The sequence below is a fragment of the Schistocerca serialis genome, chromosome 2 (genome assembly GCF_023864345.2).
Source record: "Schistocerca serialis cubense isolate TAMUIC-IGC-003099 chromosome 2, iqSchSeri2.2, whole genome shotgun sequence".
Taxonomy (NCBI): domain Eukaryota; kingdom Metazoa; phylum Arthropoda; class Insecta; order Orthoptera; family Acrididae; genus Schistocerca; species Schistocerca serialis.
In genome coordinates this window covers 411,378,106-411,511,448 of record NC_064639.1, presented here as the reverse complement: position 1 = coordinate 411,511,448, position 133,343 = coordinate 411,378,106, and the positions used below count along the sequence as shown (strand labels likewise).

Sequence of the window (133,343 nt, the reverse complement as noted above, 5' to 3'; positions counted from 1 at the left end):
ACGCAGATATGACCCTACAAAACAGATAAACATCATATAGTGTAGGTTAGTAGTATAAGATGAGTGGTCTAACACTGGGATGATGTACTTCGTTAGAAACCTCTTAACAGACAATGTGGTATGAGCCTGTGTGTTATCTTCATGCAAAACCCATGACATGTTCTTCCACAATTTGGATTGTTTTCTTTTTATTTTCTCACAGAGTTGAGCAAGAATCACAAGCTAGTAATACTGATTAATAGTTTGTCCTTCAGGAACCCAGAGAAGAACACAATTTCATGAAAATCGCAAAAGCAATCAACATTGTGTGGAGCGGCAGGTGGAAATTTTATATTGTTGCCATTCTCAACACAGGCTGTGTAACTACAATGTTGGCAACCAGAAAGTGATTGCAAAAACGTGATGCCTGTAATTAAAGTTCACTGTGCCCACTCTGATGGATAAATAAAGTTGTTGATCATTGAAGTTCATTACACTGAGGATTTACGATGATGTCTGGGATTCATAGAAAATGCAGTTTACTATAACACTTTTCACTATATTCTGAAAATGATAAAGCATAAAGTTCCAGACAAAAGTTTATCCAAGTATTGCTACTATCACAGCTGTTCAGAGTCTATTGCGCAGATCATATTATTCTTAGCTAATGAAACTGTTCAATAATCGTTATCGATGTAAATGTTCAAAGTGAATGCTCTCCAAAATTTGATGTTAGTACACATCAAACGCCACGCTAGTAATGACAGAAGGACTGTCCTGCGGCGACACGTGAAAATACGACATACGCAAACTCGGAATAAATCACTGAAGTCGTTCCGCAATTAACACTTCACCCCAATGCGAACTCATTGTTACGTGCATACCGTGTTACGTAATACAGCATCCAAGGTTGTTCCTTGCAACTGCACAGACACGATGTGGCTTCCGACACGGAGTGCATGTTGATACGAATCTAGAAGAGAACTGGGGCCTGAATCCAGCTCGCAGCGCTCTTATTTATATAGCCGCGGTGCGGACCGCCGAAGGCGCAGCTGACAACATTTACCTTCAACTAGCCGCTGGGGCTAGTAGAGCACCACTTCAAGTTACTAAATAATTAATTGCTTCATTCGCTGAAGGCCAATGAAGCTCTCAATTTAATTGTGCAATTAACACACAGGTAAGTATCTGTAATAAAATTCTGATGTGACTAGGTTAAATATTTTTGGCGAGAGAATATTTTAGATGCACTGCACGCAGTAGATGAGCTCTGAACTTGCCCTTTGGAGAGACGCTACAGCTATAATTTTATAGCTACCTTTTGAAAACTTCTCATATCTTTGTTATTGTAGCGTATATCCATCCTACATAATTCTAAATATCCTAGCTTTATCTAATCACTTACTTAATCTATCTTGCTTCCGTACTTTTAGGACACAAAAACAGAAAATCATGAATTTGAACCCAAATTTGCTTTGTGAGATGCAGCATGCTTTTCCATAAAATTTCAACGAAACAGTAATCCGAATATAAATTTTGAAGTTCCTAGCTCTTTCCTGTTGTGCTGATGATTTTTACGTAAAACGTCCAAATATCGAAAACTGTTAAAGCTACTAAACTGAAACTTAACACATTATCATTTTAGCAGCACTCCTGACATGCTATAACTTTTCAGATTATTTATTTTACTTTTAATAAGGTATTGCGCAACATTCATGATGTCATAGCTACTTACAACGGACTAGACTGGCACACAACGGAAAGCATATGAATTCTATGTGGCACGAGTAGGGTGCTTCCCTACAATTGGTTTGAATCTTGATTTGCTCATTCGAGCGTTTTTTGCTCTCGATGAAGCTGGGCCCTTCCAGTGCATGAACTGGCGCTTAGTTTCTGAATCATAAGTGAAAAACCAAAATTCATCATCACATGTTATCACTCTCCCCAAAAAATTAGAATAATTTTCAATGGTATTCAAAGTGTCAGTACAAAAATTTTCACGAGCCTCCGCCTTACACATTCTTTCTCAATTACTACAATTTCAGCAGTCGACTGAACAGTAAACTGACGGTCAGATCGAATCGAATTGCCTTCTTTTTGATATTTCCATCCGTCCGTTTTTGACGTTGTTGGGGGTCCTGGGCGTGAATCATCTTCATCATGTTCTCGGCCGTCTTGGGAACGCTTAAACTCAAAAACATGATCAACAGTCTTCGCAATGCACTTATGTCAGTAACACATAGGTTTCAGTAGCAGTTTTTCCTAGTTTCACAAGAAACCTCACAACAGTTCGTTGCTGTATAAATACACTTTTCATTTTTCTGGCAAAACAAAATAACAGCTCTTACACAAACGGAGGCCATGTCCAGACAAATTTTTCTACAGATAACAGATCTGCTGCACTCGACAGAGAAGGTTTCACAGGTATTACTCGTTCATCTTTGACGCATGCATACTTACTCTGTGACAACTTAGTCTCGTTATTTTATAACTACGCCTCTTATACCGCGATAGTTTCGCGTAATATTCATCAAAATACATCAAGATCTGTTCTATTACAACATAAAACACACACGGCACTGCCACTAATCTAACTTACATGTTAATGTGTTCTTGATGGCAATGGGCTCATTCCGTCATACGTTGGAAATTACAAAAAACTTCAATGAAATAGCGTGCTGAACACTAGCAGTACATGTTGGTATCGGTAGATAATGATGGTTGTGGTGCTTCCAGCTATCCAGATAGTTATATTTTTCAAAGTCACCCGCACATTACAGGATTGCAAGCCACGCTGTTGACTTTATCTTGGAGTACAAACGTTTGTTATATTCTATAGACAGTGCTTACATAATCAGTCGTTCAAGGACTACCATGTGATCCTCCAATACATCTATATGTTACAGGAAATTGCCCCTCTTACCCCAAAATTCACTTTTTCTAGTGAATTACTCTAATATCTACTATATACCGACAAGAGGTGCTAATCTCCTTGACATGTGCGGATCTGGAGAGATCTTGTACATGAGGATGAACGCTCTGAGTAAGTTGGTGTGGAACAGTCTTCGCTGAACAGCAGTTACGGACTTGGCTCGTCTGTTCCTTCACGAGACCTGGAATGTAACACATATAGTAGCACTCTCCTACTTCTGATCAGCTGCAAATTAAATCGAGGACAATGTTGAGGGGAGGGTTGGTCAAAGACAGAGGCGGGGAATCTCACACGAGAATTCTCAAATGGTTCAAATGGCTCTGAGCACTATGCGACTTAACTTCTGAGGTCATCAGTCGCCTAGAACTTAGAACTAATTAAATCTAACTAACCTAAGGACATCACACACATCTATGCCCGAGGCAGGATTCGAACCTGCGACCGTAGCGGTCGCTCGGCTCCAGACTGTAGCGCCTAGAACCGCACGGCCACTCCAGCCGGCCGAGAATTCTCCGTGACTCCCATGCACATAGAGAAAGATGGTCAATCGTAATCGTAAATATGCACTATGCACTATGATCGAAGTGCTTGATATATGTAGATCGATACAGGACGCTGTCTGGTATACATTGGTGTATGTGTTCGAGAATTAACAAGAATGGACGTATAGAACAGGCATCTACCTACATTTACAATCTAGTATGTGGTACTACACAAAGTAGTGAAGGGTGGTTTAGAGATGATACAGAAATTGGGAAGCATGCTGCTGTGTCTTTAGTCAGTATTGAAATTATGGAAAATTGATACAATTTCTAAAATTGATCGCAGTATCAGCTGTGGTGCTTATTACAATACATCATCCCAAACTGACAGCGTCTTTTCCATTCCATCCATCCACTGGTATGCTGTTGATTACCACATAATGATTGACTGATGCTACTTGTTTGAGATGGGGGGAGTCTCGGTGGGAGCAACACCTTCCAGGGATGGCCTGCACAAAATAGTGATCGCATACAGGACTGCTATATGAAGGATCAATCGAAACAGAACACCTAGACATCTGCCACCAGGTCACTGTGGCGGTTGAGTTTAAACACAGAGGTTATCAGTCACCTTCAGGGAGCTGTTTGGAATCGCCCCGGAATGCTGCAAACTCTTCCAGCCTCCATATGTTGCGTTGTAGGGCAAAGGGGGGATCAGCACGATTTGTTTTTGAGGGTTGCCTACATCAGGGCAAGTATACATTCAGGGGCAAACCTATTGTTTTCTTTTCATTGACAGGTCCTCAATCTGTTGTTCTGCTAAGTGGATGATGCCCCCTGGGGATAATTCCTCCTTCTGAGAAACCTCCCCCATCCCTTCCCCTCCTCCTCCCAACCCCTCTGGAAACCTCATACCCTCCCCCTCCCCCTCGCTGAAACAAGTACACGTTGAGGCCAGAGTTTTTCGAATAGCACCCTCCCACTCTATCAATCTGATTGACTAATTATCCAAATTGATCAATTAATTAACCCCTCCCCCTGTAGTAAGCCTCCCAGCTCTCCCCCTGCTCTCCTTTACTTGGAATTTTGGGGGGGAAAAGACCCATTTGATTGGGTATTTGGCAGGAAATCGATTGCAAGCAATATATGGAATATTGCTTAAACAATTTAAACAATGTGTGGAGTATTGTTTACCTTATTTATTTAAAGAATTTGGCAGAAAATCGATTGTAGTGTATGGAAGATTCTTTAAACACTTTCTGGTAGACAAGGCAATGTTTAGAATATTGTTTATTTAAACAATTTATGGGATACAAGGTAATATTTGGAATATAGTTAATTAATTTATTTAAAGAATTTGTCAGGAAATTGAGTGTACTTATGGAGTACAGTTTATTTAAACATTTTATGGGTGACAAGGCAGTATGGAATATTTAAACAGTTGCACTGTTTTTTTATCCCAATCAAACAAGGAATACCATCAACATAATTCACTGCACGTAAATACACTGTTAAAATTCTTTTGCACTGAACACAGGGCATTGCACATAGGGCTGACCGCTTCACCAGTCTCACACACACAGGTCGCACTCTGCCCTCTTGGGCTCTGCAACTGACAGACCGAATTTTGCGCTAATCTCTGAATAAAAGCGTCAGGTAGTGGAAACCCTTTGATATTTGATACCCGAGAAATTCCTGTCGAAATACATCCCCTCTCTCTCTCTCTCTCTCTCTCTCTCTCCCTCTCCCTCTCCCTCTCTGTCTTTCTTTCTTTCTCTCTCTCTCTCTCAAGTGGCCACACCCTGTTGCATGCCACTGCTGGATTTATGCGCACCACTTACTGTGCTCAGATTCAACTGCATACAAAGCAGTGTTTACCTGGTAAACACCAGTCTGTGGTTTTCTTGGAAATATTCACTCACTTTATCAGATTGAATGACTAATTAACTAAATCGATGCCCTTTGTGTGGGATAGTTTTTCCTTGCTTTCAATTGGTGGATGCTAGGATTGGAAAATTTGGCAGGATTTGACCTCGCAACTGCCCAGTTTCCAAACCCTATTGGATTTTTCCCCCATTGCCTCCTATCTGTGGATACTGACAGGATTTGGTCATTTGATAGGAAGTCCATTACTTTGGAGATAGCTGGAAATTTCAAATTTCAGCTCATCTTCATGCTATGTTGTTAAACAATCTGTGGAGGGGCTGGACTGGTGTGTGTGTCCGCAGTACCACTATCGGAAATAATAAATTGCTCAATATAGGATTTGATGTTGCGATTGGGTTTTTAAAGCACTATATAACCCAAAAGTTAGTTCTCTACACTACATTAGGGGGGAGGAGGAAGAGCCTACTGCATGATAGTATAGAGACAACAACAACAAATACCTCTGCAAGACAGAGTCCACTGTGATGTATCAAGGAGCATTAAACACAACACATTTAAACCATGATTCAGTTCGTAGTATTGGTAGCTCCCATGGCTAGATGTCGGAGATCACTAACAATCGGGACTATGATGTCGTGATTGGGTTTTGAAAGCACTATAGAATTCCTAAATTAGCTCTCTCTGCTACATTCGGGAGGAAAAGGAGGAGGAGGAGGAGGAGGAAGGGTCTATTGCGTGATAGGATAGAGACAACAGCAAGTAGCACTGCTAGACAGAATCCACTGTGATGTATTGCGAAGCACTAAACAAGACACACTTAAACCACGATCCTGCCCGTAGCAGTAGTTGTTATGACTAGGTGCCTGAGATCGCTAGGAACACTCACACATTCCTCACAGTCACCTCCCAGATGTCCATATGCAGTGCGCCTGTCCTCTCGTACACCAAGGGTGCCTATGCTCAGAGGTCGCAGAAAATTACCGCCGCGGTCGCAGCTGCAGTTGTAGATGTGCGTGTATGCCAGAGTGCACCACCCCCGGCCATGGAGGGCATCTGGGGATGGTTGGAGTGGCAGGAATTCGGATGTTATTAATAGGTCCAGTGCAAGCACTTGGCAGTGATCGATACTGAATCGTTCAGTTTTCCACAGAGAAAACATTCATCACACGTTATGGAGGAGACAGCCCAACGTACGCTGAGTATTAGTTCACTATTCAGCTGTCCAGTGAGGGCCATCGGTGGGGCCTGCCCTTGCAGCTGTGGGCAAGAATCGACTAGCCAGCTGGCCGGAACTTTTCTTTGTGCCCATCCCTCGTGAGAGACTTAATCCAGGTTGGTTGGTTGGTTGTTTCGGGGAAGGAGACCAGACAGCAAGGTCATCGGTCTCATCGGATTAGGGAAGGACGGGGAAGGAAGTCGGCCGTGCCCTTTGAAAGGAACCATCCCGGCATTTGCCTGGAGCGATTTGGGGAAATCACGGAAAACCTAAATCAGGATGGCCGGACGCGGGATTGAACCGTCGTCCTCCCAAATGCGAGTCCAGTGTCTAACCACTGCGCCACCTCGCTCGACTTAATCCAGAAATGCCCATTTGTTCCAGCCGCAGGCTATCTCCACCAAAGGCCCCTGCATGCCAAACAGTGCCGTCCTAGGAAACCAGCCACATATTTATTACTATAACTACAATTAAATATTACGATTACACCACTAATCTGATGATTACCATTTGATAATGAACAAAGTATTGGAAGTACCTCCCCTTGACGGTTGTGACTCTAGAAATTTCAATATCTATATCCCTTTTATAACCGGACACAATTTTTCACGTAAAATCTTTCGTCCTCTCATGCGAGTATCGGCGCGTTGAAATTACAATCTCCCAAGTCAAATCCATGCTTCCAGCTCTACCTCTCATGGTCATTTTCTGTGCACATGTCAGAACAATGGCCACAATAATTTTACACCGCAACACAAACTTTATAAGCCTGCCGATCACATCGAATCTATCACGCGTCCCCTACTAAGTATAATAATTCGCCAACAATTTATTGCTGGTGGCACCAAACAATATTGAGCAAAAATCTGCGATGGATGGACATGCCTCATTTGTTTTTCTTGAGAGGCCTCATTTGTTTTTCTTGAGAGGGGTACCAATGTCTCCTAGGAAGAGAGACGTAATGGTCTCATAAGCGATCAGATGTTAGAAACGCAATCACATAGACTATGTTACCGTCACCCTGCGGTCTTGGTTCTACAGGCGCACACAAGATTCACTGATAGTGTTATGCGTTATGGTAGAAACGCTGTCTTCAATTTGGAATCAAATCTATTCATTCAAAAACATACTTACGTTCAATCCTATAGACATCTTTCAGTGATTACAGCCACTGACGGAACACATTTGTGCCACTCTCATACCTCGAAATGAGTCACCTTTCTGGACCTATCTCCTAAGGATCCCATACAGAAAAATACAACGTGGTTTTAGACAGTCCCTCTGCATCTTGTAACTGTTTCTCAGTCACTGCCCCATCCTCCCTGCAGCTTTGTCCATATGATCACTCCAATTTAAGTCAGAACTGAACGGAAGTCAGGGAACACTATACCGTATCGAATATACTCTGCATCCCGTGGAGAAACAGAATGAGCTGAGTTAATGTGGCAGTATCTTGTTTTGGCTACTGGGTGGAAATGGGAACATGTTGACGTAACTCTGCCAATCGTGTGCGATGTGTGAGGCTAGCACCAAACGAAGCTTCTCCTGCAACACGAGGTAGTTGAAAAAACAGTACGAGCAGTAATGGTGGTATTGCTCATCAGGAAAATTAGGAAGACTCCACATAATACAGAAACTGGAAGAAGGATGAGGATTTTACTCTGCATTGCTGTGTGTCTCCAAACTACATATAGTTACTGTGGACTCAAGGAGATCGGCGCTTCTCAGGGTGCATTTATGTCTGTCATATTCTCTCCCTCCTTGTCACTTTGCACCATCTAACAGAAAAACTACGAACTATAAAAATTCCACTAACATCACCCACCAGAGAACTCGATATGATATTACTGCGCCCCTGTCTTCGGATATATCTAAAACCAATATCGTCTGTGTGCTGGCATTGAGCAGATGTGGCCATCTTATTAAATTTATAGATGTTGGAGCAAGTTGTATGTGATAAAAGTCGCTTCCACCAACCAGTGTAAAGTTTCATCGCCAGTACTGTAGGAGGACCATATCCCAAAGACTATAAATCGCAAGAAAGGGTCCCTTTGTTGTTCTTTCATAAGTAGTTTGATAAAAAAACGCACACTCCGTCTTCAGGCCACGAGTGGCCTACCGGGACCATCCGACCGCCGTGTCATCCTCCCGGTCGTTAGAATGGTATTCTTGACCGAAGCCGCTACTATACGGTCGAGTAGCTCGTCAATTGGCATCACGAGGCTGAGTGCACCCCGAAAAATGGCAACAGCGCATGGGGCCTGGGTGGTCACCCATCCAAGTGCCGACCACGCCCGACAGAGCTTAACTTCGGTGATCTCACGGGAACCAGTGTATCCACTGCGGCAAGGCCGTTGCCTTAAGTAGTTTGATGCATTGTTTGTTTTCTGCTCTAACACATTCAAGCAGCGTATTTGATGCATTGTTTTTTTTTCCTCTCTAACACATTCAAGCAGTGTATGACAACAGCTTTGTACACCGCCATCATTTTGTTTTTTTCTACCACGACTTCAAGGTTTGTGTCAGGTGTTACATTGACATTAACCTTCTTGATCCATTACCTCTCACTGAAAGCTGGACATCACATGGTGTAAACTATGCTGCTCCCACAACATACAGAAGGTTTGAAATAACCGACAGAGGCAGTGTTCCTTATTGACAAAAAATGTGGAAGACAGTGCAACAGATGGAAGCTGGAAGAGTTTGCAGTATTCCGGGGCGATTCCAAACAGCCCCCTGAAGGTGATTAATAACCTCTGCATTTAAAATCATCTGCCACAGTGACCTGGTGGCAGACGTGTAGGTGTTCTGTTTCGATTGATACCTCATGTAGCAATCATGTATGCGATCACTATTTTGTGCAGGCCATCCCTGGAAGGTGCTGCTCCCACCGAGACTCGCCCCATCTCAAACAAGTGGCATCAGTCAGTCATTATGTGGTAATCAACAGCATACCAGTGGACGGATGGAATGGAAAAGACGCTGTCAGTTTGGGATGATGTATTGTAATAAGCACCACAGCGGATACTGCGATCAATTTTAGAAATTGTATCAAGTTTCGGTAATTTCAATACAGACCAATGATGTGGCAGCATGCTTCCCAATTTCTGTATCATTTCTAAACCACCCTTCCACTACTCCGCGTGTACCACATACTAGATTGTAAATGTAGATAGATGCCTTTTCTATACGCCCATTCTTGTTAATTCTCGAACACATACACTAAAGTATACCAGACTGCGTCCTGTATCGATCTACATATATCTTGCACTTCGATCATAGTGCATTATTTACGATTACGATTGCCCATCTTTCTCTATGTGCATGGGACTCTCAGAGCCATCTTGTGTGACATTCCCCATCTCTGTCTTTGACCAACCCTCCTCTCAACATTGTCCTCGATTTAATTTGCAGCTGATTAGAAGTAGGAGGGTACTATATGTGTTTCATTTCATATCTCGTGAAGGAACAGACGAGCCAAGTCCGTAACTGCTGTTCAGCGAAGACTGTTCCACACCTACTTACTCAGAGCGTCCATCCTCATGCACAAGATCTCTCCAGATCCGCACATGTCAAGGGGATCAGCACCCCTTGTCGATATATAGTTGATATGAGAGTGCTGTGATGATATAACAGACCATTAACGAGAAATGAGTGGGTTATGCATGATAGAACTAAAAGTGGACGTAGTTTAAACATTTTGTGTAAATCAACTGTGCTCTCAATTCTGGAGTAATGTTCCGGTGTTTGGCGTCCATACCAAGATGATATCAAAAAGAGATAAATAATCATGGAACACAAACCCATTCCAAAAGCTAAACGGTTCTGCATTTAAACACACTATAATGTTAGAGTGGTGTAGTTTCTGATCTATTAATCATGTGGAATGCAACACTGTCAACATTCCAATGTAAGAAATCTATTCCCAGCACATGACATATATTCTCCATGCAAGTTTCTCTATGACAAACTAAGGTGACAAACTGTAAAGTGATAAAACTACTAGCTTGCACACCAAAGAAAACATCTATTCTTTGTAACACAAACACTATATAGTCTCCAGATGTGCATTTGCCAGCTGTTCACAAAGTTCAGTCCGATTATGGTTCGGAAATCATGATATGTTCACAACAGTCCTATAAAATGATCACTGGCAGCCGAAAATGCATACAAAGAAATAGTGACATCTTATGAGGAAATAAACACCACGATCAGCAGCACAGTCTTATCTCAGTTTACCACCGCCCCTGGTAAACTTCCTTTTGCCCACAGAAGTCATGGTCCGATGTTGGGTTGTATTGTTCATGTGTGGGATAATTTTGTCATTTCGCCTTGACACCGCATCTCTAGACTGCCTCCTCTTTCCACTATTAAGGCGTGTGTATTTGACATCAGTCTACATATTTCACTGTATTTCCCTCAATTTTTACGTATTTCACATCAAGTTTTGGTGATTATACCAGGTTTTCGTCGAATTTTACCGATTTTATGTCATTTTTCTTCTTTTTTCCTCAGTTTCTTATATGTATATGCCCATATTGCTGACATACCTAAGTGCTGTTTAATTTTCTACGATAATATCTAACCCATCTTATATACCAACGTACTAAAATAATCGTTAGATTTGCCCTCTCTCCAGTGATTCACATGCATGCATTTTCCATGGGATGAATATGAAAAGTATTGTAACAGTCACTTTGTTCCTATAAGAAACTGAAGACTTGATTTATGTCCAAGATGTGATGGAGTAATTGAGTCCTATGCATACATCTTCGTTAGTCTAGTGGAGGGTGATGAAATAAGTTTTCTATCGATGAACATGATTCATCACACATGCATTGGAAGTCCTCTGTTGAGAGTGGTGTGGAGATGTTTGATGTCAACAACTGCAAGTAGAGAAGTCACAAACAGAACATGCAGTTGTATACAAGTCAATTGCATGTTACACCACATAACTGATGGATGCTGAGAGAACACAACACACTGAGGTGTCAAATATCAAAGGGTTGCTGTCATGTGATACTTTTGTTCGAGAATTAGCACAACATCCAGTCTGTTAGCCACAGGGTCTGAGTGGGCATAGTGTGACCTGCACCTGCAGGAATAGCAAACTGGTCGGCCCTGTGTGCAATGCCCTGTGGTCGGTGCGAAAGATTTTTAACAGTGTAATCATGTGCGGTGGGTCGTGTTGATGGTATTCTTTGTGTGATTGGGATAAAAAAACGCTGCAACTGTTTAAGTATTCCATACTGCCTTGTGACCCACAAAATGTTTAAATAAACAGTACAACATACAGTACAGTCAATTTCCCGACAAATTCTTTAAACAAATATATAAATTATATTCCAAACACTACCTTATATCCTATAAATTGTTTAAATAAACAATATTTCGCTCATTGCCTTGTCTATGAGAAATTGTTTAAACTATATTCCTTACATTGCGATCGATTTTCTGTCAAATTCTTTAAATAAATAAATAAACTATATTCAATACTCCACCTCATGTCAAATAAATTCTTTAAATAAACAATATTCCATATATTGTCTAAATTGTTCAAACAATATTCCATATACTGCAATCAATCAAATAAACAAATCAAATAAATTGTTCAAACAATATTCCATATAGTGCAATCAATCAACTGAATCTTTTTCCCGCCAGTTTCCAGGTGGAGGAGGGGAGGAGGAGGGCTCAGGGGCTTACAAGAGTGGGAGAGGTAAACTAATTGATCAATTTAATAAATTAGACTACCAAATTAATAGAGTGGGAGGGGGATATTTGAGTAACTCTGGTCCTGAAAGTGTACTTTTACTAGTGAGAGGCAGGTGGGGGAGAGGGAGTTGTGGGGGAAGGTTTCTCAAAGGAGGGATTATGCCCAGGGGTCATAACCCACTTAACAGAACTATAGATTAATGACCTTTCAACCAAAAAAATAATAAGATTGCCCATGATGTACGCAACCTACACTAATAAAACGCTCTGATGCCCCCTTTGCCCTACTACTTCTGTACTTGACTCAATTGACCTAACATATGAAGAGGCGCTGTCATATCCACAGAACATTAATTTGCAGTGTGCCCCTCTGCAAAATAGGCAATAGCAGAATGGCAACAGTGGTAATAACCAACACAGTTGGTACCTCCATGCCCCATGCTACATCAATAATAGAAGGAATAATTATGGTAAGCGAGAAATCAAAAGTACAAACAAGGTTTCAAAGTAAATTACAAACAGAATTACAATAGTCTGGTTTAAACCACTTGGAGGGGTTTTGGGCAACAAGTTCACAGTGTACCTCCACAGGTGGCAATAACCTATACAGGAAGTGGCAGTAGCCGACTGCAAATACACCATTCAGCAGTGTTCTACCTGGCAGTTACAATCAACAGAATAACAGTTATATATCCAGTGGGAATCAAGGTCATGGAGGATTTCATTCCATGGCAATACAGGACATGAACTGGTGAGGTCAAATTCACAACATGCAGGTAATTGAAGTTACTCACAATGAAGAGGCAACCCCCAATCAATAAGGAAAACTTGAACAGATCACTATAAGCCCCCACTCACAGGCCAATAAAAGGGGCAGACATGCAATTTATTCCAAGTTATATTCTCAGTTATGACCAAGACGTAGGTATGAAGGAAGAGCTGTGTTGGGAAGATGTAAATAACTTAGACAGGGATAATGATGAGTCAGTGCAAGCTATAATTAAAGCCAGGATATTTAATCTAGATGTACCTGTGGTACTTGACACAGGTGCATTGACAGATGTAATACCATGAAGTCTGTTTAATGAGTTGCAAAGACGATGTTATGTACCAACTTTTCTGGTTCAGAATTGTTGTATTCTAACCACAGTGGGGAGCAAGTCAAAAGCAGTTAAACTTCAGCCATTAATAGTCATTACCATCAGCGATTTTTGTCTAAAGTGTATTTTTCGGCTAGTGAAAAAATTGTAGTAACTGTCTTACTGGAATAGATACCTTTAGGCAATACAAAGCACAGGTTGACATGGGGCAAGGAATATCTTTCTTTACAATCAACGAACAGAGGTACCAGTAAATTTAATTGAAACTAGCATAACTGAAAATGCACTCAAAGTGAGTACTGATATAAGAGCACAATTCTCATACCCAAACGAACTGTTTCTTGATACACAAAGGGGTGAGCAGCTTCTCAAGAAAACATGAACCCGAAGAGTGTCAGAAACTGAGGTAAGTGAATCTGCTTGTTTGTCGGAGGATCAGAAGGAGGGGTTACGAGGAGTAATAGATCGGTATATGCAAGCATTTAGAAGGCAAACTGGGGTAATAAAAGGTTATGAGCATAAAATGACAGTTTATCCACACAAGAATTTCAGCTTTTTTCATATTCAATTCCTTGGGCAAATAAGAGAAGCTGTGAAGAAAGAAATTGCAGAGATGATAAATTGCAAGATCATACAACCCTCCTATTCCCAGTATTCTAGTTCTATTTTAGCTGTCGCCAAGTCCAATGGTAGAGTCAAGTTTGTATTGCCTAAGTATACTCAAAATAATTGTTCCTGTGAGGACACGCCCTGACAGCCTTCAAGAACAGTTACTGATATTTCAGAACGTTAAATACCTCACTATAACTGATTTAAAGGCGTTGTATTGCTAAATAGCATTACATGAAACTAGTAGAAAGCCTCTGTAAGTGTGGGGAGGGAGCTATGAATTTTTTTGTTTTGCTGTTCGGCTTGAATGGGAGCATGAGTGTTTTCATTTCTACATTGGACAAAGCTTTGGTACCAAAACTCTTCAGTAGAGTCACTCTCTGCGTTGATGACCTCTTAGTAGCTACCCCCACATGGGAACAACATATGATGCCTTTAGTACAGGTATTATACTGATTTACAGAATATAGGGTCACAGTTAATTTAACGAAAAAAGAATAGGTGAAATTCCTGGGTCATATTATCTCACCACAGGGGATACTACCAGATCCAGGAAACTTTGATGTGATCAAACATTTCCCACCACCACAGAATAAAAAAACTCAAGGCATATTTGAGCTTGGTTTCACTTTTTAATTCCAGACCAGTTATTGAATAGTGATGCATTCCTGAATCTTTTGAGGAAAAACAATCCATGAATACATCAAGCAGAATTCGACAAAATAAAGAAAGCCTTACTATGTGCAAATGTACTACACCACCCTGACATGTCACAGGATTTTTGCTTGAGTAGACATGCTTCTTCACAGGGACTAGGAGCATGCTTATTTCAGATCACTGAAGATAATGGGGAACCAACACTTAAGGTGATTAGTTTTGCTAGTTTAACACTTTCTGAATCCGAGTCTTCATATTCTGTGACAGAACTCAAGGCTCTCGGGGTTATATTGGCATTTAAGAAATTTGAGTACCACTTATGGGGCAAGCACACCTAAATCTCCAGTGACCATCAAGCACTTTCTTTTCTGTTGACTTGCAGATTATTACAGTGAATGTTAGCCAGGTGGTGCATGTACTCACAGGTGTTCAGTTTTGAAATCATACACATCAAAGATAAACAAAACATAATTGCAGACACCTTGTCAAGGTTACCTCAAGGGCTTGATGAATTCTTAGAATTCACAGAACAGTATTCTGAAATTAGGGTTCTACTTGTGCAGGGCTAGATACAACAACGATATTATATAAATGTGTGTAAGTTTGGAGCAATTGCAAGGGGGAGACCAGTGACGGAAAAAAATAAGGTCGAAAATGCCTGTAAATAATGACGAAATTTGAAGTAATTCCATACTATATACGAGGGAGTCCTGTTTCATTCACATAGACTGAATCTAGGACAATGGTGTGTATGGTTACTGGAAAGTTACATAGATGATTTCATTTTGTACTGCTATTTCCCCAACCCTCAGAGAATAGTTCTCCAAGCAATTCGAAAGTGCATTACTGACCAAAAGACAAAGCACTCAAACAAATCCAAGTTGATTGAACTACATCCTATACTGCCCACAAAACCTTTAGAATTGGTGTCTTGGATGCTGCTGGATCCTATCTTCAAGGGAAGGGAGGTGTCAAATATGTTATTGCCTTTAACGATGTTTTCACAAAACATGGTAAGTTGGATGCAGTGTGGTTTGAGACTGCAATTTTTATAATTAGGAGTATTATAGAAGATCTTCTCCTGAGTGTGGGGAAGCCGCAGATATTGTTAATGAACAATGCATCACACTTTGTAAGCAAAAAATGGAAGTAATTTAATAGCACCAACAAGATAAAACATATATTAGTATCCATATTTCACCCCAACGCACGCCCGATAGCAAGGATATTCAAAAACTTTTACAGCTTTTATATGTACGTATACACCCCAGAATCACATGAAATGGATTGAGTTTGCCTCAGAGTTTCAACAAATCGCTAACAACTTAGCACACACTTCAACCAGTTTCACACCAACTGAATTGATGTTTAAAAGGAGAGAAGTCGACAAGTGGGAAAAACCATTTCCCAACGTCCCTAGGGGAGAGATGTCTTTTGAAGAAAAGGTATGCCAGGCTTTGATTAACCTGGAGAAAAATGCTGAATGGAGGAAAAAGTCGTATGAAAAAAGATTAGAGTGCACTGGGCAATAGGTATTACTATGAATACACCCTAAATCTATGAAATATGGGAGGCTCAGTCGTAAATGGCAGCTTTTGTACACTGGGCCATTTGTGGTTACCAAAATCCCACATCCAGGTGCATACAGATTAGCCACCATAATAACGGAAAGGGCAAGGGACGTTATCCCCACAAGGATCTGAGAAAATTTCTACACTAAAAGAACTGGACAAAGGTCAAACCCCACTTAAAATATTGTACATGAACAAATTAAATATTTCAATACAATAAACATATAACAACTGTTCATTTTAATTTAAGAGAAAATTTTCATTTTATTTGTTTTATATGTTTTTAAATGGAAGCAAGGTGAGTTATAGTAATTTAAGATTCTGTTTAGTGTCAAAAGGCTATATGAAACCTGAAACTCAAACACGATTGAGTGGTGTCAATACATTCTCCAACACGTACATTTCCCAAATACATTGTGACAATGCACTTGATATGTAAACACATGAAGTAACATTATGAGAGGGAGAGGACGTGCAGGGTAGGAATTAACACATAGGTTAGCAGTCACAGTGCATGTGCAGAAATAATTCAGTCCATCATGACGATTTGCATGCCAGATGCAACAGAAACTTGGCATCCACCTACCAAATAAGCTATATTCTGGAGTTTTAATATAAGTTAATTACTATTAAAATTAATTACTATTAATTGCTATAGTCTACACTATAAGGATAATACTAATACAGTAAGGGGGTTTAAAATAAAATAAAATTTATGGAGGAAGAAAGAATAACTAACAACATAAACCTACCTACACACCACACTAGTATTTACAATGTTTACAAGTTTACATGGTAGCTATACAGGGTGTTACAAAAAGGTACGGCCAAACTTTCAGGAAACATTCCTCACACACAAAGAAAGAAAATATGTTATGTGGACATGTGTCCGGAAACGCTTACTTTCCATGTTAGAGCTCATTTTATTACTTCTCTTCAAATCACATAAACCATGGAATGGAAACACACAGCAACAGAACGTACCAGCGTGACTGCAAACACTTTGTTACAGGAAATGTTCAAAGTGTCCTCCATTAGCGAGGATACATACATCCACCCTTCGTCGCATGGAATCCCTGATGCGCTGATGCAGCCCAGGAGAATGGCGTAATGTATCACAGCTGTCCACAATATGAGCACGAAGAGTCTCTACATTTGGTACTGGGGTTGCGTAGACAAGAGGTTTCAAATGCCCCCATAAATGAAAGTAAAGAGGGTTGAGGTCAGGAGAGCGTGGAGGCCATGGAATTGGTCCGCCTCTACCAATCCATTGGTCACCGAATCCGTTGTTGAGAAGCGTACGAACACTTCGACTGAAATGTGCAGGAGCTCCATCGTGCATGAACCACATGTTCTGTCGTACTTGTAAAGGTACATGTTCTAGCATCACAGCTAGAGTATCCCATATGAAATCATGATAACGTGCTCCATTGAGCGTAGGTGGACGAAACTAAAATGAGCTCTAACATGGAAATTAAGTGTTTCCTGACACATGTACACATAACATCTTTTCTTTATTTGTGTGTGAGGAATGTTTCCTGAAAGTTTGGCCGTACCTTTTCGTAACACCCTGTATACACAATGAATAAAACACTAGAAGGAAACTATCTACATACAACGAAAGAAATATTAATGCAGGATTGTGGTCCTATTCTGAACGAACAACGAAAGATTACGAGTTTGTGCCTGTCTACAGCAACAGTTATTAATTGCAGGTATAATCATAGTATAAGTATGGAAGGACAGATAAAGGTTAGTCAAAACGACAGACATGCTATGAATGTTTGCACTCTTATAAAAGAAAGACTGGTTTTGAGAATGAAAAAGGACTTGATGAATTTACACATCCACATACTTGGTCTAAAGAGATGTGTGTGTGAGGAGAGAAATGATAGTGTACGTTAGTTAGCCATGGAGCAACTACATTCTTAATTTATAAGTTATTATTAAGCTTCTATTCCAGGTAACGATGCAAGGACATGCCCTGGTAAAGGTAGGAAGGAGAATCTAGGCATCTCGTATCAAAGAAAACGAGCCACACCGCGATATGAGTAAATACAGTCATGTTCAGAAAAAACAGATCACCTTGAAAGACTAGAAATAATAAGTTCATATTCACGGGACATATACATTATTATGTTCTGAATAAATCGCTAACATTTGAGCCACCTTGTTTCATCATGTGTCCTGTTGTCCAGAGGGCACAGGATCCACCGTGGACATTGATAATTTGTTCCATGCATAATGGGATCGACGTGTATAAGGCGTGAATGGCGTCCTGTGGTGCAGCCGTCTATCCTACATTCACCTAGTTCGAAAGTTCATCTGTGGTGATTGGCATTGGGTCACAGTGCTGCACCTGTCGTTTCACCATATCCCACATATTTTCGGTTGGTGACAATTCTATAAACCGAAGGTAGTGGATGACTGTGACTTGAGCAGATGTGCAGGATGCTTCAAAAACGTATGCACGAATCATACCATTCAAACAATAATTTTGAAAGAGGGTGCATTATTGGCATGAGAGAATGTAATTCATCCATCCCGGTAATTGCTGCTCATGTGGATGCAGTATTTTGGCAGTGCAACAGGTGTGTGCAGAGTGGTTCACTGATTCACTGAAGAACGAAGAACATGACAAGATGGGTCAGGTAACACCACTCAGCTCCCCCACCCCATAAGATCGACAGCTCATTAGAATGACATTGCAGGACAGATCTGCATCCTTCTCAAACAGATCTGCATCCTGGTGGACCAGGCCTAAAGGCTGACATCCTGTGACATCAAGAACGCACATGTACATACAGCAACATGTGACCATACATTGTCTTCTGGAAAAATGGCGTCTGGAGTCTCGTGTAGAAAGGGTATTGTTATGGGTCACAAGATGTCAGTCACATAAGTCAAACTAGTTACAGTGCCATGGACATTCTCCAACTGTGATTTGTGGTTGTACCCCATAGCACCCCACACCATAACACCTCTAAATGGTGTTGTATGTCTGTGTGAATGCAGTCACTGTGAGGCTGCTTTGCCAAATTGTGGTGAAGCAAAATGCAGCCACCATTTTCAAACAAACAGGACCTCGATTTGTCTGAAAACACTATCTGATGCCACTCTCCTGTCCCCAGTGATGTCTTTCCATACTCCATTGCCACTGAGCATGTTTCTGCACATTCATCAAAGATAGGTGGAGAAGTGGATGGCAAGCACATAATCCATACAGTAATAAACAGCAATGGACTGTCACCCCTGATAGTATAAGATGTGTTACACTGTTTATACCAGAGTTTAGGAGGACACAGATCTGTCCTGCAATGCCATTCTGATGAGGTGTCGATCTTCTCTGGGTAGGGGTGGGGAAGCTGGGTGGTGTGACGTCGTCTTCTTCGGCTTTCAGTGAACCATTCTGCCCACATCTGTTGCACTGCTGAAACACTTCGTCCACATGAGCAACAATTTCCAGCATAGATGTATCACACTCTCTCATGCCAATAATGGCCCTCTTTCAAACTCGCTGACTGGATGGTATGATTCGCACATATGTTTGTGATGCATCCTGCACATCTGCTCAAATCGCATTGATTTATTGCCTTTGGTTTACTGCCACAACGAGAGTTACAGGCACATTTTACCAGTAGGTGATGTTGCGCTGCTATATCGATGTTGGCCTTCAACCCGCATGCCGGCATGATTTAAACTCTAATCATTTCTGCAAAACATACTAAGTACATATTCATGTGAATTTGAAATTCCTTTCTCTAGTGTTTCAAGGAGTTCTGTATTTTGCTGAATGTGTGTGTGTGTGTGTGTGTGTGTGTGTGTGTGTGTGTGTGTGCGTGTGAAATTGAGTGTGCATATATGAAGAGATTACATTATGTAGAATGTTTTAAGTGAAGTTTAGTTCTAATACTACAAATGCAACAAGGAGTCAGACTGAATATGAAAAGTGCAAGCTACTGATTGAACACTAAATATGAGTATTCATGATGCATTTACACAGGATCACGACCCATCTGAACGTTCTTCTACGTTTCTTCGCACAATCTTCGTAGTGACATATTTAAGTACATTATGTATACAAGAGTAGTATCTTGGAGATATGGATATAAATTAGGTACACTGAATTCTACTCACTACAGCTTCTTCCAAACAAGTGATATTGATAGCTTGTATGACACTTCACTGCCAGAATTCTGCCATTAGTTTAGCAAACACTAAGTAAGTAGTTTCACAAAGATACAAAAAAGTGTGTGCCAAGAGTTTACTGAATTATTCTATGTTGTGTAAATGATGAATTTCAGCAGCAGAAAAAAAATGCTTCCTGCCACTCCCTGTTACCATTCCTTGTAGATCAGTAGACACTTTCCTCGTAGACCTGAGAGAGGCACATTTAAGCATAGCTATGCCTGTGTGTGTTGGTTAATGCATAATGAAGATTTCTTCTCTTTCGTTAACAACCTGGATTTACAGGAACGTGAGTCAGACGAAATTTGAGGAAAGTGGTTAATGCATATCATCAGACTCTCTCTCTCTCCCTCCCTTTCTCTCTCTCTCTCTCTCTCTCTCTCTCTCTCTCTCTCTCTCTCTCTCTCTCTCTCTCTCTCTCTCTCTATATATATATATATATATATATATATATATATATATATATATATATATATATAATAAGATATTGTTGCATGCTTCCAAAGAGCGAAGGCGAAACTAAAATCTTAAAGGCCATGCAGTGGTACTGAACTGCTGATTTCTGCAAAAGTTATAAATGTTATAGTGAATCTATATATGAATATGTAAAAATTGCACCGTGTATGTACCTGGCATGTTAACAACAGTTAGATATAAGAAGGGTTATGTATGTTTAGGTTAAATAATATTATGTCCAACTGTAATGCTTATATTGTGCATGTGAAACCATATATGTATTGACAAAGCAGATGTCAAGAGGAACTATTCAATTATCAAACGCTTGGTATGTGGTGTAAAAAGTTTTCATTTAGATGTATTATAGTGAGTGAAGGTGTGGGTGCTTAAAAGGAGCCGAACGTTTTCGGTTCGTTTGTAGCAAATATTTGGGTCAACATTTGTAAAACTCTAATTCCTCTCTCTTAAACCCCCACTTTGGGGAGAGAGGGAGAGTTTTAGTTTTAGCGATTCAAAATGTACAAAGTAAATAAGTATTTTTTATTTATCCGTAACCATTTTCCACACAGAAGTGGAAACATGGATTTTCTTGAATTACAGCGCCAACTACCAAGAATCAAAACAAATGTTTAAGACAAAATGTACGTAGTTTTTTGTGTTGAATCTGATACTGCAATAAAAAATGGAGGTTCCCATTTGAAATTTTAAACTTGCCTCCCACCCCACCCCCAGGGGGTTGGGGTGGCGGGCTAATTTTAGCACCAGCAGATGTCCCCCTCAAAATAATCAACTTTGGATTCTACACATTTTTTCGTGTGGAGCTTATTTTTTGAGTTATTCTGGTTTGTCAATTTAAAATTTACACCCTGTATACGAAAAATAATAAGTCTGACTGTCTGTAGTGTGTGCCCCTGTGCATAAATTAGCTGAGACACAAGCTCCTGAGTGAACTCACTACTGTTGCACCTCTTGAGCAGTATCAGAAAATTTCCATCATAATTATTACTCTTTAAATTATTAATTAACCAATAGATATTTTAAGTGTGTGTGTGTGTGTGTGTGTGTGTCTTGGTTTTGAAATTCACTGGACCTGGGCAAGTCAGGCATAGAAGATATACCATGCACAAACATGATAGTAATGTGCTTACTACCTGTGTCTAACTATTGTATCAATTAATAGTTTGGTTTAAAAATTGCAGAAAAACATAATTTTATTATTTTTTTGTTCTTTGTATATATTTTTTGTCTCTTCATGCTTAGAAAATGACAGATCGTCTTTAAAACATAAACTTTCGAACTCAGTGCAGTACATCCTGCAATGTTCGTCAGATGAATATGGCTTATTAAATACATGCCTTGGGCTTCCACCAATAAATGTAAGAAAACCTTATTCAGCGTCTGGTATCTTTCTCACTTAGTGATTGAGTCCATAGTGGCATTTATAGCATATTCAGATACAATGAACAAAGTGGAATCGGCAGCAATAACGAAGGGATTATAATGTGAACATTAAGTAGTTTATGTTCGCTGTCTTGATTACTTCACAAAAAACTGGCCAAAAACTACGTTGTTGGGAGGTTTACATGCCTCCTTCACCTTTGGGATGTTTCTTTACACCTTAACTCCGTACAGTTCCAAGGTAAATGTAGCAATTCATTTAAATAAATAGTGAATATAATTCAACATGCAGTGCTCACTAACTGTTGCGTCCACTCACACAGAGTACAAAATTGTACAAACATCCTTCTCCATGGCAACAACCCTGGAGTTGTGTCAGATGCCATGTAACGGCACCAGTGGGAATTACAGACAGACACTCTTCACTCAGACATTTCTTCTGGCCACTGGTAAATGGAATATGGATTGTTTTCCATGCAAAATTGGAATTTTGAGCAATTTGGCACTTACATTTTTTTCCATGTCAATTCTTCAGTTTCCTTGTCCTTCCTTTTCAGTGTGGAGTTCATGTTCACCTTTCAATGCCCATTTGGAAAGGGTTGTCAATTCCAACTGGTAGATGCTACTCAGCACTTCACCCTCGCGACACCCAGTTTCCACAGAAAGCGTTTGTTTGTTTCCAGTTACAAACAAACTGATTTTTAATTGGAATTTAACATGCCAATTTGACAGAGCGGTCCCAAACTAGGGGTCTAGTGCAGCAGGGGATACAACCCGTCGGCTTTGAACAATGATGTCATTCCTTAGTCATAGATCTTAATGTCTTCACTTCGAGGCATAGATAATAAAGCAGTTCTGTGTTCTAATAAGCTTTTGCTGTGATGTTTCAATTTCGTTTTTTTACTGATTGCTTAATAAAGTAGGATCAGTTTATTCTATCTCGTGAGATTTTTTTTTTAAAGCCAAAAGACACTTATCAGCTACTGAAGGCAGCTACAACACTAGAAGAATCGGTTCTCGGCTTTTGACAAGATATTGCTTAATAAAGTAGGATCAGTTTATTCTATCTCGTGAGATTTTTTTTTTTTAAATCCAAAATAAAAAAAGTTGCTTAATAAAGTAGGATCAGTTTATTCTATCTCGTGAAATTTTTTTTTTTAAAAGCCAAAAAACATTTATTAGCTACTGAAGGGAGCTACAACACTAAGAAGAATCGCTTCTCGGTTTTTGACAAAATATTGCTTAATAAAGTAGGATCAGTTTATTCTATCTCGTGAGATTTTTTTTAAAAAAGCCAAAAAAACTCTATTGCTTAATAAAGTAGGATCAGTTTATTCTATCTCGTGAGATTTTTTTTAAAAAAAAGCCAAAAAAACACTATTGCTTAATAAAGTAGGATCAGTTTATTCTATCTCGTGAAATTTTTTTTTTTTTTAAAAGCCAAAAAACACTTATTAGGTACTGAAGGGAGCTGCTTAATAAAGTAGGATCAGTTTATTCTATCTTGTAAGATTTTTTTTTTAAAGTCAAAAAACACTTATTACGTACTGAAGGGAGCTAGAACATAAAGAACAATCGCTTCTCGGCTTTTGACAAGATATTTTTTTTTAAAAAGCCAAAAAACACTTATTAGGTACTGAAGGGAGCTGCTTAATAAAGTAGGATCAGTTTATTCTATCTTGTAAGATTTTTTTTTTAAAGTCAAAAAACACTTATTACGTACTGAAGGGAGCTAGAACATAAAGAACAATCGCTTCTCGGCTTTTGACAAGATATTGCTTAATAAAGTAGGATCAGTTTATTCTATCTCGTGAGATTTTTTTTTTTAAAAAGTCAAAAAACGCTTATGCTTTTGACAAAATCAATGTTTATCTCTCTCGCATTCCTTTGTTTCTCAACATTCTCCTCAGCTCTTTCATCTCTGTAATACATGCTCTCTGGCGACTTGTGACGTCATTGCTCAAAGCCGACGGGTTGTATCCCCTGCTGCACTAGTCCCCAAACTAGTCTATTGCGATAGTCGTTTTATCGACATATATTAACAGGGATAGTAAAACGCGAAGAATGATCTAATCCTTCTGCAGCAGCTGATTGCCACTCCCACATGGCGGTAGCAGGGCGGTGCTGTCACTGCTGGAGTACTAGTTATTCTTCGTGTTCTATTGTTCCTGTTAAGAGTTGCCGATGAAACGCATATCGCACTAGACTAGCTTGGGACCGCTCCATCTAATGGTCGCGTAAAATATCCCTTCAAAAATTTTTTGTTTGTAATAGAAAATAAACCGATGCCCTTTGTCAACATTGGGCGTCGCATGAAAGATATGATGAGCAATGTATGTATGGGCTGACTCCAGCTACACTTCGCAAAAACGGAACTTCGAATATCTATCGAAACGTCAGAGACAATACGCCTGACGACACCTACAAGAGACTTGCTATATTTGTATTACCATTTATTACCACAGCTACATCGTTTTCCAGTCAAGACTGGGTAGACTATGTCAGTGTTGCAAGATTAAGATTACAAAAGCATTATAATACTAGAACAAATTAGCGTAAGTTTGTGTAATAATACAAGAACAAAGTTGCGTAAGTATAGCATAACTCTTAATGACATATGGAGTGAGAACTTTTAAACAAGTACACGTTCACTTCATTTCATATAACAGTGCATATTTTAGGGAGTCCAATCTGCTGTTTCACTGTCAAACAACTCATTTAAACTGTACAGTGTTTTTTTGGGTAGATTTTGCGACATCTTTCCTCGAAATTTCATCTAATCGTAGGACGGCATTTTAGTATTTAGATGGCTGAACATTTTAAGAGCTACTGTTTGAAAGCTGTCCCGTGTCGTGGAGAGTCGACAGCTGGGAATGTCTAAGTTTTCCTTATTGCGCATGTTATAGCTGTGGACACCACTCCTCTTGGTGAATGTTTCGTGGTTTTCCTTCACGTACATGACACATGTTGACTGAAACTTGTTATCAGCCCTATAAGTGTGTAGATAGGTTTGCACTGGTCCAGTTTTCTGTTTGATGTGTTGACGGGGGGCGTCAGTGCGCTTGCTGTTACAAACAAAATGATTTTTAAAGCGAAATTTTACATGATCATTCGATAGAGCAGTACGAAATTAGTCAGATGCGGTATTTGTTTATTGGAATATGTTAACAGGGTCAGTAACACGACTGAGCAGTGCAGGCCAGGGTAATTTATAGAGCCTGTTTACCTTATCCACTGTGTGTTTTTTGAGTACCAAAAAAACTTCAAATAACTGTATCTTTCTCATTCAAGGGAACTACATTTCGTTACTCAAAAAACTTGTTTAAAGAACCTCTATTCATCAATTTACGTTGTTATTTATAGAGTGTCTGTTTTTTCTCTGTCCAGTTTCCGTCACGTGTGAAACACTAATAAGTGATGAAAAGTGCGGAAATATAATTCACAGTTGTTGAAAACAGCGACTTCGAAGACAATACACTACGATGTACGTTCGAGTATCGCGGCTTGAAAATGTCAAAATTTGGCAAACTTTGGGATGACTTCTACTCAATCAAAGGGTGAACGAGAGTGAAGTTGCAGTTAGCATTTAATCTTTGGAAAATAGATGTTGACATTTGTGAGAGTAGGAGTAGAGGTAGTGCTGTCACGTTAGGGTTTTAGAATAAATGGAGGAGTGGTACGCATTGATTCGTCTGAATCGCATAAAAAGGTGTGAATGAAAGGGTGTTTGTTATTGTTTATCAAATAAACTGATAGTTTTCTGTAATTTTCTTTAATTCCCCAGACGTTAACTACAAAAATATTATTATTGATTGTTTTCTTTTGAGAACTTGTGTGGGTGTGATGATAACGAAACACCAAAATTGATTCCATCGTAATGTCGTCGTAAATTTGTACACATGTACGCCATTCCTATACAATTAACACGTATAATTTTGTGGAATCGTGCGTGGGGTATGGTTGTTCATTTTCCAGATTGGCGTTCTACACTGCATGCTAAACGCTTTTGAAAACGCTAATCTAAATTCTGTTTATGCATATGCAAACTTGTGCACGTCAGCTCGAGAGTTCATATGGAAAAAGTTGCCTCGTATTATGAGAGCTTTTAGTGAAGAACGACTTACGCGTGAGTGAGCAGCAACTCTGTTCGTTGTGATTCACTATAAGGTTATCGTGTTTCACATGACAAGCACGATAAGAATTGCTACCCAGGTTACTTATTAACTTCACCCAGCATTGATGTACAATGACTGAATATAGGTGATATTAAAAAATGTCAATATTTTGTTTAACACTACATTGTTTTGTGTTTGATGGTGGGTCATCTGACAACAACGTTTGTAGTTTTTATCGTAAACATGTCCCCGTGCTGCAACAGATGTAATGACAATGTTATGCTGTTTTTTCCAGATTTTTTGATCTAATTTCAGTGACTTGAAATAGTTATTTCTAACATATTTAAATGAAATTTTTCCTTACAGTCTGTTGTCCACTGACAGCTAACCTGCATTACTGTATTAGCTTTATATAACTGTTGCATACAATAAACATGCTGCACAGAGAATTACAGCAAAAAACAAAAAGCAGATTGAAATACATGGACTACTGGCCACAGCTGTCGTACAATGCTGATTGGATTACACAGCACCTGAGGTAGCAGAGTGATATTACAATTTTGAACTGAACAGAGAAGGCGTGAACAAGCTCCCAGCTGATTGGCTGTTGTTGTCTTAGCTATCCTGTAACCAACTAGCCATAAATAAAAACAATCGCTTAGTTTTTCTGATACAGATGTGTAACAAAGTAGAGAATGCTTAGTATACTGTCCATAATACTTACTAGAAATGAGCTTTCACAATGATATAATGCTGCAACATAGCTAAAAACAATACTTTGAGTAAAATGTTACAATAACTTCTCATTGTACTCCACTAAAAGATTTTACAAATCTGTTGAGTAATTGTTTCAAAGCCAGTAATGAGTATTAATGTGTTTAAAATTTAATTTGTGTATACTGGATTCTGAATTAGATTTGTATCTAATATTAAAATAAAATATGTACTTTTGTAATATGTGAGAATGTGAAGGTTTAGGAATGTGGTTTAATTCCAATAGGAAGCAAGTATTTTCTGAGGAGGGATGATGGAAACTATATGTGGTGATGAATTGCTGCCAGGCTCTGTGCAAGCAGAGCCTAGTGAGTCTAATGGTGCTGATGTACAGACTCCTCCAGAATCTCAGAAGTCAATGGCATTCACAATACACTTTGCAGACAGCAAGGGTAATGCATCTGCGAGGAATCTACGAGAAAACTTAGGAAGATTTCCTTTCCGACATACGAGAAACTGGTCACTGTCTGCAGTTGGTGAAGACAAGGTATTAAAATGTTACATAGTAATTTTTTATCACATTGTTTAGTAATCATTTCATTTTGATGGAGTGCACTGATATTCTTTTCAACTAATTAAAAATTTAGCCAATGCAGTGATGAAATAACTGCATTATTTCATTATAAACTTCTCCGAATGATTAAAACTGTTCGGCAGGTAGTTCCCATCCATGAGCAGTGCTCTTACTTAGATGTACCATGGTATTCAGGTTTATCTACCACCACATTTCAGAGCTTTAATTTGCCATTATGTCTTGCCCACTTTTCGAAATTCACAAAATCACCTGTGCGCACCTTTCAAGGGTATCACTCTTGACAGACTGGTACATGTCACATTGTGAATGCTTGTGCGGAGAAGATAGTTTAGTTATTATAAGGTAGTCTGCACTGACTTATACAGTGAGTTCATATAGTAGATTACTTTTATTAGCGAGGCCCTCTGTAAGACTGGCATTTGTGTTCTGATTCTTTTTTTTTTAATTGACAAGCATTGTATGTGACCTGTCAGCCGTTATCTTATTCTGTGTTGGTCTGTATGTGTAGTGTCTTGGTGTAAAGAAGAACGTTCGATAAGACTCGTCAGCTTTGGCCAGAGATGTAATGTTAATGGCTGTTGTCGTGTCATCATGTTGTGCATTATATTCACAGTTTTTTTGTTAGTTGGGAAAGCCAACAAATGTGGAAAAAATGAAAAGAAAATGCCATTTAGTTGTGATGAGAGATTGGTCTGTAACTTTGCCTGAGGTCTAGGCTAGGGTGGAAGGTGACACTTTGATTGTGAGTTGGTGGAGCCAACAAGTGTGATACTAAAAAAAGAACACACACATATAGTTTGGTGACAGACTAATTTGTAGCTTAGACCATTTGAAAATATCGCCAATAACATCTTTTTATAGTTGCCATATTGTTTATGGCATTTGTCGTGTTTCCTACATCACTTGCCAAGGCCAGCAACTCGTATCGAACATTCCTGTATACCCATGTCTTGGAATATTGCAGAATTTAATGTAGTATTTGAACTTGCTGATAAAATCTGTAGACCTACATCAGTTCCTTCTCCGCAGCTGTCACAAGCTCCTGGAACATACACTTCAATTTTTTTTTAAGTGTTATTTTATTTTGGTGCCATCACTATTGGGTATGATAACATTAAGTTACAACAACATTAAATTGATCATGTTAGCTGTGTTTAAAGAGTAGTGTGTGATTTCTGTGTGTCACACACTTTATTTTGGCAGTGTTGGTGGGTCTTTTATTGCATCCTGATGTTGGGAGTTTGTTGATGTTGGTTGTTGCCATTGGAAATAGCCAATGAGAAACGCTGGATCTGATGGTTTCTTTCACCAGAAGACACAAATTGTTTACACTTATTTTTGATATGGAGAAAGTCTGAATAACTTAAATTTTAAGATTGCTCACAGGTATTCATATTTTTTTGACGACTGGAAAAAACTAGATGTACTGACGTGTTGACCTTTATGGAAGCCTGAGGCTTAGGTTAAATTGGAATGTGGCAGTTTGGTAGTGAGATGACAAAGCCAATGAATGTAAATGGAAGAAAACTAGATGTGCTGACAGCAATCTGTAACAAAACCCTAGACCTAGACTATGCTGGAATGTGAGTTTGTGGTTTAAATAATTAAATCTGCACTAGTAACTTATTTTTTCATGCTTAGCACACCTTTTTTTTGATAACTTATTCCTGTTTTCAAGCACATTTGTGCATTTGTTTACACAAATATTTATGGTGATGTTTCCATGTGTGATTTTCTGCAAACATAAAAAATATTCATGTTAACAAATGCAATTGGAAATGAGAATAAATTCTTGAAACACATTGTGCTAAGCATGAAAAAATAAGTAATGGTGCAGTTTTCATTTTTTAAATCATGACTGGCATAGTTGCAGACTTTTCTGAAATGTAGAATGCAATGAACGAAATGGAAAAATATGAGTTTGGTTATGTGTTGTCAAGGCCAACAAAAGTTAATGAAAGAAAGCTAGATTTGCTGATGGGCTGACCTGTAGTACGGCCTGAGACCTAGATTAGGCTGGAATGTGATGATTTGCGTGTAAGTTACCAAAACCAGTGAATCATGGCATGAAATATGATTGCCATAATAGACTGATGTGTAGTGTAGTGCTGCCTGAGATATACAGTCCTTGTTGCAATAACCAACTTGGATGTTTTAATAAATCTGTGCTGAAAATTCTGACAATGTGGTTAAATTCAGTCATAATAGAACAAAATTCTAGCTAATTTTATTTTGAATCATAGGAAATTGCGAATGAGAATCTCATTGGCTACCTGCATCTTACTCATGGTTTGCCATGTCAGGTTCTCATGATTGATCACATGAACTGCTACAAACAGCAACACACAATGGAAAAGCCACCAACACTGTAAGTCCACTTTTACCACATGTACTGATCAACACACAGAGCTAACACAAATTATTTCAGGAATGCTTTAACTGGAGGTTTAGCAAATTCAGAAGCAGTTGGGTCCTATTGACATTTTATAGTATTGGTGTTACTTTTTTATTATTGTCTCCTTGGTTTGTCAGAAAGTATAAGTGATATTTGATTTAAATGGTGTTAACATCCTTCACTTCCTGGTATATGTGGTGTAGAACTATTGTTCTATGTTGCTGATGGCAGGGCTGGCATTGCTGCAACATTTGACTTTGTACAAGTCCAATGGGAACTGTTTGAATCTCCAGTGAAGCCAAGGAAAATGAGACAGTTGATGGTGGGAAATGAAGGATAGATTTTTATTTTATTTATGCAAAATAAGTTTTCGTGCTCAGCTTTACTCTCTCCGTAAGTGATAAATGTAACTATCTGCCATGGTGTGACAGGTAGTGCTGGTGCATTCTACCAACTGCCTTCACCCTCAGCTATGGGGCTAAGGTGGGGGGTTACATATGTCTGCCCAGAACCCGGAAGGTTGGTTTTCTGCCAGCAACATCTGCGTGGAATTATTTCAGAATTACAACTTGCCTCTAGTCAGATACCTTTAGTGTACAGTGATTTGTCAGGGATCATACCACATTCACTTGTGTACAATACCATTACTGAAGGCCTTTATTTCTTGCAAATTTTCCCAAGAAAGTTGGTATGCATTAATTTATGTTTGGATGAAGAGGGCAACAGAAGTGTCCGATTCCACCCATCTGCTTTGAGCTGTGACGTAATAATGTTTTGGTGTGTGATGTCACTATGGCACGGAGTTTTTGAGTTGGTTGTATTTGTAGATGTCTTGTTATTTTTGATGGTGCCCTCTGGTAGTGGATGTGGATGTGCTGAGTTTAAGGTGTGGTATTGTGTTCATTTGAGTTTTTGTTGTCATCATGATAATGTGGTTTTGAGTTTAGATAGTTCGTGTGATAATGTGGATTGTGGAAGTGTTTTCAGTGAGTTATTAAGGTTTTTTTGTTTATGTGTGTGGTGCTTTTATTAGGTCTGATTAGGTTGGTGTTGCTGTGCAGTAAGAAGTCTATTTTTTTTTAATTGCTTTTTTTGTTAGGTATGAATATGACAGTGAAGGTCAAGAGTGTATCACTAAGTTTTCAAATGGCTGATGATATGATATCTGACACACAGTTTATGCACATTTTCAGTCTTATTGCTGAGTATGTTAGGTGTCACGTTTGTGGCAAAAACATGAGATTGACGAGAATTCCAGCGGCTTGGACCATGAACATGTATATATGGCATTGTCGTGTGTGTGTGTGTGTGTGTGTGTGTGTGTGTGTTAGCCAACCTAGGTGGTATTGCCAGAGGCTTTTGTTGATAAGTGGTTTTATTCTATAGTAATGGTGACACTTTCTGTGTTGTATATTTATTGGAATTCGGAACTGTTTTATTTTGAGTAGTGAATAAGTGGTATTTGGGGTTTTGAGTCGTTTGTTTTGGTTCCACTTTTTGGAGCTGTGGCTGTTGGTTTTTTGGTATCGACGTCTGTGGTTGAGCTATATAGGTCAAGGGAAATGTCCGATTCCTGTGGATGTGTAACTTAAATTTTTTTTGGATGTTATTTGTTTTGAGATGGTGTGGTGTTATTTTATTGTGGTATATTTAGTTTGTTCGTGCCCTAAATGCCCAATTTGCTGTGGTTGTCCCGTTAGTTTCATTATATTTTTGGAGTGAGAAGTTATTGTATCATTTTTATTTTTGTTCGCATTCATTGACATGTGTATGTAGTGACATCATTGTAGCCATTTTGTATATGCTGGAAGTAGCCATTTCCACCATACTCATGACATCATCAGTCAAAGCAGACAGGTGGAATCGGATGCTTCTGTAATGCAGATGAAGAAAGGCTTTCATTATGAATTGATTCCCAGAGTTTGTCAAAGAAATTGATGTATGTGCTACCCTGTTTATTGTTACTTTTTTACATCAGTATTTGCTGAGAACTTCTCTAATTTCAGCCCATAAACTGAATTTAAAAAAGTAGTTTTTGAATACATCTTCAGCATGTTTCATACAGTTCCGATAGAAATGAAGAGATCTGAACAGTTGTCATTACTATTCTTCAGTAATGTGTGTAATCCTATCTTCACTGAAATAATTCAGAGGCTTACATATTCAGACTGGTTTTAGAAATTGTACTGTGTCTACTGTTAGTAATTTTGATTTAGTACTCTTTTTCAGAAAAATGTCAATGAAAGTGCTTTGCAAGCAATAGGACTGTCACCTTTACCATCAAGAAAACTGGTTTTGCCAAGAAGAGCTGGCTATCACTCAGAAGGATACTTTTCAAGTGATCAGGAAGAGGATATGAGAAGTAAAAGTGACATATTTGTCCAGAAGCTAAAGACTGCAGAGAGAGGTTGGTAGTCATTTGATATTTTGTTTACAAATTAGGGTGTGTTATTCAGAAAAAGATCAAGATATTTCGCATATTGTGTGTGTGTGTGTGTGTGTTTGTTTGTTTGTGTTTGTTTTTGTTTTTGTAATTTCGTTACTTCATTTTGAAACATCGGGAGTGATATGCAGATGGAGTAGAAATTATCCGGAACACAAAATTTGGTGAGAAATGTGTCAAATGTAAAAGGTAAAATGTACATGAGGTAGGAGCATGTCAGTAATGTGAAAGTGCTTAAACATAGTCAAGCAGTCCCAAATAAGCTCAAGGCAGAAATTAATGTAAAAAAGCAGACAGTAAATATTGGCAACAATGTTGAGAGGTGACGAGAGAAGTGAAAAAAGTAGTAGAAAAAGGAATCTGACTGGTAATAGACTATGAAAAAGTGCCATGAAAAAGGAGAGGAGAAACAAGGGGTATGCTATTTGAAGCTGAGGTGTTGACAAATGGAGATTTCAATTTCCCTTTTATTTTCCAGCTTCAAATGCTAATTCTTTCATCTTTCAAGACCTTGGCGTAGCACTTTTGTTCTGACAGAGGTGCCATGCTTAAGACACAATTTGTACTTGGGACAAGTGAAATTCAAATTCCCATTCTGAATTGTGTTTTCTTTGCTTATTGAATCACACGAGATGAATGCCAGTATAATTTCATAAACATGCTGTGGCTTAAGCTTGCCTTCATCTTTCTTTGACTGAGCTAATGACATCTCTGTTGTCAATAATTGACCCCTGGTCTTTAATTTTTCCAGTTACCCTATATGTCAATGAGCTATTAAATTGTAACCCTTATACTTTCCCCCTCTGCCTTTGTTATGACATTCCACAACTACTACCTGATTAATTTGATCATGAGCCCCTTTCATCTCTCTGACATATCTCTTGACCCTGGGTTCTTAATTTTTACATCTTGGGGCTGCATATGCAGGGTGTCCCCTTTATCTTGACGAACCCAAACAGAATTTTATCCAGAAGTAGAATAAAACATTTTGTGATCCAAATGTTTAGCTACCATGGGCACATTAATCAGGATGATTGCTTTTCTTGTAACTTTGTCTATTGCAAAGTTATGAGCAGCAATACATCTCTTTTAAACTGAAGCCTATATTTTTTATTTGGTAATTTACTTCCTCTCCTCAAGACTTCTTCACAAACATATTGCAGTGTACCTTTCACATAAATGTGAGGTTATTAAAAGCATAAAACAAAAGTGAATTTGTTTCTCCCCTCTACTAATACAAAGTGCACGATCCTGGTATAAGGTAAGGCTAGGCACGCATCAATGACATTTCCACTGGTCAATTTTACTAGCCCAATAGTGAGCATTGACTCAATTCACAAATAATTTGATAACTGTGTACGCATGACCGACTTATAATCAATCAACACTTGACATAAACATGGACATGGAAATGGTTGCAAGTGTTTGCACTCTTGTTATTAAGTGGAGACAGAAGAAATGTTGAGTAAACTACTGGGTACATCTAATAATAAGTCCAAGACTTTGTGCTGGTTCCAGAATGAAATTTTCACCCTGCATTGGCGTGTATGCTGATATGAAACTTCCTGGCAAATTAAAAACAATGTGACAGACCGAGACTCAAACTCAAGACTTTTGCCTTTCTCGGGCAAGTGCTCTATTGACTGAGCTGCCCAAGCGTGATTTGCGACCCATCCTCACAGCTTTACTTTTCCTGCGAAACTGTGGGACTAGCACTTCTGGAAGAAATGATATTGGGGAGACATGGCTTATCCACAGCTTTGGGGATATTTCCAGAATGAAATTTTCACTCTGCAGCAGAATGTGCACTGACATGAAACTTCCTGGCAGATTAAAACTTTGTGCCAGACTGAGAATCAAACTCTGAATCTTTGCCCTATGTGGACAAGTGCTCTACCAGGAGAACTGCTGTGAAATTTGGGTGGTAGAAGATGGGGCACTGGTGGAAGTAAAGCTGTGATGACAGATCATGAGTCTTGCTTGGGTAGCTCAGTTGGTAAAGAACTTGCCCGTGAAAGGCAAAGGTCCTGAGATTGAGTGTCAGTCCAGCACACAGTTTTAATCTGCCAGGAAGTTTGAATGTGATGATACATAACGGTTTTCTGCTGAGTAGTTGCTCTTCTAGACAGCATCTCAAATGAGCAAACCAGTTGTGGCTTTGTCTGATGCTGCTTGTACCATAGGTAGTTGGGCTATGCACAGCTCTCTTTAAAAGGAGTAACTTGATTTCACTGGGTCAAGCTGCATGTGAATGCTTCCATGCCCATAGCGAACTCCCTGCAAATAAAAATCTGAAGCTTTGAGCCTGTGGTCAGATACTGTATGCATTGCCTAGAATTGTAAACCAATAAATACACAGAAATAAAAAAAAAAAAAAGATAAATGAATAATTTAATAAAAAGTGATCTGCTTTAACGTCTGCAATTGATGTAGATGACAGAGAATTATGCTGACTAATGAATGTCAAATTAAACATCTTTCAGCTGTCTAGTTACCAAGCTCATTTTATTTGGCTACCAGCTTCAGTGTTTTACCCCGCCATCTTCAGGCCCCTGACCAACGTGTAGAAAGATTCTACCTCAGTTCTGATCAAAGTTGGTGTAGTAAGGTGCTGAAGCTGCTAGCCAAATAAAACAAGTTTGGGACCTATATGACTGAAAGGTGTTTAATTCAACATCCTGTATCCAACAGCAGAGTCTCGCAACCATCTCTTAAAAAGATGAACATACAGAGGTATGTTGAATAATATTTATTCAAGAAAGACCATCTTAAATAAATGGGAAGTGGCCCTGTATATCCAGTTAAAATATAGACAGAAAATATCCTTATCAAATACAGTAAAGTTACATTGAGAGCATTTTGACAATGGTAGCTTAGTCCCCAAACTAAACAGTCACCAAAGGTATGGGAAAACTGAGTACAGTTCGTGATCACAGAACCCCAAACATGCACCAGCCCAAATAATTCAGAATTCACCATAATGATTTACGAAGCACACAAAATACGAAGAGTCTACAATGAAGGACATTCAGACATCTTGAAATATAAAGTCCATTCAAAAGTTAGAGTATTGTAGCAGCTGTTCACTGCCCAGACTGTCTGCAGCTCGTGGTGTAGTGACTGGCATTGCTACCTCTGGGTCACGGGGTCCCAGGTTCGATTCCTGGCCAGATTGGGGAATTTCTCTGCCCAGGGACTGCACGTTTGTGTTGTCCTCATCATTTCATCATCATTTATGACAGTGGCTACATTGGACTGAGTAAAGAAATTGGACTGTGTGAAAAATTGGGACTTTGTGTGGGCGCTGATGACCGCGCAGTTGAGTGCCCAATAAAACCAAACATTGTCATAAAACTGCCCAAAGTCTGTCACCAACACAACTGAACATCGCAAGTTAGGTCTGCCTTCCATCAAGCCTCAACAGAAAGTGTCATGATCAAGATCTAAGTGAAAAGTGTCTCATATTGCTCCCTTGAGCTCTTCACTCAAAAAATATCTGTCTCCATTTAACTCCATTTAACTCCACCACTGTCTACTTTTCCATTGGCTGAAGGCTGTTCCCACCGAAATCACATTGTTATTAAGTTCTACAGATGTGATTTGACTTATATTGATCACTTCCTGGCCTAAACTAACATTACAACAATATTTAACTGAAGAAATGTTATAAACAGTCACACGCTGATCATTTACAATAAATATAAATAAAGGTTTGTTCATAAATAAATAAGCCAGGATGTTTGCACAAGTGTGCTTATGTTAATTGACAACATGTTGTCATTAGGTATTGTTTAAGCAGTTATTTATGCCTGCTTGATGGAAGTATCTGTTGGCACTCTTTTTAATGATGGTGTCAGCTAACACAAGCGATTGACCACTTCTTAAAGTAGCACGATTTTGTATTATAGGTTGTAATTAATATTTAAGTAAAAGTACTGGCAAAATAGTAAATTGTTCACTCAATAAATACATAGTAATGTAATTATATGAATATAATAGAGGAAAACATTCCACGTGGGAAAAATATATCTAAAAACAAAGATGATGTGACTTACTAAACGAAAGTGCTGGCAGGTCGATAGACACACAAACAAACACAGACATACACACGAAATTCAAGCTTTCGCAACAAACTGTTGCCTCATCAGGAAAGAGGGAAGGGGAGGGAAAGACGAAAGGACGTGGGTTTTAAGGGAGAGGGTAAGGAGTCATTCCAATCCCGGGAGCGGAAAGACTTACCTTAGGGGGAAAAAAGGACAGGTATACACTCGCGCGCGCGCGCACACACACACACACACACACACACACACACACACACACACACACACACACACACACACACACACACACACATATCCATCTGCACATACACAGACACAAGCAGACATTTGTAAAGGCAAAGAGTTTGGGCAGAGATGTCAGTTGGGGCGGAAGTACAGAGGCAAAGGTGTTGTTGAAAGACAGGTGAGGTATGAGCGGTGGCAAATTGAAATTAGCAGAGATTGAGGCCTGGCGGATAACGAGAAGGGAGGATATACTGAAGGGCAAGTTCCCATCTCCGGAGTTCTGACAGGTTGGTGTTAGTGGGAAGTATCCAGATAACCCGGACGGTGTAACACTGTGCCAAGATGTGCTGGCTGTGCACCAAGGCATGTTTAGCCACAGGGTGATCCTCATTACCAACAAACACTGTCTGCCTGTGTCCATTCATGTGAATGGACAGTTTGTTGCTGGTCATTCCCACATAGAAAGCTTCACAGTGTAGGCAGGTCAGTTGGTAAATCACGTGGGTGCTTTCACACGTGGCTCTGCCTTTGATTGTGTACACCTTCTGCGTTACAGGACTGGAGTAGGTGGTGGTGGGAGGGTGCATGGGACAGGTTTTACACCGGGGGCGGTTACAAGGGTAGGAGCCAGAGGGTAGGGAAGGTGGTTTGGGGATTTCATAGGGATGAACTAAGAGGTTACGAAGGTTAGGTGGACGGCGGAAAGACACTCTTGGTGGAGTGGGGAGGATTTCATGAAGGATGGATCTCATTTCAGGGCAGGATTTGAGGAAGTCGTATACCTGCTGGAGAGCCACATTCAGGGATACGACTGTTGAAATGGAATAGAAGGCGTACATAGTGCTGGGGTGGGAACAGGGAAGGGGATAGGTAGGTGGAGGACCAGTACTAGTGAAGCTTGAGGACATGAGGATTATGGTAATAGAGAATGTCTTGTGATATGTTGTAGGGAAAGTTTCCACCAGTGCAATTTAGAGAGCTGGTGTTGGTGGGAAGGATTCAGATGGCACAGGTTGTGAAGCAGTCATTGAAGTGAAGCCCATAATGTTGGGTAGTATGTTCAGCAACTGTTCCACCTGTCTCTTGCCCACAGTTTGCCAGTGATCATTCGTGCAGACACACAGCTTCTTAGCTGTTATGCCCACATAGAAAGCAGCACAGAGGTTGCAACTTTGTTTGTAGATGACATGGCTGCTTTCACAGTTAGCCTTTTCTCTGAAGGGATGGGAGATGTCTGTGACAGGATGGGAGTAGGTGGTGGTGGGCGGATGTGGGAGACATGTCTTGTACCTCTGTCTATAGCAGGGATATAAGCCATGAGACAAGGTGATGGGAGCAAGTGTGGAATAGGAATGGGCAAGGATATTGCGTAGCTGTGGTGGCCAGTGGAATACCACTGTGGAAGGGGTGGAGAGGATGTTGTTGTTGTGGTCTTCAGTCCTGAGACTGGTTTGATGCAGCTCTCCATGCTACTCTATCCTGTACAAGGCTCTTCATCTCCCAGTACCTACCGCAACCTACATCTTTCTGAATCTGCTTAGTGTACTCATCTCTTGGTCTCCCTCTACGATTTTTACCCTCCACGCTGCCCTCCAATACTAAATTTGTGATCCCTTGATGCCTCAGAACATTTCCTACCAACCGATCCCTTCTTCTAGTCAAGTTGTGCCACAAACTTCTCTTCTACCCAATCCTATTCAATACTTCCTTATTAGTTATGTGATCTACCCATCTAATCTTCAGCATTCTTCTGTAGCACCACATTTCGAAAGCTTCTATTCTCTTCTTGTCCAAACTATTTATCGTCCATGTTTCACTTCCATACATGGCTACACTCCATACAAATACTTTCAGAACTGACTTCCTGACACTTAAATCTATACTCGATGTTAACAAATTTCTCTTCTTCAGAAACGCTTTCCTTGCCATTGCCAGCTTACATTTTATATCCTCTCTTCTTCGACCATCATCAGTTATTTTGCTCCCCAAATAGCAAAACTCCTTTACTACTTCAAGTGTCTCATTTCCTAATCTAATACCCTCAGCATCACTGGACTTAATTCGACTACATTCCATTATCCTCGTTTTGCTTTTGTTGATGTTCATCTTATATGATAGGTCATTATTCATTTGAAGGCATGAAGAGAGGTAGTCAAAACTCTGACAGAGAAAATGATTCAGCTGCTCCAGTCCTGGCTGGTGCTGAGTCATGAGAGGAGCACTCCTTTGTGGCTGGACAGTGTCAGGTAACTAGAGGGACAATGCATGGTAGATCTGTTGGAAGGGAATTTCAATCTCTGAAAGCCCGAATGAGACCTGTGGCATATTTGGAGAGGGATCTCTGTCTGCATCAAACCTACCAGTCACCAGCAATACCTCCCTTCCATACTGCGTAGCCATTTGTGGTTTTTGCATCTCTAATGACCAGCAGTCCCTCTCCAAATACACCAAGGGTCTCCGGAGGCTTTCACTAACTGAAATTACTCTCCCACTTTTGTACAGAAAGAGATCTACCATCCCTTGTCTCTCCAGTCACCTACCACCTCCCACATTTCCACCATCCAGCCATAAAAATACACTGCCCTCATGACGCAGTATCACTTAGGACTGGAACAACTGAATCGCATTCCCACCAAAGTTTCAACTACCTCTCATCATTCCCTGAAATGAGAAATATCCCACCCACTAGTGGTATTCTGCTGCCCATTGAACCTATGCAATATCCTTGTCCATCCATGCTCCACCCCTACTTCCAACTCTTTGCCTCATGGCTCATATCCCAGCAACAGACAGAGATGGGAGACCTGTTCCCTACATCCTTTCATCATCCTATCTGTCATAATGTATTAGCACATGACTAGCTATTGACGTGGAATTCTGTCCTTACACTGTGATTAATTTATCGAAACTGATTGTCTCATTGGCAGTGGAAAAGTAACTTCCTGCAGATGAAATCATGGGTTCTGCTGAAAAATATCTCATACGAGGTCTGTCACAAAAGATATTAGACAAATAGTGCAAATTTGTGTACATAGCAGATGTGTTTTAATCAATCGTGGTCACCCTGAAATTCTCACGCATTTGGGGGCACACTGTCATGGGGGACTTCAAGGACTGAATAAATTTAGGTCTCACAAGTCACTCCAGTGAGAAATCTTATGAGTGTACCGTCACATCTTCTTTTGCTGCACATAATCTACTGGCGAAGGTAAATGTGATGATACTGATGTGAAATGTTGCACACTTCTACGAGGTTCTGTGAAGTAGTTTCCCTATGTACCAAACATTCTAGTAGCATTTTGAAGCAGTATGGCTATGAGTGCAGTATTGCAAACTGCCACTGTAGTCTGTTAGAACTCTATAGCTTGCAGATCCCTACGACCCATCTGCTTTTTTGCTAGTTGATTGCTAGGGAGACTGACTTAAACTCTTTTAAATGAAGTGGGGCAAACCACACTGAAGTATACAGCGATACAACATTAAAAAAATGTGGAATTGAAAACTCTTTGGCCAAATAATTTTTTCCTTATTTTATTAACTCTTTTAAATGAAGTGGGGCAAACCACACTGAAGTATACAGCGATACAACATTAAAAAATGTGGAATTGAAAACTCTTTGGCCAAATAATTTTTTCCTTATTTTATTAGTGGTTTTAGTCTTAGGAGATTTTTTTCACCAGATGCACATCTCTTCCTAAACTAATATACAAATCATAAAGAACTTTTAGCCAAAATAGGCGCCATCAGAAGTGGTAAAAATACAATTTACTTATATATGATCACCGTGAGCATACTATTAATGGCCCTACACTAGGGGGCAGCTGTGTTTTATTGCAGTTTTATTATGTTTTTATCAGTTTTGACAGCTCTTTATTGGCTGTAACTAGTTTATGTTTTGTTTACTACTTTAGCAGGACAGACACATCAGATAATGATCTAATAAAATAGAAACTAGTTATAAAATAAAGGAAAAAAAACTATGACCAAAGATTGTCTTCAGTTTCACAGATTTAAAATTCTTTCAGTTATCATTCAGTATCTGGTAGAAAGTGTTTTCAGAACTATTGATACATTATAATAATACCAGTTATTAGGGTATGTCACGTTAGAGACTTAACTGCAGAGTAAAAGCAATGTATGCAAACATTTGATGTGATAGAGTACTACGCTTGCCACAGGTAACATTTTTTACCCATTCAAATGGAAATATATTTAATCTGCCAGGAAGTTTCATATCAGCGCACACTCCGCTGCAGAGTGAAAATCTTATTCTGGAAACATCCCCCAAGCTGTGGCTAAGCCATGTCTCCACAATATCCTTTCTTTCAGCAGTACTAGTTCTGCAAGGTTCGCAGGAGAGCTTCTGTAAAGTTTGGAAGGCAGGAGACGAGAAACTGGCAGAAGTAAAGCTGTGAGGACGGGGTGTGAGTCGTGCTTGGGTAGCGAAAGGTAAAGGTCCTGAGTTCGAGTCTCAGTCCGGCACACAGTTTTAATCTGCCAGGAAGTTTCATATATTTTCTTTATGAATATTGTTGAGGTAAATAGTATTTGTGCAATGAAGGAACGGGTATAGAGCACTTTCGATACAAAATTACATCAAATTTTGCTCTAAGAAAATAAGTAACTGTCATAACAGATTCATCTGCATAACTTGTGTGCACAATTTAAAAAGTCATTATTCTACACTACTGGCCATTTAAATTGCTACATCACAAAGATGACGTGCTACAGACGCGAAATTTAACCGACAGGAAGAAGATGCTGTGATATGCAAATGATTAGCTTTTCAGAGCATTCACACAAGGTTGGCGCCGGTGGCGACACCTACAACGTACTGACATGAGGAAAGTTTCCAACCAATTTCTCATACACAAACAGCAGTTGACCGCTGTTGCCTGGTGAAACGTTGTTGTGATGCCTCGTGTAAGGAGGAGAAATGTGTACCATCACGTTTCCGACTTTGATAAAGGTCGGATTGTAGCCTATTGCGATTGCGGTTTATCGTATCGCGACATTGCTGCTCGCGTTGGTCGAGATCCAATGACTGTTAGCAGGATATGAGATTGGTGGGTTCAGGAGGGTAATACGGAACGCCGTGCTGGATGCCAACGGCCTTGTATCACTAGCAGTCGAGATGACAGACATCTTATCTGCATGGCTGTGACGGATCGTGCAGCCACGTCTCGATCCCTGAGTCAGCAGATGGGGACGTCTGCAAGACAACAACCATCTGCACGAACAGTTCGACGAGATTTGCAGCAGCATGGACTATCAGCTCGGAGACCATGGCTGCGCTTACCCTTGACGCTGCATCACAGACAGGAGTGTCTGCGATGGTGTACTCAACGACGAACCTGGGTGCATGAATGGCAAAACGTCATGTTTTGGGATGAATCCAGGTTCTGTTTACAGCATCATGATGGTCGCATCCGTGTTTGGCAACATCGCGGTGACGCACATTGGAAGTGTGTATTCGCCATCGCCCTACTGGCGTATCACCCGGCGTGATGGTATGGGGTGCCGTTGGTTACACGTCTCGGTCACCTCTTGTTCGCATTGACAGCACTTTGAACAGTGGACGTTACATTTCAGATGTGTTACGACCCATGGCTCTACCCTTCATTCGATCCCTGCAAAACCCTGCATTTCAGCAAGATAATACACGTTCGCATGTTGCAAGTCCTGTATGGTCCTTTCTGGATACAGAAAATGTTCGACTGCTGCCCTGGCCAGCACATTCTCCAGATCTCTCACCAATTGAAAACGTCTGGTCAATGGTGGCCGAGAAACTGGCTCTTCACAATACGCCAGTCAGTACTCCTGATGAACTGTGGTATCGTGTTGAAGCTGCATGGGCAGCTGTACCAGTACACGCCATCCAAGCTCTATTTGACTCAATGCCCAGGCGTATCAAGGCTGTTATTATGGCCAGACGTGGTTGTTCTGGGTACTGATTTCTCAGCATCTAAGCACACAAATTGTGTGAAAATGTAATCACATGTCAGTTCTAGTATAATATATTTGTCCAATGAATACCCGTTTATCATCTGCATTTCTTCTTGGTGTAGCAATTTTAATGGCCAGTAGTGTATATTCTCCAAGGGTTATAATATATGCATTTCTTGTTAATAGGTATTAGAACAACAAATCTTGCTCAAGAGAAAAAAATTTTAGCTGAACATAGCTCCCAGATTAAAGCAAAATTAATGTCTGCGTGTGAGCAGCAGCAAATACAAAAGTTTTTTGAAAGAGATCGACTGCTAAGCGACGAAGTGAAGGAAAAGCGACACAACACATCTTTAAATAATGTTGCTAGTCCTTTTGAAGATATTGATGCTAACTGTAAAGAAGAATGGCTAGTTGCCAGCACGAATGATGATAATGACATTGAAATAAGAGTTCAGACACAAAATCCTGATGAAATGATTGATGATATTGAGGAAGTGATAAATGACTCTTCGAATGACACTGTCAGTGAAGCAGGAACCTATACAATTGAGAGAGATGTGCCTTGTCCAGAAGAAGATGAGGCTCGTAAGGAGTTGGAAAATGTTATTGGGTTCATGAAATCTGCTCAGGAGAAGGATATTGATCAGACTGAAGAGCAGAAAGGAAATGGATTCAAGGTAGGTTTTAAATATAATTGAACAGTTTATATATATATTCAGAGGACAAGTCTTAATACATGTGTCAAATTTTGCCAAGAGCCCACTGTAGCTGTATGAGCTGTGGCTTTTTTTTTTGACGAATGAATGGAAAATCTTGAGCCACCCTGTATCAGTAGTTGCTCATGGTTCCAAAATATTCATAGGTGGAAATACTGGGCATTGTTATTAGAGCACATCACTTAAATTATTGATTAGATACTTAATACATGAATATTGCAGCCAAGACATTGTTTTAAATTCTCCAGAATGCTAGCCCAACTATGTTTGTATATTCTTTACACTGTGAGTAGATAAACTATATGTCTTGAGCACTGAGTGAAACTGTATCTGCACGATATGAGTTCCAGGTTTCCTTTTGTAGTGCTACTATTGAGTGACATTCCTGCGAAATCACTGCAAACTCCCACTACATGATGCTGCTCTACGAATGTATGGAAAAATTACCAGTCTGCTTGATGCCTTGCTGATAAGCATGAGATAAGGCTCACATGCATTGCACCTTAGCAGAATGTGAGCCTCAACTCAACAAGTAGGCTTAAAATGACACACATGACGTAGTCAAATGTTTTCAGTCATCTGTGGTTTAAAGAGTGTAAATGAGCTGCTGCACCTTATGAAGAAACACACTTACCCACAGCAAATAACAAAGGTCTCTCTTAAAAGTAGCTACTGCATTGAATTCTGGTGTTAGATCAGTTGCTCCGGATTTTAGATAGCAGGTTATAATTCTGAAATTGCTATAAGAAGACTCTAGGGTGCCTGCAATGTAGGGCAATGGTTTCAGTGAAACATTTCTGGCTCAGACCCCCGTCTGGCTATGCAAATTTAAGTTTTCCATGAGTTTCTTATATTGCTTAATGTCAATGCTCCTTTTGCTTCCCCAGCCCGAACACATATTCCATCTTTGATGATCTCATTCTTAATGAAATGTTAAGTCTTAATATTCCTTTTTCATGCTTGCCACAGTGGCTGTTCTTGACAGAACTGAGTCAGTGAAATAAATGGAAAACTAATAATGAAATCTGTATACCATCTTGTTGAAGAGCGTTTACTGGCTAATGTACATTTTAGAGTCACAAGGGCTCCAAAACGTATATTGACATAGTAAAAATTCTATAAAAAGACAGTAGTCTAATTTTATTATGAAGTTTTCCTGAATTACATTTAAAATTAAAACTTGTGCCACAGGTTTGAGAATGGCAGCTCCCAGCTGATGTCTGTAATTCCAAGATTTTAAACATGGCTGCAGCAGCAACTGTTAAAATTCTTCACAATAAAGGATGGACTGTTTTTGGCTGCCATCCTTTATTGTGAAGTCTGTAATTCCTTTATGTCTTAATAGTTGAGATTTTGTGAGGAAATCAAATGACTTCTTCTTTTTGACACTTGTACTGTTTGCTGCATCATTTGCCTGCATGTAAAACAGTGTACCTCAAATAATGTGTGGAATAAATGAAACCAAAGACTGTGAACTGAACACAGTGAAGTTAGTTTTATGTGCTGTCGCACTTCTGTTGACAAGTTTTCTGAAGAGTATGTTCAAAGTGAGAACTAATAATAATGCCAGTTACATACACGCTGCAACAGTGTCAACGTCACTGGTGCAAATATATCTGAAGTGATTGCTTTACACACAGCAGTAGTTAACTGCTTTGTATCATTCTAAATCACTGAAAGCTTCTTATAGACCACATGGTTTGCAGTACCCCAGAGGCAGAAGTGTAATGGGATTAATCAAGTGATCCTGCCAGAAATCTCTGGATAGGACTCCTCCTGACTCTCCAGTTTGGGAAAAATTGGTTTACTGCATCTCTTGTTACTGAATGGTTATAGGCAGGACGTCCATGCTGGAAAGACATTGTTCAATAGATATTCAAAGTCACGTTTTCTAATGACAATCGTTAAATACTTACCAAAAAACATGTTCCACCCCCCACCCCTTCAAATTAGTGCACTGCCAATTAAATAAACGCTGGTCATGTGCTATCTGATTATTCTGCTTCGCACATTCGCATTCCTGAGGCATTCGTTAAATACATGACAGAGACAGTGTGAGTTTACTATTGACCAGTAATACTTCTTTCTCAAATTTTTATTACGATGGTTAGTAAATGTTACCTAATCAGCAAACAGTACTGTTGTTGTTGTTGTTGTGGTCTTCAGTCCTGAGACTGGTTTGATGCAGCTCTCCATGCTACTCTATCCTGTGCAAGCTTTTTCATCTCCCAGTACCTACTGCAACCTACATCCTTCTGAATCTGCTTAGTGTATTCATCTCTTGGTCTCCCTCTACGATTTTTACCCTCCACGCTGCCCTCCAATACTAAATTGGTGATCCCTTGATGCCTCAGAACATATCCTACCAACCGATCCCTTCTTCTGGTCAAGTTGTGCCACAAACTTCTCTTCTCCCAAAACCTATTCAATACTTCCTCATTAGTTATGTGATCTACCCATCTAATCTTCAGCATTCTTCTGTAGCACCACATTTCGAAAGCTTCTATTCTCTTCTTGTCCAAACTATTTATCGTCCATGTTTCACTTCCATACATGGCTACACTCCATACAAATACTTTCAGAAACGACTTCCTGACACTCAAATCCATATTTCTCTTCTTCAGAAACGCTTTCCTTGCCATTGCCAGCCTACATTTTATATCCTCTCTACTTCGACCATCATCAGTTATTTTGCTCCCCAAATAGCAAAACTCCTTTACTACTTTAAGTGCCTCATTTCCTAATCTAATTCCCTCAGCATCACCCGACTTAATTACACTACATTCCATTATCCTTGTTTTGCTTTTGTTGATGCTCATCTTATATCCTCCTTTCAAGACACTGTCCATTCCATTCAACTGCTCTTCCAAGTCCTTTGCTGTCTCTGACAGAATTACAATGTCATCGGCGGACCTCAAAGTTTTTATTTCTTCTCCATGAATTTTAATACCTACTCCGAATTTTTCTTTTGTTTCCTTTACTGCTTGCTCAATATACAGATTGAACAACATCGGGGAGAGGCTACAACCCTGTCTTACTCCCTTCCCAACCACTGCTTCCCTTTCATGTCCCTCGACTCTTATAACTGCCATCTGGTTTCTGTACAAATTGTAAATAGCCTTTCGCTCCCTGTATTTTACCCCTGCCACCTTTAGAATTTGAAAGAGAGTATTCCAGTCAACATTGTCAAAAGCTTTCTCTAAGTCTACAAATGCTAGAAACGTAGGTTTGCCTTTCCTTAATCTTTCTTCTAAGATAAGTCGTAAGGTCAGTATTGCCTCACGTGTTCCAACATATCTACAGAATCCAAACTGATCTTCCCCGAGGTCGGCTTCTACTAGTTTTTCCATTCGTCTGTAAAGAATTCGTGTTAGTATTTTGCAACTGTGACTTATTAAACTGATAGTTCGGTAATTTTCACATCTGTCAACACCTGCTTTCTTTGGGATTGGAATTATTATATTCTTCTTGAAGTCTGAGGGTATTTCGCCTGTTTCATACATCTTGCTCACCAGATGGTAGAGTTTTGTCAGGACTGGCTCTCCCAAGGCCGTCAGTAGTTCCAATGGAATGTTGTCTACTCCGGGGGCCTTGTTTCGACTCAGGTCTTTCAGTGCTCTGTCAAACTCTTCACGCAGTATCATATCTCCCATTTCATCTTCATCTACATCCTCTTCCATTTCCATAATATTCCATAAACAGTACTACCTCCACAAAATTTTTCTGTTTCTGGAAGGTCCATTGACAGTACTCCAAATGATATTGAGAATCACTGCTGTGTAGCTCTTGATATAAGGATATATGGGCCTGTGAAATTTATATCTATGAAGAATATTCAAAACATTTTTCTATGTGATAGCAGTCTGTCTTTGCATTTCACAGGAACTGACATGCATGTTTAATGCAGTAGCTGCAAGAACTGCTGCTTTGTTGGCCGCTGTTTTCCGTTGAATATATTTTGTTGGTGCAAAATCTGCAGTATCAGTAGTTCTGCTGTATTAAGGAAAGTGAGGTATGCTGGAAAGTGTCTACATGGGAATTATTCTGTATGCAGTTCTGCTATTCTTGACACATTTTGGTGACATTCAGCATAAATTAAGAGTGTATTGACCTATTCTTCATTAGTAAATAGTGCTCCTCAAAATGATTTAAGTATTACTAATGAGTGTAAAGTGTGTATGTTTCACAAGTAACACATTGCAAATTGATTACTGCATACCATTGAATAAATCTTACCTAAAAAGTGACATCACTACAGTTCATCCAAATACTCCAGTGGGTAACACACAACTTACAAAGCATCTCTTGTCTCAACGACATATGTTTCTGCTGAGAGTGGTGGAAACATCATGCACAGCTTGCCTTGTGACCCCAGTTTCCATGAAGACTGGAGTAATCATCTGGATGGTGCATCAGTAGAATGGCCACAACAGCACACAAATTCCCATATTCAATGTATTTTTAGACCACAGTTCCCTGTCAGACCTACAAAAAAGTTGTCTCTCTAAATTTGTCTCATATGGATCTATTCTGGCACGAAAAGTACCCCAGTTCCACAAAAATAAATGAAACAGAGTTAATGTCTATATGAATAATAATGTTGCGAAAACACATTGGTCTTGGTTTCGTGAGGCCTATAATTGCTATTTGTCTAAGTGAAAAATTATGACAAATATCTTAAAGAATCAAAAGTTATTTACGTGAAAAACTTAAGCATGTTGCTCTGCATACCAATGAAAATAATTTTGAAATAACAGCTAAGATACTTGTACACTGTCGTGGATGTTTTTAATGTTAAAGAAACATATGAAATGTCTTATTTCAAACTTTTTCCCTGACAGTTTGCTTCAAAAGGTTTCTTTAACAATTACTCAACTAGATGGTTTGACTGAATATTTATACAGACATGCTTAGAATGCAGATAATCTTTGGTTCAAATTGCTGTATTACAATGAAATTGCATGAGGTATGCAATGGTCTTTCAAAACTAGAAAAAAGAAGTGTACTGTTTTCTTACTTCAGACACATTCTTAATTTAATTTCGAAGTATTTGTCTCCATGTTGGGCAGTCATGCCAGTTTCTGCAAAAATGGCTGACTTCAAAATCCGTTGAGATTGTTTACAAAAGAAATGCAGCAGCAACAAAAAGATGCAAGAATTTATCGGGAAATGACGAAAGTCATGGGATACCTCATAATATTGTGTTGGACCACCTTCTTTCTGGCGCAGTGCAACAGCTTAACGTGACATGGACTCAACAAATCGTTGGAAGTCCCTTGGAGGATTACTCAGTCATGCTGCCTTTATAGCTGTCCATAATAGCGAAACTCTTGCTGATGCAGGATTTTGTACAAGAACTCACCTGTTGAAATGTTCGATGGGGTTCATGTCAGGTGATTTGGTTGGCCAAGTCATTTGTTCAAATTTTTCAGAATGTTCTTCAAAACCAATCAGAAACAATTGTGCCCCAGTGACATGGTGCATTGTCATCCATAAAAATTTCATCATTGATTGGGAACATGAAGTCCATAAATGGCAATTGGCAATAGTTGGGCTTCACATAGCCAAGCACAACCATTTCCAGTGAATCTTTGGTTCAGTTGGATCAGAGGAGCCACTCCATTCCATGCAAACAAAGCCCATGCCATTATGGAGTCACCACCAGCTTGCACAGTGCCTTGTTGACAATTTGGTCCATGGCTTTGTGGAGTCTGTGCCACACTCGAACCCTACCATCGGCTCTTACCAACTGAAATCAGATTCATCTGACCAGACCATGATTTTGCAGCCGTGTGGGGTTCTCATGAACTCATGAGAGGTGATGTAGGTGATGTTGTGCTGTTAGCAAGGGCACTTGTGTTGGTCGTCTGCTGCCGCAACCCAGTAACACAAAATTTTGCCACACTTGCCTGATGGATACATTTGTCGCACATCCCACATTGATTTCATTGGTTATTTCTTGTCTGTTAGCACTGATGACTCTACACAAACGCCACTGCTCTCTGTTGTTAAGTGAAGGCTGTTGCCCACTGCGTTGATGATCATGGTGAGAGTTAATGCCTGAAATTTGCTATTTTCAGCACACTCTTGACACAGTGTATCTTGACTATTTAATTCCCCAACAATTTCTGAAATGGAATGTCCCTTGTGTCTAGCTCCAACTGCCATTCCGTGTTCGAAGCCTGATAATTCCTGTTGTGCGGAAACCTTTTCACATGAATTACTTGAGTACAAATAACAGCTCTACCAAGGCACTGCCATTTCAGACCTTGTGCACGTATATATGTGCATATTGCCATCCCATTACTTTTGTCACCTCAGTGTATAACACTTTGGGAACTGATAACAGTTGTGTGTAAGTGGCTCAAGAACCAGTACATGCTACCAGTGATTCAACAATCGTGAGATCAAATCTCTGTGAGTTGCCTTGCAAAGACATTGCTTGTTTTCTACATCTAAATCCATATCCTGATAACCACTGTGAAGTGCATGGCATGGCGTGCTTCCCACTGTGCCATTAATAAGGGTTTCTTCCATTTACATTCACATGTGGAACTGGGTAAGAATGTTATTTAAATAACTCTGTGTGTACTGTAATTAGTCTAACTTTTCTTCACAATACTTACAGTAGTGACGTATGTAGATTCATCAAATAAAGCTGACTGAAATTTTGTAAGTATGCTTTCACAGGATGGTTTTGTCTATTTCATGTTAGTCCTATTTGGTACTGGTTCCACACACTTAAACAGTGATCTAAGATGGGTTACATGAGTTTTTTGTAAGCAATCTTCTTTGTTAACAACATTTTCCTAGTATCCTACTTTAATATTCCCACCAGCAGACATGACTGTTAGCAGAACAGAGGCTCTACACTAGACGTAGTCTGGCACCACCGCAGGTCACATGGTTTCAGCCAGTAGCAGTATGCTGGATGTACTCAGTTAGCTGCTATTCAGATTTTGACCCTGCTTTGGACATTTCACTGTATGACTTACGTTAATGGTGTTTATACAGTGCTTCACTCGTGATAGCCTTGGCTTTGTTAACGGATCACAGGTTTGTATCAGAGGTGGACACTTTAATGGTGATGAGATCTTATCGTGTTGTGTTTATGGCGATGTCCACCTCCTGCTTCCTATTTTATGGACCCGAAGGTTATGTAACTTTGTCAGCAACAGTCTGAGGCTACATAACAACAGTGTAAAGAACAGCAGGCTGTTCTCCTGCAGCTTGTTTCTCAGCAGCAACTCCAACATCAGTCAGTGGCCATAGCTATACCCCCACTGCCATTCACTGTCTTTTTCAAGTCTGTGGAAAACTGGAATGTCTACCTCTACCATTTTGAACTGTACTGTGTTGCTTATTGTATTTTTGATAGGAAGCAGAGTGATGTGCTTTTGTCTTCTTGTAGTTGTTTTAATGGAGTGGTGCACAAATTGCAGCCATTCTTGGACCAGTCTTTCAATGATTTCTGTTAGTCGAATACTATGGTCAGCCGACGCACAGTGTTGCTGCTAGGCTCCAGTTTAATCAGTGTCATGAACATCGTGGACAGTTGTACACAGCTGCAGCTTGCATGGTCTCACAAGCAAGTGCAATATTGTGTCCCAGAACTGTACAGTTTCATAGATGGAATCATTCATTCAAGATGTGATTGTAGGTGGTGCCCCTGACAGGGAGGTTGTAGCTAATACTTTTCCTAAGTCTTATCCTAGTCTGGGTGAAGTACTTCAAATTGCTAAATCTTTTGCAGTTGTTTGGCTGCTCAGAAAAAAAAGAAAGTTTCCCAAGTTGTTAGTTGCTATCACAGGCAGCAGTCATCTGATAATTCTGACTCATCATCTTGTAAATCTGTCTCTTTTAAGTCTCACCTGAGTTCATGGGCATCTGAATTGCCGGCATCTTGTGGGAGACTTCATTATATTGATTCTTCTGCTCCTTCCTGAGTATAGGCTAACCTTTTTTGTTTTGTTAATTGGATGGGTCAGAATCGCCCTCCCTCCTCAGCATTATGACGTAAGTTGGACATGTCAAAGAAGCCCCAGTCCTGTCCTAGCTGCAGTAGTGTGCGTACCAGAAGTGGATGCCTGCTTCGGGCAGTGGACTCCTGGGCTTGCTGCAGAAGCAGTCCCCTGGCTATTATTTGTCAACGACTGGCCCACCGGCCGTGTGCTCAGCTGCAGCGTGAGAACACCACTGTGGAGCCGGCAGTTTCCCTGCTGCTACAGGAACTCACATTGGACATGAAACTACTCAGCCAGTCTGTGAAATTTCAGCTAGACACCGATATTACCATTCCATGTCTTTAATAAACAAGGACACTTGTAGCTGGCTCAGTTCGTCTCCACTGCAATGGGCATGGTGCCAGGTCCTTTCTTACTGCCGCAGGGCCAATCCTCTCCTCAGAGAATAGCCATTGGTGGCCTTAGAAATATTAAACTATTAGCGGTATGCTGCCCTATTAACATTTTTGTCTTAGATGCCTTTACCAGTGTTGGGTTTCCAGTAGAGGATCAAGTTAATTTAGTGTCAACTAAAGTTTCTTGTTCTGAGTGTGGTGCCTTGTGCATGATAGATAGGCAAATTTTTGAACCATCACTTACTTATGTACATATAAATATACACTTCATATTACTCTGAAGCCTTCTGCGGTGTCTAAATTTTGCCACTGCTTAGGTGGAACTCACATGGCTCCAAGACCAGGGCATTTTTTGCCTGGTTTCCACCAGTCAGTGGGCAATGGCAGTGGTTGGCATTGGAAAACTGAACGATTCATTATGTATTTGTGGTGATTCTAAGTCTTCATTCATTCACTGATTTCGATTAGGCTGTCTTTCTACCACATTATTTCAACTGTCTTGCTTTACGTGTTCTGATGTTTGCCCAGTACTGCTGCATTCGTTCTTGGTGTTGCTCCTTCCTCTCCTGGGTCCAAGCCTTTCCTGTTTTTAGTTTTGGCTTTTCTTGGAAACCCTGCCATGCCATAAGTTTCTCCTTGAGTGGGACATGCTTCAAGATGTCATCGTGGGTGATCCCCACTTTAAGATCTTTCTCCACCTCTGTGAACCAGGCTCATTTTGTTTTCTTCCCTGGAAAGTAGGTGATCATATGATTGGTGAGTCTTCCAGGGCTTATTCGGCTGATATGTCCATAAAACATAATCCTTCTTTTCCAGATGGTATCGGTTATCTTCTCTATGTGGGAATACAGTTCATGTTTGTAATGTCTTCTATATTCCCCAATCTCTTTGATGGGACCTAAGATCTTTCTCAAAATTTTCCTTTCCTTGGCTTCTAGTTTTTCGATTAGGCCTTCTTTTTATTCCTTACTAGGCATTCAGAAGTGTACAGTACCTCTGGATGGATAACACAGCAGTAATGCCTTAACTTTGCATTGAATGATACTGATCTTTTGTTGTAAATGTTTCGGTTAAATGGAATGCCATTTCCATTTTGTTCATGCGTGATATGAAGGCTTCTTTCTCTGATAAAGTGGCTGTTATCAATTCTCTGAGATATTTCAACTTTTCAACTCGCTTAATTTTGCCTAGACCCACTACAAGCTCCCTTGGTGGTGAATTTATGTTCATTATAAACCCTGTTTTCTCAAATGAAATTTGGAGGCAAGCCTTCTGTGCTTGTGCGTTAAGCTCGTTAATCTGTCCCTCAGCTGTTTCCATGGAATCAGAAAAAATTGCAAGATCATCTGCAAAAGCAAGACAATCGATTTCAAGATTTTGTTTCTTGTAACCCATCCTGGCACCATTTTTAGTTCCTTGGTTTTCCAGTTCTTTGCGCCACTCGCGAATCACCTTCTCGAGGGCACAGTTGAAGAGCAGAGGTAAGAGCCCCATCTCCTTATCTCACTCCAGTCTTTATTTCAAAAGCTTCTGATGTTTCTCCCCTAAATTTCACTTTTGGGGTTGTGTTGGTTAGTGCTTGTTGGATTATCACTTTGGTCTTGTTGTCTAGGCGAAGTTGTTCTAGGATTCTGGTCACACTTTTGCAATCAATCGAGTCATACGCCTTTTTGAAATCTACAAAGGTCACAACAAAATTTTTATTCCTGAACTTCATATACAAAAGGATGGATCTGAGTGAGGTTCATTATCTGTTCGACACATGATCACCCGTGCCTGAAACATCCTTGATACTCTCCCAGCTGTTGGTCTAGCTGTTCTTCTGTCCTAGTTTGCAGAGTTTCGACAGAATCTTGTAGGTTGTTGATTTGAGAGAGATGCCACGATAGTTATTTATATCTGTTCTGTCGCCTTTCTTATGAAGAGGATGAGTTAGGGCAGAATTCCAGCCAGGTGGGGGGTCTTTCAGTTTCCCAAATCTGGCTGATTATTTCTGTTAGTTTATCTACTGCCTTATCCCCATGCATACTTCCAAAGCTCAGAAATTATAGAATCTTCCCCTGGTGCTTTGTTATTTCTAAGCGAGTCAATAATTAGCTTGATTTCCGCTTTCGTGGATGGTGATGAATTTGGGTTTATTTCTACATAGTCGGTAAAGGGAAATGTGGAGTTTGGAGGTTCACAATTCAGAAGAGCTCTAAAGTAATTCGCTAATATCTGGCAGTTGTCTTTATCATTGTGAGCTAGCTTCCTGTTTGGAGCTTTGAAGTTTGGAGGATTTTACTTGGTGATATTGACTATAGTAGTTCTATAGAAGTTTCGTGTATTTGTCTTTTGGAAGTTTTGTTCAATTTGTGCCAACTGCATTTTCTCATATGGGTGCTTCACTCCCCGTATGATTTTTCACCGTGTTTTCTAGCATTCAGAAAGTTAGTTTTGTTAGCTTCATTTTTCTTGGCATTCCATCTCTGCCACGCATGCTGTCTTTGCTTCACTGCTGTCTCACAATCACTGCTCCACCAAGCATGCTTCTTCGGTTTCAGAAGCAGAACAGTTTCCTTTGCTGTTCTGAGTTGGGCTTGTTGAATTCTTTCCAGTACTCTCCATTTAAGGATTCAAGTTTATGAGTGAATTCTCAATTGTACATCAGCTTTTTTTCTGTGTCAGATCTGTCTATCTTCTATGTCTGTGTTTTTCTTGATTTTCTTGGAATTATCTTAATTTTAATCTTTTGACAGATAGTGATCTTAATCCAGATTGGCATTCCTCAGAATTTTAACATTCTGGATCTCTCGTTGTGTTTTCCGGGTGATGGCAACGTGATCAACTTGTTGTTCTCCAAGATTTGGATTTGGGCATGACCAAGTTTTCTGTTTTCTTGGCAAGTGTTTGAATGCTGTTGATTTCACGACTAGGTTGAAAGCTTTACACAATTCCATGAGCCTCTCTCCATTGTGGTTGGTTCTTTTATGTGCTGGGTAATTTCCAACACTGTCTTGAAATTTTCTCTCCTTGCCAAGTGGCGCATTTAAATCTCTGACCAGAATGATGATGTGTTTGTCTGGGATCTTGGATAGGTAGTCTTCTAGTTCTTCCCAAAATTCATCTGTTCCTTTCAGAGCTCTCTTGTTTGCCTGGTCGGTAGGTGTATGAACATTCACAATGCTGTAAACTTTGTTTGTGCTTCAGAAAGAAATAGTAGATACTCGGCTATTTGGTGAGCTAAAGTCTGTGATGGAATCTAGAATTTTCTTGTTGACTATAAATCCCATGCCAAGATGAGGAATAGTTTTTACAATGTGTTTGTCGGTTTTACCTTTAAATATTCTGTAGCCCTCTGACTCAAAAGTGTGTTCATCTGCGAATCTTGTCTCTTGAATTGCTGCAATTAGTATCTTATGTTGCTGCTGGCTGCCTGTAAGGTTTTTTTTTTTTACCAGCCTTCAGAAGTGAGTTGGCATTAAAGGTGGCAAAGTAATTGGGGCATTTGTGCCTAATCTTTGCAGGAGTCTCCGATACCTCGTAGCATATTGGTGCAGGCTCCCCAGATTCCGAAGGCCTGCATGCGTCTTCCCAAGATGACTGGGTTGGGTACCACCTGGGGTAATAACATTTGCTGAGCTTTCCTCCCTGCTTTTGTCAGTGGAAAATGGACGCATCGACCAAGATGCTGCTGATGTTGTGAGCCTTGGAGCCTCCAGCACTGATCAGCTCACTGACCCAGCTTCCCGCTGGGAATGGTTACCCAACCTTCCCCTGCGTTGCTCGGCTTAACAGGGCACCTCTTGCAGGTTATATGCTGGAGTTGGAGTGAAAGAGGCTAGTTGAATTCTCTTGCTGAGTCCAATATATTATGGTTGCAGGTGACAGGTTATGACGTGTTTCACTCCCATTGGCCCAGAGTCACAAGGACTCCTCCCAGATTGATTCCTGGGACTGGTGATTCTAAGTATACTATTAATTCCTAGTCCAACATTGATTTGTCTCCTGCCTTGCCCAGAGAAGTTGCCTAAATTGTCAGGGGGCCAGTATTGTTCAAAGATGGAGTTAAAGCTTGGACATCTCCAACTGCCTTCTGATTATACTTATGTCAGTTGCTAATTTTAAATACACCGTTTGTCTTATTCAGGAACAATCACTTACCGTTCAGAGTTGTGAGTGCAGCCAGCATTTTCCAAATGTATTAGAACAACTGACTCACAGTATTCAACATTGTGTTAACTGTTTGGGTGATATTATTGTTATGAGGCCGACACATGCAGAACATTACAAGAATCTTGAGTCCCTTTTCCAACGGCTCTGGGAAAATGATTTATGTTGTCAGCTGGAAAAGTGGAGTTTTTTTGTCCTCAGCATCAGATACCTATGGCATATGCTTAGTCACAAGGGTATTGCACCCATGTGTGACCACTTTGACAGATTTATCTACATGCCCACTAACCATAAACAAGTTGCAATCATTTCTGGGAAAAATTGTGTACTGTGCAAAGTTCATTCCTCAAGTGGCGCAGATAGTGCAACCTCTCAATCAGCTTTGCAAGAAGGGTGTCAGTTGCAAGTGGTTGGTCGCCTGTCAACAGCCATTTCATCACCTTAAGGACAGTCTCAAGGCGATTCCATGCATATGCCATACATGATAGGTCTGCAGTTATTATTCATATGGTTTACATGAACATTTTACATTTGTCTGTAAATGTTTTAATATACGTAAAACTACATAGTGTAAAAACAAACAAGAAATTAAAAACAAACAATCACAATTTTTTAAGCGTTATACCTACGTCTCTGAACCATTCCACAGGTCATGGTGTCACCAAATTGCCAAGCTTTGCAACTTGAATGTGTGAAATCAATACTCTCTGTTGTTTCTTGTCTTTTCTTTCTTCTCTGATCATTTAGAGCTATGAGAAGTTCAACTGCTATTTTTTTTTTAAATGTATAAGTTTATATTCCTTGTAAAGCTCATCACACTGATTAGACCCACCAGGAATACATTGTTTCCAGTGTCCATTGGGTATTGTTCTTTTTTCTACCTCTTTGACAGCTTGAGTAAATCTATCATAGTTTGTAATCTGCACTGGAATAAATTCAATGAGTTCTTCAAGTTTATCAGTGTATTGCTGTTTTTTAAATTCCAAGTATATAGATTCCGTAATCAGTAAGTATGGACATATGTTGACTGTGGTAAAAAAGATTCTGGTGTTTTCCTATTTGCCAGTTCACCATTTCTGTTAGCATGACTGATAGGGGTAAAGCATAGATCTAGTGATGTGCCAATCTGCACCATGCTGATCAGAATGTTCCTCTTTTCTTTGCACTAAAAATGAGGTACAGATTATTCAAGGACAACCAGTCATGTAAGATGTTGCCATTTGTGTCAGTATCTTTAATTCCCAATCATTGTGGTGGCTATTAAAGCCTCCAACATAGATGGCTGAGTCAGTGAAAAGTCTGAGCGAAGGTTTTGACCAGTCCACTATCAAAGGTTTTTAGATGTTTGTGATAGTAGTACCACATACTGTCACTGCCACACTAAAAATATGGTTTGTGGAGTCCATGAAAACCACATTGCAACGTCATTCTTCCATGGCAAAGTTGATCTAATTTCCACTAGTAATGATACATTTCCTCCCCATAGAGGCAAACTATGTGAAACTTGAGCTCTTCCCAGGCCACAGAATGTTCAAATAACTTGCAGGAATGCAGCCAGTTGACATCTGCCACAACTGCCAATATTTTAGAGGTTGCAGTGTGCAATTTCATTATTTCAACACTTGTTGACTTCCAGTTACTTTTTACTCAGTGACCAGTTCTGTGATCAGACAGATGGATGTACAGTGGGGAACTGTTTGCCATCTATTATTGCCGAGCTGTTTGTGGAGTAGTTTGAGGAATGTTGCCTGTATCAGCAGTGTTAAAACTTGCTTGCTTTGTCAAATATGGAGACAATACTGTTGTTATTTGGCCTCATGAAGTGAGAATTTAAACAGTTTCACTCTGCCCAAGTAGTTGCTTCACAATGAATGTGGAAAATGATAGCTGCATTCCTTTTCTGGAAGGGTTGATGGTACATCGGGGACACGCAATTTATAGGAAGCCAACTTGCATTGATTTGTATCTTCGGCTGAGCTCAGTGTGAAGGGTACTTCATATCTTTATTCCGAAATCCATGTCATCTCAGCCCCTGGAAGTTTGTTAGCTGAGTTAATCCACCTTGAAGTCGCCTTTCGCCTTATGGTTAAAGTAAAAGACTGATCAGATGTGCATTGGACTATTGAGCAACTGTAAATCAGGTGAACAATGAAAATGATGTGGTAGCTCCTAAGTCTGTGGTGTATATGGGTTACACAGGTAGCATTTCCAACAGGACTGGTCGTATTCTGTGGAAACATGGTGTTAAGTGTGTTTTTCTATGCCATCTAAGGTAAGTTCCCTTTTAGAGTATGTAAAGAATGGTCTTGGTTTTCTTTAAGGTGGGTGTCCACTGTTTCCCTTGCTGTTGTGGTGTCTCATACATTACTCAGACCATCAGAACTGTGGAGGACCAGTGTGCTAAGTGTAAATGTCATGTATGCTTACAACAGCTGAGCAAATCTGCTACTGCAGAACATTGCCCTGGCACCAGTCATCCTGTGGAATATAAAAGCACAGAGATTCCAGCATCCACTTCCAGCTATTGTGAGAGTGTTATTAGGAAGCAGTTGAGATTAGTTTAGCAAGTGACCTTATAAATTGAGAGGGAGATTGTTTCTTAAATTGTGCATAGAATCCTGCTCTCTGTGCTCAAACAACTGAGGGACAAAGTTAATATTACTTGCTCATTTGTTTGTAATTACTATTAGCTGTGAATAACATCTGATAGTGGTCATCTTTGGTTGTGCAGTGATGCTACCTGTTTAAGGGTTATGTTTTGTATTTCTGCATATGGTGTATTATGGTTCTTAGTCAGTGTAGCCCAGCATATCGACCATGTGATTTTGCTCAGTGGTCAGCACACTGGACACGTATTGGGGAAGACGACAGTTCAAATTCAGATTTCTGTGATTTCCCAAAGTTCTTCCAGGCAAATGTGAGGATGGTTCCTTTGAATGGGCATGGCCAATTTCCTTCGCTGTACTCTCATAGTCCAAGCCTAGTGCTCTGTCTCTAATGACCTCGTCGTCGATGGGATGTTAAACCCAATCATCCTTCCTTCCTTTCCCATCATACTTAATAATTTTCCTTTACAAAGAGCTCTCTCATTGTATTTGTGACATGTAAATGATGGTGTGTGCACCTAACAAAATATGAGCAGTTGTTGAAGATACCACCTGGTTGCATTCCTGTAAGTTGTTTGAATAGTATCAGAAATATTCACATGATGGCAGCACCACACAGATGTCAATTCCAAATCTGAGGGGAAGCCGTGAGTGCGAAGAAAACAGTGGAAAATCAGGAAGATGAATTGTGCTCAGGTGTGGAACCTTTAGGCCATTTCTGTCACGTGGACCATTATTGCCACATGAGCTATATTTGAGTTCATCCTCAAAGTGTTAAATACAGGCTCCCATGTGGTTTCAGCAATGTCCCTCCTTCATGGTAGTACGTCACAGATCACTGCATGACATCTTCTCTGGTCTTTCTATTTCTTAGTACTGTTAAATCCACCTCTGTGATGTTCAGAGTGATATCTTATGTTTCACTGCATCTTGCCACATGGGCCATTACAAATTCTGAAATCCTGCTCATAATGCACTCTCTCTTTCATGCTGTAGCTAATTGTCAAGTGTAGTTTGATGTGAGTAGCACTGCAGTTCTGAGTGCACATTGGACTATAGATTTCCCTGTAATTGGCTGAGACAAGTCAGTTCATAGGCTGGAGGAAGGCAAATATTACCACCTCTGGTAGGACTATGCGTAGTAAAGCATTGTGGTTTTCAAACTGACCTAATGAGCAAGGCGGTGCAGTGGTTAGCACACTGGACTCGCATTTGGGAGAACAATGGTTCAAACCTGCATCTGGCCATCCCGATTTTGGCTTTCCATGGTTTCCCTAAATCGCTTCAGACAAATGCCAGAATGGTTGCATTGATAGGACACAGCTAATTTCCTTCCCCACTATAAGCTTGTGCTCCATCTCTAATGACCTCAACAATGAGGTGAGAGTGTTAAGCACTGATCTCCTGCTCCTCCTCGTCAAAGCAACCTTACAGTTGATGACAGCCATTCTTTACTTAGTGACAAACACCTGCGCGTGCATGCATGTGCATGTGTCTAATTCGTAAGAAAGCCTTTTTGGCTGAAAGCTTACTTGTTTGACAGTTTTTTTGTTTGTCTATCTGCGACTCAACATCTCCGCTATATGGTGACAAACAAATACGTATTTTAGAATAGCCACACTCTACTTCACATGTTTCTTGTTGTCAATAGCAAACATGTTTGTCATTCTTTAAAAATTTATTCTTGCTTGAGCAAATTTCACTGTAATGCCGACAGTAGCCCGTTTCGTTGTGTCATTATTGACATACTGGTCATGATTGTACCATGCAAATATAGCTGAATGATTGAGGATAAAACCCTTTAGGGTCATATAATTAATTTCTCAGCCAACAGTATAAAATGACATTTAGTTTAGGTTATTCCTTGCAAAGAGCTGCATCATCTATACCTGCTTTCATTTACAAGACTAAGAGTAAGTATGTACAAATTGCAGCTTACATAATTGTATAACTTTCTAGACATTAGTAAACACTTGTGAATGAAGCTTTTATGGGTAGAAGTTAATTAGTGCCTGTATTGCCACTATTGTCTATCCTATGCTGCTGCTGAGTAATGACTTACAAGAAGAAAGAATGATCTGGGAAGTTAACATCCATTGGGATTAGAAAGTCAATTTTATTGTTAAAAAAATAAAAAATAAAAATTTACATAGATAAAATGTACAATTGACTATTTCCATTTTTTTTCTCAGCTGATTATTGTACTAGTGTCTTCCTGATGTAACCTACCAATACAGTTTTAGTTTTTACTTCATGAGTTTGTTCTGACATTTGTCATAACTACAAGTACTTATAGTGTAATTTTAAAAGTTTCTTTGCTTTGCAGATGAGTCTGTATCGTGATAATCCAAACTGGATTAATGAGTGGGCAAACCAGGTGGCCAAACATAATCATGAGTCTGAATATGAAAAATCAGATCCAATGAGTCTGCCGCCTCTACCTCTGGGAAAACCAGGTAAACTTAGTAACTGTTAGTTACTGATTTATTTTAAAATTGTTTTTCATTACAGACTATTTACCTGAAACTGATTATTTTGTGTGAAAGATGATGTTCGACTTAAGAATTATGCAGCTTCCATGTCTTATTCCTTTTAGGGCATTTGAACAAAATCAGAAAGCTTTTGAACCTATTACATCTATTTTTTTTAAAAAAATTGTACTTATTTGGGCATGTGCTCTTAATTAATATAAAACATATATATGTGGACAAAAATAAGGATGCGAGTACTGATAAATAATTAAATAAACTGATGTCCATTAAAATGAAGGTGGCATGCTACAAACTTTAAATCTGCACTAAGGGCACTACATGATTGGATATGAAAATGATTAGCATGTCAGCACTATTGTGCAAAGATGGTAGCAGCAATGCCATCTACATTCTGTAAATTAGGAAAGAATACATAATGTGTTTGTAATTTGGAAATTGCATTTGAGTGAAGTTTCTTTGTGAGGAGACCATGATATGCATCATGTAATGTCTACTAGCACATGTAGGAAATCAAGAGTGACAGGATCATGGTCATTGATCGTGTGCTGTACTGCAGTATTGTTGGTTAATAAATCAATGAAAATTATAAATTTTTGAACATATAATGTAAGTGGATGGATAAAAAATCTACTCACAAGTGGGAACAGGAGAGCACATGTATAAAAAATATTGAAGTTCAAAAACTTTTAGAGCTAATGGCTCCTTCTTCTGGTGGAAGGACTGAAGGGGCCAGGATGAGGGGTGAAGGAAAGGGACTGATGAGGTTTAGGAAAAGGGGTAGAGTTAGAAAAAGTCACCCACAACCCTTGGTCGGTGGATGGAGACTTACTGGATGGGATGAGAAGGAAAGACTGGTTGTTAGGGACTGTACTGGAAGAAATTTGAAAGTCTGATAGTTTAAAGGTGGAAGATAGGGTAATATACAAGAAATAGATTACTGCCCAAACATCGTGCTCTAGTTAGTAAGAGCAAAAAACTAAGTGCATTGTATGTGACAGAGGTTTGGGGGGAGTGGGGGGAGCAAAAAATAAACAGGTCAGTAAATGAATGATGAAAGGGAGTAAAGAAAGATGTAGTTTCTGTGAAGAAATGTGGAGATCAAAGAAAATAATGTAAACTAAGGCCAGGTGGGTGGGGAGAACCAAGGACATGTTATAGTACCAGTTCCCACCTGTGGAATTCTGAGAAACTGGTATTCAATGGAAGAATCCAAATGAGAATCCAAATGATGTGTGGTTAAACAGTCACTGAGATCATGACTGTCATGTCATTGAGCATGCTCTGTAACAGGATATTGTGTTTTGCCGGTATACATCCTCTGCCTATGCCCCAAATGATAACTTGGTGGTGATAATGCCAATGTAAAAGGCCGAACAGTGTTCACATAACAGCTGATGTACAACATGTGTTGTCTCACAGTGGCTGTCCCATTGATAGTATATGTTTTGCCAGTAACAGGGCTGATACAGATGGTGGTAGGAGGGTGCACAGGGCATGTCTTACAGCAGGAATGGTCATGGGGTTAGGAGCCATAGGGTAGTGAGGTGGTTGCAGAAGGAGCATAGGGTCTGACAGGGATATTACGGAGAGTGGGAGGATGACAAAATGCTATTCTAGTTGTGGTGGGCAAAATGTCGGACAGAATGGACCTCATTTCAGGGTATGAATTTAAGAAGTCATAGCTTTGTCGAAGTAGCCGATAGTACATTTAATGCCAGGATAATACTGAGTGACAAGTGGGGTACTCCTAAGTTGTTTCTTGGAGCGATCAGAAGTATCAGGATTGGATGTAATGGTCTGGGAAATCTGCTTTTTAAATAAGCTGGTGGGGTAATTATGTCCAGTGAAGGATGAGGTCACAGTGGTGATAAGATTGCTGTAGAGTGTCTACATCTGAGTATATATGTTTGTCTCGAATGCCAAAGCTGTATGGGAAGGATGATTTGCAAACTTTAATGCTATTTATAAGTGTGTACTCATGCCACTGCATGGTGGGTAAGTTTTTCTCTCTCCACCTACAGTCTTGTTGGTTATGATCCCACAGCTGTCACATGAACATGGATTCATTGGGTTCAGGAAACCCATACTCGATGCCATGTGGTCCTGCGCCACTATTGTCTGAGAGGACAGACACATTATTTGCTTGGCCATGCAGGATTTTGTAGCCATATCAAATACTGTGAGTTACAGTATGGGTTTGTGAGTAGCAAGAAAAGTATCCACTCAAATAGTATGTCAACATCTTGAGCATCACAAACTGTCAGCATGGTGATTGTTATTGCAGATTCCATGGAAATGACGGTAGAGAAAGGCACACCAACAGTAGTGCTTCAAACATCAGGCACAGGAGTGGCATGCCATATTCACAAATGAGTTGTGGTTCAGTGATATCATTGTGGACGTATCTGTGTGTGAATACTCTGAGCAGTATGAATGTTGGCAGATTGCCTGGGTCATTGTCATACAGGTGTCATGATATATATGCCATTAGGTATACAACATGGTAATCTCTGGTTTGCATTGCTGGTAATTTGGGCAGCAGCCATTTCATTTTGGACATGTTATGGCTCATTTCTGTGTTCGAACTTCCAGGCCTGGTGATGTTATATTTCAACAAGATAACGCAAGACCAGATATTGGCCATGCTCTCCTGACCTACTTCGATATACAGGGTGAAAAGTATTTAAACCAACAAACTCTGGGAGGTTGTAGGGGACATCAAAACAAATATTTTTCCCTAATGTCATTTCTTCCTATGAGGTGTATTTAAACCGGTAGAGGAAGATTTCTCTGGTGGCAAATTAATTAAACCAACAAACACTTTTCCATTTTTTTATGACCAAGAGACAAGACATTAACACAACCCAATTTCAATTACAGTAGATTTTAAAAAATGCCTCCATTGACACGCAAACAAAGGTTACACTGTCGGATCATGTTCTGTCCGACAAAGGCAAAAACCCCAGAAGTACCTGAATTGTTCCTGCTTCTGCTACTTTCCGGGCAACCAGATCCTCTTCTGATGCAGCAGGAGTCGCGTAAACAAGGTTGCACATCTCTCCCCACACAAAAAAGTCCAGTGGGGACATATCTGGGTATCGAACAGGCCATGGTACAGGACCACCTCTGCCAATCCACATTTCTGGGAACCGTCGGTCCAGGAATCGACGCACACGATGACTGAAATGTGCCAACGCCCCGTCATGTTGGAACTACATGCATTGTCTTAAAGGGAATGGGACGTCTTCCAGCAATTCTGGCAATGCTCTGGTGTGAAAATTGTAATAGTGCCAGCCATTTAATGGCCTAGGTAGCAGATACAGCCCAATTAAACAGTCCCCAACAACACCGACCCACACATTAACAAAGAACAGCACTTGATGAGCGCTAGTAACTGTGGCATGTGGGTTATCCTCACTCCAAACATGTGAATTGTGCATGTTGAAGACTCCATCACGCCTGAACGTTGCTTCATTGGTAAGGAGAACAGAGGATGGAAATGTAGGATGCATTTCACACTGTTCCAGGTACCACTGCGAAAACTGTGCTCTGGGTGGATAATCAACTGGTTCCAGGTTGTGGACACACTGTAAGTGAAATGGACGTAACTATTGCTCTCCAAGGACTGTCCTTACATTCGTCTGATTTGTCCCCATGGTACGTGCAATTGCACGAGTGCTGATTGAAGGATCCCGCTCCACATGCTGGAAGACAGCTTCCTCAAATGATGACAGCGTTCTTACCGTGCGATTGTGTCCCTGTCCAGGTTATCTGCTAAATGACCCGGTCTCACGCAGGTGTTGGCACACAGCAGCAAAGGTTGTATGATGCGGGATATGGCGATTAGGATATTGTTGTTGATAAACCTGCTGTGCAGCTCGTCCGTTGTGGTGCGCTACATAGTACCATATCAGTGTACTCACACCAGGTGTATCGCTCCATTAGTAAACAGAGACAATGCACTACTACACTGGTGGACAGCAGTTGCTTACAACTGAATAGTGTAATACGCCCTCTAACATCTGAAGATCGTAATACGGCGTCTAACAACTGAAGAGCGTAATACGGCCTCCACCAGTTTAAATAATCCTCGTAGGAAAAAATGACATCAGGGAAAAATATTTGTTTTGATGTCCCTTACAGCCTCCCAGAGTTTGTCGGTTTAAATACTTTTCACCCTGTAGAGGGTGTTTGACTGTTGGCCTGGACAGTGTGCTTTACAAATCTCTTCTCAGTGAAAACATTTTTATCAGGGGTTGTCAAGTAACCCTGTAGCCACTGTGATTGATGAACTTGGGGGACAGAGTTGAACCATTGTGAAACAATGTACCTCTGTATGTCATCTAAGCTCAGTTCAAGTTGAAGTTCAGGCTGATTAGAGCTCTTGTTATTGTCGGAGGTGGCAGCTCTCTGTACAAAAATTTAGCATCCTACATATCCTCAAATCACCTGCAAATTTCATCGTGTGTAGTTCCTACTGTGCTGTATTTGCCCAATAAGTACAATTTCATGATTTATTATCCTTCCTGGTGTTACTATTTTAATTTTCCAGCAGTGTATGTGCTCTAGGGGCAACATGTTAAAATATTGATCAAAATGAGAGCATCTGGAACTAGGAATGTTTTTCATGAGGAACTTTGCAAATAAAATTTGAGAGGGAAGGCTGGAAAACTGAAATTATGACATTAAAAGTAACAATATTGTACTTGTTTGTTAAAATTGAATTGTGTATAATAACAAAGTAGAATAGTCAGTGATTACAACTTTCTTTGTTTGCCTCTGTTGTAATTTACCATTTATTTTTGTCTTCTGACTAATACTGTTTCATACTGAAACCTAAACACAACTGACTTCACTAATCTGCATGAGATATTGATTGGAAACACAGAAGAGTATTGGTAACTGCTCACATGTGTCCTTTTGATTCCAAGGTGCTTTGCTCTAACTTCTCAAAGTGGTATTCTTTTATAGCCTGTTTGAACAGTTCTTGTCAAGCCGGCACCAGCAACTTCAGAAGGAATTGTGTTTATTTGATAGTGTTCCATACAAAATTTATTGTGCGTTAATGAAAAAAAAAAACATAAAACATGTTGGGCGTGAATAATGTGAAATAATATTTTTCTACTTGAGTAAGCATGGAATGATGCTGCATTAGTTTGTGTACATGTTATGGCACTGCAGAAGGGACTACAAGGTATTAGTTTCTTGTGGACTTATCAATGTTCATAGTGTCTGTATGAATTAGCTACCTAATGCAAAATGGAGAGATGCCTAAAGCCAAATAGTATTAAAAATCAAAATTGTCTACAGTCCATAAGTGTATCACTTCCAGATTATCATTCTCTGTGCTGGCCCTCTGCTGCACTCTCCATTAAATATTTGCGATATTTTTCATTACCACTTCTTTCTGGCTCAGGAGTTTCTTTGTAATTGCCTGGGCTGATGTAGATTATGAACATCCTGAATTTAAGGAAGAGAGTGGTTTCCACCTATTTGCAACTGGGGAAACTATAATCCTGTTTAGAAATTCATACTTGATTTGATTCCAAGACTTATCAAATAATAAATAAGTCAATAACAGCAGCTGAAATATGACATTAATTTAATATCAGTGGTCTGCTCACCATCATAGTGATGGGTGGAGTGATTATGCACAATCTGCGTAAGAAAACTGGATTTACACATTACTTATGACTTATGAATTAATTATCAGTATGCATAGAGCCATTTCAGTAGGATGAAGAAATGTGCTTGTTTTCTGTGTAAACTTTAATGCTTTCTTATGTGTACTCACATTGACTTGAAGGATATTATCCAAATTGTTATGTATTAATTGATGTTAAGTGCTGACAAACTTGTAGCATTGCACCTAAATTTTAATTAGTGTTATTTTCATGTGATTTGGAAATGTTGTGAAAACTACTGGTGACATTATAATAATTTGCTTCATCAGTTTACTGCTTAAACATTGAAGCATTAATGACTTGTTTACAATCTGACTCACGCCTCACTGCAATAAACTTATACTGTGTGAACATAAAGTCTTTCTCCGATTACAAAAATTTATTTCTAAGGAACCATGCTTGGCACAGTGATGTGGTTTGTTGCAAATGGTAGCTTCCTGTTCACCATGCGTAACGCCAACCATGCTTGACACTGCGATGTGATTTGTTCACCAGACGTAACACCTCTTGACTTTTTTTTGTTTGGGGTTACACCAAGGATTAAAGTCTTCAGCTCAGCAGTTCTTGATGTAGAAACTCGTACATCACGAATACGAGATCCTGTAGAGGCAATGACAGAAGAGATGATGTTAAAGACAAGGAGAAAAATTGAGTATCACCTAGATGTTCTACGGACACCGTACAGAGTACATGGGAAGTGTAGCCATAAAAACTTCAAGTTAAGCTACCATTTGCAACAAGCCACGTAGTTAAGCGTAGCATTGTTCCTTATGAATAATTTTATTTAAATCAGGCAGTCAACCTGTATAACTGTATTTTCTGTTGACACAAGTTCCTCAAAACCATCTTTTGTGAAACTTCAATGACATAGTTATGCTGTAGCTCTTGTCTTTGTTGAGCTACTGGTTGGAAATTTGAAGAAAAGAACATAATGAAGAGAGAGACACTGAGGATATTTAAGCTTCTTATCAGAGGTGCCGGTGAAAAATTGTGAGGGACTATAGGTGTGCAGATGTAGGTGGGTGACTAGCAGCAGCAAAGACTGATGCCAGGAGAATTGCAGAACCAAGAATGCCTAGCTTTGATGTTTCAATTAATGCCTCTAAGCTAGCAGCTCCACTAAGAATGTGTGTCAGTTTAAAATTAGTGCCAAATCTTGTGGGAGTTTAGAAGGCATAATACATCCTTTTTAACTTTAACCTGTTTAACTTTCAGAATTGAACTTCAGGTATTTGGTTTTGTCCCTGTAATTATGGACTCAAAAAGGCAAATAATGACTGGAGTAATTATGATGAAGTTGATCGCACAAGAGCTAACTCACGATAGACCATCAGTATCGTGCATTAAAATCCATTTTGTTACTTCACATGAATTTATGTGAGCAGCTTCTTCAACCACACTACTTATTTCTTGTACACTTAATTATGTGGGCATATTTTGGAAATTTTTTGATGATATTCGCAGTTTATGAATGACCAGCTGAAAATAATTGTTTATTGTATAATGTGCTTTTGATAGGTTCTTTGTTGTAAACTTCTGTTGTTTGCCTTTGATGATTTTTGTGCGAAAGGTGTTAAATAGTGAGCTATGTGTATATCTGTGTTACTGTTGCTACACTTCGAATGACATCTTATACAAGGTCATCTGGAGTGTGTAGCATACTCTATATGAAAACCATAGTTTTTGTTTGCTAGTTTGATGTTATGTGCAGTGTACTGTGATTATAATGTCTTGACTTCATGATTTTAGTTTCTTATGGGTTCCCAGAAACAGTTAAATACCAGGACTGGCTTCACCTCATTCCTTTTTCTATCTAATGAAATGGTATATATCAACAAAAGTAATCAATTTTTGAAAATCTGATATAATTGGATAGATAAAAAGATCCACTCACCTAGCAGCAGAGAAAAACATGTATGAAAGTTATAGATATATGCAAATTTTGAAGACACTGGCTTCTTCTTCTGGCAGAGGCATTGTAGGGAAAGGAAGAGGGACGAAGGAAAAGGATTGATGAGGTTTAGGAAGTTACTGAGTGGATAAATTCCTTCTAATACCGTTCGGGAAGTCTCCCCAGACATGGGGTTCTGGGCGACTTTTCTATAACACTCCCCATTTTCTAAATCTCACCAGTCCTTTTCCTTCATCTCTCTGCCTTTTTCTTCAACCATTCTGCCAGAAGAAGGAGCCACTGTCTCCAAAAGCTTGCACATTCCCATAACTTTTATGCTGTTTTCTCCTGTTGCTGCTTGATGAGTACATTTTTATCTATCTGATGAAATATTGTATTATGTATGGCATTACTACAGACAAGATATTAAATTCGAAAAGAATTAATGGAAATATCCATGGAACTTTATTGAAATTTTTCTCTGAAATTTTTGTGGATCTTACCCTTGACTTATGAGAGCAGCTGATATGTCATTTGTAATTACCAGCAAACAAATGATGTGGCACTGTGGTTTCAGTTTGTGAGCTCCTGTGCTACTACAAACACATTTGATGCACTTGCAGCTAGCTATTGTGTTTCATATGTGCACGTAAATTCACTGAAGATTTACCTCCTGCTTGCAGTGTTCTTCAGCCAGCTCTCAGTATCCTGGGTTATGCAGATATTACTCTTTATAAGGTAAAAGAACTGGCTCCAAGCTACTGATAGTACAGAAATAAAGCAACAATCTTACACATTTCTCATTAAAATGCACATTGCCAGGCACAGCTCGTATAGTACCAACACCTGTCACATTGCCACTATTCAACATTCAGTTATTCTTATAGTCAGGAGGCTTCATAGAGTAAACAACAGTTGTATTCCTCAAAATGAGTAGTTTTCTTGTGCATGCATTGCATCCTCAACCCGTTTTACAGAAATTTGCAGGTTCTTATCATATAGCACACATACACATACTTGGAGCCAAGATAGTCAATGCTGAAAGCACATAAAAATTCAGTTTCACTTAGTAAAGTGCTTTTATTGTATGTGCTCACTCATGAAGAGAATATTCAGAATAACCACTAACTAAACAGGGGCCTGCGTGTCTCTCAGAGAAAATGTGTGTGTGTGTGTGTGTGTGTGTGTGTGTGTGTGTGTGTGTGTGTGTGTGCGCGCACGTGGATTTGCCTTGTTTTATTCATTCAGAATAAAGATTCTCTAAAGGCTAATTTTGTAATTTTACCACACCAGTAAATTAAAGAAATGCAATGAATAAGTTCATTTCCATCATGATTTACTTCGTGTTGTGTTTTGATAATAAATAAATGTGTCATCTTCCAGTTCTCAGCAGCAAAGGGTTGCCACCATCTGGTCGGAAGCTTACTCCGTCTCCACAGCATACAAAGAATCATCTCTTCCAATCACCAGTGGCAATTTCAGCTTTTCCGGTAAGTTCCTTTAAATTGGGAAGCTTTGGGAAATAATCAGCCATTAGTGTGCATTACATTTGTGTTTACACTTATTTCTATGAAGTATAAATGACAATTTTTAAATGGCACTGTGACTGATATGATAAAATTGCAGAGTTGTTCACCTTGTGTCATGTTTTAGATTTGAAAGCTAGAAGAGAGAATGTATGAGACAATGGAAAGAAAAAAAACAATATTGTTTATTTCATATTTAAGTGAAATATTCTGGTTGGTCTTTGGTGTTAAGTGTCAGCTGAGTTGTCACTTCTTTGAGTGCACAATTTTGAGGTGTGATGATAATCTGTCACTGTTTTAACAATTAATAAATGATCACTCCTGCTCTGTCGCAGATGATGTTAGTAGTCATTTTACATTTTGTGTTTTGGATTATTTTACTGCACTGTTGTTTGTATGACAGAAGTATTTTCTTTTTAATAGTAATAATTAAGAGTCATGAGTTCATTACTGAACACCAGTAATGTGAGCAGTTTTAAATATGCCAAAATTAAGTTTGCAACTGATTTGACCTTTGCATTTCAGGACTTCGGGCAGAAACAGGATGTAGTTGGAAGTGAACGACACAGTGACAGCAGCTTGGAGACAGAATCATTCTTGAGAGCAACAGAATCTGTTGTTACTGCTATGCAGGCACGAATGACTCTCTCTGTAGACTCGGGTGGGGAGTCGGATGTAGACACTAGTCACAGTTACAGCAGAGCCATTGTTGGAAATCGTGGACCTGTTACACCATTTCGCAGAGCGAGCAATGCGTCAGACACTAGTGTCAGACAAGGAGAGGGTCGGCAGTCGGACAGTAGTAGTGAGACGGGTGAAGGAAGGATGAGGTCAGGCACCATTCCAGCACCTGGATCGACACCACAGATGCGATACAACAGGGCCTTCAGGTACTATTGGTGTTGTAGATTCACAGTTTGCCATTTAATAGACAAACAGCAGGTTATAGTACCTATTAAATGTTATTTTCTGCATTTATGTGGATTACAGTTTAAGAAGAGCACGACTGGACAATGAACCTGAACCTGCTGAAAGTAAAAAAAACAAGTCCTTATCTAAAGCTGAATCGCCAACGCCAAGCAACAGCAGGTCGAAGAAACTGACTGAACCTCCTAAACTTGCTCAGGGCAGGCTAAAATCCAAAAGTACTAAGCCGGAGACACCAGCGCTCTCGCGGACTGAGAGCGCAAGAGCCAGCATGCGTGCACAGAGACAAACTCCTCAGGTACTTCAAAGTGAGATGGTAGGGAATTAATGGTACAATTGCTCTGTCTCTAGAAAAATACAAATTTTTGAACTGAATATTATCAGACTCAAGTTGAAAGACTTTCTTTTGGCAAACACCTACTCTTTGCAGAAATACCTAGGGCTCCCTTGTCTGTGATTCTAGCTGTAGCCACAAGAAGGCAGAAATACTTGTCAGTACTCAACTTATTCCCAGTACTACCAATGTTCACATTAATCGTAACTTTAGGTGATAGTAGATTTCTTCTTTAGGAAAGGATGATTAATTGGTTGTGGAATGGGGGACAGAGTGAGTAGGTCACTCAAAACCTAGGCTAAGAATGACCCACCAACTAAGAGGTGATAGAGAAGCAAAGTTGAAGCAAAAGTAATGGGAGGAACAAGATGGTCAAAATAGTACAGTATTCAGCACTGTGCTAAGTTCATTTCAGAGGTCGTAGAAAGGATGGATTGAATGAGAAATGTAGATTAGAAGAGAAAGACAAAAAATGAGAAGTTGAAAGAGTAATGCAATTACAGTATAGAAAGTGGAAAGAGTGGAAAAAAAGAAATAGGGGTGAAGGGGGGTAGAGGAAGGGGGGGGGGGGGAGAGAGAGAGAGAGAGAGAGAGAGAGAGAGAGAGAGAGAGAGAGACGGGGTGGAGGATAAAAGTAGAGAATAAAATTAAAGTAAAATTCTGCCTATAATCAATATAGAATGGAAAGGGGAGGGAGAGGAGCTTAGAATGGCAGAATATAATATTGGGGGGGGGGGGGGGGGATGAGAAAATACAATGTATATAAAAATCTCGTAAACAACATAGGTGCTTTAAAGTTGTACTGTAAAGTTGTAACAACTGGAGAAAATGAAAGGGGGCGGGGGCAGGGTTGCATGGAGCATGTTTTACAGCAGGGAGAGCTGTGGAACTAGAAACCTTGGTCTTTAGATGGTGGTTTGTTATTGTCATGGTGCTTGAAAGGTCGTGGCACAGCCATTTTTAAGTAACAAAAGACTGCTGGTAATAATTAGTAGGGAAAAAAGTATTTGCTATAAAATTGTTAGAGCAAACTGTATGGTGTCACTCTGTGATGTCAGTAATTAAAATAAAATTATGAAAATCATCTTACATTGCTGAAAATAAATATTTACACATACAAACAAAATAGTTGAAAATGACACAATCAGTGTTACCTACTGTCAAATGTAAAATGCATTTATACTGTAATGCAGTCATAGTACACTTTTCATGTAATATAATGTTGTGCTGCATGTGGTGCACACTATAGACTGATGAACTGGACAATCAGTCCCTGTGTACAAGTCAGTCAGAGATGGTACAGTATAGTACATACAGAGTTTCTAGCTATAAGTACACACACAAATAATCCAGTATCAACTATGTTTACAATTTTCATCATAAATACTTACTATATAATCAGGTTTGAGCTATGAACATTGGGAAAAATGCACACTATAAATGCCTTCTCTGCTGCACAACCTCAAGCTCTTCAGGCATGTGAACAATTGGGTGACATACCAATGACTGTTGCTGCACATAAAACTTTGAATATTGTACAAGGAATTATCCTTCACAGACCTTACACTCCAGGCAGGGAATGTGTACATTTCGTCCGATGCATACAAAAAGATCTCTAGGATAACCAAAGTGATACAGGTGCTTTCATCTTAACTTTTGAAGGAAATGTCATCCCAGATAAAGTTACAGTTATGATGTACAGATGTGATGTGAAACCTTATGTCCCACTGGGCATGAGGTGTTTCTGATGATTACACTTTGATCATATGTCATCCCAGTCCCACTACATAGCAGACACAAAATGTGGAAAGTACAGATGATCACTCCATGCAGGTCATCCTTGTGAATAATTGGTTTTGTGTGTCAGTTGTATTGAACACCATCCTCCAAGATCACCGGTTTTTCAGTTTGCAAAAAAGAAAAGAAAATACAAGAATATAAAATACTTGACCACCTGTCATATACAAAGGCAAGAAACAATATGAATGGTTATGTGGCAACAACGTGAGATTGTGCGCATGACTTGCAAGTTCAACTGATTGCCACTGAATGTGAATGAGTATGCATGCCTGCTGTTCGGAGCACTGCCTCACGCTTATTCTTTGCCACAGATCGGATGCTCCATGAGGTCTGTGATTTACCAACTAAACAATTAATTATTCTGTTGTTATTAACTAGTAACTAGTGCTTCCATTACTGTTGAAGGAAATAAATGTTCATATTTTCTCTTCTATTGGAGTTTATTACACAGAATTGTTGGAAGCCGCATAGGTTAACTCAGAGCAGCAAATTGTTGAATACAATAACTGCCGTCTATAATCCACACGCCGACCACGTCGAAATAAGCTGCAGCCTCGTATCCGTATAAGATTAGCGACACTGGTGACCCAACAATGATGCACCTGTTACTTCAAGATTGCCAGTACGACTTCCGCTGTTTTGACTGAACAACTCTGTGTTCTGGTTTGTACAGGTGGAGGGAAGTTTTCTGTCTTCCGGAATAATGACAGATTCTACCAAATTTGCACTAGTAGTTGTCAACTCGATCTCACGTATGCAACAGAGGTACAGGATATTATAACAGTGCCACCAGAGACAGACACGTGCATGAAACTGAAAGATAAACTCGTATGTTGAGTGTCTGCCTTGTAAGAAGAGGATTATGAAAAGTGATCACCCAGGAGGATATAGGTGATGAAAAACCTTCACAATACCTCCATCACCTATGAAGTAAGGTCAACGCGCACACCTCCCTGGACATGCTACTACAACCACACTGTAGAGCACCAGGCTGCCAGCACAAGTCAAGGCCATAAATGCACCATGAACTGAAATGCCTCAGTACAATGTGACTGATTTGGTTGACCGGATACAGGACGCTGTCATACGTACCTCCTGTCCCGACCCAGTGGTAATGTGCAGCAGTACTTTGAGGGATGTCAGATCAGATTGCGACAAGGTGACAAAGAAAATCACAGCACTGGAACAGCAACTTAGTGATGGCCTGTTGAACAAAGTTGATGCCCTAAGCAAACAATTCAGTGAACTTCTCGCTGACTGCCATGCTAAAAGTAGATATCGATGGAAATTGTGGAGTCATTCTGGATCCAATGCTCCTCATTCTGATGATTCACAAGCAGCTAATATATGCAGGTACCATCAGTCGTTTGGTAACCTAGCACATAAGTGTCATCTGCTGTGCGAATATGTCATCCTTACGTGCCAGGCAGAATTGGATGCATTTTATTGTTATTCTGGACACCTGTTTTTGACCGACCTCAAGCCGAGGCACAAATGTTTGATCACGACGGGATCAGAATTGAGTATTTTGCTGAGAGATAAACTGCATATGTGCTGCCCGACCACGAACTTCAGACTGTCAGCTGCTAAAAGCTCTGCCAACCAGAAGTACAGCGCACAACATGTATAATTAGATCTGGGATTGCGACATGCATTAGCATGGAATTTCATTGTCACGAACCTGGTGGAGCCTATAATTGGGTAGATCTACTAGCAAACTACTGCCTGCTCCCGGATATTACAAACACCGGACACCATCACCGGATTGGCTACAGCCGGGTTCCAGTGCCATGCAGCTGGCTGCGACACCAAGATCATCCAGGTTGCAGAAGGAGAGTACACCAAACTACTCAACCAGTTTCTGTCACTTATAAGTCCTCTGGGGGACCCGCAACAGGTATGCCATGATATTGTTCGTTATGTCAACACCAACCCCTTGGTGTCATGTAGGCCTAGATGACTGGCCCCAGACAAATACACCATTGCAAAAACGGAATTTGATACCATGCTGGCCAAAGGCATCATTCGTCTGTCCAGCAGTGCGTGGTCATCATCCCTACATGTTGTACTCAAAAAGAAACCATGCAGTGATTACTGTGCCTTAAAAGCAAGGACCATCCCTGACCATTACCCTGTGTCGCATTTGAAAGACTACAACCACGCTTTAAGTGGAAAACGTGCTCAGTGTGGTTGATTGTGCCAAGGCATACACCGAGATTCCTGTTGCCAAACAAGACATTCCTAAAACTGGCATTATAACATCTTTTGGCCTATTTGAAACTTTTTTTATGAGCTTTGGCCCGAGGAATGCGGCGCAGATGTGGCAGCCATTTATAGACTTGGTGCTACTAGGTTTACCGAATTGTTTTGTGTACCTAGATGACATCCTTGTCTTATCAGAGACACCTGAGGAACACAAACATCATCTCAACTGAGTCTTTGAATGGGTGGTAACACACGTTATTGTCCTGAATGTTTCGAAAGAACTTCCTTGAGCCATCAGATTTCCTCAGAGGGGTTACACCCCTTATAAGAAAAGGTCGAGGCCATATTAAATATTCTGCATCTGGGAACAGGAAAGTAACTATGCAGGTTTCTCAGTATGCTCAATTTTTACCACTGCCTCCTGCCATGGGCAACTGAACTGCAGGAGCCACTCGCAGACACATTGGCTGGTTCAAAGTAAAAGGCAAAACACTTGTGCATTGGACACCTGTGATGATTGACATGTTTGAAGCTGCCAAAAAGAGCATTGCCGACTCTGGATTTCTCGCTCACCTGGTGGCAGATATGCGCCTGGCACTTGTAGTGGATGCTTAGCCATACAGCTATCGGGGCTACGTTCCAACAATATGTAAACAAGATGTGGCAACCTCTTGCCTTTTTTCTCATATAAGCTACTGTTTGTGCAATAGTGATGGAGTGCGTATAACAGAGAATTGTGGGCCATTTATGCGGCAATAGATATTTCCATGCACAACTGGAAACGAGGGTATTTATAATATACTCGAACCACAAAACCCTCACATACACCTTCTGGCAAAGCAGTCACAAGTGATCACCGAGACTTGAATTTTTAGCACAATTTTTGACAGGTATCTAGCATGTCTCAGGGCTGAATAATATTGTAGATGTCTGCATCTCACTAGTTGGTGCAGTCATGGAAACTGTTGACCTTCTACGCCTGTCCTGTATCCAACAATCTGATCAGGAGCTCTGTGACCTACTCAAGGATACTGAGGTGGACCTTCGACTCAAACTCGTAAACATGTCAGGAACAGACATGCAGTTATGCTGTGATACCGCAACTGTGAGGACTCATCCATACATGGCAGCAGAGCTCTGCAAGCACATTTTTCGTGGCCTTCAAGAGCTCTGCCACCCATGAGTCACGGCAACCACTAAACTTGTCTCCACGTATTACGTATGGCCCAGAGTACAGGAAGATTGCTGCCAGTGGACTTGCACATGCCTAGGCTGCCAACATAGTAAAGCTTCACACCACATCCGTGTGCCTATTGGGACAACTGAGAGATTTGTCCATATTCCCATTGATGTCGTGGGACCCCGTCGTCGTCCTATGGGCAATGCTATTTGCTAACAGTTGTAGACAGATTTACGCATTGGTCAGAAGCAGTTGCCGTGGATAAGTCCTCCGCAGAGACACTGGCAGGGGTATTCATGTCTCAGTGGGTTGTGCATTACTGTTGCCTACTACAATTTACTACTGAACGAGGGCACCAGTTCGAGTCGGAGCTATTTGCACATCTCAGCAAGTTTTGTGGTGCAACCCACTGTGCTACCACAGCCTACCACCCACCCAGCAATGGTGGAGCAATGACACAGGTCTCTTAAGTGTGCTCCTGTGTTATGACTCCAAGCGGACTGCAGCCTTACCATTTGTTCTACTTGGCCTACGCGCAGTGCATAAGCCAGATCTTGATGCGGCACCGGCAGAAACAGTATATGATGAGACATTGCGGCTGCCAGGGGAATTTTGATGATATAAGTGACTTGATGGGGGAAGATTCACATCTGCCAGATTTCATAGCAAAGCTGAGGGAGGACATCTTGCAAAGCCAGCCCTGGCCAGCATCATGTCACGGCTCACAATCAACATTTGTGCACAAGGAGTTGTCTAACAGTATTCACATCATGCTCCTAGAAATGGCATCAGACCAGCATTTACACCTCCTTGTACCGGCCACCACTGCATCCTTGCTTGTCATGAGATGATGTTGGGCATTTTGATCTCCGGCCAATGGCACAGCATTTCCACTGAGTGCATAAAGCCTGCATTTGTGTTAGAAGATTCACTCACTGCTTCCCAGCCATGTCACTTGACTCCACTGTCGTCTAAAAACGATCAGCTGCATCCCGCTTCTCCAGTGGCACAGGCACTATGCCAAAATGATGTGGTCATCATGTAGATTTTTCTTCAAGATTCTGAGATGATGTCACGCCTGGTGGACTCTGATGAAGCTCTGCTTCTCCACGGGGGACTGGTGTGACGACTAGGTGAATTTACGCGCTTGGCAAGTGTGATCAGCTGATCGCCACTGAATGTCAAGGAGTTTGCACACCTGCCACTTGGAGCATTGCCTCATGCTTATTTCTTACTGTGGCATTGACGACATTCTGAATTCTGTGACATAACAATTAATCATTCTGTTGTTATTGACTATTAACTAGTTCTGCCATTACTGTGAAGGAAATAAATGTTCGTATTCTCTCTTCTATTCAAGTTTGTTACAAAGAGTAGTTGGAAGCAGCTTATGTTAACTCAGAGCAACGAACTGTTGACTGCAATAACTACCGTCTGTAGTCCACTTGCTAATCACATTGAAATAAGCCAAGTCCTCATATTCCTATGAGATTAGCAACACCTGAATCATGTTGACATGACAATCGTTCATACGACCTTTCTTGTGGTTCCTGTAATACTATCATCAGGAACTACTTTCCACACCTGGCCAGAGAACTCTGTTTCATCCAACATCTACCGGTAACAGGCCTCACTCTTGAGACATCTCTCCCTGGAGACCTACATAACAGAGACCTGACACCAGCCAATAACTGGAATAGCAGTGTCCTGAGAGTCCCCAGCCCTGCTCACTCTTCATCAATCCCCACTCATATGGTGGATAAGCCCTCGTAAGGATCTCTGACACCTTAAGTTCTGATAGAGGAGGAGGAGGAGAAGGAGGAGGAGGAGGAGGAGGGGGAGAAGAAGAAGAAGAAGAAGAAGAAGAAGAAAAGGTGCTGGATCTCCCCACAGTGTTGGATTCTGAGGCAATGTTTATTAATGTGCTACCTGCACCAATGACAGACAGTGGTCCTGGGACAAGACTGATCCTCCTGGCTTCTTCACGCCTAACCAGGACACCCTCAACACAATGACCAATGGAACTGTAATGAATACTACAGCTACTGGGTAATTTCTTTTTATTCTTCAGTTGTCCTCCAAGAAACTCATTTCACTGAAGATCATTCCCCAGTACTTCATAGTTCTTGTGCATTCTGTCAGGTGATTTCCCTAAATCACTCCAGGCAAATGCCGGGATGGTTCCTCTGAAAGGGCACGGCCGACTTCCTTCCCCATCCTTCCCTAATCCGATGAGACCGATGACCACGCTGTCTGGTCTCCTTTCCCAAACAACCAACCAACCATTCTGTCAGAATCATATTGACCCTGGGAGGGCAACTGGCGGGATCTGTACTTTGATTTGCACAGATGTTGTCAAACATTTATTTAACTTAAGATAGAGCATTTAATTTCTTTGAGATGACCACCTTCATCCACAGCACTCCCCCATCTTTTCTTATACTTGTGGAGCTCAGTCCACACCATCCGTTGTGGGGAAAGTATCACGTCATCTGGTAGGAACCTTCTGATTGACCAATTTCTTTCTGATCTCGATCTGTGCCTCCTCAATTATGATACTCCTGCTCACATCAGTGCTGCTCATGGCACATTTTCGGTTATCAACCATATGATCATTTCTCCTAATCTCATGGCTTCGCACCATTGGTTGTCCCATGATGATCTTCGCAACAGTGACCATTTCCTGGTGCTCCTGTCACCACCTTGTCATTGCATGATAGACCCATTAGGCTCTTTGAAGAGCCAACTGTTTGTTATATACCTCTGCTCTCATCTTCATCCCCTCTCTGCCAGATTGCATCGACAGAGTTGTGGGAGATATCTCCAATACAATTACCTGTGTGGTTGGAAATGCTATTTCCTTTCTACAAGCACGCTCCCCAGTGGCCAGTTTCATGGTAGGTCAAAGACATTGCAGGAGCTATTCAGGATCATCATAGGGACCTGCAACTCTCAAGCGGCATCCTTCACAGGCTACCCTCCTCACTCCATGCTAAGGCACACTGTCTAAGTGCAGTATAAAGGAATGCTGAGAGCATAATGTCTTCTCCTTAGGAATGTATGCCTCTTCTTCTCAGGTTTGGGTCAAGCTCCATAGTCATCTGGACTGCCAAATATCAATAACTGTTCTGGGCCTCATTGTTTTTGATGGTCTTTTTCCGATGGATTTGTTCTTACTGAACACCTTGCAACCCACTTTGAAACAGAATCAGCATCCTCTCCTTACCCAGTAATTTCGCAATGCAGAAATGACAATTTGATGACTTCCACGTGTGTTTCATCCCCCACCAAGCCAGATTATATAATGATGAATATTTCACTGGCTGGGAACCATGTCAGGCTTTTGGCTTGTCTGAGCATAAGGAGCTGATTCCGTTCATAATCATATGACCCAACATCCCATCATCTGACTTAATCACAGGCTACAACTACTCAGGGTCCTCAACTGTATTTGTCTCAAAGGTGTCTTCCATTTGCAGTGGCAAGATAGTATCATCATCCCCATCCTTCTATTTACCTTCAGGCAGGCAGTTACTTCCCTTGAGATCACCACCTTAATAAAACAGCCCTTCCAGCCTTTTCCCCTAGTTGGAAATTTCAGTGCAAACCCACCAGCTAACCAACTTACTGGCTCCACTAATGTGCTCTGCTAATTGCTTGAAAGAATGGTTGCCTACAGATTGTAATGGGTCCTCGAATCTCAATACCTTTTGTTCCCAAAGCTCTGCATGGGCCAAAAGAATGGTGTTCCACAGGGCTCCATATTGATTGTCAGACTCTTTCCCATTGCCATCAATGGGCTAGCAACCTTCTTCCGTCCAGTGAACCTCTGCGTTGCATGTCAACAATTTTTGCATCTGGTAAAGCTCCTACCCTGTAGCTTAGGCTGAGTGCCGTCTTCAAGGTGCCAACCAAAGGGCCACCGCTTGGACTCTTTCCTCTGGTTACCAGTTCACTCCTGCAAAAACATAGGCCATTCATTTCTGTTATTGTATCTTGGTCCATCCTGACTCAGAACTTTGCTAGAGTGCCCAGTGCTTGGATATTGTTGAAGTATCCTAATTTTTCGGGCCTCCCTGTTGATAACACGCTGACTTGACTAATCTGTATTTGTCAGCTAAAGACTAGCTGCATGCTGAAGCTTAATACTGTTGTACTTTCTTACCCACATCTCTTCGGGTGTACATTGTACTGCTTTTCTCTATGTTTACCAGGCCCTGGCCTTGTCGTGGCTGGAATACAGTTGCCGGCTTAATGGCTTGGTGGTATCTTCAGTTTTGAAATCGTTAGACCCAGTCCATTATCGTGCATTTGACAGGCCGCTGGCACCTTCTGGACTAGTCCCATAGACAGTCTCATTGCTGTTGCAGTAGCAGGAATCTTCCCTCTTTAGCTCCAATGGCACCAAATATTGCTCACTTATACCATCACCATCTGGAAATTTCATCGTCCAGCTTATCACATTCTTTTTGTGTATGAGAGGCATCAACCTCCTGACACCCACCATTGGCTGGGATTACCAATGGAAATGCAACTCACAGCCCTCTGCCAGGACATCGACCAAACCTCCTTAAAATGTACTCCTTGTGTTTTGCACACTGCACCGCGCCCCCACACCTCCCCTCCCCCTCCCCTCCCCCTCCCCTCCCTCCCTCCCCTCCCCCTCCCCTCCCCCTCCCTCCCCCTCCCCTCCCCTCCACTTGATAGTATCCAGGCCATGAATTTTGAGTGATATGTATTACAGTCTTAAAGTTCGTCCACCCCCCCCTACTCCCCCCCCCCCCCCCCCCCCCCAATGATCTTTCACTGTCTATTCCTTTCAGTTCTCCAAGAATATCATGGTGCTATCATCATTTACACTGATGGCTCTCAAACAAATGGTTGGACAGAATATGCTTTTCCATCTCCACTGGTCAGGCACAATATTTTTTGCTGTGAACATTTAATCTTTTAATGACAGAACCGATAACGATTAACAGAGCCTTACATTTTATTAAACAAACTGTTCATACCTATGTTCATCATCAGACACTTTCCTGGTGGATGTCACCACCTCCAGATGAGCTAACCCCTGGGTTAAGGGATTGAAAACTTTGCTGTTTAGTCCCTTATCCCTCCCTCCCTGCAACCAAGCAACCAACAAACCAGCTTAGAACAACGTGATAATGTAGCAGCTCAGTTACACATTTCTTAAGGGAATGTCGTGATGATAATCAACCTATAATATGGTGGCAGATGATTAATACACAAAGAAAAAAGTTTCATATCAGTGCACACTCCGCTGCAGAGTGAACATCTCATTCTGAATACACAAGAAAATGGTAAAATCCATAGTATGCTTTTACATGACAAGTGAGAATCAAAAATGGAATTTACCACATCACATTTACATCCACACCTACATCTGTACAGTGCAAACCATTGTGACATGGATGGCAGAGGGAAACTAACAGCACAGTTCATATTGTCCATCTGCTTAATTTGAAAGATTTAGTTGCATGCAATAGAAGAGTAAGACAATGAACTACCAGTTTACTACATAGTGCCTAGAGTTTGTAAATTTGTGGGACTAAACTGAAATGTACTGTACTAACTACAAGGTCAGTTTGTAGACCAGTTTGCCTAATTATGTTTAAAATATCATACTGTGCAGTAGAGTACTGACACATATTTATATCTGTTTCCTACCATGAATGGATTATTAAGGATTTATATCGTTAAGTAGCAATGAAGTACATAATGGGAGATTGTAATTCATTCAGAAACTTGTTGAAGATATCTTTAGCAAAACCCTTACAGAGCTTTAAATATGTTCTTGAAATTTGCAATAATATTGCTATTTTTTAGTAATTTTTTTTTTTTCAATTGAGTTTGGATTATTCTGTAAATGTGCCTAAATTTTCAATTCTTTCGAGATGTCCATGTGATGGCCTATATCAATTCAGCATCCATACTTGGTGAATTATGTAACTTCCTTTCACCCTTGACAACAGGTAAAACTTTAGAAATGTGTTGTATTCACTATTTTGTTTATATGTATGATAACTGTCAGTTGCATTACTTTGTACTAGATATTTTACTTTCAGTGACTGAGGATGACTTTATAAAAAGTCATTTTTATTGTTGAAACCATAGTAATAGTGATTCCATACAGTTCACAATAACAGTTTAAGACAGTTTCACGAGTGTGAGCATTACTTATTGTTACATTGATAGATGGTGAAATAGGCACATGTATTCTCTCTGTTGCTATACAAATTGCGTGATGACTTTTGATTGAATCTGGTAGCAAATAAAGTTTCATTTTATCGGCAACTCTTCATCTGTCGTAATTAGAAATTTGTTTAAATTTTCATGAGCTTTGGGGCACTACCTGCGTAAAATTTGTTCATGTTGCAGAGGCTGTAGGGACAATGGACTAGTAATGATAGTTAGTGTGAGGAGGATATCATTCCAGGTTTGACTTGAGAAAGTCATAGCCATGATAGAGTAATCCATTGAGGAATAAAAGTGCTAGGTCCGGCTGTTATAGTTAAATTTCCTGCCCTCAGGTACCCTAGTGCACACAGACCCGTCAGAACAAGGCTGTAACATAGTGCCATAGGGTCACCTGTGCTTGCCAGGTGGGTGAGATGGGGACTCTTGCAGGCTCCCGTGCCCTAAGAGCCAGTGTTGGAACAGCTTGACCTAGGTGGTGGTACTGACGAATGAGGAGGGGAAGGATGTTTGGACCATGAAGAGATTGACATCAGATGAGGCCATCCTGTTTTCGTAGCAATTCTCCTCTTAATAGGTGTGACCCTCTTGGCTTGGGCTTTAAGTGACCTGCCAACCCCCAATCTTCTTCCCTTCCCAGATTAGGTACTTTTTACTTAGAAAGATAGAAAAGCTGTGATCTATTGAAATTACTGGGAGCTGTGCCTACAGAGAAAAGTTTTGGCCAACCTATCTGCTTCTTTGTGGTTTTTAACTATTTCCTGTTTTTTATTTTTACATATTTTTTGTTATTGCAATAAACTAAAGTAAATGTAAATTAGGCAATTTGCTCATGTAATGAAAGCATAGAAATGTTCTTAGATTTTGGAACTGCACATTTTTCACAAATCACTGCAGACAAATGTTGATATGATCCTAACAGTACACCATGATCATCTTTTTAGCTGTTATATTTCAGTTATGAGGGGTGCAAAAAAAAAAAAAAAAAAAAAAAAAAAAAGAAAAAGCTTTTTGTTATAAACAGTTTATTCATGAACCTTGTTACAAAATTCCTTCAGCCACCTTTAAATACTCTCCATCAGATGTAATGCATTTATTAATTCTTTTTTTCCCCACTGTTTGAAGCATGCCCGGAGCTTTTCAACTTTGATATTGTCCAGTACCTTTTGCGAAGCTGTTTTTACTGCATCCTCATCATTATAACGCTTCCCTTTTAATGTTTTTTTTTCATTCAGTGGGAATAAGAAAAAGTCGCGTGGGACTAGATCTGGTGAATACAGTGGGTGGTGAATGACAGACCATCTCAGAGAGGCCAGATAGTGGGTCACTTGTAAGGCCGTGTGTGTGAGACCATTGCTATAATGAATAAACAAGTCATTTGATCCCTAAAGTTTCAGGTGTGTCCTCTGCACATCCTCTCGCAGACATCTTAAAACTTCCAAATAAAACTGCTAGTTAATATACTTTCCAGGGGGTACAATTTCCTGATGCAAAATTCCATGAACATTAAAACAGTCAGTTAATCGTTGTCTTCACTTTCGACCTCATTTTTCTTGCTTTTTTGGTCTGGGAGAGTTGTGAGTCCTCCACTGGCTAGATGCTTGCTTGGTTTCGGGGTCATACTCATAACACCAACTCTCATCACCTGTAATGACTTTGCTCAAAAAGTATGGATCACTTTCTGTCCCTGCATTCAAGTCCAGGCGCACACTCATTTGCATGGTTTTTGCTCCTGTGTGAGGAGCTGTGGAAAAAATTTAGCAGCAGCACGTCTCCTTACGCAAAATCTGCTCCAACTCACTCCTGTCTCTGTTGAAATTTTTTCAGTCGTGAAACAGTGATCCTTGATTTTTTGACAGATTTTGTCAATATTTTCCTTGTTTCGTGAGGTTGCAGGGCGTTCAGAATGAGATTGGTCTTCAACACTCAACTCACCATGTTTAAAGCACCCAAACCAGTAGGAAACTTGTGTGCAGCTCACAGCATTCTTCTGGAAAGCCTCTTGAAGCATATGGTGAGTCTCTGTTGCTGATTTTTTGTAAACAGGAAACAAAGTTTCACACGCATTCTTCGTTCTTTTTTTCTTTTAAACTTTGCAAGCGGAACACGCCAATAGTCAGAGAAACACAACACTACACTCACCCATTGATCTATACACTGATGCCATCTGTACAGTTATTTTGTGAACATCTGTACTAACCCCATCTAGTGGGAGAACTCTATACTACATGTTCGAATGGCAGTGCTCTGTCAGGTGTGTTTTTCTGGTCTCCCCCCCCCCCCCCCCTCTGGTATTAATAATTGGAAATAAGCATTTTATACAAACTCATTATTACCATTTTTAATTATTGTACATTTAATGGAGTGCTCCTATGGATTAAGATACAAAGCAAAACTAAATAATAATAATGATGATGATGATGATAAATTGTTACATTTTATTTCCAGCCCAGTTCGAGACAGGGCTTACCAAAAAAGGAATTAAAGAAGAGTGCTGGTGGGCGAAGTAATTCAACATTGTCATCAAGGGAAGTGGAGTTTCAAAACTGGAAACGACGTAAAAGCTATGATCCAATGAAAGCTGCTGCAGAAGGAAAGAAGAAAGAAGCAGCTAAAAAAGCATTACCTTTAAGCACCAGCATGACACAATCCTGTATCCCTGATACTGAAACTTCACCTAGGTATTTTATTACTTTTTATTTACTCTGTAGTGTGTGTATTTGTTATATCTGTGAGTTTAGGTACATCCTTCCTTTTGTGTTGTTGTACTACTGCCAGGAAATTAATTTGACCAAGGCTGCAATCCAAGATGACATGTGGATTTCATGTAATGAGAGTTCCTGCACTCTGATACTAAATTTGTTATTAGGCTCTGAATAATGTTTCATTTCCTGGCAATATTTGCAAATAAATCAATCTGTGTTCAATTAAAGCACAATAGGATAGCTAATGAATAGACTATCAGACAGTGTAAGTGTATCAACGTTGAGTGATTTTGTAAAAATTCATGATGAATTATACAAAGTTTCCAAGCAATGGCAATGAATAAGTAATTACTTTAACTGTGGACAGATGTTTTAATAAGTATGGACAGATGGGAAAAACTCTAGTACATTTCAAATACACCATTAGTGACATGCTGCAGGTCTGCAGCCGTAGAGTAAAAGTCTAGGTGTACCCAGCTGACTCATTCAGTATGGGAGTTTTTTGGAGATATTAGTTATTACAGTGACCCCTCCACACATACTGAACAATGACCTGTCAAATAATAAAATTAAAGGGGTGAAAAGTGCATTTAAAACATATGTTGTTAATATTTTTTGTCTCGTAATAACAGGGTAAATGGTTTCATGAAGTAGTAGATGGCAGTAATAATCAGAATTTATTTGATTGATAGTTATAGTCATGAACTGTAAAACATTGTGATATCAAAGTTATGTTTATATTCTTCTAGCCGACAGAACCCTGTTTTAAGATCAGCATCTTTCCATGGTACTGGAGAAATGACACCAAGCTATGCTTCTTCTGAAGAAGAAGTCACACTGTCCGCAGATGAAGATTCTCCTGTATCTGCTCATCCCCACGTCATAAGTGTTGCTTCACCTGTGCAGGTAAGTGCATGAATTAGTGTTGCATATTATTTTGCCATTGCTAACATAGGCATTATTTTGTACAGTGGGGAAAAAGACAGTTTTTTTTTTTATTTCAATGAAGGGGAGCTGCAAATTATTTACAGATGTGATAGTATGATTTCAATAGTCATTTATCTGTTGCTGAAAGTGTGGATGCTTGCATAAACTAATGTATCAGCAAAAAGATGCAAAATGTATGAAATATCTTGATATCACACAAGATCAAGTAAGACAGGTCCCACAAGAGGTGACCAGGGGGGGTAGGCTTATTCAGATATACTCATTAGTAAATTGATGTATAGGAAATTGATGGCAGTGAAAAAATGTTTGTGCTATTGATTTAAGGATACCATAAATTTGTAAAATTGTAGTAGGTTATTGGTTAAACGTGTTCAGAAGTGTTTGCCAGTGAAAACTTCTGCCACTTGCTGTACGAGAAAGGGAAAGGGGTGGTGGCGATATGCTAATTTCCTCATCCCAAGTGCTTTTGTCATGTGTTAATATGTTGGACAGGAATGACGATAGCACTAAACTGTGGAAAGGTGGGCCACATATCAATGCATTTGCTAATTTGCACAAGATCTAGCTCTAAGGAATTAATGCAGACACATATGAGAGGTTGGATAAGGTTAAATGGTGCAGACCAAATGGAGAACAACTGGAGACTTGTAGCGGGCTAATCATGAGTTGGGATAGCAATGTGCCCGTATGTTGAGAATTTGGTGGCTAGTGGAGCCAGTGCAGGATGATTGAAAATGTACATATAGGACTTGAAGCAGGGCACTATAAAGTTGTGATTAGATGAGAGGAATATTTCGTAGTCATACCTGCAAAGTGAGCATTATTTGTGTGCATGGACGCTTGTGTTATAACTTTTTGTAGTGCCGAGGTTAGTTATTTGATGGCTACATAGTTTCTACAGGAGGCTCTTTGCAAAATGACCAATATTGTGTGTGATGTCGACTGCAAAATGTGTAGGCTACAAGGGTGTCAGGACTATAAAAATTGGATTAAAGGATTTTGGGAGGACTTCCTCTTCATTTATGGCTTGATTTTCAGTTTAAAGTTCCATCTTACAACATAAGGAAGCGAGAACAGTTTGGCGGTGCTGGAAATGATGTAAGGATGCATTAGCCTCACTGGATGCATACCTTACTACAAATTCATGTTGTGCATGGCATAATACTAACACCTTCACAATGTATATCAGAGAATTCCCCTTTCTGATGGGTGACTGTGTTAGCTTCGACCATGCGCACCTGTGTGTGTGTGTGTGTGTGTGTGTGTGTGTGTGTTTTGATGGAGAGGGGGGTGATAGAAAATATTTCGTTGGGCTTGCTTGCTACTCTGACTGAAAACTTTTCATTGAATGTGTATAGAATGCCCTTGATAGGTGAACCACAGCACGAAGTCACTTCCCCTTTCCATCTCCCTCTTGAGCATTCCAAAGAAGGAGAGGAGCAGAAGGAACAGCATTGCCCCAGAAGATGCCTGCATTTTTTACTTCCAGTGTAGGTTAACAGTAGCAAACATGCATGTCCTCCACAGGTGGTTGTATTCCACATGGAACATTTTAAACACTATTGGTCAACATTTGGTAATTTCTTCATATTGTAATCTCAGTGTACTATTTTTGTGGGCAATTCACTCTTAGAATGACATAAAATACATAGCACACGTGAAAAAATGTTACAGTTTATGTCAGATGTGCGTTTAGTCATTCTGTATCAGAAGCATATGTTGCTCTCATTACGAATGGTAGTGTGTGTTATTGAGATGATACAGTGTTATACCTGTTTCTCATATTACTATGCCTAAAGTACTTAATTTTCAAAAACAATGCATTATGTATTTTTTCTTTTATCTAGCTTTAGGAATTTAGGTATAAATCTATTTTGATGTTGCAAACAGATTCTGTATGTGAAATGTAGCTGATTGTTGTTATTGGTGTTGCATGATCTCATTCATTATCTTTTGAAAGCATCACAGGGTTAATTATCTCTGCTGGTTTTGTTCTGTGTAAATGTGCTAGCTGCTCATTAGCTTTAACACACGCCACCTTTCTAATACCCATCAGACAAACTGCATAATTTTTCTTTGTGTCTTTTGATGATCACGCTACTTTAGTTGCTACTTATTACTAAGAACCTACAAGAAATCTCAACAATAAATTTATTTAAAATCCATAAAAACAATTAATGAAATAGAATAATGACTTAAATGTGTAGCACATGGAACTATCCATGAGTCTGATAAGAATTTCCAACTACAACGTATGTTAATGAAAATATGTAAATGTTTGAGATTACAGAACTGGACATATCTCTAACCTTGAGAATTCGTTATGGTATAAGACTGCCATGTGCTTCAATTGGTAGTTCAAATATTATGGTATGAAATGATAAATAATCAGGATATATTCACGGCAAATTTCCTTCCATGTTGTTTATACTCAAGTTCACAACGTATCAACAGTGATTAGGGTTATGAAGAAAAAATTGCTGATCAGTCACATTTCAGATACTTCCAACATGTAACATAGCACACTGGAAAGAAAAACAGTGATACCAGCCACTCTTATGACAAAAAAACTTTTGTAACACTTACATTGCTCTGCTGAAATGTGAGCTGTCTGAAAGCTTATTAGCACACCCAGCTGTAAAACGTCTCTGATTCAGCAGTTGCTGCTAAAATTATCCTTACTACATAGGAATGAGACTACTTGCTGTATCCAGTGGCACGTCAAATATTTACACTTTGTGTTTATCTCACATGTTGCTTAAAAACAGATAGCCCATTTGCAGTCACCACAGTGCCACAAACATGTATACGGCAGTTGCCATACAACCAGCTGAATAAGTCTTGTGTGAAAATACTAAATTTTATTTCTCATTGTGTAAGTGATGACATTTACCTGCCAATTTTAGTCTTGAGACAACATTAGTCTTTAGGCTGTGGTTGCTGATATAATGACATGATACAATTACACTGCCTGACAAAAATGTGAAGCACTTTGTATGCATGCACACAAGGGCCGCTGCCCCCCCCCCCCTCTCCACACACACACACACACACACACACACACACACACACCATCAGTTGGTATGTAGATGATAAGAGCTGCAGTTGTCTGTGGCTGGTAGAAACGCCACCAAAGTGCACTAGAGTGTTTTTTGTGTTTAGTGTTGTTACCAGGTCCGGAGTGGGGTGGGGGTTGGGGGGGGGGGGTTGGGAGGGGGGGGGAAGGGGGAGGGGGGGGGGGGAGGTTTATATAAGGGGCATGAACAGTATCAGATGTTGGGTGATCACTGTGAAGGAGACAGAGTTGCTGCATTCTCCTATGACAAAATATTATCCAGGACCCCATCGTATGTCTCCGTTTGTCTGATACATTGACTCATGCAATATCCAATTTTATGGCTCAATGTTATATTGCATGTGGAAGTGAGGATAGCCGGATTCATTGTCAAGGTTATGGTCAACCATGCCTGAACCACCACAAGGGAGGTCCGAAATATTATGAACCATGAAAATCATAATGCCTTCACACTTGTGCCGTTGGTGGGGAGGCTTGCGTGCCTCAACGATACAGATAGCCGTACCGTAGCTGCAACGACAACTGAGGGTATCTGTTGAGAGGCCAGACAAATGTATGGTTCCTGAAGAGGGGCAGCAGCCTTTTCAGTAGTTGCAGGAGCAACAGCCTGGATGATTGACTGATCTGGCCTTGTAACACTAACCAAAGCGGCCTTGCTGTGTTGGTACTGCGAACGTCTGAAATCAAGGGGAAACTACGGCCGTAATTTTTCCCGGGGGCATGCAGCTTTACTGTATGATTAAATGATGATGGCCTCCTCTTGGGTAAAATATTCCGGAGGTAAAATAGTCCCCCATTTGGATCTCTGGGCGGGGACTACTCAAGAGTACGTCGTTATCAGGAGAAAGAAAACTGGCGTTCTACGGATCGGAGCGTGGAATGTCAGATCCCTTATTCAGGCAGGTAGGTCAGAAAATTTAAAAAGGGAAATGGATAGGTTAAAGTTAGATATAGTGGGAATTAGTGAAGTTCGGTGGCAGGAGGAACAAGACTTTTGGTCAGGTGAATACAGGGCTATAAATACAAAATCAAATAGGGGTAATGCAGGAGTAGGTTTAATAATGAATAACAAAAATAGGAGTGCAGGTAAGCCACTACAAACAGCATAGTGAACGCATTATTGTGGCCAAGATAGACACGAAGCCCATGCCTACTACAGTAGTACAAGTTTATATGCCAACTAGCTCTGCAGATGACGAAAAAATTGATGAAATGTATGATGAGATAAAAGAAATTATTCAGGTAGTGAAGCGAGACGAAAATTTAATAGTCATGGGTGACTGGAACTCAACAGTAGGAAAAGGGAGAGAAGGAAACGTAGTAGGTGAATATGGATTGGGGCTAAGAAATGAAAGGGGAAGCCACCTGGTAGAATTTTGCACAGAGCATAACTTAATCATAGCTATCACTTGGTTCAAGAATCACAAAAGAAGGTTGTATACATGGAAGAAGCCTGGAGATACTGGAAGGTTTCAGATAGATTATTTAATGGTAAGATAGAGATTTAGGAACCAGGTTTTATATTGTAAGACTTTTCCAGGGGCAGATGTGGACTCTGACCACAATATATTGGCTATGAACTGTAGATTAAAACTGAAGAAACTGCAAAAAGGTGGGAATTTAAGGAGATGGGACCTGGATAAACTGAAAGAACCAGAGGTTGTAGAGAGTTTCAGAGAGAGCATTAGGGAACGATTGGCAAGAACGGAGGAAGGAAATACAGTGGAGGAAGAAAGGGTGGGTTTGAGAGATGAAATAGTGAAGGCAGCAGAGGATCAATTAGGTAAAAGGACGAGGGCTACTAGAAATCCTTGGGTAACAGAAGATATATTGAATTTAATTGATGAAAGGAGAAACAAGGCCCCGGGAGTAGACAACGTTCCATTAGAACTAATGACAGCCTTGGGAGAGCCAGTCCTGACAAAACTCTACCATCTGGTGAGCAATATGTACGAGACAGGCGAAATACCCTCAGACTTCAAGAAGAATATAACAATTCCAATCCCAAAGAAAGTAGTTGTTGCCAGATGTGAAAATTACCGAACTGTCAGTTTAATAAGTCACAGCTGCAAAGTACTAATGCAAATTCTTTACAGACGAATGGAAAAACAGGAAGAAGCTGACCTCGGAGAAGATCAGTTTGGATTCCGAAGAAATGTTGGAACACTGACCCTACGACTTATCTTAGAAGAAAGATTAAGGAAAGGCAAACCTACGTTTCTAGCATTTGTAGACTTAGAGAAAGCTTTTGACAATATTCACTAGAATATTCTCTTTCAAAATCTAAAGGTGGCAGGGGTAAAATACAGAGAGCGTCAGGCTATGTACAATTTGTACGGAAACCAGATGGCAGTTATAAGAGTTGAGGGACATGAAAGGGAAGCAATGGTCGGGAAGGGAGTGAGAGGGTTGTAGCCTCTTCCCGATGTTACTCAATCTGTATATTGAGCAAGCAGTAAAGGAAACAAAAGAAAAATTCGAAGTAGGTATCAAAATCCATGGTGAAGAAATAAAAACTTTAAGTTTCGCCGATGACACTGTAATTCTGTCAGAGACAGCAAAGGACTTGGAAGAGCAGTTGAACGGAATGGACAGTGTCTTGAAAGAAGGATATAAGATGAACATCAACAAAAGCAAAACAAGGACAATGGAATGCAGTCGAATTAAGTCGGGTGCTGCTGAGGGAATTAGATTAGGAAATGAAACACTTGAAGTAGTAAAGGAGTTTTGCTATTTGGGGAGAAAAATAACTGATGATGGTTGGAGTAGAGAAGATATAAAATGCAGACTGGCAGTGGCAAGGAAAGCATTTCTGAAGAAGAGAAATTTGTTAACATCGAGTATAGATTCAAGTGTCAGGAAGTCGTTTCTGAAAGTATTTGTATGGAGTGTAGCCATGTATGGAAGTGAAACATAGACGATAAATAGTTTGGATAAGAAGAGAATAGAAGCTTTCGAAATGTGGTGCTACAGAAGAATGCTGAAGATTAGGTGGGTAGATCACATAACTAATGAGGAGGTATTGAACAGAATTGGGGAGAAGAGGAGTTTGTGGCACAACTTGACTAGGAGAAGGGATCGGTTGGTAGGACAAGTTCTGAGGCATCAAGAGATCACCAATTTAGTATTGGAGGCTAGCATGGAGGGTAAAAATCATAGAGGGAGACCAAGAGGTGAATACACTAAGCAGATTCAGAAGGATGTAGGTTGCAGTAGGTACTGGGAGATGAAGAAGCTTGCACAGGATAGAGTAGCATGGAGAGCTGCATCAAACCAGTTTTAGGACTGAAGACAACAACAACAACAACAACAACAACACCCTTCCCATTTGAATCAGTGCTTGCATATATGCCAGAGGAGGTGCAACAACATACTGATAAGTTGTCTCATACTGCCAAGTTCTTTGTAAAGCACAGGACTTGCTATACACCACTGCCATATTAGTTGGAGAGGCTTTAGTAAGTCTCACCAAGTGCAAAGTTTTGTGTGTTTCGTGCTGAAATTTTTTATGGATCTTTTTACTGATTTGTTCAAATTTGTAATAATTTGTTAGTGTATTGCATCAATGATCTGTCTAAACAGATTTAAAATGAAACCCTGCAGTACTTAGCAGATATATGTGCTAGCTATTCTGTGCAAGAATCATCAAGCCTAAAGCCTAACTGTTGTAATTTCCTACATTACTGCCTTTCATAATTTATGGTTTTGGTATTGGTAAATATGATCATTGATTCCAGGCTTCAGCAGATGGCGCATTTGGTGGAAGTAGAGTGTCACTTCACAGTGCAGCATCAAATTCATCTCTCCGTAGTCGTTCAAAGATAGAGGTATGTTTCCTGTGAATTCGCTCCCTGTGTTGCGTATTAATTTTAAGAATTGTAGACTGATAAGAATTTGTTTTTATATGTATGACATCAGTATCTTAGTTGTTAAAATCAGTTAATTTCTCCTATGTGACATGCCACCTTTGTCACTAAATTAAATATTTGACTCCATTAATTTTTGAACCACCCTCAGTTACCAGTAATGCACTTGTGGTCATTACAATTGCAACACCATAAAGATGGTGTGCTACAGACATGCATATTCAAATGATGGACATTTGGACATTCTAATGATTAGCTTTTCAACATGATCAGGCAAAGGAGGTACAAGTAGGGTATATAAGAAAACATTATACATTGGTTTTCTCATCCAGAAGTAGCATTTGAGTGTTGTTTGTTTGTGGGGAGATCCTGTTTGCCTCACATGAGGAGGAGGATCATCTGCCAGCATGTGCCAGAAGTTAATAACAGCAGGATTGTGGCATATAGAGACTGCAGTTTACCATTCCATAATACTGCCATATGCTTTGGTTGAGATCCCATATCTGTTGTGATTATGGAATCACTCAATGTCACACAGGATCTCAGCAGTCCCACATGACTAGCACTTGAGAGGACACATACATAGTTCACTCGGGCGTGCAGTATTTTACTAGAAAATCATATAGCTTGAGACAGGAAATGGGCGCGTTTGCAGCAAGACAAGTATCCACACACACTCAGTGCGACAGTGTCTTGACTGCCACGGACTATCAGTGTGGGAGTAATGACAACATTGGACGCGAGTGTAGCATCTTGTCATCTATTCAGATTAGTCCCATTTCTGTGGAAACATTCCACGCGGAAAAAATATATTTAAAAACAAAGATGATGTGATTTACCATACGAAAGCGCTGGCAGGTCGATAGAAACACAAACAAACACATACATACACACACATACAGACACAAGCAGACGTATTTAAAGACAAAGAGTTTCGGCAGAGATGTCATCTCTGCCCAAACTCTTTGTCTTTAAATACGTCTGCTTGTGTCTGTATATGTGTGGATGGATATGTGTGTGTGTGCGCGAGTGTATACCCGTCGTTTTTTCCTTTTTCCCCCCCTAAGGTAAGTCTTTCCGCTCCCGGGATTGGAATGACTCCTTACCCTCTCCCTTAAAACCCACATCCTTTCGTCTTTCCCTCTCCTTCCCTCCTTCCTGATGAGGCAACAGTTTGTTGCGAAAGCTTGAATTTTGTGTGTATGTTTGTGTTTGTTTGTGTGTCTGTCGACCTGCCAGCACTTTCATTTGGTAAGTCACATCATCTTTGTTTATATATATAAAGAAAGAAACGTTCCACATGGGGACAATATATTAATTACTGGAAAATTTGTTTTTAATATATGTAGTCTTCGAGGAGAATTGAACTTGCCAGAATGTGTTCATCATTGTCATTAGGGTCTTGCACCTGAATTGATGGGAATTGATGCTAGGGATTCCGTTGAGTACACGAAGTTTGAATAGCTGGAATTTTGGACAACATATGTTACATTTCTGATGTGTTAAGGCCAGTGACGGTGTCCTGCCTTCTTTCTCATTGAAAGGCACTGTAAATGTCATAATGTAAATGGGTTCGGCAACAAATGACAGATGAATTGCAATGTGACAGCTTTGGTGTGAGTTGCACATTAAACCAACCGTACTGTGCGATGACCACACAATTTGGGCATTCAGCAGTTGTGGTACTGTTAGTGAGGTAAACCCACCCACCATGGCAAGGTTATCCCGAGCAAAAAACTGCATAAAAAGCAACAGTCAAATCGATTTTTAATTTTCAGGACAGATATGTTCAATACGCTGTCCACCATTTTCTGCCACATGTTGAGATCACGAAACAGCATGTTCCACAACAGATAGGAGTGTTTCAAGGATCATGTTAAGAATGTGTTGCATAATGTGTGCCTTCAGTTGAGCTATGTTTGTAATCGGAGAACTGAACACGACATCTTTCAGGAACCCCCCAGCCCGAAGTCATACACATCGAGATCAGATGATCTGTATGGCCAGGCTGTAGGGGAATAACAGCTGATAATTCTAGCATTTCCAAAAATCCTCTGCAGCAACTGCTCCACTGGCAGTGCAATGCGTGCATAAAAATGGTCGTGCCCACACGTCCACGCTCTTGAATCATTGAAATGACAATTGTTCAGTCAACCCGCCCCACACAGTTACCTCTGCAGAATATATAAAAAAAGAACCACTGCCCAGAATGCCCCCCCCCTCTCTCTCTCTCTCTCTCTCTCTCTCTCTCTCTCTCTCTCTCTGTGTTCGTGTGTGTGTGTGTGTGTGTGTGTGTGTGTGTGTGTGTGTGTGTCTGAGAGAGAGAGAGAGAGAGAGAGAGAGAGAGAGAGAGAAAGAGAAATAGGGAGGGGGTCAATGAACTGCATCCTGATGGAAATACATAGTACAATTTACTTTATAAGGAACACAGTCTTTCAGAATGGACAGATAGTGTGATCAGATGGCTGGTTAAAACATTGTATTTCAAATGCTAGCGATTAATACAAGTTTTAAAAACTAATAATCTGAAATAGTGTGGATAGAAAAGATAGCTTTTTGACATTTTTTGCAGTAGCATATAGATTTTTATGGTAGAATACAATCTATTTTGCAGTAGCATAAAGATGTTTATGGTAGAAAACAGTATAGGGAAGTTGTAAAATAATCTATGTCAAGAGACAGGATAGTGTGATTTGTACATTCAGATCAGTCCAGAATGTCGACATAGTAATACTGTAACTAATATGTCTTGTAATTTGTTGGTAAAATCACATGATATTCACTACTGCTGTATTGCAGTTACTGTTTTGTCATGGCTGTGGTCAAGCTAGTATTAGAATACTTAATGCTCATAATTTTATGCCCTCTCCCCCTCATATTACTTATTGTAGTAAGTGATAATAAGAGGGCTGGATTCAATTTACTGATTAATGTGGACCAGCTTTGATGTTATTGTACCCATTTTTTAACACACACTCAACAATACTGTTGGCGCTGGGAGGTGTATCCAATAGTGACAGTGGAAACTGCTGTGTAAAGATCAGGATGAAGCACCTCTTCCTTCATCCTGACATGACTAAGTGCATTGGTGGTAATTGGAATCAAGCAGCAGACTGCTAGTAACTCATCCCTGAATGAATCAGATTTTTATTTGTATTAGGTGCAGAGGTATAGTCATCACTACAGTGGAGGCCATTGCCCTGGTACAGTATAGGGAATGAATAGGGACTGGGGAGAGGGGGTATATAAGATGTAATATATACTGGAAACTGATTAAAAATTGCTGCTTAAATATTGCTGCTTAAATAATTAAAAGATAAATTTTAAAAGAATAATTGAAAGACAGACCTTCAATATTCAATACATTTAAGATCAACATTCACCATTTAAATTTAGGTACTTCTCGTTATTGCCATTGTGCATAGAGCTGGTTATGACAATCGCTCCTCCTCTGCTCACGCGAATTCCTCTTGTTTGATTTGATCCTCTTGACGCAGGATTCTCGGTGCGTTGTGGAATGATGAACAGATGATTTTTTAAGTAAACTTGGTCTCACAAATTACTTTTATAATACTTTTTTAATGTTCAGTTAGAATAAACATTTTTGAATAATATTAATGCAGCGGAACTCTTCATACATCTGCCCGCTACCACTTATAGAGACAAACAGATTGTTTAACAATATTAACTCGGCAGAACTCGTAATATGTCCGCCCACTATCACTTACAGAGACGAACAGATTTTTTATCAATATTAACTCGGTGGAACATCCACCTGCTATCACATATAGAGATGAACAGATGAATATAAAGAAATTAAAAAACTGGAGAGCATATCTCTATTTGTTTTGTTTCTGTGCCAATGTCGTCTATGGTACAAAATTATTTATATATAAAAAGAAACAAACAAGGGAGAAAAAAAAAAAGACGATAAAATACAATTGCCCAATTACCCCCCATTGCGCACTGACGTGATATGGAGGTGCACTATGTCTGAGCTTATTTCTTTTCTTATGGGTTGATAACTGTGGCCATTGTGGGCATAGCCTTTATTTTTCGGCCATTTGAGTTATCCTATATGGTTACCAATTTATATCAGCGTGTCAGCTCCCCTAACACATACATACATAAGTTTTCCTTCACAATGAAGTGCTTGCTGTAAGCACATAGTCCCATTATTGTCAGTCAGCATCTGCCCATTGTTTAGCTTGCAAAGCATGCGTGTGCAGTTAGACATCCATTACCATCCCTGCTCGCTTTCACGTGTTTAATACAAAGTTAGTGTGCCCGTGTCTGCATTCACATAGTCTTCACTGCACAAATTCGCGAAGCTCATTTTCAGTGAATCTTTGTGAAACCTTCAATGCGATGACAACTAGTTTCCAGATCAGTGGGCCGAGGAATGTATTTCCATTCGTTGCTTGCACTTATTCAGTGGGGACACCAGCCATACATCTCACATCCGCCGACAAGGTAAGTTTCTTGCCGCTTCTATGACGTTGTCGAGCACAGAAAATTCATGATTTTACGATGTTGTCGAGCTCAGAAAATTCGTGTTTTTACGACATTGTCGAGAACAGAAAATTCATGCTTTTACGACGTTGTTGAGCACAGAAAATTCCTGTTGCACGAAGTATTGTCATTTTTAGTTCATCACGCGCACACCCACTTATCTCACACGCACACTTAATACTTTGCAGGCAGGTTTGTAAGTTTTTGTGCTTTGTTTTGCAGCCCCTTTTGTACTGTTGCATTACACAAAATTTCTGTAGAATCCTTTCCACATACTATACATATGACAAAAAAATGCAACTACTAGAATAAACTTATCCTATTCATTTTCCAACATGTCATTGTCATTGCTTATATACATTACATTCTGATTGTCATTTTGTTTAGTACATTTTGTTAAATTATAATGTCGTTACATTGTTCAATTCCAGTTATATGGGTACCCCTTTTGCTCTCTCTTGGTTTTACATTCTTTACATAACATTCATGTAATAATAGATTCATTTTTCCTCTATGGCATAAATTAACATACATTTCATTTCAATTTACAGTGACTTCTTGTCGAAGCATATTTATCAAGCTCAAAGAATTAATGAAGTAAACAATAGTTGCTACAAGAGATTCTATGCACTTCGTACTTACAACTATATTTACTTGCAGTGCAGCCCTTTCCTATGTTTATATGGTACCTAACACTCAACAAGCATTCTACTTTCTTCACTTTAGGATATGTCATTGCATCTTTCCCTGGAAGAAGAAAACTTAATTCTAACTTAACACTAAGTCTTCATTGATAAGTGTACAGTGGCTTGATGGTCACTAATACCTCTTTCATATATTCAACCATGTATTCATTTACTTCAGTGTGCAGTCGTGCTATCACATCTTATTTAATTTCATGTGTGCGTCTCTACTTAGCTTATAAATCTGAAAGATAAAGTGTATTATAGGCATGATGTGACTTCCTATTCAGTTTTTACTTATATTGCATCCACTTGTTTACCTACAGCAAGAATTTCCTGGAGCCTCAATTATAATTAGTGCGTGTACTTCCAATACTTAAATTTGTAATATAACCCTTTAGCTTATCCTTGTTTGTGTGTATTGTGTAGATAGTTGCAGTATACATTCTCCCTTAATTTTCTATGTCCAAGTTTATACAATAGGCTTTAAAATGCTAGTGCAGGCTGTAGCTCATAGGGTTTGTTTGTTTTGGGGGCTCCAAAACTTTCAGCTGTGTCTGGCACGCACACGCCTGCGGTTTGTTGATTAGCTTTCTCCCCAATGTGCATGCGCTTCGTCGCTCTATTACACTAACATCGCGGTGAGTTGTGTATTGCAGTGCATGCTACCGTGTGTTTCACAAGTTCATTTATTCATTTACAACTGGGCTACATGCAACGCAAAGCATTGTGTTTAAAGTATTGTCATCTCTAGACACACAAAAGTAAAATTCTTCCTTGTTACATCCACTTACCTTATCATTTACACATTTTACATATAAGAAAAAACATAGACAAAAATTTTCCATATCAACTAGCAACATAAATTCTGGTATGTTATTCTCCAGCATCCTAAATCTAATATTATTATTCATGTATACAACATAGTGAGTATCTGATAAAGCAAGTGTCGATCAAGCTCGTGCTCCCACTCTCCTCCAAGGTCACAGAACGGGGGCCTACTGTGAATGGTTCAAGTTTTCCGGCATCACGGTGGCATTGATCTCTGGATTAGGTGTAACTTCCACTATGTTGACCCTTGGTGTTTGGTTACGCCAATTAGTGTCCTGAGAGGCTCTAGGCTGAAATTCTCTTTGCCTCTGCTTGTTATTCGGCATATGCGTGTTACTTTGCTGGCCAAATTCTGCTGTCTGTGGGTTATTCAGTTGTCTGTTGTTATTTTGCATTTGCCAAGCGATTGGCTGGTTATTGCCTGTTGCCAGTAGCTTGTGCCTGCACGTATTGTACAGGCTGGCCATACTCTATTCCTCCATTGTAATTGTTTTTGCTCAATTTTTGCCCAACGTCAGCTTGTGTGTATCCAACAACAAATCTAATTTTCTGGGCTTCAGTCCAGGTACAAGGTAAAACATTTTGAAATGCTCTGATAAGGACCACAGAGTGTCTTCTTTTCCTTTCAGAGGAAAATATCGGAAATTGTCAGTGCCTAAGTAATCCCTCATCTGCAAGTAATGTTGACAAACATGCCGCGCTGTCAGTGACAAGCGTCTTTATGTTCACTTGTGGGGTAGCGGATGGCAACTGCACTTGCTCAACAGGTGCAGCTGCTGGCAAGTGTTGTTGCATTGTGTAACCTTTGCTATTTTCCTTCGACGGGCTAACCCAGTATTGTGGGTAACCAGTGAAGGTGTGTAACTTCTCTAAAAGCATAGGTTTGTTTTCTGTCATATGTTGTTTTGGAATGTCAGTAGTTTTAGCAACACTGCCTCGTAACCTTTTCTCTGCTTCCTTTAGACACGAGTCTGTTTTAGCTAGAAGTTGACTTTCTTTCTCTTTTAGAGCTTCAGCTACAGTATCGACATAAATTTTACATTCTGACAATACCTTTTCAGCAAGGGTGCTGCCCTTATCCGGCATCCTGGCTTCAGCCTTTTCAGTTATTTCCTTTACATCTGCACATAACACATCTCTGTTTTTTGGCAAATTCTAACACCAAACTTAACTGATCTACTCTCAGACTCAACTTGTGTATTTCTGTAGGTAGGTTTTTGCGTACGTCTTGCAGCTCGCTGACTGCATTCGTCACATTTTTTCCCGATGCATCCACTTCGGATTGCGTCTCCTGAATTTGCGAATATGCTTCACTAAGGTTTTGTAACTCACGTGCAAGTTGTTCCTGTTTATAGTCTATGGATGTTACCTTTTCCATTAACATATTTATATTGTGGGACATGTTGGTAATTATTTCTTGTTTTAGTTGTTTACCGAGCTCTGTGAACTTACCGGATAATTTGTCAGATAATTCAGTGCATAAAGTTTTGCTCACCTCACTGAACTGTTGATGAATACTATTCTTGAAATTGTTAAATGCTTGATTTTGCTGTGCAAACTGTTGTGTTATTAGTTGCATGAGCTGTGTCAAAGTGTGTGTCTCACTAGTATTTGCATTGCTTTTGTGAACTGTTTCCTGTTCTTGCGTTTACGACCCGTGAGCAAATAATCAAAAGAACTTTTGCTGTTGCGTGCTTCAGTTTCACTATTTGAAAAAATGTTTCCCGGTGAGACATTAGAAATTGTCTCATCAAGTGTCATAAAAGTGACATCATGATTCATTATATTACCAGTGTCATCATTTTTTAATAGTGGGACACCAACCTGCTTGTTTTGGTAGCCATCGGCCGGTTCATGAGTTGGCGCGTTACTTCCAACTGTTGCCAAGCTCGGATTTCCGACGTCTTGGCATATAGCATTTTGTAATGAGTCTTCAACAGTGGCCATTTCCTTTGACTCCATTGTGAACAGTGTTTAACAAAATTATGAAAAAAATTATTTTCAAAAACGAAATTTTGTTTGTATTGGTACTTCTCAATAAAAGCAGTTTTATACGCATATTCTCATTAACCCATGATCAATCGTGTTGTTTGAAAAAATCTAACATTTATGATTTTAGTTAAATATTCGAGCACATTTCAAAGCTAATGAACTGACGATCTAGAAATGCTTTCTTTCATATCCCGTGCTTCAATTAATCTGTGACTCGACAATCAAATTTCAACAATAGCCGTTATTTGAAGTGGTGCACAGTGTTAGATTTTTTTCTAACACAGGATTCTTTATGTAACAATTACTACTTCTTTCGTGGAATACCGCCTTGCTTCACTTTTAGTCTGTTTCTTGTACTTGTAACATGCGGCTGTGTTAGTTTGTTTTCTCCTGAAAGTGTTCAGCATATGTTACGTCTTTTATAAGAAAAGTAAGTATTCTTATTGGGTTTTACAAATTGAATGAAGCAATTCGTTATACGGAATACATGACATTCTGTGTCAGATATGAAACTTTTCAGGAAAGAAGTCATGTCAGAGGAACAGATATTGGTGTGACTAGATGAACCACTAGACGAGGATATTTACATAGAGGGTCTGTCATCAGATACTGGTGCACCGTCTGAGCATGAAGAGATCAGTACCGCAACACGTTAGTCAGGCAGTGAATCTGATACTTCTGCTACAGCTGTTTCTCAATATACAGATTGTGAAACCTTTCTTTGTAAGGATGGAATAACAGAATGGTTGAAGCAATACACTTCTCCAGCGAAAACTGCCTGTCAGAATATTGTAACACAGCTCTCAGGTGTGAATGGTGTTACAAAAATTTGAAAACAATTTTGGAATGCTGGAAATTATTTTTTCTGGATAGCGTAATTGGTCGCACTGCGGAATATACAAACCAAGAACTTGACAGAATGGCAGCACCTTATTCATGGAGTGCTCAAAACTCCCCATGGACAGATTTTGAAGTTATCTGCTTTCTTTGGTGTATTATATCTCACAGGAGTGAAAAACGCACAGCATCTCAATACTGATGAGCTATGGGTCACTGATGGGACTGCACCAGATTTCTTCATTGCATTGATAAGCAAATGAAGGTTCCACACACTTCTCCAAGCTACATGTTTTGATCACAAATCTACAAGAGCTCAGAGAAAGGAAACGGATAATCTGGCACCAATTAAAGAAATATTTGACGAATTTGTGCATGTTTGCAAGAAGAACTATAGTGCCGGCGCACTGACAACATCGACGCGATGTTTAGAACCATTCCATGGACGTTGCAAATTCAGGCAGTATATAGCAAACAAGTCTGCAAAATATGACATCAAGATATATGCACTCTGTGATGCCAGAACGTTTTATATGCTAAATATGGAAGTATATGCAGGTAAACAACCTACCGGGCCATATCAAGTACCCAATGATGCAGAGAATGTGGTGTTATGATTGATTCGACCGATTAACAAAATAGGCAGAAACGTGACAATGGACAGTTATTTCACATCTATACCATTGGCTAATGAAATGTACGCCAGTCATCGACTCACAGTAGTAGGTACTCTACTGTAGAATAAAAGAGATGTCACACCAGAACTTCTGGACATAAAGTGTAGGCAACTAAACAGCAGCATATTTGGATTTGGAGAAAAACCAAGCAACAACTGCTTGATTTGCTCATATGTCCCAAAAAAGAAACAGAAAAAGAATTTTCTAATGTTAACCACCATGCACAGTGACGATAATATAGACTTTGACAGTGGCGAAGCGAACAAACCTGAAGTCATTACATTTTACAATCTCACAAAAGAGGTGTAGATGTTGTCGACCGTTTGAAATCAGAATATTCTGTTTCAAAAATAAGCAACTGCTGGACTCTTACACTGTTTTTCTGCTTGTCAAACATCGGACCAATAAATGCACAAGTAATATATAAGATGAACACAAGTGACTTAATTCAAGATTCATCACAGAAATGAGCATGAAGCTTATAAAAGCCCACATGATCAAACACATGTTGATTCAGAGGATATCCCTTCTCTTGAAGGAGAAAATAAAAGGTGTTGTACTCATTTGCAAACTACAGACAGCTAAAGAAGAAAATGAATCGAGGGGGGGGGGGGGGGGGGAGAGAAACACTCACACAAGATGTCACTACTGCCCTAAAAGGAAAAACAGATTGACACAGCATTGCTGCCATCATTGTTCCAGCCCTACATGTAAAGAACATACAGCATCAAGTGTTCTTATTTGCCAGGAGTGTATGTCACAAGAAGCCATATCTGGATCTGACGAGTAAAAAGGAGTGTGATTAACAATTAATTCATCACTTACTATAAATATTTCGAACAGCTGTTTACACAGGTATTGTAATATTGTAATCAAAAAAAGTTTGTGAAGTCTTTGCATGTTGAAATATTTTTAAGTTTAGCGAATTACATGTTTCATACCATGTTTATACTAATTTATAATGCTTTGGTAATAATAAAGAAATGATTTATTGTATAAATGTTCTGGCAGTCCCACCTACTTTATATTTCTTCATTTGTTGTCCTCAGTGTCGACGTACTGGCTGAAAAATGGGTTGTGTGGATTCCGACACTGACTACTTTAAATGATGTAGCTGATGTATGCACAGTTATGTTTTACAGTACTTTAATTTCACTGTTCACAACCCCCTAATAATACACAGTTATATGGCCAGTGCACTATTATGCAACCTTTGATAAGCCTCATTAATAGTTAGCAGGCAAGACTCCACAAACTGCTACAATGGTTTCTTGTTGAACATCTACGAGCAGTAAAACCTAACCACAAAGTTCACAGTTCTTTAAGAATAATCAAGTATGTATGGAGCAGATACTGTCACTGTTTTTACACATGGCCTAATTGTGTAACACTTCTTCCACATTTAATTTGAAGCATTGTTGTCATTCTAACCAGTACAGGTTACTCGACTGAAACTCTGCCGTGGACTGACTGTCTCGTGACCAAAAATTGGGTCCTTATATATCATCACAATAATAGGTGCTGAAACTACACATTGTTTAAAGTTAAATTTACAGAAATTAAAATTACAACTTAACTCATTCAATTAACTGAATACATTGAAAAATTGCGTCTTTTTAACAGTTTCTTCTACTACAAGGTTTAGGCCGAATTATTTGCTTAAATCATGAAATTAACAGATATAATTATGCTAACAATACTTTTGACAAAATTGTTGATTAGCTTGGACTTTGGAAATAATGAAGGGCTAGTTTTGCTAACATGTTTTTGAGTAGAGCAGATACTGTCACTGTTTTTACACATGGCCTAATTGTGTAACACTTCTTCCACATTTAATTTGAAGCATTGTTGTCATTCTAACCAGTACAGGTTACTCGACTGAAACTCTGCCGTGGACTGACTGTCTCGTGACCAAAAATTGGGTCCTTATATATCATCACAATAATAGGTGCTGAAACTACACATTGTTTAAAGTTAAATTTACAGAAATTAAAATTACAACTTAACTCATTCAATTAACTGAATACATTGAAAAATTGCGTCTTTTTAACAGTTTCTTCTACTACAAGGTTTAGGCCGAATTATTTGCTTAAATCATGAAATTAACAGATATAATTATGCTAACAATACTTTTGACAAAATTGTTGATTAGCTTGGACTTTGGAAATAATGAAGGGCTAGTTTTGCTAACATGTTTTTGAGTAGAGCAGATACTGTCACTGTTTTTACACATGGCCTAATTGTGTAACACTTCTTCCACATTTAATTTGAAGCATTGTTGTCATTCTAACCAGTACAGGTACTACAGTACTACTTTGAGAGTAGTAGCGTTTCGTCTTCCAAATGTTTATAATTATTACAGAGTTTATATTTGTTCATATGTCAACAATAGAATTTAAGTTACGAAACAATCACTGATTTCACCCTTTAACAAATGATACTAACGAGGAATAGTCAAAATAAATTAGAAAATCAATTACATACATAAAATTAAGCATAAAATTAGATCTGGTGTTATATTCTCGAAAACTGAAGGCCAACCTCTCACTTATGAAAATGCAGATTATATTCAAGTATGCTAATGGGACATAGCTAAACATAAAAAAATGAAGGAGGCAGATGGCAAAACAAGAGGGGAATTAAAATTATCCCAGTTTGCTTTGTCACAACGTGTCTTTGTCTGGCATAAAGAGAGAAAAAAGGTGCAAGATCTCATTGTTAGAAAAAATCTAACATGGGACTTATTGCGTGACAACAATATTCACGAGCAACTGCAAGTTAATGAACCTGATTATTCTCTGATAGTGTTACGGAATTTGAATGAATTATTTTGCACTTCGATGTTGACTTTACACAGATTTTCATCTTTCCTATAGAAATGCACTTTCCATACAAGATATTAATTGGAAGGAAAAGAGCTTATCTACTGTGAGAGAGACAGCACCAAGCGCGGCCATATAAGCATACAGCATAGCAAGCAGCTTCCTACCTTAACCGCTGAAATCCGCATTCCCGGCGCATCTTGTATGTAGGCAGAATTTAATTTTAATTTGCTCCTTCAAGTTGTTAATAGTCCCAATCTCATGGACCTGTAACAAATGCAACAAAGGCCTCATTAGTTTCTTGTAACGAAAAAATGGATCATTTATCTCAAAACAATTTTATCTCAACAATTGGAGGTCTGTCATATTCTGCTCGGCGCTGTCCTTGGAACGGTTGCCATTGAATAGAGGCAGGGGAAAATAAGGTATAATATATATTGGAAACTGATTAAAAATTGCTGCTTAAATAATTAAAAGAGAAATTTTGAAAGAATAACTGAAAGAAATTGGAAGGTACACATACCCTGAGTGAACTTTAACTGGCACTAATATCAACAGACCTTACATTTAAGATCAACATTCACCATTTAAATTTAGGTACTTCTCGTTATCTCCATTGTGCTTAAAGCTGGTTATGAGGATCGCCCTTTCTCTGTTCACGCAAATTCCTCTTGTTTGCTTCGATCATCTCGAGATCAGTATTCTCGGCACATCGCGGAATGATGAACAGATGGTTTTTTTAATAAACTTCATCTCCCGAATAACTTTTATAACACTTCTTTAAGGGGACATTGAATGTCCTATGTCACCAATGTTAAATTATCGAATTTCGTGACCTATTATCTTGTAAACTTTTTAAGACACCAACTTACTATTTTCCATAATTATTGAATGCACACCTTTCTAGATATACTGAACTAGAAATATTACTAAAATTGTATTGTGGGGCATGTTATATATTTTTTTTTTTCAAACACTCAATTTTTTTGTCAGAATTTTGTAAATAAATGAACATAAAAACAAAACAACTCAGGATATTTGAATTATTCTAGTTCCATATATGTTGAATCTCACACTTGGCATGCTGTGAAAATTTCGTCTCTACCATCAGTACTTTTTTAGAAAACGGGTCATTTATTGCATTAAATGTAGTTCAGAGAAATTGAGGTTTAAAACTTTTTTTCTTATAAATTCTTATACAGACATACATTTCTGCATCTTTTATGCGCTAGAATTGCCCTGGCCCATACTCTGTGTCTTCTTCAGTGTCACAATAGTCCAGAGCTTGCCGCCTCCTTTTCTTTCTTGCTTCTTTTGTCATTTGCTGAGCAGCAAACTCTGCTTCATGTACACGAAGCTAATCCAGTTCCCGCAATCCTTTAGTTCTGTTCTGTCCAAATCTTACCCCTAACGTCTCCAGAACCTTAAGTCTTTCATAGTTCCCATCATTAAAAGTTATTACAGCATCAGACACTGCTAACTTTAGAGTCATAAGGCCAACAAGTACATTTTTAGGCACATAGCACCACACAACAGTATTGAAGGACTCATTCACATTCTAGGTCTTCCCATGTAATAACTTCTTTAGTAGTTCAGGATTTGCCAAATATCTGTAAATAGGTTTGATTGCCTCCATTACTGCTGAAGGAAGAGAATGTTTATGTGTAAATTTATGCAGGGCCCCAGAAAATTCAGCTTGCCTATATTTACTACACTAAGTGTTTGGTGGAGGTGGACATGAAGCATGACATGGCTTTTCATCAGTTGATATTCGATGAATGCAGGTCTCACACATCTGTTACCCGCAAATTTGCATTTCCTGAAGTTACTTTTATGCTTAGTCATTTTGTTTACATATAAAAAGTAATAGAAGTTAGCTTATTACAAAAATAGCCGATAATCGCAGTACTTTTAACGAAAACTAGTATTAGAAACAAACGACTGATTTGTTTATTCTTAATGCCAAATTCTGAGACATAGCAGTAGGCACAAAACAAAGCAATTCACAGCCTTCTAGACTGTGTTGTAGTTCCCAAGATACGACTGCTCAACTGTGGCGGTGTATGTGTAGCCGCAAAATTTGACAGTCACACGGCAACATTCAAAATATTATTTGAAGGTCTCACAATTGTCTGATTTTAATGTATGTGTACCAAAATGTTCAGGAAAGTCCAAAGTACATTATGGAGTAGAAAACAGAAAATGTCGAATTTCAACGAATTTCACATACAATGTCTCCTTAATGTCCAGTTAGGATACACATTTTTGAACAATATTAATGTGGCAGAACTCTTCATACGTCTGTCCACTACAACTTATAGAGACAAACAGATTGCTTAACAATATTAACTTGGTGGAACTTGTAATACGTCCGCCCGCTATCACTTATAGAGATGAACAGATTTTTTATCAACATTAACTCAACGGAACTCGTAATATGTCCACCCGCAATCACTTATAGAGGGAAACAGATGAATATAAAGATATTAAAAAATTGAAAAGTGAGCCAGTGTCAGCAGGACTGCCTGGGTAGCAGCGTGCATAGGCAGTGTCACCACTGATGTTGCAGGTTGGCAGTAGCTGACTGGGATTGCACACTGTAGCTGATGAATGGCAACCACGTCCGGACTGTATGCCTGCCTCGGGCTGTGGAATACAACATAGGGAAGGATTGTACTCAAACCTGAGCCCCCAGCGTGGTCAGCATCGAAGACATGTGCCTGCCCTGGGTGGTAGTCAGCGACAAGGTCCCCAAGAACTGACATGCCTTGATGGGGTAGTCAGGCAGACTTGCACATACTTACCACCAGGGAGATAATGCCCTCAGGTGGTAGTCATCCAGCAGGTAACTTGGCAGTGTGGAGATGCCAGGTATCCCACATACTATCCTCTGCTTGGGTCAGTGCCTGTAGCTTCTGGAGCCTAAGTCCAGAGTAGTGACCAGCTGTATCATTGTGTACTGTGACCTTCATCTCAAAAGTTGGAGGCTGGCCGTGGTCATGTAGCCATGCGTCATGTAAACATTTTCGTACTGTCTGAGAACATCTGGGCACACACAAAGAGAAGGTTTGACTCAAGTAATACTTATGTGAACCAGTGTTTCCTCTCACCAGGGCTTTAGCCCAGAAATGGAAACAATTTAGTACACTCGCTCGCCACCATGAAGCAGTAGTGATTTGCCTGGCTTGCTTTTCTCATCCAGTCAGCTTTTCTGGACGCACTGTCATATCTAGTGTCTCAGCTTCACTGGTTGGTGTATACTACAGTGTTAGCGTACTGAATAAATACTCTTGGACTTTGAATTCGTCTTCGTACTTCATAATGTGTAATCATCATAATGATGACACCACTCTCCCTATGACATCATTTTGCTGCATTGGCACCAGGCCGTTCCATGCTCTAGACAAGGTCATGGTGCAACAATATGGACACTAGATTAAAAATATGTCTGACGTGGTTCTTCTTTGTTTCAGGCTCTTGACAACTTAATAGTGGCTGCAATGTTCAGTGTTTCACAAAGAGTAAGAGGAAGCTCGTGCAAAGTACTAAAAAAGCTCAGGTAAGGAGAAGGTGTAGAGTATGCTATTTAATTAAACAGCCTGAAGTAATACAAATGATAACATTTCAACCATGTACTGTAATCAATATTATTTTTTACACCTGTTGATTATTTGATTGAAACAGGTAGTTTTAACTAATTAATGTACACGTCTTGTGCCAAATTGTGATTTTTCACTATTTCAAGTAATGAATCCAGTGACAGAGGTGAAAAAAGGAACTCAGTGTACAAAGATTGTGAGTCAGTCAAAAATAAGAGCCAGGAAAATAAAATTCATTTTATGTTTGGCACTGTTAAACAATCTTAAGAATTCTGCATTCAGAAAATTTGGTATGCTTGTAGCTGCTAGGGGACACAGCAGAAGCTTCTGATTGTCACAATGTTACCTAGTAAAGATACTTGCTTTCCTCCTGAGGCAGGAATTGTCATGTGGCTTCATTGTGAATTTCTACATTATTGTTGGAGATATGTGACATTTGGCTGACAAGCTTCTGTTTGGGGACATCCCATTCATGTTAATTTGGTGCTAGCTGTGTGTGTGTGTGTGTGTGTGTGTGTGTGTAAGCCAAGGGAAGTTGGATGCAGACTGTCTGTAAACTGAAGAGTGACTTTGTTTGTGGTGGGGGTAGTGGCTTTTTTCTGGAAGAGGGCTACAACTGCTGCACAGGTGACTAAGAATCACCTGGCATTGCTGCCTAGTGATGATGTAGATTCTGTTCATGGTGTTAACACATTTAGTGGAAAATAAACACTTATCAGGTATGTCTGCACACTGAGTCGTCTGTGATTTAAAAGGCATGCTACAGAAAGGTCAGTATAGCCTTTTGAAATAGCGTGTAGGTAGTCCTTGTGATTTAATTGGGTAGAGTGTGGGCACAACTCACGAAATATTCATCACAGCTTATCAGGTGATGTTAATGACAATGCGCCATTGGCATCCCGGCACCATTACCAAAAGTGATAGACTTCCACACAGATTATTCTGAGGCTATATTGGAGTGGAGTTCACCTTTTGTGTAAATGGTCTCCAGTGTGTGTGTGAGGAAGGAGTATTTTTGTAGGACAACGAATTAGAGATTACGAAAGCAGGAATAAAAGGAGAAAGAGGGAGCATTAAGGACGAGGACTTGGTGAATGCTGAATGGCTGGTACAATGTAGGTCTGCAGCAAACATAGAAAATAAGGATGAAATGGAAAGAGGAACAGTAGCAGTGTGAGGACTTACATGAATCTACTATTTCTCACATTTAGCTGACTGGACTTTGTCACATTATGGTGCTTATTTACAGACTGATCTGTCACATGTGACAGTCTTATTTTCTGCTCATTTATAGATTAATGCTATTGCCAACTGCCTCAATGTTACATGATGAGGGAAAGGGAGGGGGTAGGCAACAGTAGTTAGATTGGTCCTTTCAAACAAGTTTTTGCTGCTAGTTTTATCTTGTGTGATGCAAATTTGTGGAATTGTATGATGAATGTGATGGTTTTCTTTTGTTGTAAAGAGCTGGTTTGTGCTGTAAAGACCAGTTTGTAATCTTTAAACAATGGAAAATCCAACATGGAATGATGGCAATATTATAAAAAGAATATATTGCTACTCATCGTATAGTGGATATATTGAGTTGCAGCAGGCTCACCAAAAACGACTGCTAAACAAGTAAGCTTTCGGCTAAAAGGCCTTCTTATGAAGTACACACACACACACACACACACACACACACACACACACACACACGCAGTGCCTGATTACAAGAAGAGTTTTCCTAGTTCATTATGTCTTATGAACATCTGTAAAATGAGACAATGTTTGGGGTTGAACAGTGTTTTTATAAATGCTTTTGCGTAAATAATTCTTTGCAGTGCAAATAGTCTTTTTTAATTTAACAACGGTCTCTTTTTAACATATCTTGCTCATAGACTACATATTCATATGGGATGATAATTTTGTTTCAATCACATATGTTACAGGTATTTGTATGAAGAAGACAGTGAACGATCTGAAAAACTTGGTGATGTGATTGATTTATTAGAGAGCACAGGTGGCTTATCTTCTCCACAGAATCGAAGTCCTTCCAAAGACCTCTCTGCAACCCTTAAAACTTTGAAGTGTGTAGAAACTGTTTTTAAAGGTATTGTTAAACCATTTACTACTTGAAAACATTTGTTGTTTTTGTAATATGTGTAAGTTCAGTTTTTAAGAAAGTATGATGATAAGCTTGATCATTTTCTGTTGATACCAATAATTATATTATTTGAGTTTGCCTTCGGTCTGTTTGCCAGATGTTAGTTACTGAATTATTAGAATTACGACATTACAAAATTTGGTGTAGTTGATGCATAGCTTTATCTAAATAATAGAAGTATTGAGTTGACAATTTTAAAGTACATATATTCTGGCAATATCTCATTTTGAAGAACTTTTGTAAGTATTATATTTTACTGGCATACTCATCTGATGAAACAAGACTTTGGATAACATGTTTGTTATTGCTCTTATAAATTAAAAAAGATGTTTTTGACATTAGAAACTTTCAGTACATAAGTGATATAAAAAAGTCACAGGTTTTTTGTGAAAGGTTCTTCCTGATTTTTCACCGGGTCCAAATATTGATAGTTGTATGTAATAAATGTTTTAATCTGGTCTTACCTTATTGCAAAAGAAGTAAACTCAAAGTTAAGACTATTTCCCCCGATACAGTAGTTTAAAACACACACACACACACACACACACACACACACACACACACACACACACACACAAAGAAACAAACAATGTAGTTTACTGTCTGTCGAGCTATCATGTTTTGTTTGTTTGTTTGTTTGTTTGTGTGTGTGTGTGTGTGTGTGTGTGTGTGTGTGTGTGTGTGTAAATATACACTCTTACGCACAGTCGTCAACTAAATGCATCCACCAGCAGCTACACTAAAATTGTGGTATGTTGGAGCATCCATTAGTATTTTGCTATAATAAATAAGATATTCATGAATGAAGAATCCAAAATATGAAATGAAACAATTACTCAGGGAGTGAGCAAATTGTACCCCCTTGATAGTGATATGTGTTTAGCTGCTATTATGATTATCTTTGGCAGTACAATGATGACTGACTGACTCTGGGAGATAATGTTATTGTCTCCCAGAATGATGGTTAAATACAACTTTTGTTTAAGATTTTGAATACTGGTATTTAATTTGTAGTGCACACTGTGAAAAATTGTAGTGGATGCACAGATAATAATTAGGGAAGTGACAGAATAATTGTTGCTGCCAAAGAGCATTTTGTGCAGAGTTGTGTATTTAATGAATGAGTTAGAAGGAAGTTAGAAGGAAATCTTATTATGGTAACAAACTGAAATGCAGAGTAACTATAGTAGAGCAGTATAAGAAGATTCCTGACAGTTGCAGTGAGCTAGACACAGCTGCTTTGTGTGCCTACCTCAAACAGTCATGTAACATGATTTTGTAAATTCCTATATAACAATGCCACAGTGTTTTCATGGGTTTATAAATGACTGTTGTTTTTGCAGCTTTTACTGCTATGCATCTGAAAGCTGGCATCAGTGCTGTCATGGATCACCTTAAGCTGACTTGACTATATACAACTTTTAAATTATGTGAGCTAGTAGAAGACATTCACACATGGCATCTCCATGAAGTACCAACTAATACAGCTCCACTTTGAATTGATTAAATGTGTCGCATACCTTACTTGGTTTGTCCATAATCATTTTGAACATTGTTTTAGTTCATATATGGACTAATCACAATGAAGTCTGGCAAACCAGTTCACTCCTCTAGATTACTCAGTAACTTCCTAATTAACTATGAATAAGCATTTTTCACTTATCTGTTTTCAAGGAAGATCCAGTAAGAATCATTTCTTTTTAAGAATTTTTGCACTGTCCAACTCCTCCAGAAGCTGCCTATGTATTTTCAGTTCACCCATACATGTTGGATTACGCTACAAATAGGATATATTATTCAGTTGAACTTCTGTCTTAATCTGGAATCCTTTCGAATGCTAAGGAATTAGCTTGATTATTTGCAATAATTTGAACTAAGCTATACTTACAAAAATCATACAAACCCAATCACAGCATTCACTGAATTCAAAACAGGACAAATTCCTTTGTACAAAACTCGTGCAAACATTTTTACTACCACCCATTAGAAAGCATATTAGTCCTCATCAAATATACAAAACCCTTACACAGTGTAGTATGGTGCTTGTTGTTGTTGTCGTTGTCTTCAGTCCAGAGACTGGTTCAATGCAGCTCTCCATACTACTCTATTCTGTGCAAGCTTCTTCATATCCCAGTACATACCGCAACCTACATCCTTCTGAATCTGTTCAGTGTTTCATCTCTTGGTCTCCCTCTACAATTTTTACCCTCCACACTTCCCTCCAATACTAAATTGGTGATCCCTTGATGCCTCAGAATGTCCTACCAACTGATCCCTTCTTCTAGTCAAATTGTGCCACAAATTTCTCTTCTCCCCAGTTCTATTCAATACCTCCTCATTAGTTACCTGATCTATCCATATAATCTTCATCATTCTTCTGTAGCACCACATTTTCAAAGCTTCTATTCTCTTCTTGTCTAAACTATTTATTGCCCATGTTTCACGTCCACACATGGGTATACTCCGTACAAATACTTTCAGAAACTACTTCCTGACACTTAAGTCTATACTTGATGTTAACAAATTTCTCTTTTTCAAAAACGCTTCCCTTGCCATTGCCAGTCCACAGTTTATATCCTCCCTACTTTGACCATCATCAGTTATTTTGCTCCCCAAATAGCAAAACTCATCTACTACTTTAAGTGTCTCTTCTCCTGATCTAATTCCCTCAGCATCACCTGATTTAATTTGACTACATTTCATTATCCTTGTTTTGCTTTTGTTTATGTTCATCTTATATCCTCCTTTCAAGACACTGTCCATTCCATTCAACTGCTGTTCCAGGCCCTTTACTGTCTGTGACAGCGTTACAATGTCATTTGCAAACCTCAAAGTTTTTATATCTTCTTCATGGATTTTAATACCTACTCGGAATTTTTCTTTTGTTTTCTTCACTGCTTGCTCAATATACAGATTGAATAACATCTGGGAGAGGCTACAATCCTGTCTCACTCCCTTTACAACCACTGCTTCCCTTTCATGCCTCTCGAGTCTTATACCTGGCATCTGATTTCTGTACAAATTGTAAATAGCCTTTCGCTCTCTGTATTTTACCCCTGCCACCTTCAGAATTTGAAAGAGAGTTTTCCAGTCAACATTGTCAAAAGCTTTCTTTACATCTACAAATGCTAGAAACATAGGTTTGCCTTTCCTTAATCTATCTTCTAAAATAAGTCATAGGATCAGTATTGCCTCACGTGTTCCAATATTTCTACGGAATCCGAACTGATCTTCCCAAAGGTCGGCTTCTACCAGTTTTTCCATTCGTCTGTAAAGTGTTTTGCAGCCATGATTTATTAAACTGATAGTTCAGTAATTTTCACACCTGTCAACACATGCTTTCTTTGGGACTGGAATTACTATATTCTTCTTGAAGTCTGAGGGTATTTCGCCTGTCTCATACATCTTGCTCACCAGATGGTAGATTTTTGTCATGGCTGGCTCTCCCAAGGCTATCAGTAATTCTAATGGAATGTAGTCTACTCCTGGGGCCTTGTTTCGACTTAGGTCTTTCAGTGCTCTGTCAAACTCTTCACGCAGTATCGTATCTCCCATTTCATCTTCATCTACATCCTCTTACAGTTCCATAATATCGTCCTCAAGAACATCACCTTTGTATAGACCCTCTATATACTCCTTCCACCTTTCTGCTTTCCCTTCTTTGCTTAGAACTGGTTTTCCGTCTGAGCTCTTGATATTCCTACAAGTGGTTCTCTTTTCTCGAAAGGTCTCTCTAATTTTCCTGTAGGCAGTATCTATCTTACCCCTAGTGATATATGCCTTTACATCCTTGCATTTGTCCTCTAGTTATCCCTGCTTAGCCATTTTGCACTCCCTGTCGATCTCATGTTTGAGACGTTTGTATTCCTTTTTGCCTGCTTCATTTACTGCATTTTTATATTTTCTCCTTTCATCAATTAAATTCAATTATTTCTTCTGTTACCTAAGGATTTCTACCAACCCTCGCCCTTTTACCTACTTGATCCTCTGCTGCTTTCACTATTTCATCTCTCAAACCCACCCATTCTTCCTCCACTGTATTTCCTTCCCCCATTCTTGCCAATCGTTCCCGAATGCTCTCTCTGAAACTCTCTATAACCTCTGGTTCTTTCAGTTTATCCAGGTCCCATCTCCTTAAATTCCCACCTTTTTGCAGTTTCTTCAGTTTTAATCTACAGTTCATAGCCAATATATTGTGGTCAGAGTCCACATCTGCCCCTGGAAATGTCTTACAATTTAAAACCTGGTTCCTAAATCTCTGTCTTATAATTATGTAATCTACCTGAAACCTACCAGTGCTTCCAGGCCACTTCCATGTATACAACCTTCTTGCATGATTCTTGAACCAAGTGTTAACCACGATTAAGTTATGCTCTGTGCAAAATTCTACCAGGCAGCTTCCTCTTTCATTCCTTACCCCCATTCCTTATTCACCTACTACTTTTCCTTCTCTTCTTTTTTTTGCTATTACTGAATTCCAGTCCCCCATGACTATTAAATTTTCATCGCCCTTCATTATCTGAATAATTTCTTTTATCTCATTGTACATTTCATCAGTCTCTTCATCTGTGGAGCTAGTTGGCATGTACTTCCGTGGTAGGCATGGACTTTGTGTCTATCTTGGCTATAATAATGGGACCGAGCGAGGTGGCGCAGTGGTTAGCACACTGGACTCGCATTCGGGAGGACGACGGTTCAATCCCGTCTCCGGCCATCCTGATTTAGGTTTTCCGTGATTTCCCTAAATCGTTTCAGGCAAATGCCGGGATGGTTCCTTTGAAAGGGCACGGCCGATTTCCTTCCCAATCCTTCCCTAACCCGAGCTTGCGCTCCGTCTCTAATGACCTCGTTGTCGACGGGACGTTAAACACTAACCACCACCACCTACAATAATGGGTTCATTATGCTGTTCGTAGTAGCTTACCCGAACTGGTATTTTTTTATTCATGGTAGTATGGTATACTTGCAAAATATCCTGCCATAATGATTACAGCACATACTTATTCATTTTGTTGCTGCCATAAGCAAGGTGAGTTACACTTTAGGGCAAATGGTAACCTTTCATTGCACTGCATACAATATTCCTTCACTCGTATTAGGAACAACACACAAAACTAAGATAACTGCTTTCTTATTATTGATTCATTAATCAAAAATATTTACTGGCCCATTACATCTCAGGTGGTTCCTCTATTTTGCAAATTTTGAGTAAGCATCAAAACCAACAGCATTCTACTTCTGTAGAAACTGTCAAGCACATCTCTTTCCTCAGAAGGCAACTTTCTAACAACCATCCAAGTTTTACAGTGATAGTGTTCCTATATTCTCCCTCATTTAGGTGTAGATTCTCTTCCCTTAGTAAACCTATGCTATTCATAACATTATTACATATAACAGGCTACAGTATCCAACTTCCATTATAAAACTCTCCTCTTCACTCCTATATTTTGAATTAACTTATTCCTACTTTATTAAGGCTGCATATCTAATTCTTGACTTCTCTGTTTTCCAATCACTGTAACCAAAGTGTATTTATGCTTCTTGCCGGCATATTGTGCTGCTACCGCTGTTAATTACTCTATGTGAATCTCATCTGGATGTTAGCTCATCAGCCAGCTGCTATATAAGGGTACCTTTCAGCTATCCTGCTTCTTCCTTCTTCGATGCACTAATGCTAATGCTAAAATCCTGCATACATAGTTAAATTAGTTGCGTTTTTTATAATCATCTTTTCTCTGGTTTTAATGACGCAATTGTACAATCTTTTCATTCAAATACTCATTGGAAATGTAAACATTATGCCAACAGTTTATGCTAGGATTAATTATCAAGATTTCCGCTAGAAAAGAGCAGTCTCTCAGTTTTAAGTGAAATTTCTATCCTTACTGTATAGCTACTTAAGTGTAGTCAGTGCGATTTTACAGAGAAAATTATTACCCTTAAGTGTTACATAGTTGAGTTCATCTTAAGGTATTATATGGTTCCGTATTTACATATGTATTTTTGTATTATTCCTTTACTCCACAAAGGTAAAGTCATTGTGCAGTCAAGTTTCTTTCAAAATTTTCTCTACTGTGGTTGCAAGGGAATTACAACTATTAAAGCAAAATACGTGGGCCTTATTCCACATGCTTTGATACATATAATTTCTTCATTTGTGGTAAAAATTCATTGGTATAACCTTATCTTCAGTTACAATGTAGATATGTACCAACAAGCAATTAATATTTTATTTATAACTGCTTATTTATTCTGAAGCCTGTACAGTGCTAAGACTTTTCAGCAAAACAACTCTGTTTGAGAAAAATACCCCAACATTCTATATTTCTCATTGACCTACACAGGTGTGATTTTCATTGATGATACATGGGTATTCGTAATTTGATAAGACTGCCTGCGTGAGAGAACACAACGCCTGTGCTGTTAGCGAAGCGCTCACTAACTTCCAGTTATTTTGTCATTATAGACAGGATAGGGAAATAAGCTATAATTTAGAGAAGATAGAATAGTGGGAGAATGAGAAACCATTATACAGAAATCAAAAAGGAAGTAATATAGCACTTAATTACAACCTCCTCATCCTGTGCTGCTGAAAAGTGTACCCCAGTGCATATCTTTGGGTAGATCATTCAATCCATGTATTTCACTTTGCTTAATTTAGTCATGAGGGTATCTGCCTTCTGCTTCAAACCACCTTTTCGTTCTCTCCCTTTTTTTAAAAAAAAATACGTATTTAAAGTCATTATTTGACAATCCTCAAAGTTCAACTCTAAATATATAGTCAAACCTCACACGGTCTTCTTCATAAGTAACCACTTAACTAAATGTTAACTACACATCATTTACACTTAATCTCATGAAAATACCATGTACATCACGTAAATTAACACCAGAAGCTAGTTGACATCTGAAGTCTACACAGTTCATCTTGAAACTGAGCAGTTTAAATGCAAGCCAAATAGTTTAAGTTACCACATATGGTGAAGGAGGCATGTTAATAGTTAACAAGTGTTTGACATTTTGGTTCAAGTAACTCACACTACTCTCCTCTGAAGTTGATGAATTGGGACAAGAAACATCAAACTTACTTAAATCTGTATCCTTTATTGAAATATGAGGTCTGTTCAAAAAATTCTGGAACTTTGTCCTTTCTATGCTTACCTTTTACTTATTGTGCATGGTCTCTTTCAAAATACTCTCCTCCACAATTGACACACAGCTCCCAAAGGCAAAACACTTCTGAAAGCAGTCTTGGTATGCCTCTTGGTGGATTGTGTGAAGCGCCGTCTATGAATTTTCTTTTATTTCATCTGTCGTTACAAATCTTCGTCATTTCAATGAGGTTTTCAATTTTGGAAATAAATAAAAAAAATCTGCAGGGGCCAAGACTGGAAAATATATATATATAAAAATAATAGAGAGAAACATTCCACGTGGAAAAATGTCTTTCCCTCTCCTTCCCTCTTTCCTGATGAAGCAGCCGTTGGTTGCGAAAGCTAGAATTTTGTGTGTATGTTTGTGTGTCTATCGACCTGCCAGCGCTTTTGTTTGGTAAGTCTCATCATCTTTGTTACATATATATATATATATATATATATATATATATATATATATATGTGCGGATGGATATGTGTGTGTGTGCGCGAGTGTATACCTGTCCTTTTTTCCCCCTAAGGTAAGTCTTTCCGCTCCCGGGATTGGAATGACTCCTTACCCTCTCCCTTAAAACCGACATCCTTTCGTCTTTCCCTCTCCCTCCCTCTTTCCTGACGAAGCAACCGTTGGTTGCGAAAGCTTGAATTTTGTGTTTGTGTTTGTTTGTGTGTCTATCGACCTGCCAGCACTTTCGTTTGGTAAGTCACATCATCTTTGTTTTTAGATATATTTTTCCCACGTGGAATGTTTCCCTCTATTATATATACAGGCAGTCACCAACAGGGATAATTGTGCAAGTGCATTATCATGATGCAAGAGCCATGAATTGTCTCGCCACATTTCAGGCGCTTTCCTTCTCAAATTTTCTCACAGGCATCGCAATACATCCCAATAGTACCATCGATTAACAATTTGCCCCTGTGGCACGAATTCATGATGAACTAATACTTCAAAGTCAAAGAAAACTGTCTGCATTGCTTTGACATTTGACCTGACCTGATGAGCTTGTTTTTGGTCTTAGAGAATCTTCCCCTACCCATTGTGAAGATTATCCCTTGTTCTCAACATCATAGCCATAGACCCATATCTCATCACCAGTTATGATTCTCTTAAGGAACATCTCGTTCCAATTTGCATAGTCTAAAAGCTCTTCACAGATTGCAAGGCGAAGGTCTTTTGAGTCTTGACTCATGAGCTGTGGGACGAACTTGGTGGCAACACGATGCATTCCAAAATACTGTGTCAGGATTTCATGACATGATCCAGCTGAAATGTTACTTCTTCTGCTACCTCTCAGACAGACAGTCTTCGATTGGTATGCACAATTTTGTTGATGTTTCTGACATTAGTATCATCGGTATGCACAGGATGGCGTCCTGAGTGAGGGTCATCTTTAACTTCCGCCCTGCCGTTTTTAAAACATGTACTAGCTTAAGCACTCATCACAGTAGGCTTCCTGCAGAATTTGGTGTGTCTATAAAGGTTTTCTTGAGTTTCACACAAAATTTAATTCAGGCGGTGGCGCCTCTAACTGTACCATCTCGAAATTTGCAAACTGTGCAATACAATGTTCTACTCAATACAACACTGATCAATAACTAAGAACGATATAACAATGAAACTTTGATGCCAACAGTATTTCATTCCAATACACCTCAGACCTCATGCTTAGACTGACACTTGTCAGAGGTTTGTTTTGATTCAACATGAAACTCAACAAAACTTAAAATTAATGGATTTACCATAAAATCAGCTCTTATAGATATGCCAAAATGTAATTCCTTTGTTAACTTTATGACAGTAAATTCTAATTCAGCTACCATTTGATTATTTATTTCTAGGTTTTCCCTTTGTGAATCTGGAATATGATCTTCAGACTTCAGGACTTTCTTATCTATTTTATCTTTTAAATCAGCATAGTTGATTTTTAGTCTATTATTAAAGTCAGCAATTGTTTTTTCTTTTGTCTCGACCACAGCCATTTCAAATCTAAGTGCATTGGCATACAGGAAAACCAATAACAAGTTTGCAACTAATGTTCTATTGCTGCCAACTGTCACAGTGTGCACACAAATTTGTTGCAAAAAGAAAATTTCTTCCGCACAAATGTGCTTGAGCTACTGCCACACACAATGAAGTTGATAATAATGATAATAATAATAATAATAATAACCAAGCAACAAACTTAGGAACCAACACAACTGGATACATATCACAAGTATACACAACATTTATTACCAGATACCCAGAATTAAAATTTTTAACAGAACAACGACTAGCTGATCAGATCCGTGTAATAATAAAAAATAACAGGATACCCCAGTCAGAATTAGAAAACATCAAACAAGTAGTACAACAAATACTGGAACAAAATAATGTGCAATCAGAAGAAGAAGAAAATACAGTAATGGGCTCAAACATCCCTGAGCAAACAAACAAAGAACAACACCATCAATTAAACAATCAGAGGAAAACGAAATCTTAAGACAGCCACCAGAACAAGCACAAATAGAACACGAAGTGACACACATGTTAGATATAGAAGAAAAATTTCAGCTGACATGTATAGAATACAAAGACACAAATACAGACATTAGACCATTCTTGCATAGACCACCAAATAACCCACAATTCAAAACAACAATAACAACTATCAACACAATCATACACAACAAAATAAATGAAAATACAACTATGGAAGAGTTACAACTACTGGTTTATATAGGAGCACTCACTACACTAAATATACACACTAGGCAGAGATCAGAACCAACCAACACACAGAAGAAACCCACAAAACCAGCATGGCAACACAGGCTACAGATCAGAATAGAAAAACTGAGAAAAGACATCGGACAGCTAACACAATTTATAAAAAATGAAATGTCAGAAAAAAAACGAAAAAGGTTAGGTAAAGTCTCACAACAAGAAGCAATAGAGCAATTAGATGAAAAGAAGCAGAAATTACAAGCATTGGTCAAACGACTTAGAAGATACAAAAAAAGTGAAAATAGAAGGAAACAAAACCAAACATTCAACACAAACCAAAAGAAATTTTACCAGACAATAGATAACACACACATTAAAATAGACAATCCACCAAACATAGCAGACATGGAACACTTCTGGAGCAATATATGGTCAAACTCAGTACAACATAAGAGACATGCACGGTGGATACAAGCAGAAACAGACACATACAAGATGATACCACAAATGCCTGAAGTGATAATTTTGCAACATGAAGTCACCCGAGCAATTAATTCTACGCACAATTGGAAAGCCCCTGGAAAAGATAAAATAGCAAATTTCTAGCTAAAGAAGTTCACCTCAACACATTCACATCTAACTAAATTATTTAACAGTTACATTGCAGACGCATACACATTCCCCGATACACTTACACATGGAATAACTTATCTGAAACCTAAAGATTAAGCAGACACAGCAAACCCACCAAAATATCGCCCCATAACATGCCTGCCAACAATATACAAAATATTAACTTCAGTCATTACACAGAAATTAATGACACATACAACACAGAACAAAATTATAAATGAAGAACAAAAAAGCTGCTGCAAAGGAGCATGAGGATGTAAAGAGCAACTGATAATAGATGCAGAGGTGACATATCAAGCTAAAACTAAACAAAGGTCGCTACACTACGCATACATTGATTACCAAAAAGCTTTTGATAATGTACCCCATTCATGGTTACTACAAATATTGGAAATATACAAAGTAGACACTAAATTGATACAGTTCCTAAACATAGTAATGAAAAATTGGAAAACCACACTTAGTATCCAAACAAATTCAAATAATATCACATCACAGCCAATACAGATTAAGCGTGGAATATAGGAATATACCAAGGAGACTCATTAAGTCCTTTCTGGTTCCGCCTTGCTCTGAACCCACTATCCAACATGCTAAATAATACAAATTATGGTTATAATATTACTGGAACATACCAATACAAAATCACACATCTGCTATACATGGATGATCTAAAACTACTGGCAGCAACAAATCAACAACTCAACCAATTACTAAAGATAACAGAAGTATTCAGCAGTGATATAAATATGGCTTTTGGAACAGACAAATGTAAGAAAAATAGCATAGTCAAGGGAAAACACACTAAACAAGATTATTACATATTGGATAACCGCAGCGACTGCATAGAAGCGATGGAAAAAACAGATGCCTATAAATATCTAGGATACAGACAAAAAATAGGAATAGATAATACAAATATTAAAGAAGAACTAAAAGAAAAATATAGACGAAGACTAACGAAAATACTGAAAACAGAATTGACAGCAAGAAACAAGACAAAAGCTATAAATACTTACGCTATACCAATATTGACCTACTCATTTGGAGTAGTGAAATGAAGTAACGCAGACCTAGAAACACTCAATACACTTACATGATCACAATGCCACAAATATAGAATACATCACATACATTCAGCAACAGAAAGATTCACATTAAGCAGAAAGGAAGGAGGAAGGGGATTTATCGACATAAAAAACCTACATTATGGACAGGTAGACAATTTAAGAAAAATCTTTATAGAACGAGCATAAACTAGCAAAATACACAAAGCAATCACTCATATAAATACATCGGCTACACCATTGCAATTTCATAACCACTTCTACAACCCTTTAGATCACATAACATCAACAGATACGAAGAAAGTAAATTGGAAAAAGAAAACACTACATGGCAAGCACCCGTATCATCTAACACAGCCACACATCGATCAAGACGCATCCAACACATGGCTAAGAAAAGGCAATATATACAGTGAGACGGAAGGATTCATGATTGCAGTACAGGATCAAACAATAAACACCAGATATTACATCAAGCACATTATTAAAGATCCCAATACCACAACAGATAAATGCAGAGTTTGCAAACAACAAATAGAAACAGTAGATCACACCACAACGGATGTACAATACTAGCAAATACAGAATACCCCAGAAGACATGACAATGTAGCAAAAAATAATACATCAACAACTTGCCATACAACATAAACTAATAAAACAACACGTTCCCACATACAAGTATGCACCACAAAATGTACTGGAGAATGATGAATACAAATTATACTGGAAAAGAACCATTATAACAGATAAAACACCACCACATAACAAACCTGACATCATACTCACTAATAAAAAGAAGAAATTAACACAACTAATTGAAATGTCCGTACCCAATACAACAAATATACAGAAGAAAACAGGAGAAAAAATTGAAAAATACATCCAACTGGCTGATGAAGTCAAGGACATGTGGCTTCAGGATAAAGTTGACATTATACCAATTATACTATCAACTACAGGAGTCATACCACACAATATCCACCAGTACATCAACGCAATACAGTTACATCCAAATGTATATATACAACTACAGAAATCTGTAATTATTGATACATGTTCAGTTACCCGAAAGTTCCTAAATGCAATGTAACACATACCGTACAGTTCAAAGGAAGTCACGCTTGATCAAGGTCTGTGTCACTTTCCATTTTTAACCAGACATAACGTCTGAGAAAGGAAAGAAGATAATAATAATCCACATACAAAAAGGATGATGATAATTATTATTATTGTATTTAACTGGGATTTAACACTGCTCACCATACTTAAGTAATTCACCGCGTCATGATGTTACTGAAACCATGTCACTGCAACCCAGCAAAACTGTGCTCCCTTTGGTAGATGAGGATCTGATGCTGGTTCTGGTAGTTGTCACGTTGTAGCTACAGACCAGATGAAACAGTAGAAGCCCTTTGAAACCGCAGTCAATGATCATTTGACTCTTCGATGTACTAAGTTTTTCTGTGACACAAGCGTTGTGCATCAGTTTGATCATTATTAAGCAACAAATTATTTCTTCTTAAGCTTCTAATCTATACTGCTTGTAATTACTTGTGCACTTCATTGTAATATTTCCACTGTTGACCACATTGCTAAGAGCTACAGCAATATTTGTTGAAAATGATTCAGTCAAAAATTGGTAATTTCTTCTTGGTTTGTATTTAAGTGTTAGCATTTTAGTCCCTGCACTCTACATCAGACCATGTTTCTATCTCTCCCCACATGTACATCACTATCCCTTCCCCTTTCTTGTCCCCCTTCAGATTGGTGCTCCCATCCCACCTGGCTTGTTGCATTCTGGCCTGAGCTCTCAGAGTTAGTCTTCTGTGCATGAGGTGTGCTTGCTCGTGTGTGTGAATGGTGTGTGTGTCTCTTTTGCTGATGAAGGTTGTGTCCGAAAGCTTTGTGTGAGTGTCTTTTAATTGTTCCTGTCTGCAACTTAATGTGTCATCTTTATGGTAAGTAGCAGTCTGTCTTTTCCTACATTGTTGATATTCCTACCTGAAGTTTCCGTTGTTTGTATTAAGTATGTTCCATCGATTTTTAATTGATTCTCAGCACAGAATTTACTCTGGGTTCTTTGCCATATTGAAGTATTACTCATTATAGTTTGTTTTGTATGAGAAATGATTATTTTCAGATTACTAGCACTATTATTCTTTAAGTTGTGAACACCTGCATCTTGAAATAATAGTCAAACAAACCATATAGTTTTATCAAAAAACAAAGATGATGTGACTTACCGAACGAAAGCGCTGGCAGGTCAAAAGCCACACAAACATACACACAAAATTCAAGCTTTTGCAACAAACTGTTGCCTCATCAGGAAAGAGGGAAGGAGAGGGAAAGACGAAAGGATGTGGGTTTTAAGGGAGAGGGTAAGGAGTCATTCCAATCCCGGGAGCGGAAAGACTTACCTTAGGGGGAAAAAAGGACGGGTACACACTCGCGCGCACACACACACACACACACACACACACACACACACACACACACACACACACATATCCATCCACACATATACAGACACAAGCAGACATATAGTTTGCATTAACAAGGACTTCTTCACCGCTGCAGCTCCATACTGGGATCTGTGAACTATGATATATCTTCTACCTTCTACTAAATAATAAAAAGCACTTTCTCTGAAGTACAGTAATATTGCTCCTTCTGTTACAAAAAGGCAGTAATTAAAGCTGGGAAACTGCAGCATGGAATACTGCCAAGTCAGCAGGTACTGCAGAGCCTAGTAAAGCTGCTATCTTTGTCTCACTTTGAAGACGTGTGTGATCCATCCATACTAGTTTACATGTACAAACGATAACAAAACTAGGAAACAATATTTTGAACTTCGCCAGCACATTTGTCAATTAGGTTTATGTTGGGTAACTAATCACTTTACCAAAATGATACGTTACTCCACAAGATAAATCATTAACCAATCACAGTTTTTCCTCAGATGCTACCTCCTGCTTCTGCAACCTCTTTTGTTAGGTGCAGGGAACACATTTGCCCTGTGTTACATCGAAGTCTGTGGTCATATGAGCAAACTCTTTGCAAAGAGGGAACCCTGTATCGTTACCTAGGCACAGAAAGACCAGTTACACATGCGGTAGTGAAGTAATATAAAAAATCTGGAATGATTTTGTGTCATTTTTGCCTCATTCATATGTGAGTAAAGTACATCTACATCAGTTTCTAGAGTTGTTATTGGGAAATGTTTTACTTTTGAGTAAATAATTCAAAATTATATTTTTTATTCGTCTTTCAAGTGATTTATTAGTCTTGGGGGGGGGGGGGGGGAGTATTCTCTTGCATCATAGTCGGACAACTCAACTTGAGAATGAATCAACTTATTTTATTTGTTATATTTTATTTTCATTCTTGTTATTTTGATATTAAGTAGTTATGATTCATCAAAATAAAGTAATCTATCACACTTAATTTGGAACTTTTCCTGAAAAGTATGATCACTTGATAGTTTTCCTTTGGTGCTTCCTAGGTCGTTTTAAAATAGAAACATAATCAGAGTTTTAATTGCATTGATAATTCTTTTAATTTTGTTTGAGCTTTGATCAAAAAACTAGTAATGCAAATCCATCAGCATATCTTCCACATGCCAGTCATTCCATTGCTAAAAATGTTGTCACAAAATGGCAGCCAGCATCACTTAATGGTAATAACATATTAAACATATTCACAGACATGTAAATGCTATGAAGTCATTGGCATAATAACCTGTATTCCCTTCTTGTAGAAGTTAATTTTTTGATTTACTTTGACCCTGCTGTAATGTAGGAGTGACTGCATGAAGGGAACCATAAACCGAAACATCAACATTATGCCATCATTACTGAGTATTATGGTTTTTTTTTTTTATATTTCATACATGTCACTCTTTGCATATGGTAAAGGATGGAGTCTCTTGGCTTCAGAAGGAAAATGAACTGATTGTCACAATTATGCCAACAGAAATTGGGAAGTGTGGACTGTCTATGAACAGGAAATGGCAGACCTTTGTGGATGTAAATAGGAGAAAAATGATCTTAACCAGCATGTATTTCATTTAATATGGGGTCTGCGATTTCAGGATTCGGCATTTTTTACATTTTATTACCTAAATGTGTGGCCATGTGCACCTCTTGATGCCACAATAATCGAGGTAACCTAAGGGAGGAACATATTGTGCACTTTCTCTCTGTGAATCATGTGAACTTTATTCTGTGTATGTTCATATTTTAACTCTTTTTGTATTGTATTCTTGGAGGAGGAATTTGGGAATCATCCCAGTATTTACGTAAATGAGTAAGGGAAACTGTCTAAAAACAACTCTCGGGCTGTCTGTGTACCAGCTTGTGGTCATTAATCTGCTGCCAGATTCGATCCAGGACTGGCTCACCTCTCTGTCTTACAAACTAGTGCACTGCATACTGTACTACAGGAGCAGGTTGATCTTAACCCGTTGTCGTCTAGGTTGAATCTTACGACATTGACCCAGCTGAAACCTCCTGGCAGATTAAAACTGTGTGCCGGACCGAGACTCGAACTCGGGACCTTTGCCTTTCGCGGGCAAGTGCTCTACCGACTGAGCTACCCAAGCACGACTCACTCCCCATCCTCACAGCTTTACTTCTGCCAGTACCTCGTCTCCTACCTTCCAAACTTTACAGAAGCTCTCCTGCGAACCCTGCAGAAATGGTAGGAGACGAGGTACTGGCAGAAGTAAAGCTGCGAGGACGGGGCGTGAGTCATGCTTGGGTAGCTCAGTCGGTAGAGCACTTGCCCGCGAAAGGCAAAGGTCCCGATTTCGAGTCTCGGTCCGGCACGCAGTTTTAATCTGCCAGGAAGTTTCATATCAGCACACACTCCGCTGCAGAGTGAAAATCTCATTCTGGAAACATCCCCCAGGCTGTGGCTAAGCCATGTCTCCGCAATATCCTTTCTTTCAGGAGTGCTAGTTCCGCAGGGTTCGCAGGAGAGCTTCTGCAAAGTTTGGAAGGTAGGAGACGAGGTACTGGCAGAAGTAAAGCTGTGAGGACGGGGCGTGAGTCGTGCTTGGGTAGCTCAGTCGGTAGAGCACTTGCCTGCGAAAGGCAAAGGTCCCGAGTTCGGGTCTCGGTCCGCCACGCAGTTTTAATCTGCCAGGAAGTTTCATATCAGCACACACTCCGCTGCAGAGTGAAAATCTCATTCTGGAAACATCCCCCAGGCTGTGGATAAGCCATGTCTCTGCAATATCCTTTCTTTCAGGAGAGCTTCTGTAAAGTTTGGAAGGCAGGAGACAAGGTACTGACAGAAGTAAAGCTGTGAGTACGGGGCGTGAGTCGTGCTTGGGTAGCTCAGTCGGTAGAGCACTTGCCCGTGAAAGGCAAAGGTCCCGAGTTCGAGTCTCGGTCCGGCACATAGTTTTAATCTGCCAGCAAGTTTCGTATCAACGCACACTCTGTTGCAGAGTGAAAATCTCATTGACCCAGCTGTTTGGAGATGATATTGTGCTGAATGGAAATATTAGACACAATGTACAGAAAAGCGAAGTAAGTGGATTGAGACTCTTGGAAGCACAAGGACTCAATGATAATACAGCCATGAAAGAATATCTGGGATGTGAGATCTAAGGAGATGGAACAAGTATCACTTATGAAGAAATTCTTAATCAAATGAAATTCTTCAGTTTAGGATGAAGTGGCTACTCTGAAGAAGTAGTAAAGCTCGGGCAGTTTGGAGAGATGTCAATATTGAAAAATTTATGAACATGTGCTCTAATTATGTATGACCCATGGTGTGGAAGACTGGGCAGTGAAGAATAATGATGAGAAAGAGTGACATGTGACTGAGATGAGAATATTAAACTTTTTGATGGGAGTTACTCTGACCAAGAGGGAAAAAATGAAGATTGTCAACACCATAGATAGGGTGAAAGAGAAATGTTAAATATGTTGGCATGTATGAAGGTGGAGCAGTGATTACCTGCTGAAAAGAGTTTGGTTGAGGTATTGGGTTGATGGTTGGGGGGGGGGGGGGCAAATATAACCCAGCAAAAGTCACCAAATCATGTGAGGTCTCAAAATAAGACAAAGATTGCCCTTAACTGGATAGCCTAGAAACACTACGGCTGTGTTGTCAACCCCATAAGGAACTGGCATGGAAGTGAAAACTCAATCTTTTGCTATTCAAATGGATTCTAAGAGCTTCTGTAACAGTACACCCACTACAATACCCAAATGATCTGTGTTTTTTAAATAATGTGACAGTGTAGCCATTGATCTAGGTGTTATAATCAGTTCTGGCAGACTAGAGTCAGCTAATAAAATGAGATGACTGTGTAAGTTGATTCTCAAAATTTTGAAGAAACATTGTATATTAAGTTCCATCCAACTTTAGGTATAACACCATTAATAATGTAATACACAGAGAAAATTATAAACTAAAGCAATATGTTCAACATTTTTGGAAGAAGCAAATTTTGCAGTTCTCATCCAAACTTCTCAGTTTTTGTCATTATCAAATTTTAAGGTAAATGGACCAGTTTATTAACATATTTGCAACTATCTGCTATTAGATAGTAAAGCTTCATTTGCAAAATTTGGTGTTGCAGTACACAATGCCTTTCCTTCTTGAAGGATTTGTGGAACAGAGCTGCCAATTGTATGCTCAGTAAAATAAAACTTAAGAACAGTTTTCGTGAGATCATTCCTTCTAAGGGATAATTCTCCCGTTTCGAAATAAGTAGCATTCCTAGTGCATAGCGAGCTAAGGACACAACAATATTTTCTATATGCTGCTTCAAACGAACTTCTAATTGATATTTTTATTTTTGAATAAGTTGTTAAGTGTACTTATGTAAGAGTTGCATATTCTATATCCATGTGATATGTATGCCATATTGATTTTGGTTATAATGGAAGAAGGAACCACCTGATTAACTGTAATTATTTTATCTGTGCACTTTTTTGCTTTTGGCATCTTAGTTCTGAAGTACCAGAATTTGAAAGATATCAGAAATATGATACATTTGGTAATCTCTGTGATCAAACAGTAAAACACAGTAGCAGCCACAATGCTGCTATTAACTATTTTGTATGAAAATGGGCAGTGTTTAAGTTCTTGATCTACTGTAGTCATCACATCATTAGTCTAAGTGGATACTATTTCAGCTTCTGTTACATGAAGATATACTGAAATACCACTTTCCTTTCAGTCAGCGTTTGACACAAATCATAAACCACATAACATTTTTCTTGTTAATAGTGCTACAAGAGAGAGTTGGTCCTTCTTACTCATCAGAGGCCCATTGTGTATAGAAGACACATAAAATTTTCTCAATTTGCAGTGTGAATGTTATGGATGAACAGAAAGGTCAAAGAAAGAGATCACAAGAAGTTGCACACAGATGGGGATAGTAATACAGTGATTGCTCTTAGAGGTGGATAAAGGACGGAACTGGTAACTGTGCAAGCAGGATGGTTAGGATAGAAAGGAAGCAGCAAGGAAAGGAGGGGGGCCACCATACATCATTACCTTTAATGTGTACACACATTTTCTGTGAATGAGGCATATTTAAAGTTAATTTAAGATTTTCTGTGAACGTGCTGCTTTAAAAAAATAGTGTTCTAAAAAAACTTTGTTTCTTTTTCAGTGTTGGATGAGGTGCTGTTTGATGAAGAGGACTTTGGTCTGGATGATGGAAGTTACCAGTGTGAATGAAGGCAGATGATAAAAGAAGACAGGGACACTATTTATGAAATTGCTTTTTTCAATGTATTACATTGCAAATGGAATAATGTGCAATAATGTATTATAATTTCAACTATTTCGTTAGCTGAAGATGTTTTCAATCCATCCAAAATCGTGTCCAATTTTGCTCAATGTCATGCAATTATTTGTGCAATGTATAATACTTGGTTGAACCATTTCGCTGCATAGTTTTTTTTATTCCACTGGACTGTTTTGAAACCGCGTGCATGTTATAATGTGAAAAGTAGGACATTCCCCACCCTACACCCTCTATGTTCAGTCAAGCTGAACGATTGTCTGTGATTTTGCTTCCATTAATGCTGATACTTGTCTGAAAATTTAGCTGTTTTTGAATTCAGTGTTTGTGTAGAATGGTCTCTAGGTAAGTTGTACTATTGAGTAAAGCCGTCTTTACTCTTATTATGTACATTGTGTATTGAATTAGGCTATTTATAAAGACTGTATGGAAATGATTGCCATTAGGTTTTTGTTGTTTTCAGATGTGCTAACAAATGAATATTCATATTTTCTATAACAAAAGACATATGTTTGTGAACATACCTGGGAACAACAAGAAACAATTTTTTTTTAGTGCAATCGTAGAAATATATCCATAAGTCTTAAGTACTGACAAGTTTTGGATTGTAAGCTCTGACAGGTCATGGGCTCTACCCAACTGCACCAGTTTGTGCTTGTAATTGCTTACATCACATTTTGCTTTTATGTGTTATTAACTTTGATCACTGATAGAAATATGTATCATGCAAACCTGCACAGCTGACTGCAAAGTACAAACTGGAGCAGGTATTCTTTAGCAGTATTATTTATATGTACAAGCATAGATGTATGCTCCATACACCATATCATTCTGTTAATGACTGTAAAAAGTAAAAATTGCTTTGTATGTAAATTTTCACTACTTGAAATGTAGTGAGCATTGCTTACATTATACACTTCAGTGTGTAACAGTATTTTTGAATTGTGCGCAATAGACATGATATAGTCAGTGTTTTCCTTTTTTCATAACTGTGACACTTCAACAAATGTTTTTATAAAAATATGAAACTTTATCACAGTCTACTATACAATCTGAAAAATTGTAACATTAAGTTAAAAATATTATCAAGTATTTTCTGATACTTGCCTACAGAAAACTTTTAGATTAATCCTCTGTTTACATCGAACTTCACAGGCTTCCATTTATTATACTAAATTGGAGAATCCTTTAAACATTATTTAAAATTTAATTTTATAAACAATTTAAAGCTTTTGTATGCAAATATATTTACATGTGAAACTATAGTCTTGTGTCATAAATGAAATTCATAATTCTATAAATGTGATTTTGGTTATGAATAGTTTCTGAAGCTGATAATTTCATAAATAAGCTTTTATACCCCTCAGACAGTATCTTCGAAAATGATCTTCTATACACAATGTAAGTAACCGATATTTATACTCACAAGCAGTTTAGTGATGAATATTCTTTTCCTAAGCAAGAACAAAATCTTTGTGGTTAATTGTACCTGCAGATGTTGCATCATAGTTTGTACGCAGGTACTTCAGTTTTCTAGAGGTGAGAAGAGGTAGCCTTCTGCACACGTTCTGTACTTCTCCCATAAGGCCTAGCCAAATAGAATGTGGCCTGTGGTCTTGAGCCACAGTGACTAGATCACATTGCTGAAATGCTTATTATTACATCATGCCTGTCATGCAGAAAGCGCCTTTGATGCGGCAGTCATTGGCTTGGCACCCTGCCAGTGCCAAGTTGTCTCAGAATACACATTCACCACTACAGCTGTCTGCACCTGCTGGCGGATTTGACTGCTATGTTCTCTAACACTACGACAATTGCACTGTACGTGCAAGCTGTTAATGAAGTTTTGACCATTTTTACAGGGTGACAGTTGACACAGCAACAGCAGTTGCTGCGGATCAGCCACTCTTGCCCATGTGGTATCCCTTGCTGCTGGATGCCACGGACATCCACCGCAGTGCCAGGCCACGCTCTGTCTGATCAAGCCTTCTTAATGCCACAAGTACCCTTCACCTGAGCTGCACTATCAGGCTGCATTCTATCTGGCCAAGCCTTTAATGCTACACATGCAACTTCTGGGGACAAATTTGGATCATTTGCAGTCCATCCAGTGATTTTTTTTTTCTACAGTTTTGTTTAAACATATGCAGATACAGGCACGAGTTGCAGTTTCAAAATGATATGGACAAATTTTTGTTGTGAAAGGTATGCGACCGTTTTCTCTCTTTTGTTTAGTCACGGAACTTTTAGTATAGGTATAGTTTTGCTGTCCACTGAAGAACAATAATAAAATTAATGTCTGCAAAACGTTCTCAGTGATATGTGAATGCAGCATACGGACTCGAGTTTAAAGGGCACCATATTACAATACAAAAGTACCAAAACTGTGCATACTGAAATTTAAAATTATGATTTCATCATGGTGGCTTAGATTGCACCTGATACAATAAATTAAAAATCATGATATAATACAGTCTTTCATTAATTCTCCAAGGTGTTTGAGCACTTTGTAAAAGTATGTAAAACTGAGTATATTC

General features: G+C 39.3%; 1 protein-coding gene and 1 pseudogene across 1 annotated transcript; one reads left to right on the top strand and one right to left on the bottom strand.

Annotated features, from left to right (window-relative positions):
* Positions 1-8,738: 8,738 nt before the first annotated feature.
* On the bottom strand, positions 8,739-8,855 carry LOC126459692 (5S ribosomal RNA; annotated as a pseudogene).
* Positions 8,856-25,752: 16,897 nt separating this feature from the next.
* Positions 25,753-132,071, top strand: LOC126457248 (uncharacterized). The gene is made up of 14 exons (XM_050093400.1): positions 25,753-25,899; positions 27,306-27,566; positions 32,239-32,416; positions 42,871-43,364; positions 60,847-60,976; positions 69,971-70,077; positions 70,639-71,003; positions 71,104-71,338; positions 85,224-85,456; positions 86,230-86,386; positions 93,242-93,331; positions 109,198-109,283; positions 111,255-111,415; positions 130,672-132,071. Exons 2-14 carry the CDS (start codon positions 27,330-27,332, stop codon positions 130,737-130,739), a joined length of 2,541 nt encoding a protein of 846 aa, XP_049949357.1. The 5' UTR covers positions 25,753-25,899; positions 27,306-27,329; the 3' UTR covers positions 130,740-132,071.
* The last annotated feature ends 1,272 nt before the right edge of the window (positions 132,072-133,343 follow it).

What these genes read in the sequence shown, in the direction of transcription:
- LOC126457248 (XM_050093400.1), top strand. Translation starts at nt 27,330, where the DNA reads ATGATGGAAACTATATGTGGTGATGAATTGCTGCCAGGCTCTGTGCAA. An exon ending in AGAAAGGAAATGGATTCAAG is followed by an intron (nt 43,365 to 60,846) that starts GTAGGTTTTAAA and finishes TTTGCTTTGCAG; the next exon opens with ATGAGTCTGTATCGTGATAA. An exon ending in CGATACAACAGGGCCTTCAG is followed by an intron (nt 71,004 to 71,103) that starts GTACTATTGGTG and finishes TGTGGATTACAG; the next exon opens with TTTAAGAAGAGCACGACTGG.